Here is a 135385-nt window from a genome sequence, read left to right as displayed (position 1 = left end):
TCCAGTATTTAACCTGATTAGTGTACAGGTGTCACGCCACACAAAATGTTGCTAATCATTAATGTGAAAACGAAATATACTAATGAAAAGCTGGAGCAAACTTTTACTACTATTGCTCATTATCATTATTATCAAATGTTTTATTGTTTAATAATATTTTACTTTGTTATTTATTTTTCATTATTAAAATATATCTTAAAGTATCATAAAGATATTATCTTATATAAGTGAATATTTCCTCTTTTTTTAAAACGTGATCGTTTAGGATTGTAAGTTTCGGATCTTAAAACTGTTACTATTATCATGATTTTTAAAAATCATTTTTGACTGATTATTAAAAACTGTGTATAGGCTTATTTATAGATATATCAGCAATAAAATATTATCATGAAAACCCTGCATAGCCTCTTGTCAAAAAGTATAACTGAAAGACAACCATTTTACAGCTATATCCCAATAAAAGTTATTAGCAATTGAAGGCCATAAGGCCTTTAACATTTATCTTTTCAAAATAAAAGAGGCACTTACTACATGGAATAATCTTTTGGGAAAGCTTTCCAAAAACATTTTCTACATTATATAATCATATCTCTAATGCCAAAATGATGGCATATAAAATATGACAAATCAAAGCATATAAAATAGATATGTCATTGTTAACCTTCCTAAGACCTGTGACATTAAAATGAAGCACAGATTTGTAGAACAATACTTCAGGTGTTGATATAACATGTTATACAACACTCATGCATTTTTTATTTATTTTTACATGAAATTAGAGCGTCAGTACATACATTTTGCTCTTTGTCGCCATCTCTGTTTTAAACCTGCAATTGCACTTCTTTGCTGAATTCTCTTCTTTACGTGGGTTATGCACAGCTCCTCCACCTGGATGAATCTAATGTTTTGAGGTGGACTGTCAGTCAATGTACCAGTGTAGATGCTCACTGTAATTAAAGATATTAAAGAAAAATATCATGTCTGCTAATTTTGTTCTGACCAACTGAAAAAAAAAGTTATGCAATAAATCGCCCTAACAATGTTGATCAAATCTAACTATTGCAAAGTTAGCTCAAATCATGTCAAACTGTGCAAATTATTATTATTGTGATACTATGTTCTCAAATTGTTATACATTGTTCTGAAGTATAAATTGCTATACTTTGTCAAGTCAAGTTGAGCATTATTGTCATTCCACATGTGTGGACATACAGTGGATTGAAATGTCATCCTTCACAGAAATACAACAATGAAGTAAACCAGTATATACACATACTAACCTACTGACAGATTTTGACTATAAATATACTGTATATAAATGTTTACCTATATATAAACTAAAAAATACCAACTATACAAATGCTTCACATAAATACACAACTAACCTACTGACATATATAAAATATATATAAAGGTTTGCCAATACATAAACTACAAAACTCCATGCTTGGAGTTTCAGAGGAGGGCGTGGTGATTTGAGTTCAGGGCTCTCACAGCATGGGGGGAAAGCTGTTGTTCTGATGCTCTGGTACCATCTTCCTGATGGTAGGAGCTGGAAGAGACTGTGGGAGGGATGGGTGGGGTCCTTCATGATACTGTTGGCTTTGCTGGAGCATCGTGTAAGGAAAATGTTCAGGATGAAGGGGAGAGGGGTTCCGATTATTTTTGTAGCCGTGTTCACTGTTTGCTAGAGGGTCTTACAGTCTGCTGCACTAAAGTTCCAATACCAGACAGTGATGCAGCTGGTCAGCACACTCTCTATGGTTCCCCTGTAGAATGTGGTGAGGTTGGGTGGAGGGAAACTTGCTCTTTTCAGCCGGGGGAGAAAGTGTGGCACTGTTGTGCCTTCTTGGAGAGTGACATGGTGTTTGTGGTCCAGGTGAGATCCTCTGTGATGTGCATCAATTCTACATCCTTTTCTCAGAGACCCAATAAATCAGTGCAATGCCCTGAAAGATTTCTAAAAACACTACACCCCTTTCATTCTTTCTCTTTCTCTCTTTTTTGTTCCTACTGTTCGCTTTATTGTGTTTTCTTTTAATTAATTAATTAAATTAAATATACAGTACAGACCAAAAGTTTGGACACACCTTCTCATTCAAAGAGTTGTCTTTATTTTCATGACTATAAAAATTGTAGAGTCACACTGAAGGCATCAAAACTATGAATTAACACATGTGGAATTATATATGGAATTATATACATAACAAAAAAGTGTGAAACAACTGAAAATATGTCATATTCTAGGTTCTTCAAAGTAGCCACCTTTTGCTTTGATTACTGCTTTGAACACTCTTGGCATTCTCTTGATGAGCTTCAAGAGGTAGTCACCTGAAATGGTCTTCCAACAGTCTTGAAGGAGTTCCCCGAGAGATGCTTAGCACTTGTTGGCCCTTTTGCCTTCTGTCTGCGGTCCAGCTCACCCCTAAACCATCTCGATTGGGTTCAGGTCCGGTGACTGTGGAGGCCAGGTCATCTGGCGCAGCACCCCATCACTCTCCTTCTTGGTCAAATAGCCCTTGATGCCTTCAGTGTGACTCTACAATTTTCATAGTCATGAAAATAAAGAAAACTCTTTGAATGAGAAGGTGCGTCCAAACTTTTGGTCTGTACTGTACAGTAGGACTATATCTTTTGTGATTTAAGTTAGAAGAATTTTCTTTTTTATATTAAAGTTCAATTGTAATAATATTAATGGAATTTGAATGGGAAATAAACACAAAGAAAATACATTTCAACGGAACATTATGCCTAAATATTATGATACTATTTATATATGTAGGCTATCTCTCTCTGAAAGGACAAGTGTGCAGCGTCCTGGCCTTCTAATGACAGAAGCCAGATAAAAGTAGGCTATTAGATAATGATAGAACTGTACAGTCATTGTTCTGGTCCTTTTCTAAGTCATAAAGCGAAAAACGCAAATGTTCTCAGTGCAGTGTTTTTGGAAACGAAGGCTACATCGATTCAATCGTCACTCGATTGGTTGAACTTTCTGTGCATACTAATGTCTGTTTAAAGCCTTATTTTACTCTCTATGGTTTAAAGATGGCGGCTTACATGAACTGAAGGGGCATATGCGTTCTGCTAGAGTATATAGGCTACAACTTAAAGGCGATTCCTATATATAATCACAATGGTTTTAAAAAACATTTTCCGATCTACAGTGTTGGGCTTACGGACATGGAGTGTATTTTTAAGCTCAAGGAAGTGCAATCCTGTCTTACCTACCTTCAAGCCGTCTCAATGCAGATTTTATGCGAACTGGACTTTAAACGGTATTTGTAAACGTAAGTATTACATTTTTGACATTTTAACTCTGACTCAATGATGGGTCTTTTCAACACTTATCCGGTTTTTGAGGTTGAGTTTTCATCAAGTTAGACCAGATGGGTTTCTTATTATGGCTGTGTGTTTATATTTTGTACAGTATTTACCCGTAGGGGGCTCCAAAAGCCCAGTCACATCATCAGTGTTTGTCTAATGACCTTTGTTTTGTCATGTCCACATATTTTAAACGCTAGAACTTATCCTATATGATCCTATAATACCTGTCTATTTTCCAATTGTGTCATTCATCATTTGTTTGGCTCTGTCTTCTTCTGTTTTGTATTTCACAATAATTTTCCGTGGTCGTAATTTTTGATCAGGTAGAACATTAGTGACCAGTTAAGACCATTTAGCCTTTTTGAATCATGTCAATTTTGTGTGTGTGTGTGTGTGTGTGTGTGTGTGTGTGTGTGTGTGTGTGTGTGTGTTTGTGAGTGTTAACATAGCTAGAGCCAAAACCATCACCAAGTGTCGTACCATTCCTCTAAAGTAAAAAAAAAGCAAAATTTCTCAATATTCTAGGCTAGGACCAGTTGAAGGGAAAAAAGCAAAAGACGGTTGTCATGTAGTGAGTAGCTTTATGACTAAGTGTGAATTGTCATCTCAGCAATGTGAGAAAATTAATGATTGTGGGTCTACTTTGATGTTGCAGTCTTGTTGAGGTGGGGGGGCAGTACATTTGATATTTGAGTCATGGTTTGAATCTCCCTTGCAGTAATATTATAATCATATTTTAATTATCTGCTACTAATGCATCAATAATTAATTGTTTTATGCTTCATAAAAGCACTGCAGTTATTTGTACTGCACATCTTGCTTTACCTGCAATACTTGACTCATCCATATTATTCTTATTAATAAACTAGTCTTTATAGCATTGCTTTTTAGTCTTAGTTGCTCTCTCAATAAAATTACAAGCACTTTACGGTATGTCCTTTGCTAAGGCTGCATGTATTGTGTAGGATGATAGATGGGGTTATGAATTAGCCATTCTCTTAATAGATCTTAATCTATGTTTCCCTTGTGGGTTTTTACTATTAACTGTCCTTTACTGATGATTTCTTATTCAAAGTGACATAAGGTACACTTAATACATGGAAAGTCCTTTTTTTGTGTGTTTGGAAACATAAGGGTTATTGACCTTGATCTTTAACACCACCCCTAAAGAAAAATTCAATCTGGCAGCACACTTCAGGTCCTGAGCTTTGAAAGAGATGTTGCCACTATATTTCACACGGGTTACACCTCTGTTTCCCACACATGTTTTCTTGTATTTGGGGAAAATGTAATGTGTGGGGGAAAATACTTTGAATTACCAGTTCCAGCGAGACTTATGAGCTATGAAAGAGTGGGTGTATAGGGTATTTAACACCCTTAAAAGTTTATTGGTTTGATTTTTGAAACCAAACTTAAGAGATTTTCCCATGTATTGAATTTATAACTCACACATTTGCATAGAAATGCATCAGCAAAACACTTACCCATTTTTTTGTGCCTGTAAGTCTTTTTCTTAGTAATCTGAGTTAACTAGGTCAATGTTTCAGCCTTCTTTGACACTTTGATAATTTAGTAGTACAAGTATGCTTAGCTCACTCGTTTAACCCAAAATGTAAGTGCTGTTATCATTTACTCACTCTCATGTTGTTGTTCCAAAGCTCTATGACTTTCTTTCCTCTAATATAGATATATTTTTTTTATTTGGATAAATGGTGTTTTTTCGTCTATCCAAGGAAGTCCATGGTAAACTAAACTGTTGGCTAATGCAGAAGAAAGTAATTCAGGTCAGGTTTTGAATGACACGAGGATGAGTAAATGATGACAGAATTTTATTTTTAGGTGAATGATCAGTTAAAAGTCCAAAGTTATTATTCATTTATTTAATTTATTTTGGGGGACATATTTATTCACTATTAAAGGGATAGTTCACCCATAAAGGAAAATTATGTTATTAATAACTCGCCCTCATATCGTTCCAAACCAGTAAGACCTCCGTTCATCTTCGGAACACAGTTAAAGATATTTTAGATTTAGTCCGAGAGCTCTCAGTCCCTCCATGTCCAGAAAGGTAAGAAAAACATCATCAAAGTAGTGTGACATGTGACATCAGAGGGTCAGTTAGAATTTTTTGAAGCATGAAAAACTACGACTTTATTCAGCATTGTCTTCTCTTCCGTGTCTGTTGTGAGAGAGTTCAAAACAATGTCCGATTCGAGAACCGAGGAGCTGATGATACTGCGCATTACAATTACATGTGTTAATGTAAGTGATTGTATGAAGTCACTAGAGCCTGACCGACATACCTTTTTGCTGAGATTATCGGCCGATATGAACCCTTTTTTTTTTTAAAAGTGAAAGTGACAAAGTGACGTGACATACAGCCAAGTATGGTGACCCATACTCAGAATTTGTGCTCTGCTTTTAACCCATCCAAAGTGCACACACACAGAGCAGTGAACACACACACAAACTGTGAACACACACCCGGAGCAGTATTATTTATAAATATAAAATATATAATGCAGCTAAAATGCTTGAAATTGTGTAATTACTTAGTTTGTCCAGCAGAGCCAATGTTTAATGCTTATAGAAAACCATTGAAAATTTGAACGGCCATATCTCCATAATGGCACAGAGAATCCTAGCCTACACATTACATTCAAAAGGCACTGTTTAACGTGAATTATATTGTATTTATTTACAGCGGTATTTCATTTCACACTTTTGTAGTAAGTTTCGTCTGTGTGTGAAGACAAACGAGCACAAATCCGTGAATGAATGTTCCGAAGTGAAATAAACTTCAACTGAATAAAGTTTAAAAGGAATTGAATTGAATTAAAGATGAATAAACTTCAACTTTGCTGTTCATTACATGGATGTTTAAACATTTTGGATATTAAAGTTTATTGTTAAATTCCTTGCCTCCATTACATATCTCTGTCACGTAATTATAAGCAGTGTTGGGGAGTAACTAGTTACATGTAACGGCGTTACGTAATTTAATTACAAAATTATTGTAACTGTAATTAGTTACAGTTACTAAGAAAAAATGAGTAATTAAATTACAGTTACTTATGAAATTTTTAACGATTACAAAGGGGATTACATTAGAATATTTACACACATCCACATACAGATTTAACTGATTTCTTTCCCAAATTGCACTGACTATTCTGAGACATACCGCCCTAATAATTTCCGGGATGCGGAAATACAGTCTGGTTCGTAGAATCCAGTCATAAAAACGAAATGCCTAACGTGGACGGAATATGCCACATTTTGGATGACTAAATCTAAAGTAGGTCAGTACACTTGAATCAAAACATGACATCGACTAGTGTCTGTTAATATAAAGCCCCAAAAATGCAGTATATGACTTGCACATTCTGCGTGTCTGTGGAAATCAGGCGCGGACTGGACACCGGGAGAACCGGGACAATTCCCGGTGACCTGGCAGCCGATTTTGCCCCACTATTTAATATCATTATTGTACAATTGCCTGCCGAATGTACCAAAGCGATCATTTGTGAATCCGCCATTTGATAATTAAATTTCTAATAAGTCATGAAGTGTTAGTCATGACTCGTGCGCTCTCCACGCCTCCGCCAAACGGTTTGGATCAGACTCCGAGTAATCAATGCAAGAAAGAGAGAGAAAGAGAGAGAGAGAGAGAGAGAGAGAGAGAGAGAGAGAGAAAGAGAGAGAATAGAGTGGACTGCTGGAGCAGAAAAGCAGAACTACTGTTCAGGGTTTCAGGTCAGTTTCATCTGTAAAGATGCTTTTTTGTCTTTTTTTATTTTATTTATTTAATCAAGCAGCAGCACGTTGCTCATCAGTCATCACTCAAAATACTATATAAAGGTCATCATTATTATCTGTTGTAATGTTACAGTAGTAATTTAGCCCCCCAAAAAATTTCGATTTTTTTATTTTTTTTATAGGTGTAGGGGGAGCTACGACAGACAACAACACAACCCTTACGAAAATTAACATTTTACTATTTAACTATAAATCCAGAGAAAATAGTTACTATTGTTTAACTGTGATAACCAAAAATGAAATTATTTTACAAATGTATTTATTTAAAAATAAATACAAATCCATTTGAAAAAAAAAAAACAAAAAAAAAAACAAGGTTATTTTACTTTTATAGAGGCTAATAAAAGCATGGTAATTTTTTGTAAGGGAAAAACATGACTCGTGTACAGTATTAGGATTTTTTCTATAAAGATATTGTAGTATTGTAGAGTATTGTATTGTAAAGTATAGTTTTGTTCAATCTTGAGTATTAAAGTCATGAGAGAGATTGATAACAGGGCAAAATAAAGAGACTGAAGAGAAAAATGGAAGTGAAGGTGCAGTTCAGGAGAGAACTTTTAATTATTTTGCATGTCCCCAAATTAAAGATTTAAACCTTTTTTATGTCAGGTCCATACAAAAAATAGTTTTGTCCATGAATTTCTTTGTATGAGTTTGAATTTTCCAGTCTGAATTTTTTCCCAGTCCGCCCCTGCTGTAAATTAATGGCAAAGACATGGTTTCATTTACTACACATAGGCCTACTGAAGCTCGCAGTGTTTTCAACCTCTGCTGCCTCAATATAGGAGTAGACGAGCACATAAACATAATTTCTAGAACTGCTCTGTGTCACTTCATGTGCATTTTACTTATTTTGAGAAAACTATCATCATATACAGAGACAGCAGTTTAAAAAAAACACCAATGTTTCAGGAGTTTAGTACACAGAATACGTCACATGCTTATTAGATAACTGTATAAGTTGATGTATATGCTTTTATTTATTATTCTTTAATTTTCACAAATTTAGAAAAGTAATCAAAAAGTACTCAAAAGTAATTAGTTACATTACTTTAATAAAGTAATTGAAAAAGTTACAGTACTATTACATTTTAAACAGGGTAACTTGTAATCTGTAACCTATTACATTTCCAAAGTAACCTTCCCAACACTGATTATAAGTGTTTGATTACCATATTTGAGTGATCGTTGCAAAAATGTGATCATTATATAAAATCAGCCCATCAGGTCTTAAAGGGACAGCTGCCTATACTGATGCTGTCATTAATTAATTATCCGATTAATTATCCGAAAAATGATCCGATCAGTGGGTCAAAAACTGTAATGTGATTCAAACCGTGAGATATGTGATCCGTTGAATAAGTATTGGCCCCCAAAAAACCATCGGGCTCTAGAAGTCACATGTAAGGTTTTATGAGTAGAATCCAAAGAAAAGGTTTCCATGACATATTCATATTTACTAACAAATTTTGCTTTTTTTATGATGTTACTGTACTTGACATCATTTGCTGTGCTAAATGCATTCCTAGCTGCAATATTACCTTTTAACCATAAGGGGGTAAAGAGGATGAGATCAGCTACAGATACACAGTTTAAACTATCCCCAAGTTTGCTTGCAAACCACTAAAGCTAATAAACTCTAAATAGAGCCCTTTTGCTTCATGGTTTGGTCAATAATTGTCTAAAACATATTTATTTTAGGCATTTAAAATTTGAGGAACTGCTTAAAATATATAGTAAATGTAAAACTGTGTTCAGTTTCGTTTGAATCCAGTGCTTTTCATTTTATAGTTACCTGATATGACAATGCAATAGGAATAAATAGTGTAAGAACATTTCACAAGTTTGTCTTATTTTACCTTTTTTTGACAAGTGGCATCATGGCAGTCTCACAGACGCGTCTTTTCCTTGAGTGGGTGTGCGGGAAGGATGTGGCCAACCAAATCACCCCCACCCTTAGTGACACTTTGTCACTATTGACGTGTATTAAATAGTGTTTAGCTGGAGAGGAGAGTGACTAAAGCTTTAAAAAACTCTGGCTAGTGATCAAATACTTTTAAACACCTCCTTTTTAAAGGGTTCAACATAATTTATAATTATTAAAGCAGACGTGCAATAATACAAACAGCCATCAGTTAAAAACAATGTTCTACTACTTGTTTGATGAAGTCTTTTTCTTGGTGCTCAGGAAATGTTGTGTCTGCACTTATGGATTATTCTTTTTTTTAAGCATTTTTAAATTGACTCAGGAAATATATATTAACTTTACTGTTCATTATAGGTGATGAAACCCTCCTAAACCAACCAGTGAGGCAGTATGCTCGGCCGTCTAGAATGAAACAAGGTATAAGAGAAAATAATTCAACCTCTACATATACAGTCAGTTTGTTAGCATGTCTGTTTGATATCAATTTCTGATAGGACTCATTAACTGTTTGCTTTATTTTCTTCCTAGAGTTCCCAAGTCAACTTCAGGACCTTCATCCATCCTTGCTGAAGCATGAATATGCATCTGTCCCACTTGCACAATCGTATGGTCTTGTTTTTGTACTTTCCATTATTGCATTGAGCCACTCATACTTGTATAACACTGATTGCATGCTTGGGATTAGGAAGTACATGATTTCTTCAGACTTCCTTTATGTGCGTGAATGCTGAATGGTAGCAGTATTATGTCATATCTCTGCAGGGTGGATGATGTGGTGAAGAAACTGCTTACACTGGAGCTTTCAGATCATGTATGGGTTTTCATTTAGTTTTTGTTCTTTATTTAATATTTACATAATTCAAAATGGGGTGGAATAACCTCAGCTGCAGTATATTTATGGTAACTTTAAATTTTCTAAATCACAATAAAAGGATGTTTTCACAGTCAGGGCTTTAGACTAAGCAAGGTTTAGGCCATAGTTCAATTGGGATATTTAAGTATCTTTTTAAACATTCCTTAAAAAAATATTACTGGAGTGCATCTTGAGACAAAACAATGGCACTGATACATTTTAGGAGTTTCTTTCAGTAAAACATATTTTAACTTGACTATCTGTCATAATGTCTTCCTTTTAGAGTGAAAAACTTTGTTTGAAAGAGGAACAGCTTATTGCCAAGGTGCAGAGGGATGAGAACGACCGCAGCTCAACAGAAGTCAAGGGCAAGTTCTCTTTTTTTAAAGTTAACAAAGTCAGTGCTTTAACCTTACTGGAATCTCAGAAAATAACTCAATCATGTGGAATGTCCTTGTTTGCATTACAGTGGCAATTTTGACAGCACGTATTCGCAACTTCCAGGAGCACTTGCACAAGCACCTGAGGTAAACACAGCTTTTCAGAAGCGTGACTTTTTTCGGCCTTTTGTAAAGGTGTCAGAACATTTGTCACCACTCAACTTGATTAACACCCACAGACACAAACAGGATATCCTGTGCATATGATTGAAGCATAAGCACCCGTTCAGAAGTTTGGGATCAGTCCTTTTTTTTTTTAAGTAATGAAGAGTTTTATTCAGCAAGGACTCATTAAATCGATCAAAAGCAGTGCCGTTCTTTTGAACTTCCTACTCATCAAAGAATCCTGAAAAAGTGCATCACAGTTTCCAATACTGATAATAATAATAAATGTTTCTTAAGCACAAAATCATCATCATAAAATGTTTTCTGTCGGATAATGTTACACTGAAGACACTGAAGTAATTGCTGCTGAAAATTCAGGTATAATAAAAAACAGTTTACATGAGAAAAATTCAAATGGAACAATTATTTTGAATTCTAATGATATTTTACAATATTACTGTTTTTACTGTATAAATAAATGCAGCCTCATTGAGCATGGGGGGTGGGGAGGTTAAAAATGAAGACAAACAATTTATATTCTAGTCGTCTCTTTCTGGTCATATTTCTTTAATGAAAATGTTCATAATTATTTTGATAAACTCTGCTTGAAAAACTGAACTTTACAGGAACCTGATGGCAAAATGTAATTGCAAAAATAGCTGAAATAAGGAAGTTAGCCGTGGGAAAAGCTTTAGAATCTGTTTGCTGAAGTCACTTTATTTCATATTATGTTTAAGGATATAAATCATTGCATGTGCTAGTTTATATGAATAATTGTAAACATGTTCATGTCATAAGGCATATTTTTCTGCTATAGTTTTATATATATATATATATATATATATATATTAGGGGTGTAACGATACGCGTATTCGTATTGAACCGTTCGGTACGAGGCTTTCGGTTCGGTACGCGGTACGCATTATGGACTGAACGGTTCGTTGGACTAATTAATTATATTTGGAAAATAAAAAAAATTGTGAAATATAATGATATGCGTTCAACAAGGTAGCCCAATAACCCAAACGACGTAACAGGCAACGCCCCTGACACCCCCGAAGAAGAAAAACCCACCAACTTATATGTTTATATTAGGCTACTCAGTCAGGCGCTCGCTCACTCAGTACACGCTGAAGGCTCGTTGCAAAATGGCTAATGCGTTTAACAGACCAGAAATAGAAGATCCTCCAATAACCAACAGGTCTGGTGTTTGGGTGCACTTTGGATTCCCTGTAAGCTATAATGGTGATGGCTAGAGAGTGGTGGATAAAAAAAACAACGATATGTCGCGTCTAGGGTACACCAGCTGGAATACAAAAAAAAAAAAATATTGAATACTTGAAACATGTCAACTCATTTACGCCGACATCACCTTAGCGTGCCAGTATCTGGGAAAAGCCGGAAAAAAGGAGAAAACATACACACAACAAACTATCCCCGCAGCATTTAGACAGACATTTCCAACGGATTCAAACAGGGCAAAAGACATCACCACGGCGATTGGTAGGCTACATTTACGTTATAGCTGCGGATATGAGACCTTACTATTTACCATTCATTCTATCATCCCCATTATAGCTTACAGGGAATCCAAAGTGCACCCAAACACCAGACCTGTTGGTTATTGGAGGATCTTCTATTTCTGGTCTGTTAAACGCATTAACCATTTTGCAACGAGCCTTCAGCGCGTACTGAGTGAGCGAGCGCCTTACTCTGTAGTGGAAAACGTAGGTTTTAAGAACATGCTTAATGTAATTGAGCCCCGTTACAATATTCCTTCACGAGCCCATTTCAGACAGACCGTAATTCCTGCTTTGTTCCAAAAAACATAAGCCCTATAGAGAACCAATTGAGTAAAAACACACTCAATATAAAGAGTTATAGAGTTCCATATAAAAAGTTACATCTTTGTATTTGTTCATAACTAATATAACATTTTCATTTTTTTTTTATAAGGAGCTGTTTTTGTTTTATACAGTATGCTGCTAAGAAAACACCATAGAAGATGGGTAAAGAAAAGCTCCATCATTGTTCAATGTAAAAAAAAAAAAAAACATACTTTGTTAGTTTTAATAAATAAAACATTTTTTAAAAATCAAGGAAATTTATCTGCCAATTTTTTCTTTTTGCTGCATCTAAAACGTACCGAACCGTGAATTTAGTGAACCGTTACACCCCTAATATATATATATATATATATATATATGGTTGGGTGGACTTTCAATGGATGGACAAAAAGGATGAGAGAATAGTCAAAATATTTTCAGTTGTGTTCCTGAAGATGAACAAAAAAACTGTAAATGACGACAGAATTTTCATTTCAGAGAGACAAAGCATAACAGCATAACTCTTTTGTTATATTATATCAGGATAAAGCTAACAAAAGATGGATGCTCATGGCCATCGACAGCAGGAAGAAAAAGCTTACGTTTTTGAGAAGGACCCGATATGATTCCTTCGTGAAGGTGTGTCGAGAGCTTGGAATCACTTACACGTTCCCTCCTGAATATTATCGTCGGGTCACCCGACGTTGGCTGGCAAAAAAGGCCTTCTGCAATAAGGTAACGTTCTCAGCTCAGCCAAAATGTCCCAGTGATTTTTTTCTTCCAGATATCAGAGTTTGCATTTCAACTGTTGTTTACATAGTATTTTCTTCCACTCAGGTCTTTCAAGAAGTCCAGAAACAAAGGGCAAAGCAGAGAGAAAAACAGAGAGCAGCTGAGCCTATGGGAAAGGAGCCAACATCCTCTACAGGACCACAAGGAACTGCGGCGTAGAGTTCAGACAGCTGACAAGACACGTGCTGAAAAGTCCAGAAGAACAATCTGATGCATCCTCTTTTGATTCATACGTGACTTTCAAAGAAAAACTGAACAGAACCATCATGCTCCACATCAAATGAACAACATTTTGTCATTTATTTTCCATTTTTAATGGTTCCCTTTTTACCTGCATCTAATAAAAGATCTTAAAATTCATTGTTTGGTCATCATTCCTCAACATACAGTACTGCTAAAAAAAAAATACTTATAATTATATCAGAATTACTTCACAGAAATCCTTTGATGATATTAGTTTCACATACTCATTAGTTTTGAATTGGCAACTGATGAAGACCTGTGTCATATGCAAGAGACTGAAGCATTGTGGTTGTGTGGCTAGTGCAAATGGTTTGGCTGCTCTCAGTTCCCTGAACTCTGTCATTTTACAAGAAATGCATGACAATCAGGTGAATGATCTGAGGTCAAACTATCAGTCCTTTACTCATGTGAGATTATAAATTGATTGTTAAGAATTTTGGTAGGTCACATTTCCTATTACATCTCAGACCTCCCCCTTTGTGATGTACTTTGTGTGAAGCTTATATGCGTGAATCGGAAACGCTGCATACGAGAGTAGCAAACGCGGTGTGTTGGTGTTTCTCAACTTCCTTTTCAGCTGCAAGCCCCAGATCAAGAGGCTCAGGAGAACACAAGGTACTTTTTAGTAGTCTACTATTTTATGTTATAGAAATTTTTACAGTTTTTTTTTTTTTAAGATAAAAGTTTTCAAAGCTATTAGTTTCTTATATCATGTTGTTATCAGCCGTATTTATTTATTATTTAATTGTTACATGTTGGTGGGATACAGACTAGTAAAATCTGTTAAAATAACCAGAGTAATAAGATCTGATCCAGTTTTATTTTTATTGTATTTTTTACATATCAAAATTTGTATGGGAATATAAAATATTCTGTCCTGCAAGATTTTCTTTTTATGGTGGAACACAAAAGAAGATATTTTTAATAAAAGCATTTCAACTGTTTTACACTAAACGTCAGATAGGTCAAAAATAATATTGGACACCATTGACTTTCATTTTATAGGGGGACAGAATGATTTGTTTATACACATGAAATAACAGTACAAATTTGGAATGAAATGTGGGAGAGTAAATTATGATTTTCATTTTGGGGTTAATTATTCCTTTATTAGCACAAAACACCCAAAAAAGCAGAATGGAATGGATTTTCTTTCTAAAATAGTGATTAAATGGTAGTTTGGAAGTGTCGTTTTTGTGTAACGATTGACAGATATGCATTTGTCACTCTTCTTACGAATCATCTAGGAAGGAAATCTCTCGAGCCATATTCTCATTTTGCTGGACTGCTCATTTTGACTGACATGTCAAACCCAGTCATCACTCAGCCTGGTGCTGGATCATATGGTACAAATGTGCAGACTGGAGAGTGGAGCACCGGTCTTTGTTCTTGCTGCAGTGACCTACTTGTCTGTAAGTTCTGAGAGCTGTCAACAAATCATCTGAATATGCAACCAACTTCAAAGATACCATTTTATTGGCACATTTTAGCTGTGGTTTTATATTTAGCCGAGGAGGATTCATAATGTTAGTCAGCTTACTGCTTTTATCAGTGGCAGAGTCACGTTGTCTACATAAAATGCATGATCTTTGAGCATTTCCCTGCATTTATCCATTGTCTAGGTGGTCTTGGCTTCATCTGTCCGATAGCTCTCAGCTGTTACACAGCAAACAAGTACGGTGAGAACGTATGTCTAGCATGTGTACCTGGAGGAATGGCTGCAATGAGGACACACATGCGACTGACCTATGGCATACAGGTAATGTATACCACAAATTAAGGACTGGATTTCCCATGTTGCATATTTAAGAATTATCATCCATTGCTGTCGCCACTCATTTTGTACATATTATACAACATCTTTCTTTTTTCCTCTGCAGGGCACAATATGCAATGATGCTTTGATGACCTGTTGCTGTGGAATATTTGAAACATGTCGAATGGCCAGAGAAATCCGTATCAGGAATGGAGAGACCTAGTGGATCCCTTTTACTAATTTCAGTCTTAAGATTCTTTTATAATTTTAAAAAGCATTCAAATTGATTGAAATCAACACGTCATTTATTAATATTCTCTTGATTATTAATTATTAAGTCAGGAGAATTCAAACCAGTACAGCATTCATAAACATACATTCTTTGGAAATACAAAAGCCTGACCAATACTGTTTACTTAGTCGACAAAGTAAAGAGTGTTTCATAAATGCAGCTTAAAAGTCTTGAATTTGTGTTAATTCTTGCAATATTCATTTATACATTGTATATGCTAAACATTTTCCTCTAATGCTCGATTTGTGTCAATCTGCAGCATTAATATGTTACTGTACAGGAACTGTGTGTCATATTTAACAACCACCCAAACACAGTAGGCTATAAATGGGATTATGAATTCATACAACAAATCATAAAATAAAAAACAATAACAAAGCACATCTTTTCACGTTGGTTACTGTTTTAACTCGCTTGCTGTTGATTCTAATATTTGTTTTGTTTCACAAACGACCATACAAATCATATAACTATTTTTACGTCAACACATAACATACAATCGTACAAAAATGTTGGTTGCGTTTACGTTACCTGAATTTTCGTATTACATCATCGTCGAGCAGTACGAGCGCCTCTGATTGGCTGTTGTTGGCGGTGACCTGGCAACAGAGAGAGGGTTTACAGACGCTTATATGTTCCGCAGGATCTTCAGTGAGCGCAGATAGCGTCTTTTTGTTGACAACCTGTGTTTGCTTACCGATACTAGCTGCTCTTCATCCATCTCCAGAGAGGATGTCGACGCGAACGCTACCTCTGCTCTTCATTAATCTGGGTGGAGAAATGCTTTACATCCTGGATCAGCGCCTGCGGGCTCAGAATATCCCAGCAGATAAAGCCAAGAAAGGTAAATGGCAGCTAATATACCAGGGAGTTGATAAAGCAAGTCATGTAACTTAATACTTGTATTTAAGATCATGGTTTATGATCTTTCTAAAGAAGCAGCTAGTTCGTCTGCTGTTGCTGTGCATAATTGGCCGGTTAGCCTGTGTGTGAATGCAGTGTGATGGCCCAGCTCAGTTACAGCTTAATGCATGAAACATGACTTTTATGAGATGCCATTATTTGTAAACAACATTTTTGTTGATGCCCTTGTAAATTTTGAGATTTTGGGCTATTTGGCTTTTCGTAATGGGTCGTTTCAGAATAATCATAACTAGTCTAACATCCAAAAACACTTTGAAATGTTTATTGTAGTACACTTTATCTATTTCTGTCTGTAGATTTCAATTAAAATACATATTTTTAAAGGAGTTTTTTTTCTTATGAACTTATGCACAGAAATCTCTGTAGTTACTCACTTGCACATCTATATTCTGAAGGCTTTTACAGCAGGGTTTGTTCACAAACAATTTGCCAGGTTTTATAAAAAAAAAAAAAATTCAGAAAAACATGGTAAGAATGTCTTTCTTTCTGGCTGTTAACAGTATTTTCTGATTTATGGAGTTCCAAAAACCTTTGACTCTAATAGGTTAAAAAAATGAAGTAACAGTAATGTCATCAATCACCTCAGGAAGTATGGTGGTGTTTATTAGTTAATTGTTTTGCTTTAAATAATTTTCCTTTTTTTTTTATTATGCAATAGATTCTATGTAGAGTGGCCCTCCTAAAAATATTGTCACAGAAATCAAACATTTAACTGTCATTTTGCATTATTGACACACTGTTTTCCTAATGAATGTTGTTCAGCTGCTATGACGCAATTTATTTTGTTTTTAAGCGCTATATGAATAAAGGTGACTTGATTTTACTATAAAAACTGTCATGTCAAATGGACTGTGTGTGTTCATGTTACTTCTATTGATGGCAACACTGTGGCTCAATTACAAACTCAACAGCTTGTCAGTATCATGGTTTCCTCTCTAATATATGTTCCTGTATCAGGGTTTCCTGTGTTTTTTTTGTTTGTTTTTTTTTTTGTTTTTTTTTGCATTCTGAAATATTTTTAATGAACTTAAACTTAACTTTGCAGTTATGCCAACATTACACTTTGTTATCAGATGCCACAGGTCAAAAACAGAATCTGTTGCTTTTTGCTTGCAGATGTGATATACATGTATACATGTAGCTTATGCTGCTCCTGCTTTTTAGTTAACTTCCTCCTAGGAACATTTTAAATATATCCTTCTTAGTTTGCAATCTTTGTTGCAACTGTAGCAGATTGGCTAGAAGAGGACAGAAAAGAGGTATTGTTAACATGCTGCTTGCTTTGCTGCTGTCCGTAGAGTAAAGTAGCGTGCGTGTGAACATACTTGTTCTCATAGACACTCGCTGTGTAGAGGGAGTTGGGGTTTCTGTGCGGTTTTAATTGTAATTTTCTATTTTTATTGTTTTTGCATGAAAGAAAAAAGAATTTGTAGAATAAGAACCCCAAAGATTCAAAAAGCCTGTACAGTTATTTTTTTAAGTACTGAGGTATAAATGAAATCCTCCATATGACAGTATACATGTTTCTAGCACTTGCCGTTTCTTTGTGAAAACAAAAAGATTGTTTTTTTTAAACTACATTTTGATTTGTTATTTTTGTTTATCAATCTTTCTTGGCAAACCAGCTTTCTACAGCACAGACTGAATTCTGCTTGCTTGGTTTTCAGCTTCATATTTGCACAGAATAGCTTTTGACTCCCTGCCACTCTCTCTGTGTGTTTGTGTTGTGATAGTTATGAATGATATCATTACCACCATGTTCAATAAGAAGTTCCTGGAGGAGCTGTTCAAACCACAGGAGCTGTACTCCAAGAAGGCCCTGAGGACAGTGTTCGACCGACTGGCTCATGCCTCCATCATGAGACTCAACCAAGCTAGTATGGACAAGGTGAAAACTAATGCCAAGGATGCATCAACATTTTCCTGAATGAATTGTTTGCGAATATTTGAGTGCGATCCTTGCACATTTTTCAAGAGAGATCTTTTTACAAATATCTCTTTCTACACCTTCTAATGAATCAGTTTTTTTCTGTACTTTTGAATTATTCCAAAGTTATATAGTAACTTCTGTTCACTGAAATTATTGTAGTTTGAGCTTTGCTTTAAAATTCTATTTAAATAATAGTGTTCTAACAAGCCAAATAGTGTTGAATGGCTCCCTCTGGTGTTTAAAATGATGAAATGTTGTGCTCTTTTTATGCCAAGCTCTATGATTTGATGACCATGGCATTCAAGTATCAAGTCCTGCTGTGTCCTCGACCTAAAGACATCCTCCTCGTGTCCTTCAACCACATGGATGCCATCAGGGACTTTGTGAAAGACACTCCCGGCATCCTCAGCCAAGTGGATGAAACAAACAAGCAACTCATAGAGGTAGCTAGGGTCATATAGATTTTCAGTTTATTTTCATTGTCGATAACTTCTAATTGTATTGTGTATATTTATATTATATGATTAATATTATTATTATATGTTTCCATTGATAGGAGTACATGAATAATATATTATAATATTATTATTAAGCAATTATTTTTGCTATCATCAGCTCCACTCTGGCTTTGAATGTGTCTTCTTTTTTTATTGTAACTCCTAGATATATACCCCTTTATCTGGTGGAGAGTTTCAGCTACTTAGACAAACACTCCTCATCTTCTTTCAAGATATGCATATTAGAGTAAGTCTTTTCTTTATTCTAATATGTACGTTAATACAGAATTCTACTTAAAAATGAATGAATTAAAAGTCCATGAAGGTGAAGAAAATAATAATTTTGACAAAGCTACCACATATTTCAATATGATATGAAACTTGTTTTTTAGGTATCAATTTTCCTGAAAGACAAAGTCCAGAATTCTAATGGGCGATTTGTCCTCCCGACATCAGGCCCTGTTCCGTATGGGATGCACATCCCAGGACTCATAAGGTTAGCAGGATCGGAAAAAACATTTTTCAAGTATTGAGGTGACTAAAGCGTTTAAAAGGATGAGAATGGCAGGATTTGATTGAAATGTTAGAAATAAATAGCCTCTAAATTTATAGCTGAAATTGTGCATATGTTTGCTCTGAAATCATCTTCTTCATTTAGAACTGACAGAGTCTGACGGTAAGGGTTTATAGTTAATTGCATTGTCAAGACACTTGGACATTTTCTAAATATAGCAGGGTCTGTGTTTAGACTGTGACAGAAAGCAGTTAGCAGAGGTTAAGGTAGTTGAGATATAAGATTTTTCACATCACGATTTAGATTAAAAATGTATTTATGTATTCTGTAATTGGTCACCATTTATTTTCTTTAAAATACATTATAAAAGTACAATTATTGCATCTCACAAAGAATTAACATAAGGTCATATAACTTCATGAAAAAATATAAATATATATTTTTTTTTTCTCATAACTGTGTTTAATTCCCAGGATGTTCATCTGTAGTGGTGAGGAGCTGAGAAGGATTCAGTTCCGGGACGGTGGCAATTACAGCGCCACTCTCCGTGAGGGTTCTTTTGAAATGTATGGTGATCGAGTAATCAAACTTGGTACAAACATGTGAGCATCAACCGCTTCTCTCATAACACTTACTTTTACTGATATTCAATAGTGGAATCATATGACTCACACCTTCTGTGTATCTTTAAATACTGCGGTGTAATTCATCACGTGTTAAGTTTTATCTACTGCAAAGCACATCTTTAATTATTATGTGAATAATTTAGCTGCAAACCTGAGCAAGGTAGCCTTTCACTGGAGCAACAGCTGTACAATTGTCCTATTTGTTCTTTCAGGTACAGTGTGAGCCGGCCTGTTGAGACACACATGTCTGGAATCTCCAAAAACTCCTCACAGCACACCAAGGTAGGATTACGAAATTGTTCTTATTGTGAAAAGTTGTAATTTCTTCTTTAATCTAGTTGACATTGATAAGTTGTGTCCTTTTCTTATATGCAGGTCTCTTTCAAAATATTTTGGAACGTTGGTTCATTAAATAGATCATAATTACTTATGGCAAAAAAAATGCATGAAAATGTGTAATGCTGATGTAATTAGCATGCATATTTTACAAAACTCATGCACTTCTGAAGGTCAACACAACTCCGAATCCTTTGGCAAAAGAAGAGCTGAACCTTCTTGCTAGACTAATGGGAGGTCTGGAGGTGCAGAAATCAGCTAACACTGACTCTGGCTTCCGTGTGAGCCTTTTTGCCACAGATGAGGAGGAAGAGTGAGTCTTTATTTGAGTTTTGATACTTTTTTCTAAAGTCAAAATAGAATCTATCTAGACTCACTAATAGATTTAAGGCTGTGTCTCATTGGAACAAGGTGTGGTATTTCACCCCAAAATAAAAGCAAAAGTTATGCCATTTAATAATAGTAAGTAATAATACATAACTGTAATACAGTGATTTTTATTTTTATTAAATAGATTTAACATTGCATATAATACCGTTTGGGTAAGAGTTTTCTTTCTTTTTAATTAATACTTTTTTTCAGCAGGGATACATTAAATTTGTCAAAAGTGACATCAAAGACATTTATAATGATAAAAAAATAATAATATTCAAATAAATGATATACTTTTAAATTTCTATTCATCAAAGAATCCTATAAATGTATCACGGTTTCCACAAAAATATTTAGCAACACAGCTGTTTTCAATATTGATAATAATATTAAATGTTTTTTGAGCGGCAAATCAGCGTATTAGAATGATTTCCGAAGGATCACGTGACACTGAAAACTGGAGTAATGGTGCTGAAATTTCGGATTTATTTCTGTAAATTCAAAACTGCATTGTAAAATATATTTAAACTGAAAACACTTATTTAAAATTGTAATAATATTTAGGAATATTTATATTTTATTGTGTTTTTTATCAAATAAATGGATACGTGTTCAGAATAAGAGACATGCTTTAAAAAAAAAAAATCTATGACCTTAAAAATCTTAAATATTCAAAACTTTTGACAACAGTGTCTATATGCAGTTTAATATATGCATGTATGTATACATAAAAAAATTTGCTTATAAAACATTTTCTTTATGTAAAATAGAATGGATTACTTTTTTATTGTGGAGTAAAATGTGACTCTGCCATGTTGAGGTTTCATACAAATATTGAAATACAGCTTTCCCCACAGGGAAGCTTTAATATCAAGACCGGATGAGCTTTCCTATGAAGTTATTAATATACAGGCAACAAAGGTAAGGTTTAATGTTTGGATGCTTGGACAGTAATACACTGAAGCTGTTTGATCCTTGGCCTCAGAAAACATTGTAATGCCTGATTATCATTGATCCACCAACACTGAGACAGAGCTCTCAGCTTGTCTAATTGGTTTTTGACAGGCTAAAGATTCTCAGTCTTAACTTTAAACTACTGGTGGACCTTGAGAGTAAAGACACACTGGTTCATTTCAGGACAAACAGACCAATGCGGCGCTGGCTAAGATCATGGGAGAGTTTGGAGAGACGGGTGAACCCACCCCCAGTTCCAGCAGCAAGGGTGACGACCTCCTGGCAATGATGGATGGACTGTGACTTAAACTTGATGTTCCCTTTGAGTGAGCAGAGTGACTGAGCTGTTAAGCGGGATAAAGTGCTACAGTGTCTTACAGTTAATTTGGATCTACTGTGGCGGCAGTGGCATAGTTTATATCATCACATACTCCAGCAAATGGTTTGATATTGGTCTTCACAGAAACGTCTGCAAGGCTTTGTTGTCACAGACACTTCTGTAACATTTAGATCAGTGGACAGAATAAAATGCCTTTTCTGGACTGTCTTCGTTATCTAAGAGGACAATCTGTGCACATGGAATTCATTTAAATCAGTTTGATGTGCAACCAAGAGATGCAGGATATGCATTCAAACAACAAGCACTAATTAAGACAGGGTAATGAAGGAAACCGAAGTGCACTTGCAGTAAATATTTACTTTAGATCCCAAAACTGGTTTACAGGAATCCCCAGGACAATTGGTGTGTGTATGGTTTTGTCTTTATTTAAAGGGAGTGCCACAAAGTCAGGTATTTCAAGCTCAAGAAATTAAAATTAGACTGTGCAATTGCTGCATTATGTACAATGTAAGGGACAATGTAAACATGAAACCACCTTCCATGGAAAGAAAGAAAGCAATGCAATATGAATTGTGGATGAAATTGTTTATTTTTCATAACCATAATAGAGCGTATTTATTGAGGTTAATGTACTGAATGTTCATTAGTGTCTGTTTACTGTTTCATTATATTGAAACAGATCTGAATGTGAAATAAAATCTTTTTACAAATAATGACTTGCCAATATACCAAAGGTTCATATTTGTTTTTAAATTATACTTTCTTGTAGTAGTTCACACAAAAATGAAAATTTACTTTGACATTTAGCATTACATCACTTGCTCACCAATGGATGAATGGGGGCTGTCAGAAAGAGAGTCCAAACAGCTGATTTCAACATCACAATAATCCATAATCCACAAGTATTCCACATGACTTCAGGCCATCAAATAATGTCTTGTGAAGTGAAAAGCTGTGTGTTTTCTAAGAAACAAATCCATCAATAAGGCATTTTTACTTTAAACCCTCGTTTCTGACACAAATATGAGGCCACCGTCTATAATTATAGATGCTAATAAACAGTGTTTCAATGTGCATATTTCTCTTCTTGTTTCAAACAAGACGGCTTAGAAAGTAATATTCCTATTAGATATAGACGACTCGTATTTAGGTTGGAAGCAAAGTTAAAACGTGATGGATTTGTTTCTTACAAACATGCAGCTTTTCACTTAAGTATTTTAATAGATGGACTTGAGACTTGTGGATTATTGTGATGTTGAAATCAAATGATTTCACAGAAGAAAAACTCATCTTCATTTTGGATAGCCTGAGATGAGTATATTTGAAGAGACATTTTTTGCTGAACTATTCCTCTTAGGTGAACATAAAAATGAAAAGCCTTCAACTTCAAACGTTCATAAATTAAAAACTTCAGTCACACAAAATCTAATTTAGTGATTATTTGTGAACACTAGATGGCGTAATGTATTTTTGTTTTGTTTTTGTTTTTTTGCACAGGAATGATTATAGAAATAACTTATAAGTCATTAAGAAGTAGTCACTTCATTGTAATATTGTGAAGTTTGAACTTGAGTTTTAGTGTACACTGACATTTTGAACACATAGCACAGAATTTTGAAAGAAATCTGATTGTGGTTTTATGTGAATGGAATGTAAACTTTATGAAATAAATCTCCTGTTTTTGCATTTTCCCCCTAACCCTCCAAGTCTCTGGCACATGCTGTTTAAGCACTTGATCTGTTATGACTTTTCCAGACAAGCTATACTGAAAACCCCTGTGTTCATTTGAATAGTCGTGGGAGACGAATTTCTCACCCACACAGTTATGAATGAATCGCTGTCAGTTGTTCCTCCATGGGAAAAAACGTATAATATTCATTAACTGTGCTTTTTCGACTCCCACAGCACAAAATATTTAGACTTAATGTGACTGTGTACACAGCTGCATTTGTGGGACACTTGATCTTCCAGAACATCATGAATATTATTAAAAACAACAACAACAACAACAGATTTATTTTCATTCAAGTCTTGTCACATATGCACTACTATATATATATATATATATATATATATATATATATATATATAGATATATATAGATATAGATATAGATATAGATAGATAGATAGATCTATAAATAATATTAAAATAAAACAAATTATAGAATAATAGATATTAATTTGACACATTTTTTTTTATTATAACCTATTCCAGTTTAGCCCTTATTCCAAGAACATGAGATGGTTATTTGAAGGAAAGTAAAGAAATAGAGGTATTGAGACAGACTATAAATGCTATGTCCATATGTTGTTGTAAGGTGTGCACTCGTGAAATTGTCCTTGCAGCCTTTTTCAAATCCACTACTTCTTTATTAGACAAGTACACTAGTGAAATATGATTCACAGTTTCCTCCCCACACACTGTGGGTTGGCAAATGTTTAGCCACAGGCTTATAAAAGTGTGTTTTAAAGCAAAGGCCATGCTGAGTCAAGACAAGAAGACAGCACAGCCTTAAATCAGCTACTGCCCTTTAAAACATTCTCTGTTTGACATGCAGCTCTGGACCAGCCCACTGAATTGAAACCTGCTGTTGTGGGTGAAGCTGGTTAAGTGTTGGGGGATCTAAATTTGGATATGATTTCAAGGATCTTGTGCATGCAACAAACCCCAGAGGTTTGCTGCACTCTCATGAACAGAGGTCGATTATTTTTTTATCCATTTATTTACTCTTTAACCTGTAATCCATATGTCATGTTTATTTCACCTGACACTGATCCTTGAGACACATCCCACTGCAGTATCTTAAAGTACCAGCGTTTCAAAGAAGATTCCTTAACACAAATGCTACATATTTTTATTGATTTTCTTTATTTTAGCAAAATGAAGACATATGGCCTAATATGGCTCATAACCTTTAAACCCACCTGTCCTCAGTTAACTCGGAACTTTAATATTATATTAATACACATGCATATTTTAAAGAAACATTACTGTGACGGAGCTGAAAAAAAAACTTTGGCATCAAAAGATTATTCACTGAATAATATAAATGTGTCTATCAAGTTTCATTAGTACTGCTTAGAGTCAGTTTTTATTTATTATTTTCGTTTATGGCGACTGATTTCCATCCTAATTCTTCTTCTTCTTCTTTTTTTTTTTTTGTTTAAACAAAACTGCACATTTATCAAAACTTAAAAAAAAGTTATGCAGTACAAGCAGCCTACTCTACTGCTCATTTACACAGTGCGTACGTTTATCATTCCACACTAAGCGAAGAATGCCAATCTCAAGAACGCACGTAAAGGGGCGGGAACACCAAACATAATTTTCTATTGGACGCGCCGATCCGTCACTCACAGCATGTGCGTCATTTCCGTTGTCAGGTGGTGCTGCTATGGAAAGATGTGATCAGTTGTCCTAAGAAGGCTTTTCCCTCAAAACCCCTGTCGGTAATCGTGAAATTTCTCCAGTTCGCTTGAAACAAACCGCTTCGTGGTGGAGTGTAAATGTCGGTGCAGCCCTGCTGAACATTTAATCGGCCCGAAATGAGTGGAAATTAGTGTACGACAGAGGATTCCCTCGGCGGTTTGGTAAGTTGTTAAATGGCCCGACGTTCGACTGAGGAGATTTTCACTGTCCGTTAAAGGGACACGGTGAACTCATTGGCCTTCTGGGTTTGAATTTCGTCTTGAAATTCAAATCAACGATTAAATTGTCGTATTTTAAATATGTTGCGATATAGACTGTATATGCAGGAATACAAAGAAAAATAAGCAAGTTTTCGCTTGCAAATGCTAGACCATTCGATTAGGCTCGTTGTATTAATAAGAGCGCGAACTTTGTTTCTTACACACGCGTATTAAAGTCAAATATATTAGTGATCATTGTTATAATCTTACTTGTAACGTTAGCTGGTTGGCAATGTACGTTACGCCGTGTACTCTGTTATCATCACATTGCAGTGTTCCTGTCTCTATTCCCTCTGCTGTCATTTTAACTATAAATGGAATCATTAGTCACTTGTTTTTACACACCAAAAATCTTAGACATCCAAATATCAAACGATACGTGTGCAAAAACGCGCATCTGATAGGGGTTGCATCAAGCTGCCAGTCGGCGCTCGGAGGTTGCCAGGTTCTCAAGTTTGCGTGCAGTGACAGCTAGTATATTGTTAGATCTAATAAAATATTAAAATGTTCTGCTACTGAGGGGATCAGAGCGTTTAAATCATGCAGGGATGATATTTCGCTTCTCTGATGACTTTGATGTTTGTATAATGCCATAGGAGGACCACGGTCACAGTGCATCAATTCAGTCTGATGAATGCAAAGCAGTATGAGTAATCCTTCGTATAACACTATTTCATCATCATCATGTTGTTATTGTTAAAGTGATGGTTCACCAAAAAAAATGAAGGTTTGGTCATCAGTTAATTATGTTTTAAAAACCTATTTAATTTTCATTAGTTCAATTGAACACACAAGATTGTTAATATTAGAGACGTATTACGTATTAGCAACGTTTTTTTCTCGCTCTCGCTCTCTCTCTCAACTCTCAATTACAGAGGAAGTGAATGTTTACTTGTACCGTCTAGCATCTCCTTTTCTGTTCCACAGAAAAACCTCTTGTTTGATTCAAGATTGTATGCATATGTGCATGTAATTAAGAGAATTTAAACTGCATTCAGGTCTGGCATGACATAAATTATTACAGATGGTTTAAAACCGACCATGGAGTTTTCTTTTGTTTTTTTTTTTGTTTTTTGAGGTTGCAGGTCACGTTCACATTCTTGATTGAGCCAATGCAGAGACATGGTCTTTGCAACAAGGCATGGTGCTTTAAAGATGTCAGATCTCCAATAATGCATGTCAAAAGGGTTGATGAGAAAGCAATCATGTCTCTCACCCCCGTCTGTCACATTGTCAACAGTCTTGGTCCAGAAAGACAAAAAAAAAAACTAAACGTGTGAAATGATCTGCGATAACTGCCAACTGTACCCCCTCCTACGTCCTCGAGTCAAGCTGTGATCTGTTGCAGAATTACATTTCAATGTCTGTTTCATTCAAAATTACTATGCGACCAAGCTTATAGCTTAAAAGTGAATCACAACTGTCTGTAATTCAAAATTCGGATGCCATTTGAGTCCTAATTTGCATGTATTTGCTATTAGAGCACATTGATTGTCATTGTATGAATGGGATTTCATGCCCAGTCTCTGTATTGTCCCTTAATTTAAACAGAGTTGAGATTGATTTTGAAGAGCCCAAGGGGTGCAGAACTGTCCGCGACACTAAATGCACTCTCTCACCCCCCGCTTGCGTTGTGATATGACGTCTGGAGGCTGCTTTTGTCACACTGCCATTGGTGTCAAACAGCAGCATTTCATATTTCTGACAAATTGTCACCAGTGCAAACTCCAGGGCTTGTGTGAATCATGCTGTATCCATCCGTAGCAGCAAATGTCTTTCTGTAGAACCACAGAAACGATAATCAGATTCTAGAAGAACCAAACACAACAAGCTGGCGTTCTCTGAAATAAGCCCTTTATCCTGAATGTTTGACCATAATTAATGCACTTCGTGTGATATCTGAATGTGTTTCCTCTCAAAGCAGTTCTTGTTGCAGGCCAGTCAGTATTGCAATCTTGTAATATGCAGATTACGCCATAGAGATTTGCAGATAAACCCATGCAGATTAAGGAACGGAAGGATTACAAATAGTAAAGGGGAAAACACGAATTGCAACAGCAGATTAAATTGCAGTTCAAGATTCATTGGTTATTTTAGTCAATTTGAGATCAATTGGTGCTGAACAGTTGCCTTTCTTGAGTGAGTTGTGGATGGTGGCGCTGTTTGTGAATGGGACGCGATCATGGAAGTCACATCATCAAATCACATCTGCTGCTGATCTTTTCTCATGCAAATGGCACCTGATGGGTTTTCATTCAAACAGGGGCAGAGGTGTTAATGGCGCCTGACTGTTGTGAGGTGTCTAAGAGAGGGCTTGACTCTTGCTAGATCACCTTCCACCACCTGTTATTTGCTCACTTTATAACGAACACTTTGGTGGTGGTGTAAACTGAAAGACCTCATTGGATTGGCTATTGTCCCTCAAGGCAACAATGGAATGCGTGTCATGGGTTTCTTTGTTTGGATGCGTTTTTAGTTTTTAGTCTAAAAGTCACATTTGTCTGGTTGCAAGTAAGGTTGTTTTATCAATCGAGTATTAACACTTCCTCAACCCTTTTCAGATCTGCAGAATGTCTAAACGACGTGCTTCGGACCGAGGGGCCGGAGAGTCTTCCGGCAGACCCAGCAAGCTCCTTTGTCCTGGGATATCTGGCAATGCTAAAAGAGTCGGTCCCTTTGTTTTAGGTAAGCTGCCTAGGGTAATGCAAGTGAACCTTCAACACTAGCCCTATGTTTTTGTGTTTTAATGCAGCTGAGAGGAGGAGGAGGTGGTATAAACTCCGTTCTGAGGCCTCTGTTTGAAAAGAATTGCAGAGATGTTTTAGATTGACAGCTTCACTTCTGAATCTGCAGGTCTTTCCCTGTATGCCTCTATCACACTGCCATCTTGCCTTTTGAAATGCATCCGTCGCAGTTGGAAATAGCAATGTGACGTGGTAGTGCAGGGTGCTGTGATAACAGTGTTTATGATTGGCCTCAAAGGGAATTGCTGTGCTCTGTACTGAGAACACCTTTTGCATTTGTTCACACATCTTTTCTTTATTCCTCCCCATCTCAACAGGCCCACGGCTGGGAAACTCTCCTGTGCAGAGTATAGTGCAGTGTCTAGCCAGAAAAGATGGGACAGATGATTTCTACCAGCTAAAAGTAAGTACTTTTTTTAGACCTTGTTTACATGGGTGTTAACATCTTGGGGGAGCACAAGTGGTCAGGCGAGTTAGATCACCATTTATATCTGCCACCAAATTCATGTCCTGTGACACAATGTGATCAGATTGCATGGGGGGGTTGTATGATAGATTATACTGTAATAAAACTTTGGAGCTGAATCAGTTATTAAAAGATAAAAAGTTTTTTTTCTTTCTTTTTTTTTCATCTTATTCTCACAGAGACTGCATTTATTTGATAAGATACAGTAAAAACTATTAATAGTTTAAAAATGATTAGTTTTTTTATTATTACAATATCTGTTTTCTGTTTCAGTATATTTTCAAATGTAGTTTATGCCGTTATTTTGCTTAATATTTTTGTGGAAATTTTCAGGATTCTTTCGATGAATAGAAAATTCCAAAGAACTGCATTTTTTTATGCATTTTATTATAAATGTTCTAAAATTTTTAATGACAAGTTGATGTGTTTGTTCAGTGAAACTTTTTAAAGATCTTCATTAATTGGAAAAAGTTTTTTTTGTCCCCTTTTAAAAATTTTGGGGGTATTTGATTAGCCAAAGTGGCATTTAAAACCAGATGTGAGGTGATACAGAAAAAAAACGGTTTTCAAAACCCCTCCCATGTGAATAATGTCCTGACCAGGGAAGTGAGACTGCTTCTGAACACAAAAGCCCCTGTGTCTCGCTCACTGTTTGCATGAACCTTTGACCTGCCTCAACAAATCTTCACAATACTGTCCAATTCATGACCAACTATGGTTCAGAGATGACCATCAGACATCTTTGTTTATGCACCAGCCTGTTAGTGGTGGGGCTTGAAAGAAAGGTGCTTGTCAACCTGGAGTCTAACCTTTTAACCCCACTCTTCCATGTCTAGTGTCCCTCGGATGGTTGTCCAGATGTGTTGAAGGATATGTGAGAGACTTATCTTTGTCCCCTCTGTAGATAAAGTCTTTAATGGACCCTCTGTATTGCCTCAAGATCATTGATAGCTTAGTATGTCATCACAATGAAGATAAGAGACTCCCAGAATCTAGTGGTGTGGTGTCTTCTTACCTTCGACCTTTGTTGTAGATTCTCACCCTGGAAGAACGTGGGGACACAGCAGGGGAGACACAGGAAGAAAGGCAAGGGAAAATGCTCCTGCATACAGAGTATTCTTTATTGTCACTGCTCTCAAACCAAGAAGGAGTGGTTCACCATCACGGCCTCTTCCAGGTAAGACCAATTATGAGTAGCTTATGTGTACAATGTGTCATTACAGTTTCTTAATGTCAGTCACAATGCTTTAATTGGAATTGTTTGGCATCTTAAACATCATTGATGCGTCATGATTCTTTCTCAAATGCTTCTGGTTTGAGCCACACAAATTCATAATATTTATTAATTATTAATAATTATGAAAAAAAAAACATTTTTTCATACATTTTGTTTAAAAAAAAAACAAAATTGTCCACAGGACAATTCCTATAGTCTGAAAGCATTTCATTTTTTTTTTTTTAAATCTTCTAGGTTATTATACCAGTTATTTTTCTTTTGATTAGCAGATCAGAGTACACATCTGTCCACAATCCACCTTAACTCGTCAAAGATTTGTCTGTCAAAATTGAAATGCACAATAGACTTGTTTTGGAGTCTGGCTATGCCTCATTAAATCAAAATTGAATCGATTTGTGAGATGCCTAAATATTCCCTCCCGTACTGTACATTCTCATTCCCACAACTTAATTTGTTCTATCATTGTTCCTTCAGTTGTTTTCCTTTTCATCACAAAGGGCTCACAGTGACTCACCACTTACTTTCTCTTTGAGCAAGACGCTTTCTTTTTTACTCTTAAAGTTTTTAATCTATATCTAGACCTCTCCTTTCTTTCCTGGTGGAAATCGGCTCCAGAACAAGCTGTACTGTGCTGTCAGGGCCATTCATTGAAGCTTGCAGTATTGATTGGCTTATTATAGCTTCTCTCTAGAGTGGGCCAGTTAATTATGGATCGCCTCTTGTGTTCAAAGGCACAGTCATTGCAAACACAAACCACACTGCCGATCGATTCATGGCCCTCTTTTGACCCCAGTCTCAGGTGACTGAAGGAGGGCTTTCATCATTCAAGCTGTTGCACATGGCGAGGCATACAGGAAGACCGCTGCTGTGCTTTCCTGTACTACCAGTCCATTACCGTCATCTTGTTCTTTAAACCCTGTATTTTCTTCTTTAGCTCCATTCAAAAGCTTAGGCTAATCGTTCTGTTTGCTTTGTTGCACATTGTTAAATGCACCCCTGGGCTGTCTGAGGTAAAGTCTTTTATGCTGTCCCATTATTCTCTGCAAAAATCTTTTCTAAGGCATTATCTCTTCCACATCTCCATCTCAGGACCGCTCCTGTGAGATTGTCGAGGACATGGAGGCCAACAAAGTGCGAAAGATGAAGAGACGAATCTGTCTGGCGCTTGACTGCCTCTGTGCCCACGACTTCAGCGACAAAACTGCCGACCTCATCAACCTGCAGCATTACGTCATCAAAGAGAAGCGACTGAGTGAACGCGAGGCCATTGTTATTTTCTATGATGTGGTGAGAGTGGTGGAGGCATTGCATAAGGTGAGCTGCGAACTGCTTTTAAAGTATGAGTTTTGTAGTAAAAAGTAAAATGAGTTTTGCTGCGAACTGCTTTTAAAGTATGAGTTTTGTAGTAAAAAGTAAAATGAGTTTTGCTCCTATGAAATCAAAATTGTCTATTTTTTCTTGACAACTTTCTTAATGACACTAGAAATAACAAGGTCAGGAGTTTGTATTTCAAGGAATGCAGGAATTGACAAAATATCAGTTAAAGGTACAGGTTGTAGGACCTGCCACTAAAGGGCGTTGTACCAAAATAATAACAATCGCGTGTTTTGATGACGCTAAGAAAGAGCGTGGAATGATGGGATTTGTTGTCTTCTACCCAACCGCTGACGGCCATCAATCAGACGATATGAAAATGATTACCACTTGTTAAACAAATATATACATTCATGTACATTCAGACACAATAATTGGGCGTACATAGCAAACGCGAGTTCAACGATTTGCGCGTGTAGATTACATACAAAGTCAATGCAAAGACGCAATCAGACTATGGATCAGATGCGTCCTCGCGCGGGTCTAGAGAGACGATGCCCCGCGTTTGGCGTTTATGCCCCATAATACTAATCTTGTTGATCGTTATAATAGCATACGTTTTCTGTAAAGATACGGATCAAAACAACTCACCTGTCGAGTAAAACACAAGCAAGATCGCCATCTCTTTCTAATTGAAGTTTGTCGTGAAGCTCTCTCCATCTAGAAATTCCAACACCGATATTGATCCTCGCTCTTGCTCTCCTCTTGTCCCAAACTCTTCTTGTGTCATTTGGTTGGCCTTTACGTTTACGGGAGCGGTCTTTGTTGACGGAACCAGCGGCAGACGGTAAACAGTAATTATGTTCCATAAGGCCACTCTTAAAAATAATCTTGTTTGCCGTTACCTGACCGACTAAATTTTTGTTTTTGCCTTTAGTCCGACCGACTTTTTTTTTTTACTCCTCAAACAACTAATACAAAAGCAATAAAATAACATGAATTATATTTTAGTAAGTATTGTAAATATATAAATTGCCTAGGCCTACATACAAAAGAAGGCTACGTTCTTTCTTTAAAAAAAAACCCATGACGTAACCTATGTTTACATGGATGTCACACTATGGCCTGTGCATTCGCTTCATCTCATAATCTCATTCACTGTCAGAGTCAATGGTTCGCGCTTGGTAATGATGGCTGCGGCTGCAGTAAACAAAATGTTTGCGGTCACTGTTCAAAATCATACGGGTTCGGGCACCATAATACATCAAAAAATTTAATTAAAACAGCTCGACACCGCTTTAACTTGGCACGAAGTTCTGGAAAAACTGTGCCCAGATCTTTTCCCATCCCATCTCCCGTCTAGTCTAAAACTTCGAAAATCGATTGGACCAACCAACGCAAGTTTAGAAACGAAAATAGGAAATTGATTTTAACGGCCTTATCGGAGTGCGTCCAGTTGTTGTTTTTTGGAACACACGTCACACAGCTACTGCAGCTTCAGACACACGCATAACAGCAAATAATACTTCTGCACAGTGTTTTTCTTTTTACAACAGAAATGTGAATTCTGCAGGGATTCAGACAGTCATGCATACAGATTCGGGCTAGAATCGCCTACGTATTCGATTTTTTTTCTTTTTTGTTGTTGTTGACATTTCTAATCGTAAACACAGCCATGTTGAAGCCTTGTTTTTTGAGGATGTTGCACTCCTGTTTGTCATTGTGCACGTAACTTCACGCCAATAAATCATCAGAAATATTGGTGTTTACCAATATATTGAATCTTTACATTCATCCTGCCTGTTGTCCGTGGATTTACCTATATTTGGTTTTATTTGCTGTATAAAATGCATCTAGACATGCTAAATTGATTTTACAATCGATTCAATGAACACTTGTCTCTCAAATCAAACAGAATTTTTTTTTAAAAGTGACAACCCAAGAAAGCAAAGTAAACAGTCTCTCATTTGTAGGTTGCATTGATACGTAGCGGTGGATGCAATTAAAACAATATAACAGTACCTCATTTTTTTTTCTTCTCACCTGAAATTCATGCAATAAACATATTTTTGACAAAGATTTCAATTTGTTTGTGGTCTATATAGCCTGCATGAAAATGAGGTTTGCAATGATACGCCCGAAGGCACGGGTTGAAGACCCAGTCAGTGACGTCACGATATGCTAATTTGTTTAAATAATACCTACGTAATCACCATCACCAAAATGTTACTTTTTCTTTTTACATTGAAACTTGAAAAAAATATATAGACCTACCTACCGACCTTTTTAAAAAAAAAATTACTTTTACTGCAAACCAAAATATTTTTAAGGATGGCCTAAATAAGTAACACAATCCACCATAAAACGTGCAAGAAGTAAATAAGGAACTGCTTGAAGCAAGCTAGTGGTTTGCTGGACGCTAGATACTACTTCCGCATTTGTCCACGGCACTGCCCCGTGTCACTGTTTAGAATGGGAATTTTCTCAAGATTTACAAGTAGTTGAAAACATTAGAAATATTGTTAGTAATCAGCTGGACAAAATATATAACACTAGCCTAGTGGCTTTTGGAGATTTTACTGCAAATATCTTACAAATTGTACCTTTTAATATATATAAATTGATGTTATTTTAGTAGTATTTATATACTATTATTATTTTCAATTATTTTAAGTTTTAGTAGTTTTATGTTTTTGTAATTTTTTTCATATAGATTTAAATTCACTTTTATTTCAGGTTTAGTTTTACTAATTTTAGTAGTACTACAACTTAAATGTTTATTTCAGTTAGTTGCCATGGCAACATTTTGATGTAATTTTCAGTCACCAAAAATATTTCTAGTAGTTTTAGCTAACAAAAGCACTTGAATAAATGTCATTTTTACAATATTTATTTATTTATTTTTCTCATTTTTGGCTCATTGCTACCAAACTCCTTCACTTGCAACTACCTGCTGTTTTCCCCTTGATAATATGAAGTCATGCAATTCTTTTTCTAATTTAATATTTAGCTTTATTTGGAACTTTGTCATATTCCAGAAGTAACATGGTTGCACATGATATTTTATGTTTACTGTGTGATTCATACTGTCGAAAGTGTAGCCCATATCTTTAGGTAAATATAGTAACTGTTCACTGTTTTTGCCTTTTTAGAAGAACATCGTGCATAGAGACTTGAAGCTTGGAAACATGGTGCTTAATAAAAGGTAAGACTTCTTCCTCCATTTTTCTTTTACCTGCTGTGCTGGTGGAGTTTTCTGTGTGCTCAGCCCTCTGTTGGGGTTTCATGAAGCACTGTCTGGCTCTATTGACCTCTCTCCTTTTGAGCACTTAGTGAGAGTGGGATTCATCCCCACAGGATGAAAAGGGAGGGGTAGGTAGCAGTGGGAAGCTATCCCGGTTAAAAAGAGTAGGCATGGAACGTGCCCCCGTTTCATTCCCTGGAAAAAAAGTATAGAATGATGGAGCCAGGGAATGGGGGCGGGTGGGTGATGAAACCGCACATGCTGGCTTGAAGGCATCTGAGGTCGGCAAGCATTGTGAATTGGATAGGCCTAGTGGAATTCCCAATCCCTCATCCATAAAGACCCTTCTCCAAACACCATATGCGCCACGTGTGTTTTCTGCTGCTTGTGGAACTGGTATGCTTTCCAAAGTTCTGTTGTCTTTGTCATTTCAAATGTCCCCAGGAATGAGAGACTCACTGACTAATTGAAAATCCTCAGTTCTGCCTGTCACATTTGCCAGCATGTGCTGCTCACTGCTGAGTTCTCACATATTGTAGTTCGGTCACATAAGTGCACAGCTTGTCTAATTATGAAACCTGTCACACCAGATAAGCTCAGTGGCGTGTGTAGTAAGAGGAGGAGTGGAGCCTGTTTTTTTCGTCTTCACTACCTTTTCTCATCTCTTTACGGGTAACTGTACTTCTTGCGTCCTGGCTTATTGAATTGAAGGTATGCATTATGTACCTTTTTTTTGCCATTAAGCCCTTTAAGTATTTTTGAGCAAATGAGCATAAGCAAATTGATTAAAAAAACATTAAAAAGAAAATCCTTTTTTGGATGGTTTTTACAAGTAGGCATTCAAGGAAGAGCATGTGTCATTGTGGTTATTTCTGTGTTTTTTGCTCAGAAATTCACCTGGCAACTTGGTGGGCAGAATTTAGAGTTTATTTATAGATGTATATCTCCATAAAATTACTAAAGCTGGGTTTTGCACTTAGAATGTTAAAAGGTAAATGTCAGAGCTGTGGCAGTGCAGTCTTGCTTGAGGAGAATTTCCCATCCCGCTTCCTTTCTCTTCTAGTCCTGTTAATTTAAAAAGTGACAGGAAAGCAAAAATAAAATGATACAAATTTAGCTAGGCTAAAAATAAAATAGCTTGGTAAACTACCAAGAAGCGACGTAACATCTCAGAAAGATGTTGGGAAATCTGAAAATTGAGTAACACATTGTTTCAGTGCATTTGTGCGTGGATTTTTGTGTCATTGAGTCGAGCATTTTATGCCTGTTCCACGGGAGTCAATTAACAGGATAGGCATGGACCGGTATATCATTGCTGAACGAAAAAAGAAAACATCCACACATACCCTCATTTGTCACTGGACCCTGTGGTGATGAAACCGAGCAGTCTGGTCTGTCTGCTTTAGTTCAGCAAGAAAGCAGAACACCATGTCCCAGCTGGAGATAATACAGCCCTCTGCCAAAGGACCCATAGCTCAGAGCTGAGTCACACTCGTGTAATGCTGGCAGAGCTCTTGCTCTTTAATTCTGCAAATACCCATCTGATTCTACTGTTTGTGTGACCCTGCCCAGCCGGCAGAGTGTTGGCTTTGTGTAGAATGGAAAGTACTTGGTATTAGTCATTATGTGTGTGTGTGTGTGTGTGTGTGTGTGTGTTTTGTTGACAAGACACTCAGGCTTTCAAAACTGACTGTCGAATCTGGTAGTTCTAATCGACCTGTGCAAGCATTGTTTATCCTCAACATTTTGTCAGTAACTACCTGTAGTGCAGAAGCTTCGCTCATATTTCACAAGCATGTGTTCCCATTACTTCATACTAGTTTTCCCTCCTTCACAGCTTACACACTCCGCTCTTCAGGGAGCACCATATGGCTGTCACCATCAAGACTCTATAAAAGTGAACAAATTGCCTGATCTGTACATTTGCTTTCACCATTAGCTTTGTTCCTCTTGCAACACTGCTTGCCCAAGCAAAGGAACTCCAATACCAAACAATTGCACCAAAATCCCTCATTTCAGCATCAAGACTTCCTCATGTGTTGAAACTATTTTTCCCATAAACAGGCTAATTTTAGCAGGAGTGAGAGACTGGGAGGCTTCTGGTCTCTTCACATGTGCGGGAAGAGGAGAGTGAGCAATGAGAATGTCCTGAGGAGAAATGCTTACTGACTCTTTTCGCTTGGGAACCAAGGCACATGGTCATGATGAAGCCAGACAAAAGCTTATATTAAGGCTAAAACTATTAGAATGATGAACACTAGCTTGAGATGGGCGCAAATGCTTAGACAATAGGAGCAGTAACATTTGAAGTGGTTGACGCCACATGAAACTACAGTGCAAAAAAGGTGCAGTTATGCCATACAAGAGAAAACCAATGAAATTGGATTAGTTTGCTTCATGTAACCATTATTAAACAAAACTTTTGAATTGATTACGTAAACTTTACCGAATCATCAACGATTTGTCCTCTAGTGTGATGTATCTGGAGCTTAGCAGATCCAGTTCATGCATGAAAATATTGTTGCATTTGATTTGTTGTGTTTGATAAATTGGCTATTAATGCAACATTAAAAGTAAACTGAAATTGAAAACTACAAACATTCGTAACTGGTAAAGATGCAATGTAAGATGGAAAGACTAAACGTTATTTCCACATAGTCCATTGTGACTAATAATTTTTTTTTCTTCTAATCTAATTTAATCATGACCCTCCTTTTTAAATGAAGATGGTAATCAGCAGTAAGAAACTCTGCTGGGAAAAATCAAGCTTCAGGAAAGGGCCTGTTTGTAACTATTAAGCATAAGTGTGACAGGGTGTGAAAGTGAGAGTGTAACTGGGGAAGCATGGGAAAAGAGGATGTAGCTGTAGTGGTGTTTTTTTTGTTTTTTTTTCAGCTGTGACTGTGTGAAATCTCACATTTAAAGGTCCCCAAGTTCAGCTCTATCAGCTGACGTGTTAGTTTTGCTCACTGTAAATGTGAATGCATTTTTTTATGTGAAAGTGTTTCTATGTGTGTTAGAGTGCTTGTTTTCATTGCCTGTCACTTAAAAAAAAAAGGGTCGTTCTTTCCTTTCTGAGGTGCAAAGATTAGTCATCTACAAGCTTGTGAGAAGCCACAGGTGACTCACTTGTTTGTCAAGTGGAGTCACGGTGTGTTCTGTCATGTTAGGTTCTGCTTTCTGAAAGGCAGAATGGCTCCCTGCCACAGATAAGATTTAATGACATAGACAAAAATATCAGAGGCATGTTTGTGCAGATACAAACACGACTTGCCTAACAACAGTTAGTTTCGTTTTGAAATGCATGTATAGTGTAAAGTTTTTTTTTTTTTATGTATACACACAGGTATATATCTCTTGTATTTCACTAATCCAACCAGTAGGAATGAATTGAATATCAAAGTCATAACAGATTTAAAGGAAAAATATTTTTGATGTCGTCTGATGTTACCTGACTCCTTCCCCTATAACCATCAGCTCTGTATTTTTATTTTAATTCCGAGAGAATTTATGCCTTTTCTTAAGGACAAGCTAGGTTATAATGTCCTTTACGTTGTTGTTTGACATCATTGGTGTTTTGTGTGCTGCAGGACCCATCGGATCACCATCACAAACTTTTGCCTTGGCAAGCATTTGGTGAGTGAGGAAGATCTGTTAAAGGACCAGCGAGGCAGTCCAGCCTACATCAGCCCAGATGTCCTGAGTGGTGAGGATTGTGTGTGTGATTCACATGACTCACCCTCCATGTCACCACTGTAATCAAAGCTCATAAACACAACCACCTACACAGACCTAATCAGGACAGCAGTCACAAACTTTCAGCATGGATGAGCAATAGACAGGTTTATTAAAGTCATTACTTGTGTTGTGTGCCGCAAGACTTGACCTGTTAGCTCATCAACGTGCGAAACTCTTCCCTTAAGCTCGTTGTCATGGCCTCGAGCAGATCTCAGCAGTGAGACGGATCAAATAAACAGCGGTTGTTTCACGAGGTGTATCTTTCCAAACAATCTCTCTCTTTCTGTGCGGAATTGAAGTTCAACTCAAGTGATGTAATTTCATTACAAGGGACTAGCTGCTTATCTTGTGTCAAACGTTTATGTAGCATGGTCCAGTTACTGAATAGTCAACACGCTAAAAGTATTTTGACCTTTTTTGGTTTCACAAACTTAAAAGTGGCTAGTCTGTATTTATTTTTTGGAGATTAAAAAAAATCAGCATGCTACAGTTGCTGTCCATAAAGATTAGCTTGAATTTTAACCTATAATATTCCTTAATATCATATGATAAAATTATATTAAATTAATATTTATTTTAACACATTTATAATCCTAAAAGATGTATTATTTAATATTAAATATTTCCATTGTCCTTCTCACATTGTAATTTAAGGGGTCATTTTTATTTTGTACTGTTCTCTGATGTCTACTTATGATATCAAGATTTTTTACATAAACCAATATCATGATTTAAAAGTAATGGATTATTTTCTGTTTCCCGGAACGCAATGGTTTTAAAACTTACAGCATGTTTTTATAATACAATGACTTCTTATCAGTCAAAAGATTAGGGGAATTTTGATTTCTCAGGTCATTACCTCGTTACAAGTATAATTAAAATATAATGTAACTTTATGCCTCTCCTTAGATTTTTTTGCATTGCAAAGGGATTAGGATGAGGTATAAAGTATGTAAATACATTTATATGGTTAAAAAAAACGGTGTCTGTCTGAAACGCTTAGTATTTTGCTTAATTCAAAGACACCATCAGCTCAGTGAAAAATGTAAACGAAACAATGTGACGTTGATTTGTGTATAATTCATTCAATAACATTGTGTGCAGAGTGCTGTTTGTATGATACAAAGTTGAAGATCCCTGCTTTTAAATCATGTTTGTTTAGTTGACTAGCTAAAATATCAAACACCACCACCTTTCCAGAACTGTCTTTCATGTGTTTTCGGGGGTTTTCCAAGACTTCTATGGATGGAGGCTCTGGTAAGATGGTGCATTCCGAGCATGAATGTTAAATAGAGGTGCAGACGAGCTCTTGTTTGCGGTCTCCATTCACAGTAAAATGACAGAAAGAAACCAGGAGTAAATCAGCCGAATATGACAGCAGAACAAAGGGAGAGCTGCTTCAGTGAGTCATCACAATGAGTCATGCAGAGAGGAACTACACTTCCTGCTCTCTCTCCCTCTCTCTCTCTCTCTCCCTTTCTCTCTCCCTCTCACTATTTTTCCATCACTCACACTATTTTTCACTTTTTCATGCGTAGGGTCAAAGTAGAAGCAGAGAAAATGTGTACCTTACAGAAAAATATACCATACAAATCACGCTGTTTACCAAGCAGAAACTACCTAATTAACCCCTCTTTTAAAAGCTCCCATGACTCATTTTTACTCTTCTGGCACATTGCGTTCTGCCCATTTAGGGTGGTAAACAAAGTAGTATGAACAGGTTTTGGGGGACTTTAAAAGATTTTGAAACTATTGGTAGCATATGTTTTATATGTACACTTACATTCATTAGATTGAGATTAGATATATTTGATTAAAAGTGACAGAAAAGACATTTACAAAGATGCTGAAGGCTGAAATAATGGCTGTTAAAATGTAGACAAGTTGCAGTAGTTTTGGCATGCTTTTTAATTGTGCGTAAGCCCATCTTTTGACATTTGTTGTTCTTTTGTGTGTGAAGCCCCTAAGGTTAATCCAAGATGTATTACATGCAAGTGCTTCTTGAAACATGCTTTGGTTTTCTCTAGGTCTTGCCAAAGCAACAGTTTAGTAAAGTCAATAGCAACTGTTTACTTGTTTATAGCTAACTACCAGAAGAACGCGTCCTGTTTTAATTGCACAGACACTTAAATGTAAATCAATCGGGATTCATATGTACATTCTTGTGTAGGTTTTGTTACTCACCCAAGAGAAATTTCCAGTCTGCTTGAATAAGCAAACTGTTATAGAGCTGCTTGTTAAAATTGCACTTTGTGTTTCCATGTAGGTCGTCCATACCGTGGTAAACCCAGTGATATGTGGGCGCTTGGTGTGGTGCTGTTCACCATGCTCTATGGCCAGTTCCCATTCTACGACAGTATACCTCAAGAGCTCTTCCGCAAGATCAAGGCAGCAGAGTACTCCATCCCTGAGTGAGTCTCTCTATTATCTCTCTGTGCTTCAATTTTATCTTTTTTATTTTGTTTGGGGAGCTGTTCCTTTAACTGAAGACTAAAAAAAAATATTTTTGCAGATGGAAATGCTTATGTGTCTTTGCGCCTGTTTTATTTGTGCAGGGATGGGCGGGTATCAGAAAGTACAGTGTGTTTGATCAGGAAGCTTCTGATGCTTGACCCCCAGCAGAGACTTACTGCCACTGAGGTGCTCGAGTCTCTGAGCGCCATCATCGCATCCTGGTGCGTCTCATCTCTCATCTGAACTGAGATCAGCTTTATAGTTCCATTTTTAGCCGAGACTTCTTGTCAGAGTTTACAGAACATCTTAGGAATTCATGTGGTAGGGTGATGTCATTTTCGGTCAGTGATGTTGTCTCGCCACATTTTTGCAATTTTGCAAAAGGTGTCTGTAGATCTGAAAATTCCCATTTGTCATTGACTGATTTATTTATTTATTATTTTTTTTAATACATTACATTTTTTTGAAACAGGCAATCTGTGTCCTCGCTGAGTGGCCCTCTACAAGTGGTGCCGGACATAGATGATCAGCTTAACCACCCCGAACATCTTCAGGAGGTCAGGACCATTTCTAGGTGTTACAATAATATGAAAGGCCTTTTTTTTATGATTTTTCATTCTTTAAACTAGTCGTTTCAGTTTTACTTGGTATGTGTTTATATATACATTCAAACCTTTTTATTTTTTATGTTTTAAAGCCACTGCTTAATTACTGTTGTGTAAAATGTTGCATTAAAATCATTGTGGCCAATTATGTATGAACTGGCTTATTAACTTGTTCATGTTACTTGTATCTTATAAATATGGGCCAAAATATGTCGTCATGGACTACAATAGAAACTTCCTCTTCAAACTGCATTAACATGAGGTACTTTCTGGCAATGGAACGGTCTCTATCTGTCCCCCCAGGCGAAAGTGACAGAGGAGTCGTCTCAATACGAATTTGAGAACTACATGAGGCAACAGCTCTTGTTGGCGGAAGAGAAGAACACTATCCACGAGACCAAGAACTTCCTCAGCAAGAGGCATTTCGGTAACGTGCCTCCAGTAAGGCGCCTCGGCCATGATGCTCAGCCAATCAGCCCTCTTGATGCCGCAATACTGGCCCAGCGCTTCCTCCGGAAGTAGCACCGCCATTCTGCCCACAGACGGGGGTCCATTGGAGTGGAGTGAGCCATTGGAACTGGGCGCACACTTTTATGTACATTTGCGTGTGAAAGTGTGTGTGTGTGAGCATCCAGCCTGAGTCTTGCAGTCACAAACACAGGCCAAGGAACAGATCAGCACTCTGTTGCTCCATTCACTGGCCTAGGACACAAACTCTACCTAAGGCCGGCACACAATGAGACGCCAACATCATCTCCACCATGCCAATCCTTGCCCAAATCTGACACACACACACACTCTGTCTCTCCCTCTTTCTCTTTTTTCTCTCTCTCTCTCTCTCTCTCTCTCACACACGCACAGACACACACATTTTCAGCAATACCCCAACAGAATCATGTAGCAGATCACAGACAACCACCCTTTTCCCATCCACATCTCCCCCAGCACTTTTTACAGTAACGCCTCGGATCACATGATCAACCCTTTTGTTCTGGTCCCCTCAACCAGTTCGTCTGTTCCGCTCCCATCTGTATCTATGACTGCAAATCTACCTCTTACCATTTTTTCAGTCTCTCTGTTTCCTCCTTTCTTAGTCAGTTTCTAACAATGCTGTCCATTCTTATGAAAGCAGGACTAATTATATTGAGGGGAGACAAGCACAGGCTCAAGAGCATTAGCATTGTGGTTCTGTTTCAAAACCAGTGATTTTTATTTTTTTCTCACAATCTAAATAAGCTTCCCCCTCCTCTCCTACTAAAATGGTAGCATTTTAAGTAAGATTATTGTCTTTTTCCATTGAAGATGTTAAGTATCACAAGTTAGAAAGCTAAAAACCTCATATTACTGAAAACATAGCGCATGTTTCTCCTTCCTCTATTTGAATGGGTTTCTGTTGGCAGCTAGCATCTATGTCTGGATGCATACAACCAAAAGCATAACTTGGCATCCAAACCAGTGGATATGGTACATTTTTTTTTCCCTCTCTTGCTATCGGCCAATCAGTAGGCAGCAGAAAGTGCAAGATCACCATTTCCTGTGTATTCGACCAAATGGAAATGCACATTTAACCATGTGATATGCCACTACAGTGGACTCCTGAGAGCTGAGCTAGGTGGTACTTTTGTTGATTTTGGTGTGTGTCATGCAGGAACTCATCACAGGGCTCTGCTTAGAAAAAGATGAGATACGGGACAACTGGTGATGGGATGAAACTGTCAGGAAGTGGGGCAGCTGATCCGGCAGTCATGCGGAAGTCTAAGCCAAGATAAGCCCTGTAAGCACAGCCCTTAAGCCCTCCTTTCCTTTTGTGTCCCTCCGTCAAGAGCACTCACCCTCTGATAGCATGCCAAGTCATCAAAGTGCATCTTCTGCCATGTTCCGTATCTCCGGTGCTTTTGTTCCCCACACAGATTTCAGCTGCAGCTCAGGGATCGAAGATTGGCCGCTAGGGAACGTTTTTGGCCACAGTGATACAAAGAAACCAGTTGCATAGGGGATTGTTTCTTTTAGTTTTTCTTTTTATTCTCTTACCTACCACTCATTTCCATCTATGATTATTGAATGCTTCATGATCATCAAAAAGGAAATGCCATGAAACTCACTCCTCTCAATCTGTTTATTGTGTGAGAATATTGCAAGGAGATGTATTCTTAATGTCATTTGGCTTTTTTCAGACCTGTTTTAAGCTACCCCATGTCTATAAAGCATAACTGTGGGATATTTTGCCTTAGATTATCAACAGATTTTCAACTCAACCGTGAGCAGTGAATATGTACTTTTGATGCTAGAATATATCTTAGTATAATAGGCAGTTGGCTTACATGGACCTGTGGCTTAGTTTGCAATGCCTTTATGTTTGGCTCCACTCGTGTCATTAGGTGAAAATGTCATTCAGTACTGTAGATCTCTGAGCTTATGACTAGCTGCTTGGCTTGTCCTTTTAATCTCCACTTTAATTTCATCTTTTGAAGACGTACAGCCTGGTAGTATATCTGTACCTTTCGGTTTTCATTTTAATTTATTTGCTGTTTTTAATTCATCTGCCATGGTAAATGTAGAGATCATGTATCACTCAAAAGCATTGCTGTGATCTCTCACGTTTTTTCTTCTATCTTCAGTGAAGGTTTTGTTTTATTGTCTATCTTTTCCTTTTTTTTTATTCTTGAATAATTATTGCAACAATCCTGTCGGTATATTAAGCTACACTAATTAGGTGACTGACTTTGCATAGCTCTATTTTAAGTCAACTAAATTATCGTGCGCATTAGCATGACATGTAGAATCGATGTAGAGTTTATCTTGCTAGATAAGGATGAGACCGCACTCTGGCCAGTGTGAAAGACATTGTAATGGCGAATAGGCGTCAATAGTGCAAACCCCAGTGCAGGGTATTATTACTTTGAAAAATTGCACCAATGTTTCTACACAAGCCACGATTGAAAGCATTAGTTTTTCCCAACTCAATGTGAATATATTTGGTTGTAAAGCAGTATCGTAGTGGATAATAGGCGTGACTTGATGGAGAGGGACTTTTTGTGAGCAAATCAAAGTCCTTATATTAAAAAAGGAGTGCCTCAAGGCTATATGCTAGGTCCACGTAGAGTTCTTACGAAAGCCATTATATCATAGCAAATTTGTAGTTGCAATATGGCTGCGGTTGATGTGGTTGTGTAGTCTGTACCTAAAACCTAGATAAAAGAAATTAGTAAATTTTTGTTTAATATGCCCCCTACGTTAGTTACTGCAACCCCCTCGCATAGACCATTTCGTGATATCCAAATTCTGTCTGCAGCATGAAAAGTGTACGTTTTTTTGAACTCTGTATACAATTTCAAAGCAATTAAATTAGTGCATGATTCTAATTAGCAAGACATGTCACAAGATGCAGCAGAAATTGGAGTGGATGTGGGTATTGTGCAAATTATGAATACACCCAAAAAAACACAGACACTGCAAGGGAAGATACTGAAAGTTAAGTTTGGCTTAGATTTTATTTTCTTTTTAGGCCACTTTGTGCAGATGTTTCATAAATTGGGAGATTTCTCTTTAGAATTGTTACTTTTTTGCATCTTTTGCTAAAACTGGAAAATCTAAATCTGGTGTTAAACAAAACATGATTAAACCGGTCAAAAGCCTGAACATTTGATGTTGTAAGCTGCTCGGTTAGAATGGTGTCAAAGAAAAAAAAACTGGGTAATTGTACAGAGATGAAAAACAAATTTGTATAAAAGACATATTTTTGTACTTCATCAAATCTCTACATGCATGTCAGCAATAAACTTTGATATGGAAAATCTTTGCGTTTCTTGTGTGTTTGAAGTATGTTAGATTTTAATGTAAGTCAGTATGTAAGTCAGAGCAATTTTAGGTATACATTTTAGGTGCAGTCCTGCCCTCTTGTGGTAAACCTATGGAATGACATGCAAAACTTGCCCAGACAAATTTGATCTCTCATCTCAATATAAATTCAGTAGATTTGTTTGGATGATGTGATGAGTACAATTCTAAACTGTTTTGTTGCAATATCATCCTGACTAACCCTTAAGCTATAAACTTTTTTTCGTAAGCTTAAAAAGACAAATTTATTGATTTGTGTGCTCGCTTCATCAGTTGCTCATGTATTGCTCGAGTATCAACAATTCCCCTTTTACAGAAGTCTTTTACTCCAGCACGTTGTGTATTTGTCCTCATTAATCATCTGAATCCCTGTGTAGAGGTTTGAACTCAGAGCGGTTGCTTGTCATTATTCACCTTTCTCTCCTGAATTTAAGATGTCTTCCAGTTTGCCAGAATAAGCTTCAGTGTGAACCAAACTTTATTAATCAAGGCCTTGACATGTAGTACTAGTTTGACGCAAACATTGTAAGTCCAACACTTTCAAATACATCTCCCAAGAGTTGTAAAACCAACTTTAGCCTAGTTTACAAGCCGCTTATCTGTTGAAAGCATATTTTGACAGAAATCACTCCTTTAACATATTCAACTCATTAATCCTCTATTGTTGAGCGATTTTTGACCAGCAAAAACATTCACATGATGCACACAAGGCATCAATATGAGCTGTTGAATAAAACTGCTCACAAAGCAAATTCCTCAGCTGTTTGTTTTCATTTCGCTGTGCCGGTCCGTAGTGTGCTCAAAACAACATATGGGATTTACATGCAAGATGCAGAGCACTTTTTGGACCTCCTTTATCGATGATATGATTTGCTGTTAAAACATCATCAGAATGCCAAATGTGTTGGTCCTGTTCTTTTATAAGACTGTTGTAACTGTCCACCTGGGGTTAATGTAGCAAATTTGAAGTGTTTGATAAATTGCTACCCTGGGGTTCAGCACTAGTTTTTTGACTCCGAATCATCATTAAATGTGTGAACCACTATGCCTCAATGGCCATATTGAAAACAGAAAACAGTGCAGGCTAACTCAAGACACGGGGTTAAATTGGAGACATTTGTAGTGAATGCTTTGGTGTGGGTTGTGAAGCTGTTGCGTACTGCATTCATTAAAGTTTCCAATCTTATGATAACCATTCTAGTCTTATGAAGCTCAGTTGGTAGTGGTTCACATTTAATTTTATTTGGTTACATTTTGGTTACATGTTTTAATTGATTTATATCACATTATATATTTAAATTTATATTTATAAATGTATATTAAATGTATATTTTATTTAAAATTTTATATGTGTGTGTGTGTGTAAGGGCAGATTTTTTTAAAGCATATTTCATTAATTAGTTGCATTCTGAAGCACAATATAAAAAAAACTTAAATGAGATAATTAAAAAAGAACTGATCAAAATTAGACAACACTTCCAGATACCTAAATGTTGGTGTTATTCTGACACCTGGTGCTAATTTCTCTAATTATATGACAAACCCTGTTTAACTGGCAGCATTTTTCTAATCTCCACTGAGATTGCAAGATGGTGAACTAAGGGGACTGAAACCCTGCAACAGTTGTCCAAACGAAGCCCAAACGGATGATCCATTCAACCATTGCGAGGGAAGTCGTGGCCTAATGGTTAGAGAGTCGGACTCCCAATCGAAAGGTTGTGAGTTCGAGTCCCGGGCCGACAGGAATTGCCAGTGGGGGGAGTGCATGTACAGTACTCTCTCCACCTTCAATACCACGACTTAGGTGCCCTTGAGCAAGGCATCGATACCCCAACTGCTCCCTGGGCGCCGCAGCATAAATGGCTGCCCACTGCTCCGGGTGTGTGTTCACAGTGTGTGTGTGTGTGTTCACTAATCTGTGTGTGTGCATTTCGGATGGGTTAAATGCAGAGCACAAATTCTGAGTATGGGTCACTATACTTGGCTGAATGTCACTTCACTTTCACTTTTTATTCCAAATCTGTGATTTCTTGAATATTGCAGCTTTACAATGACAATCATTCAAATTCTCAAAAAGGCTGGTCGTCCATGTAAGACTAATGCATGAAAAGAAAAGATAATGCAAAGACTCTCAATAGGGAATCGGTTCAACACTGCAGCTGGAATTACTTGCAAGTTCCGTGCTGAACAGAGTAGGGATATGTCTTGGTATGTTTAAGTGAAGTTGGACAGAAAGTGCACTCTGCAGTGACCAAACCTGTCATCAACAGAAAGAATCAAAAGACTAGGCTCACCTTTGCTGAGGAGTATGTTGTGTGGACAGAGGAGAACTGGTCCAAAGTTCGCTTGTGATTAGAGCAAGTTTAATTTATTTGGGTCCGATGGGAAACATTTTGTTCGGTGTCAGACTGGGGACAGCCTCTTAGATTCATGGCAACATGAGGTTCCTTTCCTACAAGCATCTCTCAATCAGCCTCTAATTTTCATACAAGACAATGTCCCCATCACGCTGCAAATGGGGTAAAGCAGTTCCTTGACGCTAAGAACACTGAAATAATGAAATGGCTGGCCCAGAGTCCTGATCAAAACCAGATTTAAAAAAAATAGTGGAAGAAGAGTGGACCAAAATCACACCAGCGCAGTGTGAGAAACTAGTGATATCCTGCAGCCGCCAGGGCCTCTACACTTCCTACTCATTTTTGACAGCTGTAACCCTCCAGAAGCTGTAATCTTCTTTCGTGCAACAGTGGTTACTGTTCTCTAATTTTGATCACTGTGTTTTCCACAAAATAATGTTTCGTTGTTGTTGAAATTCTCTGGTTATTTTTTAAAACAAGTAGGTAGAACAGTGGTAATCCTTTAAATTTTGATTGTTGAATTTTAACAATATTTCAGAATTTTTTTTTAGTATTTATGGATTCTCTAATTTTGATCTCCACTGTATACACACACTCTCACACACAATGTATAATTATCATTTCTTATTTTAATTCGATTACCTTTTTTTAAATACATAATTAAAAATTTAAATACACATGTATATACACATACATACACTGCATAAAAGTATTGGAAATTAATAAAAATAAATGTAACCTAATATACATATATATATATATATGGTTACATTTATTTTGATTACATTTATATATACACCAGTGCATTCTTCTCTTACATAATTTTTTTAATTGTTTTATCTCTCTGTCTGGTATGAACATTGCTCCATGTAAGATATCCGACCTAGTCAGACAGGTCAAGGTTCTTTAGTATTGCCATAAAACACACCTGATTGATAAGTTACCAGGAATTACTGAAGAGAGAAGGAATTTGGAGGAGTTCTTAAGGAGTGGCTGAATCCCATTTCCCCCTCTAACTTGTCTAAACTACATTATGCAAAGACAGCAACTGCACTGCTTTTCTGGATTTCAGTGTGCTGAGGAGTCCTCTGTCACAAAAATTTCTGATAAGTGGGGGATAAAAATCCATACTGTTCATGCCTGACTGTCGGCTTTCAATGTAAGCATGATAAATCTTCAAAATGTCTTACAGGTTTGGAATGTGAGGGTGAGTACATGATGTCATTTATTTTTGGGTGAACTCTCTATTTATCTTTCATTCCTCTTGAACACAGCTTTGGCTTTGACAGGATGCAGGGGATTCATGACAGGATACACTTGTTTCCGCCTCTCAGCAGCAGTGGAGTTTTGTGTTGTGTAACTCCCTAAATATTGCAAGTCCGTCTCAGCGACAGCTGAACGTGTGTCGTCTCTCGGGTGAAGTCTGACATCTGAAGGCCTTTCTGATTTCTCTCAGACCATTTCTGTACCCCTGTTAATTGCATATGATGACATCACTCACAGTCCATGATCCCCAATTTTTTAGTGTAAATGAGAACATTCTCCTAAAGTAATTGTTTTCTTGTTCTGTTGAGTCAGGAAGGTCGCCAAGCTGTAACTGAAGTTGTGATTCTCCAGAGAGGATCATCTTTGTTCATTTAATTCTTGGCTTTTTTCCCCTTTCAGTACCCCATTCTGGGAGCAGTATCCTCCATCGGACCCGAGAGCCCCATTGATTCCATTATCCGCTGGATGAGATCCAGACTCTGTCAGTTAAAGCCTTCTACTGTAGTGGAGGACGTGCTGAGTGACCCGCTGTCTCAGAGGCCTTTGTATCCTTGACCTTGAGTGTATGAGATATGACCGCTCTCACTGCTTTCCCAAAAGACTTGACACTGATTTATCTGCCACCCTGCAAGGACTAAGCCTGTATCTGCCAGAGCCCAGGGCCCACAATTTTCTTACAGGTTTGTTTCTGTATTAAAATAAAAAATTACAGCATCTGTATGTAATTTTGTGTATTTTTTGCAACTCAGTAGAGCCCCCCACTGTTAAGTGAGTGGAATTCACGGCTGTAAATATATCGCAGTCATTATTACGGTCGATATTTGTACACTTGTGAATGTGTGGTTGCCGTAAAGCTATCCGCCTTTTTACGTGGAATTTTTTACCTATTTTTATTTTTTGATGTGTAACTTTTAATGTTTAATCACACTAATCAGAGCTATGTTGTATTTAGATGCCTCAATTTATAGTAACAAGCTTAAAAAAAATTACAAGCATCATGTAAATTTAAACTGACATGATTTAGACAACCAACAATTTTGAATGTTTTTTTTTTTACACTCTATTTGTGTAAAGTGCCATATTTCTGTACAAAATATATCTTTCTGAACTCTTCACAGGCCAAGTACACTCTTTCTCTCATTCCCTTCATTTTTTCTTGTCACGTCTGCTTATTTCATGTGTTTCTGTGTATTTGAGAAATTGAAAACAGGTTGAGAGTGAGGCTGTCTTTCAGCACTTGCCTGCTTTCTGTGAACATCTGGTTTTGGAGAGAGGGGTGACCTCTTCAGTGGGAGCCCTTGTCTCCTCTGTCGGCACTGAGGGGTGCCAGAGCTGAGAGATGGACCTGGATGCCTATATGACTGCATATTTATGTGTGTCAGAGTGGATGGCCAGTGTGTTCAGTACCATGAGCATTCCCTTTGTTTTTTTTAAGGACTCACTGGGAATTTTCAAAAAATTCTGGGCAATCTCAGAAACATATAACCAGTCAAAAGATTCTGTGCTTGAGTTGTTTTAATGCATGAAACAGGATTAGGTTGATATATCATAATTGTGTAGCTATATATAATTATAATTTTATATATTTTTATATATATATATATATATATATATATATATATACATATATATATATATATATATATACATATATATACATATATATATACATATATATATATATATACATATATATATATATATATATACATATATATATACATATATATACATATATATATACATATATATATATATATATATACATATATATATATATATATATACATATATATATATATATATATACATATATATATATATATATATATATACATATTAGGTATTTTCATGTCCACAGCATAAACTGTAAGGGATGAGTATTGCCGAAGATCCAAATGTCCAGATTGAAGATTAATACTGTACAGTAGTAACCTGGTAATTTTTGCTGGAAAACAGCAACTCACTCTCTGCACATCAAAAACTAATTGAAATTCCTCAGCGTTTACAAAGCGACTAACGTGTGTGTATGCGTATATATTATGTACATTGAGAGAGAGTGATTACGACTGTTACAGCTGTCCTTCCTTATACAGGAACATCTCTGTGGAGAGAGACACATGTTCAGCTTCCAAGACGAGTGGAGAAAAAAAATCACAGCTGGGAGTCAAAACAAACTTTGGCAAAACACAGCATCGGCATTCCTTTCGAACTGAAGGCAGGCAAGCGCTGGTGTGCAATAATGTTTTTGCCATGAGATGTGTTGAAAACAATGTTCCGCCACACCCCAGTCATTTCATATACTGGCAACCGATGTCCTGTTGTTGTCATTGGCATTGGCTCCTGCGCAAAGGCAACTGCTGATTTAAACTGATGGAAGACTGAATTTTCTAATTTAAAGGGAGAAAACACATTCGGTAAAACCATTACATCAAGGAAGCTGTGTTGAAAGAAACATGAATTTTCTTTCTTTTTATATCATTCATCTGTTCCACAGGTTACCAAGGATGTCTTTTTGTTTTGGGACAAATGCGCAGCAAGTTATGCTAGACAAATGCTGTTCTGGTGTTCTAGATGTTGTTAAGGCATTCTGAAAGTTTCTCACGGTATTGTAAAGTCACATAGCAACACCCTGGCAACCACCTGGGACACCTTAATGGCATTCTAAGAACCTTCGTAAACATCTTAGCAACATTCTAAGAACTTTTCCCAAACACATTTGTAACCACATAAAAACATTCTGTAACCATCCTGAACACTTAAGCATTGAAAAGTTTGTAATGTGTTGTTCTAGTGTCCTGGGTGGTTTGGGTGTTGCTATGTGGTTCCCTTACGAAAGGAAAATATATTGTGATATATTGTAATATATTATTTTCCCTTTTTATTTTCTAATATATTATATATTTGAATACATTTAATAATATATTGATGATACATATATTAAATAATATATTGCAAAATATACAAATGATTGCCGCTTTCAATATATTGCAATATATTGGAAAAAAATAAATATTAAATCCCATATATAAGAATATATGCCTAATATATTACATGATATTTTCCAATATACTGCAATATGTTTTTGTTTCATAAGGGTTGACAATGTGTTTTGAGAGGTTCTTAGTGTATTGATAAAGTGTTCTAAGTGAATTCAAGGGGAACACACTAAGAATCCTACCAATAACCCTGACAACTCCCCAGAACACATTAACAGTGAGAACACAACTTACTACAGTAAAAAAAAAAAAGCTAAAATATAAACTCAAGTCTTGCTGTGTGGCCATTAACGTCATGGTAAGCTTAAGAATTTCCAGTCCTCTGCTTTTCCACGTACTTGCTTCCTGCTCTCCCCGGTCTCTCCTAAGAGATGAGGGGGGCATTATTTGAGTTTCCTCTGTATCTAAAGCAAGCTTTGGTGTGGGTGGCTGGAAAAGTCTCCCTTGACATGCTATAATCAGAAAGCTAATCTTCAGAGAACCTTATAATCTTAGAAAAGCCCATCTTCATACAACAGGATACATGTTCAGATGTTGGCACATCAGACGTTGACGAAAGCAGTGTGTGTGTGTGTGTGTGTGTGTTCCAGTATTGGCACTGCTCTGACTTCTCAAACAACCCTTCCAGTCTTTATGAGTAAAACTTCCTGTTCTGAAGCACAGTGTGGTGAATATTGTTCTCATTTGAACTAAGTTGGTTCTGTTTGAATGTTTGTTGCCTCTCATGTACTTTATAAAGTATGACTCTCACTTTCCTGGAATCCTTTTCACTCAGGATAGTGAAAGAGAGAGTGTTTGGTATTATACACACACCAGCCTAGAGAAGAATGGCAACTTATGAAGCTTTGTGGTAAATGGCTATTTTTACTAAGCTTTTCCTCTCCGGCCTCTCAGTGAAGGATACTGCTACATGCTCATCATGGTCTTATGGGGGAAATGCTAAAGTCGTGGAAGACATGGCCTCGTGGTAAGAGAGTTTGACTCCTAACCCTAGGGTTGTGGGTTCGAGTCTCGGGCTGGCAATATCATGACTTAGGTTCCCTTGAGCAAGGCACCGAACCCCCAACTGCTCCCCGGGCACCGCAGCATAAATGGCTGCCCACTGCTCCGAGTGTGTGTTCACGGTGTGTGTGTGTGTTCACTGCTGTGTGTGTGCAATTTGGATGGGTTAAATACAGAGCACAAATTCTGAGTATGGGTCACCAATACCTCTGCAGAATAATAAAAAATACATTACATATAGATAGTTGACAAGGAGTTATGTGGTGGCTTGATTTGGGTGTATACAAAGGAGAAATGTGGTGGCTATGGTGTTTTAGTTAGTTGCCAATGTGTTTCTATGTGGTTAAGAAAGGGATGTTCTTAGAATGTTGCTTAACATTGCTTTTTAGTGTGGTTGCCAGGGTATTGTGGGGTTTTTATTTTTATTTTATTTATTTATTGGGTGTTTTATTGTTCACCTAACAAAAATGGTTGATTATGAAAATAATAGCAATGTGATTTATGGTGTTATTCATATTTCTAGCTCGACTATGAGAAATAGTAGTGATGCTTGTTAAAGAATGTAAAAAGAAATCTGTAAATTATGTACATAAAAGCATATATGGGAGAGCACTCATCTCTGCTTCTGTTGATGATTGCAGGCCAAGTTTTATTCTCTAAAGGTTGTATATATATATATATATATATATATATACTCAATAGCAGCATATTTGTGTAAGGTGAGAGTGTTTGGGAGAAGCCAGAACTCTTTTCTGGGTGAGATATATGAAACACCATAAACGGCCATCTGCTGAAAGGGCTTGGACAGGATTTTATATGGTGTAATATTATATGCTGTAAAATAATAACTGTTAAGAATTTAACAGTATGTTACAGAAGTGGCGGGTGGATATTGATACCAAATTCTACTCTCTAATTCACTCACTTCTTTGAAGCCTCTATTACATTAAACTAATCCTTGTCCCATCTCAGAGACACACAATGTTCACTGAAATCATTGTCTTTGGGGAAATAGGCAATCGTTTTAAAATCCTGTGAAATCAGCAGAAATGAAATCCAGTTCTTATGATGAAATAGCAGTAAACATAACATGTGCGCGCACATCTTTAATTTTGAAAAAATAAGGAGAGTAAGATAAGCTCCTAGGTAAGGACAAATGAGAGATATAAGATATTTGTATTATTATATTTCAGTATGTGTGCAATCAACTGTAATTACAGCCATAATATATATACATATATATATATATATATATATACACACACACACACACATACACACATATATATATATATATATATATATATATATATATATATATATATATATATATATATATATATATATATATAAAGTGAGTTCATTTCACATAAATTATAACTTCTCATAAATGACATTTCTAATACTGTGCAGAACAAATTAACCATTTTCAATATGTTGTAATATTAATTGAATTTGTAATATTGCTAGCTGAAGCTTTGACAAGGTTTTCCCCAGACCATGTAGAATTTGGGGGAAATGCATAATTTATAAATTAGTGGCTGTTTTTCAGCCAAATAATTAGATTTTAAAAAATATTATTACTGACACGTCTTACCACAGTCTGCCATTATTATACTTGTTCTTGTGGAATAAATGTATATTGCCATTTTTGCTGTAGAAATGTACCTATAGTACGATTTTTATAAGTTTATTTTGGACTTCTGTTTTTGTTTAGCCAGAATCCTGACTGTGGCATGTGATTTTGCACAGAAAATGAAGATTTTAGAGGTACCTACTTAGAAGAAAAAGGTATGTTTGTTTTGCACGCTTGGTGTTTTTATTATATGCAAACATAATATTCCAGTTGAAACATTATGGTTATTAAAATACTGAATGAAAGTGTGTTGTAATAACCTCTGTGAATGGTATTTGATTTTCAAAAGCCAGAAGCTGCGTTCATTTGTAAAAGATCCCCTCCATTTCCTGTCATAATGCATGCATTTGAAATATGTGACAGCAGCTGTATATCTGTAGGGTTTTATGGAAGCTTTGCAGACGGTTCAGATGAAGAAGTCTGAAATAACAAAGACAGAGAAACTGTTTCAGAAGTCCATAAAATGAATGTTAATTCCATTCAGCTACCAAAACAGGGTGGATTTGTTTTGGATTGCATGGAACCGCATAGCACTTTTGAAATATTTTATTTGGATTAAAAAGCCAGAGAATGCAATACAGTGGAAAGTTCAACTATCACAAGTATGCATATGTGATTTATATGAAGCTGGACTGAAAATGCAAACAATTTTCATTGCATGATGAAGAAATTTGCAGAAGAGCAACCCAATGAGACTTTTGGGAGAAAGAATGGAAACACATGACCTCTCTAAAAGGAAGGCAGTGAACTCTTTGCATTAGCCAAAGTAACAATTATTTGACCTTCTCTTTTCAAATGTTTTTGTCACTTGGCACCGGCCCTGGACTTGAATTGCTCAGCCTAGGCTTTGGTGCTGAAAACCTTTGCCGTAAAAATGAACTGTAAAGGATGAAAGTGGTGCTTCTGTTATATATTAGCTGCCCCACATGCCTCCATCTACATCTCTGCATGGCCACCAGTTCAATATACTGCAACACATGGGCATTTTAGCAACAGGAGGAGCATTTCAAAATCCTGAAACCAGTGAATTCAGAGCATATTAGACCAGTAGGTCCCATAAATAGTTCCCAATAAGACCAGGAACATCCACTAAGAAAGTAAACTTTCAATTTGTGGCAAACAAAAGAATCTGTTCTACAACATTGGTTACTTTCACTTTCATTTTAGCGTTATTTTGGGTGGAGGGTGTCAATTAACGAAGGGAGTTGTATTAAGAGGGAGCGTGTCGTACCTGAATCAGAAGCGTCATCCGTTTGTTTGCACATGAGGGTCGCCCGTATGAGTGATGGTTTACGGTGGAAAGACGGCTGCGTGTCAATCAGCTGTTTCATGGGTATGATGTCTGGTGCGTGACTGAAGCATTGCACTTCCAGACCAACGCGGTCGGTTTCCAGGCGGCAAGGAAGTCGACCGGAAGTTGAAGTCGGCCGCGAGCTGCCATCTTGTAGCAGAACTTCACTTGCGTTAGCATCCCATTGACTTTGCATTCATTTTGGCGTCACTTTGACAGCGAATACACTTTGACAGTACATCTGAGGCGTTTAAAGACTCCATTTGTCCATTATTTATTTCTAAAGATACACAACAATGTATAAAGGGATCCATTACCTTCTATGTTACATTATGGCCCCGTAGAAACAGTTTTTGTAAAAAAAGGCTAACGTCATAACCACTCGACTCTCTGTCGCACAGTAGAGAAATTACCGTACAGACAGGAGGAGAAGCTCGCAGGCAATTAACTTAGTATGGCGTACTGGCGTTACATTTTAAAATACTATACAAAATAATTAATCAGAATATTAACTCCTGCTCACTCACGCCAAAGAACTCCCCGGTCAAGCTCGCCGTCTCTGCAAGATTAACGATGGCAGTTTGCACGCACAGCCACTTAGAAGATTTACATCTGTCAGACAGATTGCTGGCGTCATCAAGCTTAGTTTGAGTCTGCGCGTCAGGAACGGAAGTGCTAAAAAACGCTAAAAGTGGGCTTCACTTGTCTCAATTGAGTTCCAATGGGGTCGCTGTGTCCATTTCTTTTACTGTCTATGTCGGTTTCTGGCACGGGCACGGATTTCGAAGACCAGAGACCGTTAGTGTGAACGTGTGGTCATTTCTTATTTTGTTTTATTCATTTTTTTGTCCATTTCGGTTTTCTGTGTTATTATGATTGTGAACATATGCAAGAATAAATATCCTGATGACCTTTAGTCTGGGATTATTATTATAATTTGATGTGTAACCGGTGGTTATTTTTCTGCTATCCTGGGTTAAATTAATTTTTGACAGGTTTAATCCTGTCTGGCGCCCGAAGGTTTTTTTCTTTAAAATAGTTATTTAAGTTAGGGCGGCTACCACCGTTATAAATTCATCAAGTGGAGGAATGGAGGAAGTTTGGTTGTTTGTTTCATTTGAACCATTGCATCGTTTGAATTGATTCCAAGCATATAGCTCAGTTTGTTTATGTTGATGTCTGCTGCATGTATAGTTTCCCCTCAGACGTAGTTGTTTACAGCTTGTTCTAAGTCAGTGGAGCCCAGACAGGTGGAAGGAAGTTATTTTTTTCCTCTTTAGCATCAGCTGTGTTTACACTTGAACTCATAAATAGGCCCCAGACCCCTCTGGAGGTCTGGATGAAGATAAACCCTGTAATATCTCCCAGAATCAGTATTACATGTTTCTTTTTAAGGGTGCATATCGTGCTTTTTTGTTTTTACCTTAGTTAATCTCTCCAACAGAAAACACTGCCTGAAACACTTTGTTTGTAATTCCATTCCCAGCCTGACCGATCTTTTTTAAATTAGTATGGGCACATAGTAGGCTACAGAATTGTAATGGCCATAATTGAACAAATTCCCCACATCTTCTCGCCCATGTGTGTTTGTGTTAAATATTTTGGCTAATAGGATTATGCTTTCAGATTCTAAATTTAACTGTAGTATTCTTTTCAACACATATGTACTATTTCTGCAGAATTCCACAGATTTTGTCCACAAAATGCGAGAATGCTATTTGGGCCTACTGATGGGTTTTAAATGTGTAATAAAGCTAGCTTCATGCAAACTTTGTCATGGTGATTGAATGAGGCTGCTCAGTGTAGCCTGTGAGCTGAACCATCTGCTTCATTCCACAGTGTATAGAGAGATAAATCTGCTATCCATCACGGAGCTGCATGATCCATCTAACCTCTGAACCACAGCTGTGTGACTGGAATGAGCTGTGAATGAAGATGTGTCTGTCATGACATTTTGGAGAATTTCAGGTTTGGAATCATTGGAATCAGTAGTATAGAGTTGAAATGTCTCATTTGCATCTCTTGTTCATGACCATAGAAAGCAAACAGCATATGACTGAAAAACATAGGAGGGGTTCATGGTTGATAAATGGTAACAGCCTGATACAGTAAATGCAGATTACAAGCTAAGAAGATAAGTTAACGCGCCAGCGTTACTTTACTTAAAATATTAATGCTCCATTATATGTACAACATGTCTTTTAAACACCACTGTAATATGAAATGACTAATCATTATTCCCCCTTCCATCTGAAACAGCTACTCAGCAAGAACAAACATGCACAGCTTGCACTTTTCCATAGCTTCTGTTTTAGGCTGAAATGCTAGAAAAACACATCTGACGAATTTAAAGAGTTTGAAGCAATGAAAAGTGAGATTTTCAAGGGTTAGTTCATTACAAATTAAGATACTCTCATCATTTTCTCACCCTAACATCATTCCAAACTTATACCGTTTGTCTTTCTCTCTTTTGTAGAATGCATAAGATGTTTTGAAGAACTGTTTTTGTTCATATAATCAAAGTCAAAAGAACTTTCAAAAAGGTCATAATGGTACTGTGAAATGAATCCATACAAAAGACTGGTGTACCGTGTCTTCTGAAGCAACATAATAACTTTGCATAGACAAACAAATTGAAATTTCAGCCTTCAGATATCAACATCAAACTGATTTTTTAAATTTTATAATTTAAATATTATTTCAAAATTTACTGTATTTTGGTCAAATAAATTCAACCTTGATGTAAGCATAAAACAATTCTTTCAAAAATATTTCGAAAATCTTACAGACTACAAAATTTGGAAGAGTGTATACATATTCTGAAGGGTCCTTTTGTCGCAAACAACGTAGATATTCGCACAAGCCTGCCAAACATGCTTAAGGTGTCCTAACCTGTATGAAAGGAGATAGGAAAGCATTTGACTGATGTTTATGTCATAGACAGATGTGCAGACAAATGGCACCATTTCAAAAGAAACCGAGACATCTAGGTGTGTGCAGGTAATCACAGACTACATTTGCGTTTTAACCACCATGATATGCATGTATCATTCAGGAACCTCGCAAAAAGATTAATCATTATAAAAGCAACCTGACACCTGTTTATCAGCCATAGTTTTATGATAATGTGACATTTCAGAGTGAGACATAGGATTAAAAAAAGAATATGGTGGGATTCGATTGTAAAAAGGGTCTCTGTATGACAGGAGGATGAAGAGGAAGGGTTGAAAAGGATGATAAGATAAGTTAACAGCTAAAGCAGATAATTGCACAAAATTATCAATTTAAACATGTTACTTCTTTGGAATGTTGTGCACCAAGAAATCATCCACAGTGACATCTGAAACTAGTAGGGGAAAAATACAGGTTTACATTTTGGCTAATTTCTATGGTTTTCTTTTGATCCAGATTAGATAAAGAAAATGAAACCGGCCTTACTTACCGGAATACTTAACCATGAGATACACTAATTAACTGGCAGTGGCTAATGGTCGTAGGTTTGCTGTGTGGTTACTGCAATCCCAGAGTCCTGTGGTCTAGCTCAGATTGTTTATTTTAATGTTGGTGAGTCACTTGTAAAAAAAGTGGAGGGCATGGCAGTGGTTTGACTGCATCATGACACATGTTCCTGTTGTGTGTAGCAGGAACTTAATGTGTGGATATGTTTGAATTTGCATTTGTTTTGTATAAACCATAACCAGTTCATCTTGAAATGATGATGAGTATGAAATATAAAAAGTTGGATCTAAAAGTTTGAGGTCAATATAAAGTCCATTTTTCTTGCAGTTGCACATTTATATCTCAAATCTGACTTGAATTTTCTGAATTCTCAGTTTATATGTCACAATTCTGAGACAGAACTTTGAGGGGAAAAAAAGTGAGAATTGTGATATCCCATCAGTGTGTTTTGTGTCAGATGTTGGGCTTTACTGGCCCTTGGGCAGTGTGAGCAGCACTAACCTAATGCTAACCTGCAGTAAAGCTGCCAGCCTGGCTCCTCTTGACTTGCCCCATCAGCACACCCCTGTAATATCGCAAAAGAACATCATTCACACACTGACTGCCCTCTGCCTGCCCTTGATTACCCATAAATCTGCAGTGCTGCTTGTATTTTATAGTGCTGCTCAAGACTAAACATGCCACATGCACAGGATTTTGCTTAAAACGCCTTCTGTTCTTACTTTCTGAAGCTGTAATATTTCCTTTTTTAAGAAAACAAGTAATAAGAAAATAAGTGACATTCTGGTTGCACAGGTTGTATAGTTTATTCCTTGCTGCAGAGGTCAATGTTGATTATAACAAAAAATTAATTTCAACTAGTTTTTTTGTTCTTTCTTTCTCCACAAGTCTACAGTAAAGCACTTTCAATGTAAGTGAAAGGAAACAATTTCAGGAGGTTTTTCAAAGAAGAAATGTGAAACATCTAATTTTACAAAAGCAATTTTCACATGAATTCTTCTGTTAAAACTTGAGTAATCATTGAGCTGTTAAAGTTGCCAGTTGAAATCCTGAGTATTTTCATGTTTATGAATTGGCCCCATTCACTTCCATTGTATTTTTTTTTTCCCTTGGACAAATGCAAACTATTTTTATTTTTTTTGTGGTAATTGACACTATACACAATTTCCGTCAGTTGAGTTTAACTTGTACTGAAGCAGGATTACTTCTTTAATTTTATGTGGGGAGTATTATGTTTTTTGTGCTCCAAGAATATGTCTTCTCACATCATGAGAAATGAGAATTAATAAAAGAGAATTGAACCTGCCAGGTATACAATTACATTCTGCATCTGCAAGAACGCTCTTTGGGTGACAGGAGTCAGACAGTAAGTCTATCTTCTTGTATACAGTGCACTATAGCACAAAGAAAAGGATTGTGTGTTTTTACAATGAGGATGTCTGTGAGGCCATGCATCCTTTGGGAGGAAGGAGGAACCAGGAAGCAGAGCAGCAGAGCAGCAGAGCATGGAGTTCGAGGGTGATCGGTGACGAAAATTTGACATCTGCTAGCCAGGCTATGTCCCATGAGGGTAACCGTCAAGATTTGGGGGTTTTATTCAGAATGAAGCCCTTTCAAAGGCATGAGTCACCAAAAAATAATAATTCTGTTCTTTTTGACCTATTTTCAGGAAAAGGCCTCCTTTGATTCCGCATTAACTACTATGATATAATCATCAGGAAAAATACTGAAAGTCATTCACAGTGTTTGATAGATTCTTTTTGCTTCTAATATACAAGAACTTATTTTTAAATAATTCTGCCAATTATCTCCAGTCATCAAACATTTGAATATATAATATATTACATTTTAAAATAAGAAATTGAAATTTTACTCAAAGCAAACATTAAATTGTACTTATTGAAATAAAAATGTAATGATATCGTGACTTTTATGGAAAGTGTATAATTAGATTTAGTCCCGTTCATACCTGTTATGTTACACCAGTTACAAATTTTGATGTAAAAATATTGTTTTAATTTTACTGACATCATATTTGAGGAAGCGACATTGTCTTTTTGGTTAACAGGAGGTTTTTCTCCATTATTTTTTTTTCTTTGATAAAATGCTTTGATTTGCAAGTGAAGGCCATTACACAGACCTTTTTTTTTATACATATATGACAGTTTTTCCCCTTGACTTTTCCTGAGACTGTGCCTCACAACCTATTTAGCAGCTATAAAATATGAGAAGCTAATAAACAGGCGCATTAGCCTAGAACCTAGAGCTCAGTGCAGCGATTGTTCCTGTGGGGCGCTTATGTTAACACAACTGAATCACTTCCTTTAGGTAGTGTTGGGGGGGGTTCTGCAAGAACTAGACATAACCAGTGATTTCAAACTGACTTGGACTGGTTTCTTGTTGACAGATTAACTTGTTTACTCTTTAACCAAATTACAGCCCAGAATGCCACAAGGCGTCCGCAAATAGTGTTTCCCTCGAAGTAGAGACTTAGTGACTCCCAGCTGTGGCATTTTTTTTGGGGAAGGTTCATTTTAGGTTCTGTACCTCTCTAAGAGTGCAGTATCACACAGGTCAACTCTCAGAGAATGGAGATTTTTCTCCGGTCCTGCTCAGCAATGAAATCTGCCCCAAGGCCTGCTAGTGAGCACTACAGAAACATCTTGTTTGTTGTTAGTGGTATTTAATTAATCTTGTTGCAAATATGACCTTCTGGTGAAGATATTTAGATACATTATGTTCATTTGTCTTTTTTACCCATTTTACCCATTTATTGTATTTTGTTTGCATGGCTGGAACTATTCATTGTGCCTTAAGGCATATCTTTTTAATGCAAGCTGGACCAGGTCACTAATGCAAACGCTGTGGGAGATTCAAGCATTTCTAAAAAATTAATTTATTAATGGCTGATGAAACTAATGATATGGTGAAACTAATGACAATTGCTTAATTTAAAAAATAAATAAAAATAAAAATAATAATATTTATTAATAATTAATAATATATATATATATATATATATATATATATATATATATATATATATATATTACATACATACAGTACAGACCAAAAGTTTGGAAACATTACCATTTTTAATGTTTTTGAAAGAAGTTTCTTCTGCTCATCAAGCCTGCATTTATTTGATCAAAAATACAGAAAAAAATGTAATATTGTGATATATTATTACAATTTAAAATAATTGTTTTTAAATTTATTATACTTTAAATTATCATTTATTTCTGTGATGCAAAGCTGAATTTCTAGGATCATTATCACATGATCCTTTAGAAATTATTCTAATATGATTCATTATCAAAGTTGGAAACAGTTCTGCTGCTTAATATTTTTTCAGAACATGTGATACTTTTTTAGGATACTTTGATGAATAAAAAGTAAAAAAAAAAAAGAGGCTATGTTTTTAAAATATAAATATTTTGTAATAACAATATACACTACTGGTCAGTAATTTGTTTTTCTTTATTTTTTTTTAAATAAAATCAATACTTTTATTCAGCAAGGATGTGTTAAATTGATAAACAGTGATAGTAAAGAAAATATATTATTAGAATATATATTATTGGAATTTTTATTTTTATTTTGAATAAAGGCAGTTCTTTTTAACCTTTTATTCATCAAATATATTATACAGCAGAACTGTTTCCAACACTCATAATAAATCAGAATATTAGAATGATTTCTAAATGATCATGTGATAGACTGGATGTTACATGTGACACTGAAGGCTGGAGTAATGATGCTGAAAATTCAGCTTTGCATCACAGGAATAAATTATTTTTTTAAAGTATATTCAAATAAAAAACTATTATTTTAAGGTGTAATAATATTTCACAATATTACTGTTTTTTCTGTATTTTTGATCAAATAAATGCAGGCTTGATGAGCAGAAGAAACTTCTTTAAAAAACATTAAAAATAGTAATGTTTCCAAACTTTTGGTCTGTACTGTGTGTGTGTATATATATATATATATATATATATAAGTAAAAATTCTACCCTATAATTTCAAGCCTATGTTGCCTGTTTTTTTTATTAAATAAAGTTTATATTATTGCGACTGGTATTATCAAGAAAAATGAAAGTGGTGTGGGTGGTTTCTCACGATGCAAGATAAAGCACACATTTTTATATTTTTAAGCTGGCAGTTCTTTTACCAGAGATCTTTTGAAATAAAGCATGGATGTGTCTATATCACAAGAAGTTGTTAAACAGAAAGACACCTCTGTTAGCAGTCTCATATGTCTCCAGCCTCCGGCTCCTCACAAGATCTTCAGAGAAAGTTGCTCTAGATGAGGATGGAGTCACATGGCTGGCTGACAGAAGCTAGTGTTGGTATTAACCCTCTGTCTCTTGAGACTAGCAGAGTTAATATATAGTCTCAATATTTATTAACGGCAGAAGTAACACAGCACAGAAGCATAGTTGAGGTCTCCCCTGTACCCTTTTGCATCCAGAAACAATAAAGAAATGTTTAAGCAAGCTTATTCATGAAAAAAAAAACTGGTATTTCTGAAACTTACCCTCTTGAAAAATGTGAACATTAATGAGTCATTTCTAAAGACTGCAGTCTTTCAGTATATACTCAGCTGCCTTTCATTCACTGCTGGCATAATTACAGGTTTAGCCTTGTGATTTTGTGACACCAGAGCTCCATTAAGTGCTGATGATGGCAGCCCCAACATTCCTACAGCTGGAGCCTCAAGGCTGACTGGAGAACTGGAGAACTACACAAGTCAAGTCAAATTAAGTCACCTTTACACTTTATACAGTACTAATTGTGTCAAAGCAGCTTTATAGACAGAAGACAATACAGAATGCAAGAAGACAATAACAAAGAGTCATTTTTCCAGATAAAGCCTGTTCATTGACAAATCAATGTTCAGTGTTGTGATCATCCAGTTCAGCTCTCTTCCAGTAGTGTCTGTGCAATCAGTCAAGCGTCCCCAACTACGCAAGCCAAAGGCGACAGTGGCAAGGAACCAAAACTCCATTGGTGACAGAAAGGGAGAAATCGGGCTCATTCAGGAGAACTGGCCAGACGACACACAACTATTACCATTACATTTGTAGTGTTTTTGTGTGTTTTGTGGAATGTACTGTATCTCTTAGGTCGCTTTTTTTTCTAAACTGCCAACATTTCACCTTAATAAAACATCTTGGGGCAGTTTAAATTGTATTTAAGCACTCTTAAGGGAACATTTGCCTTATCTAGATTACAAATTAAGGATATTGTTTTTTATGAGGCTTGTGGTTGGATCGCTTGTGAGTCTGTGTTACTTATTATTTTATCAGTTATGTCTTTTCCAAACAGCTTGAAAAAATAAGTTGGTTAGGTTAATATCACTATTAATATATGCTCATTCTAACAAATGCTTAACTTTAACATTTGTGCTGCTTAATATTTTTGTGGAGGCTGCAATATTTATTTATTTTTTTGTCAGGATTCCTAGAAAACCAGAGAGATAGATTTATAGATTTTTTTTTTTGTAACATTAGAAGTGCATTTTCTGTCGCTTTTGATCAATTTAATGCATCCTTGCTAAACAAGAGTATTAATTAAAAAAAACAGAGCAATTGCATAGTAACACCCTGGCAGCATGTTAGTTAGTTTTAGTTTTAGTTTACACTAAAGAACAACTCGCATTTTAAAACAAAGTTAATAAATCAATTTCCTAATTCTAGCATGCTAGCATCTATATATATATATCTTACACCCATAAAAGACTCCTCTTTGTGTTTCTTTTAAAACCAAACTCTCTATGGCCATGTGTTTGAATGGGGCGAAGGAGAACTCTGGGGTGTTGAACTGTTTATATAATGCAGCCAGCCATCACCCCCCAGCCCCCTGTTTTAAACCTCACATAATCTTTCTCTCCTTTCTTTAGCACAAGGAAGAACACTGAGGCCTTACTGAGGCTATAGTGGTCCAGGCTCGGGGTTCCAGGCCTGGTGCAGAACGTGGAGGGACCACGTCAGTCTCCTCCGAGCCATTTTCTGCCGTAACCCTCCCATCTAATACCCCTAATATTCCCTGACAGGACTGAGCGAATGGGTGTGCCAGAACACTCCATGCTCTTTGCACTTCAGAAAACAGAGATGGTCAGCATGGAGTGTTAAACAATAGTTTCAATATTTTCAGTCTCGCTGTAGCAGCATGGAATCTTTTCTCTTATTTGTTGAGGGCAATGAGCTTGATGACTTTTGCTATAAACAACATCTGCTTATGATGTATGTGGCAGTTTCTTACAGGGGATAATGTGGGAAAAACTTATTATGTAGGCCTATTTATGTTTCATCCTTATAAAAGAGGGTGGAGGGAAATGTCATCAGTCCATAGGCATTAATGAGGTTAATTAGTAGGTAAGAAGTTACTAGAATTCTCTGCATCAAAACATTTCTCCATCCCAATTCTTGTTTTTAAAGATTTTAGTGGCAAGATAACATTGTCTAAGTCAGATGTCAAAGTCAGTCATGATTTTGTTTAGCAGAAAATGAAGGAAATGAAAGATTTACTCTAAAAATGTTGTGATGCATTCACCAAGCAAAAAGTATATTTTTAAACACACTGAATACATTTGAATTGTACACATCTTAATCATTTAATTGGTTCAAATATATTGCAAAATACATTTGTAAAGTAATTATTATTTCTGTTCTGTCTGTAGATTTAATCATTTTTCTTGATTCAACAGAGCCGTGTTGAACTCCCTCCAGGAATCCTTGGCATTAATCTCAGCGCATGGTATTTTTCTATCATACACACTTGCTCCTGTTGCAGCATCTGAAATAGAATACATATTCTTCACAGCTGCAATTATATCAGTCAATTATCAGATTAGCGGTTGGCTGGAAAAGTAGTAACTACTCTACGGGAAACTGCTCTCAGTTAAAGAGCTAATTGTAAAAGGAGACAGTATAGTGGCAGAGTTCACTGGTGTGGACAGCATTATATTATATTTGTTATATTATTACATTATATTGGGTGAAATTGGTTAAATTTGCCTGTCTTGAGTTTTTACTTTTTTTTTCTGCATAGAAGTCATATAGTTGTTCAGATATAATTTTTTATTATTATTATTATCATTTTTTTTTTTATTAAGCTGATCAATGGCAGTTAACACATTAAATTTATAATGTTATAAAAAAATTAAATAAATAAAAATCTAATAAATGCTGTTCTTTTGAACTTTGTATTCATCAAAGAATAAAAAAATGTTTTCTACAAATCTATAAAGCAGAACACAGGTGTTTTTAACATTGATAATAATAAGAAATGATTTTGAGCACAACATCATTAGAAGGATTTCTTAAGGATCTTAGAAATACATTCTTAAATACTGTATGTTAAAATTAGCACATTTAGCATTAGTACTGTTTTTACTGTAGTTTTGATCAAATGCCTTGGTGAGCTTAAGAAACTTTTTTCAAAAATTCAAAATCTGACCTCAAACTTTTGAACAGTAGTGTATATTATGCTGTGTTGATACATAATGATACACAGCAGATGTACATAGAATTAGATAAATAGATACATCAAAAATCTCATTTTGCAAAAAAATAAATAAATAAAAAAAAAGAATCTAAAAGGGCAAATAAGTAAAAGTTGTGTAGATCTCCATTCCATATCTCAAGCAGTGTTAACTGAAGTACTGGTGTAGTGTTAGCTAACACACCTCGTGTGCTTTATCACCTCATTTCACCTCAGTTATGGTCTCAGCAGACAGGCACGATCTTGCCTGTGATATCCTCCTGTCTGCACCACCCATTATAGCAGCTTTCTCCCATAAACACATCTGTGCATCTTCAGACCTCATGACCTGCTTTTGGCAAATATGCCAATGATAAGTGCAAATCGCCCCACTCATTCATTAAGCTTTGGATATTCTTGTAATTTACTCCTTAGTGTTAAATGGGAGCGCTGTGTTTATGTAGGACAGGTCCAACATAGACAGCCTTTGCCTCCCACTGGCCTGTCTCCAATTTTGCTCCCCCATGCTCCCTACTGGCTTCGAAGAGCCACTGCACTGGAGTGTAAATCAGCCCATGGGACAGGTGGATATCTCCCAGCTGTGTGGAGATCCAGGTCAGAATGTCATAGAAGACAGGGAGCTCACCACTGGATCTTCTCTAAAAGTGGGGGGAGAAGTAAAAGTAATTGAATTGGACAAACATCATTTATGTTCTCTGTTACGTCAACAGATATGATGCATATGTGTCTGGCAGGTAACAGTAACAATTAGATTTATTTTAAGTTTTCTGAAGAAAATGGGAGTGGTGCTTATAGATGTGTGATAGTGTTGTAGTAAATGAGTCTTATGTCTGAATTCAAGACCATATTTTTTATGACCAGTTCTTTTGAGTCTGAGTCCAGGCTGAGTCCAAATGCTCCTGAATATATATGGTCATTGATGTTTTTGTTTTTGATAAATGTTTCTTATAGTCACCAAAGCTGCATGTGAACAGCAAACACTGAGATAATGTGAAATATTTTTACTAATTAAAATAACTGCTTACTCTTTTAATATATATTGCAACATTTATTTTATTTATTTTATTTTTGCAAAATATTTATTTATTCCTGTGATGGAAAAGCTGATTTTTGGCCGCCATTTATGTAGTCAGTGTCACATGATCCTTCAGAACTCATTCTAATATATATATAAATATATACTTTTATACTTTTGTAACATTGTAAATGTCTTTACTGTCACGTTTGATCAATTTAACATTTCCTTGCTGAATAAAATAATTAATTTCTTGAAAAATACTGTTTACCCCAGAATTTAGCATCATGGTATATTTATTATAAATATGCCATATTTGATAAATTTTTCTTATCTTATTAGTAGTCATCTGGATGTGGTCATTGCTCCTAGACCCACTAATGACTTTTATTCACCATTATTGACTAGTTTTGTGTACTGCATAAAACTAGCAATTTAGTAAAACAAATGAACACACTAAAGCACCTTTCACACTTGCCGGAACATTGCCGGGTCGCCTTCTGTGTGAAAGCAACCACGTCCAGGGATTAATTCCGGCATTGAACCCGGGTAGGGGACCTAGTAACATTGCCGGGTTCAACCCGGGACGAGGGCTGTGTGAACAAAAGCCAGATCTAATGCCATGTCTTTTAACGGCTGTTTTGAAGGAAGATCAACGTTCGCGACGAAAAAATAAGTGCAAACTGTAATGAAGCAGTTAGTTCCTCACTTTCCGCGCTGACGCCAAGATCGTTCGCTTGCTTCAGTGAAAGTAGCCTATAACGTGCCTAGCGTTTTCGACTCGTACATTACACGTCACGCCCTGATGTCACGTGTTGTTACGGGATCTTTACGGATTGTGTGTGAAAGCACGCACATATCCAGGGTAATCACTGGCAGTGTGAAAGTGCAAAATCTAGCGACCCGGGAACAATTGCCGGAACACTTTACCCTTGTATTTGCCGGAATGGCAGTGTGAAAGGGGCTTAAGTTTAGATTTTGTTGTGTTATGTGTTTTATTATGTGACAGGCTTAACACCATTGAGTGTTGGGAAGTATCTTAACTAAAAAAAAAAAGTGATACTAGGCTACTTCAGTGTAGTTGTCTACTTTTGATTGCTGCTTGAAGTTTAGCTCACTACTTTTTCAAAACAGTAAATTCAGTGTAGTTCTGTACAGTGAACTGCTTTCAGTTATGATTAGCATGTAGCTTGGCAAGCTACAGTTTCAAAGTAGCTTCTCCAAACTGAAGCAAACTCTCCCTGTTCAGTCAGTGATTCTCTCAATGGCTCTTTCATTCTTCTGTTCTGCCATGTTTTATTCCGTGTGGAAAATCTTAATTAATTGGTCTAGAGTTGGCTTTTCATGGCTGTTTCCTTAACAACAGGGGAAAGACCCCTTCTCCCTCCCTTTTTTATTTCCCAAACCCTGCCCATTTAAGGCTGTACCACTTTTTTCCCTTTTCCACCCTCTCCCTCTCTCACTCTCTTTCCATGTCTTTCTGCCCTTCTGTGTGTGAGGACTCTGTGCCAGCTTTTCCTGCTGCTTGTAGTGTTTAGAATGGTCAGTTCTGGACTAAACTTCCCAAGAAGTCTGATGAAGTGTCTGATGCTGCAGAATAACAGCTTTGAGATTTATATGTGGTAAGTTTCTGTCCTTTTAGCATGCCCTATTTAGTGATATTACATTGATATAACTTTAGTAATCCTGTTGCACTGTATGAAAATTGATAAGAAATATGAAATGGTTCTGTGATGTTTTGCACCGCATTCGTGTTTTGCGTTTCAGTAAAGATATCTAAACATCCTTAAAACAAGACATGTTTTCTTGACAGGCAAAATAGTCCAGACTTTTTTCTTTGAAGAAACATGTCTTGAATTAAGTTTAGTGTTGTATTGTTGTTGTTAATGTTTTAAGCATAAACCTCACTTTGGTAGACTGATTAAAATCAGAAAAAATATTTTAAGCATAAAATGTTTATTCTCTATTATATCTAATATCTTAAGCAGGAAATTATCCTAATATAATAACTTAATATCCTAATATCTTAAGCACACACACACATTATATATATATATATATATATATATAGCATACATTTTTTAATTTATTTTTTCACATTAATGTGATGATGCTGAGTGTTGTAAATATAGAGCTCTTCCACATGTCATGTCTCTATGAATTTGTTGACTCATATGATCATAAGGTCATCATCCTGTTATGATTATTGAATCCACCGACCAGAGATATCATCTGCACGGATGGAAGTTATTTTAGTTAATTTTGCTCTGCATGAAGCGTGTTTATGTGTGTATGGATGTTTTCCAGCATGAGAGTTTGATCCAAGTTCTGGAGAGAAGCATCCCTAATATAAGTTGTGTTAGGGCCAGAGCTGTAGCTGTAAATTGGTTAATGTTTTATCATTATAAAAATAAACACCCGGGCTCATTGTGTGCTTATCTGCAGGAAGGTCAATAATAATGTAATGTGACCAGGTTGCTGAGGTGAGGGCTTCATGCATGGCTGATGTGTTTCGTCAACTAAAAGGGGTTTTCTTGTGCAAGAGCCAAGTGAGTAGTTAAAAGGCCCTTGTGTTTGCATGCCACACTTTTTCAGTTATTAAAAATGCACCATTTAAATTTACCTTTGACATGAAAAACTATTCAGAGTCTCACACCTTTAAGGCAGCTGATTGTTAAAGTCTTTGTTTGTTTTGGTATGCAATGTTAGTTTTGATTTATAACCCGATGGAGAAACGTGCAAAACTCGCAGCTGCTCTTTGTTTAGAGATGGCTGACTTGTGTTCATATCTGTTCAACCCTGCTCTGAGCATCTGCTTTCTTCTGCAGACACTCTACTGTTGATCAGTCAGCCTCCTTGTCTTCTGCAGTCCCGGAAGTTAACATAGTCTGTCGATTTAGGGAAGGTCAGAGGTCAATCTTTAATCTAAATGCATTTGTAAATACTGCAGTATTTTTGGGATGAAACGACTACTGACATATTCACAAAATATAGTGCTGACTAATCATATAAAGTATTATGAAAGTATCATAAAAATGGTTCATATGACTTTTGATATTAAATCTATAGAATAATATTATATACATATTATATTGCATTGCAAATCTTCGAAAGTTTTGTGTGAGGAGCAGCTCGTAAGTAATAAAATTGTGTGAGGAACAGACGAAAATGTATCACGTATCACATTTATTATTAATACATTCACATGTAATATTCCTTTCCACTCTTAAATGAGATATGGCACCAAAAGATTTGATGTCGGTGTCATTTGGTCATAAGCATCAATGGCATCAAATGACACTGACATGCACTTTTATAGTCAGAATTTGTCTCGGAGAGACAACATTTTCATACATAAGTTCAATTCTACACACTTTCATTGGCACTCAAATGTATCAAGGCTTTTACTCTGCTATGTCTTATCCAAGTTTGTTTGATTCAGAGGAATGTTAACACTGACACTCCTTTTGCTCTGAAGGTTTGAAAAGTTTAATGACCATGTCAGTCTGTGCTTTTAAACACCTCCCAAACATTCTTTCTCTCCCCATCTCTGTTTTTATGAGCTTGTGGATTTTGATTGAGAGAATAAATCCCTAAATCTAACAATACAGAAAACCCCGGATAATAGAGCACAAAATCTCATCTCAGTGGTATGCGTTTGCTCAATTAATGCCACTGGCTTGATTTACAAATGCATTGAGAGTCTCACATTATCTCACATTATGGAGCAATAATACAGTTAAAGGGAAGTACGTCCCTTGAAATGAGACTGAACATGGCTGTGTACAAAGTTAAACATCATTAGTTCTCTGTATGCTGTTCTCTTTGACAGCTATTAAGAAATATATATAAAATAAATAAATGTGTGTGTGTGTGTGTGTGTGTGTGTGTGTATGTGTGTGTGTGTGTATATATATATATATATATATATATATACAGTACAGACCAAAAGTTTGGACACACCTTCTCATTCAAAGAGTTTTCTTTATTTTCATGACTATGAAAATTGTAGATTCACACTGAAGGCATCAAAACTATGAATTAACACATGTGGAATTATATATGGAATTATATACATAACAAAAAAGTGTGAAACAACTGAAAATATGTCATATTCTAGGTTCTTCAAAGTAGCCACCTTTTGCTTTGATTTCTGCTTTGCACACTCTTGGCATTCTCTTGATGAGCTTCAAGAGGTAGTCACCTGAAATGGTCTTCCAACAGTCTTGAAGGAGTTCCCCGAGAGATGCTTAGCACTTGTTGGCCCTTTTGCCTTCTGTCTGCGGTCCAGCTCACCCCTAAACCATCTCGATTGGGTTCAGGTCCGGTGACTGTGGAGGCCAGGTCATCTGGCGCAGCACGCCATCACTCTCCTTCTTGGTCAAATAGCCCTTGATGCCTTCAGTGTGACTCTACAATTTTCATAGTCATGAAAATAAAGAAAACTCTTTGAATGAGAAGGTGTGTCCAAACTTTTGGTCTGTACTGTGTGTGTGTGTATATATATAAGATGCATTCAGTTTATTAAAACTATCAAAAATATAGCACAGTTTACACAGAAATATTAAGCAGAGCAATTGTTTTCAACATTGATAATTATAATAAATGGTTTTCAGCACAAATAAAGTAATGGCTGCTGAAAATGCAGCTTTTCAATAAATTACAATTAAATATTTATTTTCAATAAATTACACATTTTATACAAGTTTACAAAGTGCTTTACAAACATAAAAATCATTAATTTCTGCAAAAAAGAGGAAAGTATGTAATAAAACATATACTACTCCTAAATTCCTTATCCAATCACAGCTTTCTTTGATCTGTTTGCTCTCATAAACCTGAGTACTTGTGTTATGTTAATGCTTTAAAGCTCTATGGTCAGTATGGGGTTAACAATGTCCACCCACCCATGGGAAAGACGAACAGCATGCTTTGTGTCGTACAGTAATCAGAGGGTCTGAGTAATGGATCCAGCATGTTTCTTCTGCAAAGGCCCCCAGGCTCAGATCGATCTGCAGATGAGATCATTGTGCTATTTGTGGAGCTTTAGAGCTGGGATCACCTGAGGGTTAGTTGTGCCATCATCCACATACTCTCTGTGCTTTTCACACTGAACCCAAACTAGCAGGAACGAGACTGCAGATGCACGTGATTAATTAAATCCAAATAACTCACGCTCTCATTTTCATGATAGGTCTCCTTAGGGTTTTAAAACTGAAGCAAGTCTTAATTGCTTTTAATTTAGAGTTTTAGCAGTGGGTAGAGACTCTTGCATTCTCATCCATTCCCATATATATGTTTTGTCCCTATTGACCCTAGAGGTGGACTAGAGCCAACGATCAGGGTACATGAAACACGCATTATTAAAAGAAGTGTTTTTCTACTCTGCATTTGCATAAAAAACTATTGAGGCTCTTTGGCTCCTTTGAGAAACACATCTGGTCCACATTAACACCCAAGAGCACAGCCTTCAGCCACACAACCCCCACTGACAACCCAGGCTGGCACCCTCTGTTATTTAAGAACATTGAATGGTACACACAACATGAGAATAATCTGAAAAAGGCTTTTAACTTCTAGCAGAATTATTGAAGTTTTGAACTGCATTCCAATTCATACTGAGTCCATGCACTGAATGTATGTACAGGATACTCTTGATGATGGGGAAGTTTGTTGCGTGTTTACAGTTTGTCACTGTTGTAATGCCACTGCCATGACACAAAATTGCATCTTGTGTAAATATTAGCATTAAGCTGACTTCATTAGCTTACTTAACCTTCATTATTACCTCACTTTTCAGTCCATATGTTTAACAACAATCATATATCATAAAAAGTTTTTGTTTTTTCAACTGAAAAAGAGAACTTAAACTTTTATATGGCTGGTCATGCAATCTTAGAACATGTCTGCCCACATGTACTTTGTAAAATAATACAATTTGTCTAACTGATTATTTAATTAATTTATTTAATTTTTAATTTAATTTAATTTAATTTAATTTAATTTAATTTAATTTAATTTAATTTAATTTAATTTAATTTAATTTAAATAGTAGTACGTATATGACTGGTCATGTGATCTCAGCTTGTAAGATCCCATTAGTTGACCTGCTTCATATAAAAAATAAATAGTATATAGTATAAAGAAGATGATTTGGGGTCAGTAAGATTTTAGAAGGTTTTATTTTTATTTTTTTTATTTTTTTTGTGCATTTTGTGCATTTTGGTATTTTAAAATATTTTATAATGTAATTTATTCCTGTGATGCCAAGCTGAATTTTCAGCAGCCATAACCCCAGTTTTCAGTGTCACATGATCTTTCAGAAATCATACAGTGTGCTGATTTGGTTTTTAAAGAATCATTTCTTATTATTATCAACACTGAAAACATTGAAAACAGTTTTGCTGCTTTATATTTTTGTGGAAATCCTTTTTTTCAGGATTCTTTTATAGAAAGTTCAAAAGAAATGAATTCATTTGATCTATAAATCTCTTGTAACATTATAAATGTCAGTACTTTTGATCAAGGCATCCTTGTTAAATAAAGTAATCATTTTTTAAATAAAAAATAAGTAATCTTACTGACCACTTTTAAACATAAGTGTTAGTAGTATTAGGCTGTTGATATTAATATTGAGTCTTATATTCATAATTTTTAACATATCAGAAAAATAAAATTCCTTCATGGGGGATAGAAGTCATTTAAAGAGTAAAGTTTGAGCAGGGATTTGTGCATTTGAGGAAACTGAAGAAAAGGAGTTTGTGTGGTGTTTGTTTAGTATCGTCTTTCTCGGCTGGCATGTGTCTTTAGGGTCAACTTCACATTTGGTGCAGGGGTCAAGAATCTGATGCCAACTACATGTCTGACTTGGCTCCAAATTAAATATCCAACTCAGTAAGAGCTACTGGCAGGAAACACAGTCCAAATGAGTTACTCAACCTAATCTGCTAGAATCTCTGTCAAGAGAAACAAGAAAGAAAGACACTCTACACTGTTTTTGAAATGTCATGGTGAGGTCCAGGCCTGAAAAGAGCTCAAGCTAATTCACATAGCGAATGCTTTTACCATGCAACCCTCCTGAGCAGTTTTACAGGCAACACAGCTGGTAGAAATGTGTCCAAGTTCACTAGTTGGACAGTTACCCTCACCTCTGAGGTTTTGGAAGCTACACTGAGCTTCTAACTTTGATTTGTTGAGACAATTCTGGACATGGATTTGTGTTCTGGTGAATCTGCCTGATGGGAGAAAATGAGACCCGAGGGGCTTCATACTGACTGAGAGATTGCACAGTCAGTACTTCTACAATGCTTTTGGACGGTTGTTTATGGAAAAGCTCAAGATTATGAGGATGTTAGTGTTGTAGCATTCTGCCAAACACAAAAATGATGATAAAAGCAATGTTTCAAAGTTTCAAATGTGCGTTCAGGGACACATTTGACCCCCCCTCTCCATTTTCCAACATAACTGTTTATGGGATAAGACAAAAACATTAGTTTTCTTCATTTCTGAAGTGAACTTTTTATCTTAAAAGGACATTTTTGGAGCGCAAACACTCCTCGAAGCAACTCCAGTCATGATGAAGTTGTTTTCTACTGAGGCTGACAGAATAAAATAGTCATTAAGAGTATTTTGTATATTGAGATTAGCCTACCTCCTCCAGCCTGTCCACAGTTTGGGAATAGTGAAAGAAACCCAATTATATTTAGATTTGAAGTTGAGTATCAGTCCCCAAGCCCTTTGCCAAGAAGACCACAAGTGGTTTATCCACTTTGCCAGGAAATTCCAGTGGCTGAAAGAACATTTCTTAGTATCAGAAATATCCATCTGCTTGTTTTGGCTGGTGGTGTGTCATATGAACGAGAAGTCTGCACTGGCTGCTCGGGTTATGTTTTTCTTTTGATATTGGTGAATTCAATTACAGCCTTTGAAGTTGTGAAGTAAATTCTGTTCATGCTTTGTGATGATATTTTTGAGTGCTTCAGTCGTTTGGTCCGATTGTTTTTGACCGATGTGTCCCTTGGTGGTCAAGACTGAAGCTTCTGTTCAATGATTAGCAGAAAGAGGAATCGCTCCAGAGGTCTTTGGCCTGTCACTTTGTCCCCAACAAACCATCTACCTAAACTCTTTGTTTGGACAGACAACTTAATGAGAAAAACAGAGAAGGGGGGGAGGGGTAGATTAGGTATTGGCACTAGGTCTCAATTTTTCCTGTCGGATAGAGAAAGATTCAGGGGAAGGAAATGCTATTGTGGTCTTCTTATTGTGGAAAAGACAAGAACTATTTTTAATGGATAATTTCTGGACTTCCTCTGTCTCTCCTGTGCCTTTAAGCAAAAAACATTTATTTTAGAAAGAGTATTTCAGACCTTTTCCCAGGCTTTGTGATATAGGCAGCATTTGCTTTGGTGTTCATTTGTGTTTTTTCTTATTAAATCAACTGTTAAGTGGTGTGCAAACATTGGTTTCTAAGTCATATTAAGGCATAGCTTTATCTGGAATTCCAGAGCAATTTTTTCTTAAAATTATACATGTAAAAAAAAAAAAAAAAAAAAAAAAACAATTTATGGCTAGACTAAAGATGAGTAAGAAAATTATTATTATTATTATTATTTTTGCCAGCAATTTATTCTCTGCTAACTGATTTGAAACCCTAATACCTTATAGCTTTTTTCTTTCTGCTTCTTGGTTTGGTGATGTGGCTTCCTTGAACTGGGTTTTATTTCTTGCTTAAGTATTTAATTAAAAGTCAAAGTGTTTATTTGGGATCTGATTAATGATGGCTATAGAAAAAATTGTTTTCAAGGGCCTGTTTAATATTTTACTCATGAAATATAAACAATGAAGTCTTTCATTTTTTTATGTCTTATGGATGCTACAGTTTTTTTCAAACTGCACAGCAAGTTGACAGTAAAAACATTTTTAATGTTTCAAATTAATGGCTGCTGAAATTTAAGCTTTGCCATCACAGGAATAAATTACACTTTAAAATATCTAAAAATAGAAAACAGATATTTTGAATTGTAGTAATATATATACATTTACATTTACATTTATGCATTTAGCAGACGCTTTTATCCAAAGTGACTTACAGTGCATTCAGGCTACACATTATATATATTAGTAAATTAATGCAGGTGTGCCTGTAGTTAATAAAACCAATAAATATCCTCTGAGTCGTATTAATGTCCCCAGATGTCAGAACATAACATACGTTGGTATTTTCCCCTTTGCTTTTCCATGTTTAAATGCAACATCTGCTTTGGAGCAGAACATGAGGTCAGAGAAAGTAAACCGCTGATGTTGGATTGACAGGATCGCATGAGGGCTCCTCAGGGGGAAATCAAAACACAAACAAAACAACATGGCAGGTTAACAGATGTTTAAACCTTTCTCCAGCTGCCATTAGACTCCACTTAGACATGACTGCTGTGAGTGAAGAGTTAAACAGCTAGTATAATGAACTTTTTCTGGAGATTATAGTGTTACATAAGTTAATTTTCTACATTTTCTGGTATTTTGTGTATTTATCATTTTTATTAGTGCATCGGTGTTATGGACTTTTTGGATCAACCACTGCAATAAATCAGACAGGAACCCAACAGGAACATGCAGTTTCTTCATACTGTCTCTCTTCTGGGTCATTCCTGGGTTTTCCATGTGGGTCAAAATTTGTAATGATCACTGGCTGTGGTTTCTATCCACGTTACAAGCTTCCAAGAGTCGGCGAGATCCAAATCAGCACTGCAAAGCTTAGGGGCTTTACTAAACCAACTCAAAAGAAACCTCCTGTTTCAGCAAATTTTTCACAACATCTGCCTATGAAATATTTCTAAGCTTGGGCCAAATGTCTAGAAGCATTATAACTGGCAAACACTGAATAATTTAGGCTAGTGCCTTGTAACATATGAAGAAGCTGACAAAAATGAACACAAAGGTTAATTTTGAAACATTTTCATGTTCAGCCAGTTCACACTGTGATTTATTTTTCTAATTCAGTTCACTCCTGCTAAGTTTGAGAACGACTCATTCATCATGTAGCGGATTCCTGTCTGGGATATGATTTATTGCATTTTCCTAGATGAAATGTGAATCGGTTGTACGCTGTTAGATGTCAAGCTGACTTCCTGTGTACGTACAGCACAATCAGTCATTTGTTTGCACTGCAGATGCCTCAGTGATTCTAGATGTGATGTGGTCTGACAAGGTTGTGTGTCTCTTTCTCTCTCTCTCTCTCTCTCTCTCTCTGTGTGTGTGTGTGTTTGCGTTTGTCACTGTATAGACGAAGACCCAAGATATTCTGAGGACACAAGGCCTCAAGAGTGAGAACAAGAGTGAGAAGCTTGACCCATCTAAGAAAAATACAAATAAAAAAAACCCCGGTGCACCATGAGGAGAAACTGACTGCTTTACATGGTAAATTTCAATACATTTATTTCTAGGCTAACTCTATTTGTTTTATAGTTGCTATGCATTTTGTTTTGTTCTGCTATGTTGTGCGTTGTTTTGTTTCGGGACTATTTCCACAACTGGGAATGGTATGCTTATTCAATTCTAGAAAATATCTGTGTATTAATTCCACATTTGTATTATGTTTTATAACTGACACTTAAGAATTCTTAATGGAATAGTTCACTCAGTTATATTTATGCAATCATTGATATTTCCTATATGAATTTCTTTCTTTTATGGAATACAAAAGGAAGTATTTCAAAGATATTTTCTGTGAAAAACAAAGTTAAACACAAAGCTATCATATGACAACAGAAAACTTAGAATATAAGATTCTAAGAATAAAAGAATATAAGGTTAGAGAGTCTCGGTACTTGCAGGGATTGTAGGTCAATATGAGACCCTTGAGCAAGGCACTGAACCACTAGCTGCTCCAGAGTGCTGCTGCAAAAATGCAGCAATGATGTCAGACAGAGAACAAAAGCTAGCAAGAAAAGCCAAAGTCAGCAGGAGGTGTAGTGGATGGGATATAAAAGAGGAGCGTGGGGACACAGGAAGTGTGGTAAGATCCAGCAAGCACACATGACCCCAGTGACCCCATGCATTGCGGATTGAGATAAGAACCAGTCGCAGAACTGACATATTGTCATAGGGAGGATATGTTTGTTTGGGGTTATAAATTTAAACCCCTGAAACTCTTGCCCTCATACTGTATGTGAGGGTGTGGCTGTATTTGTTGGCCCTTGGACACATGAATCTTCCTTGGGAGTTAACAGTTAGAGGGAAAAAAGCCAGAGAGGAAATAAACAACGGACATAACCAAAACAGGAAAGGAAAATGCTGTAGATGTATTCAGATGGACGTCATTAGGGAAGAGTATTGTATCATGTCCTTTATTCAGATACAAAAGCATCTGACTACTGGCTACACTCCATTAGGAGGAGATTTGTAAAGGAAATGGGCCCCAATAGCTGACCTTTTGACCTCACAATAGGAGAAGGGATGGGCTATAGACTTGAGGATGTTTTTACTGAATAGTTATATATAGTGTGTCTATACTGTGCCTCACAGTGGCAGAATAAAATGCTCAGTTTGACTGGCCTGTTACTTTTGCTTTTGGAACACAGAGGCTTGACCTTTGGCCTATTTTTTGTTTTTGGCTGAAATTCCTGCAAATATTTTATTAAATTAATCTTACAGTTTTATATTTAAGATTTATTTCTTAAATTCTAAATGTATTCCTTATTTGAAAACTTACTTAATTCCATAATATACATTTTTATAGCTGTTTTCACCTCTAAAAATGTATAACAAAATGCCTTTTTATTTATTCTTTATTTTTGTAAACTTACTTTAATCTTCTAATATACCTATTTAATGCTAATTTTACCTCTAAAAATTTCACCTTTAAAAACAAAACTGTTAAAAAAAAAGAAAAAAAAAAAAGGATCAGTAAAATGCACCACATAATTTTTTAAATCTTGTCTTATTTTTTCCTGGCTTCATACAGCTTAATCAATCAATCAGTTAAAACAATAAAAAATATAAAAATACTGATTTCAAAAATATGATTTCTGAAGTGTTTTTATGACGGTAAGAAAACACCCAATTCTAAAAAAGAAAACACCTAATTCTAATTCCAATGTTTTTATCCTTTAGGTTTGGAAAAACAGGACAAAGCCAGGATGAATGTGAAAAGGAAGGAGATGGATTTCTTGAGCAACACTATTGCTGCTTATGCTCATGTTAAAGGTCTGTGCTTTTCCCATGTTTAACATACAGCTCAGGGTTAATAGAACAGCAAACTCATATGAATATGTTCCAGTGAATAAACCAGACTCATTTTCCCATCTGTTCAGCCAATCCAGAGAGTTTCGGCCTTTACTTTGTCATCGGTGTCTGTTTTGGCCTGGTGCTCACTCTTTGCCTCTTGGTCATTCGGATTTCCTGCAAGCCTCGGACCACTACGGCGCCCCCCACGCCAGAGAAAAAACATCTGAAAGACTATAGTGAGGAGGAGGAGGAGGAAGATGAAGAGAGCGATGAAGAGGAGGAGGAAGATGCAGTAGGCCTGGAGTCCTCTATCCAGCACAGCACCACAGAGATCCCCATGAGCAACCACCTCATCACGCCGGACGGGACTCTGAGCAGGAACGTGTTCACCTCAGCTGAGGAGCTGGAGCGGGCACAGCGATTGGAGGAAAGGGAGAGGATCATCAGGGAAATCTGGAGAAACGGACAGCCAGATATTCTGGGAACAGGGACAGGCACTATTGGAAGAGTGCACTACTACTAACACTCCTGAACACAAACTCAAGCCATTTCACCTGTTGAGTGCAGTATTGTTAATGGACAGTGTTTCCAAATACTGATGTTATTGTAATCCTACAGACCACGGGTACAGCTGTTCTGTATGCAATATTTGGTTACTGTCAGTCCTCCCCATGTCATGGTGCTTATTAAAAAGTCATTTTAAAGCATGAATTTAGGCTTTGATGTCAGAGTTGATGTTTAAAAATTATTTGTGAATTGTACATGATTATTAGAAGCTCACTGAAAGCAAATGCACTTTTGCACCATGCCATTAATTGTGTATAGATTTTATCCTTGCTTTTTTTTTTTTACTTAACCCCCCCCCCCCCCCCAATGTCAAATCATGCAGTAACTCTGAACAGAAATTACAATTTGATGCAGATGAGATCATTATTTTCATGATTTATACTAATTTGTCTAAATAAATAATAATAAAAAAAGCTAAAGTTAATTGTTTTTAATGCAACAATGTGAAATAGCAAATAGGCATCACGACATTGTAATGTATATGAAAACTACATATTACTTTGAGATTTACAATGTATTTTAAGATTAATTGTGAGAGATAGATCGTAAAATGAAATTATAAAAGGGGGGTTTTGAAATAAGCCTGCACAAAAAAGAAATCCAATATCAATAAACTTTCAAAATGTCTAAAAACTCATAACTGATATGGTACCAATATATATTGTGCATTCCTAAATTATATATATATATATACAGTACAGACCAAAAGTTTGGAAACATTACTATTTTTAATGTTTTTGAAAGAGGTTTCTTCTGCTCATCAAGCCTGCATTTATTTGATCAAAAATACAGAAAAAAATGTAATATTGTGATATATTATTACAACTTAAAATAATATTTTTTTATTTGAATATACTTTCAAAAATAATTTATTCCTGTGATGCAAAGCTGAATTTTCAGCATCATTACTCCAGCCTTCAGTGTCACATGTAACATCCAGTCTATCACATGATCATTTAGAAATCATTCTAATATTCTGATTTATTATGAGTGTTGGAAACAGTTCTGCTGTCTAATATATTTGATGAATAAAAGGTTAAAAAGAACTGCCTTTATTCAAAATAAAAATAAAAATTCTAATAATATATATTCTAATAATATATTTTCTTTACTATCACTTTTTATCAATTTAATGCATCCTTGCTGAATAAAAGTATTGATTTTATTTTAAAAAAAAGAAAGAAAAAAATGACTGACCCCAAATTACTGACCAGTAGTGTATATTGTTATTATCACATAATATTTATATTTTAAAAACATAGCTTCTTTTTTTTTTACTTTTTATTCATCAAAGTATCCTAAAAAAGTATCACATGTTCTGAAAAAATATTAAGCAGCAGAACTGTTTCCAACTTTGATAATGAATCATCATATTAGAATGATTTCTAAAGGATCATGTGATAATGATCCTAAAAATTCAGCTTTGCATCACAGAAATAAATGATAATTTAAAGTATAATAAATTTAAAAACAATTATTTTAAATTGTAATATATCACAATATAAAGGTTAAAGGTTACACCAATCAGCAGATGCAGGTTAATACAATCAAGGGTTGATTTGCCAAACAATCATCTGTTAAAACTCTCAGAGCCAGCAGAGTATATCAGTAACAAATATTAAATGACGTATTTGCACACCTGATTAGTCAGATCTTTATGTGTGTTTTACAATAAATTTCATGTTTGTTTTTGGCCATCTTGTCTTTCATGATCAAGTTATATTTGCTCACCCAATTGATGTTATTTTATCGTTTATTTCTAGATAAAAAAAATTCCCTCTTTAAATGGAATGTGAATACGTAGAGCTCATGGTAAGATGTGTTTGATTTAATTATCATTGAGCTTTACATTCAGCGAAAATACTGAAACTCAAACATTTAGACCAAAGCATACCAATAAAGTGTTTACAGAGGACAGAATGCTAGTTTTCTTGTACAACAACTTTTTGTCATTGTACTTTTCTCATTGAACTTGAGAACTGCTCATAGGACACCTAATTTGTTAGGAACCCACATAACATCATAGATGAGCCCGGAAAAGTCAAGAATCTGAGTCTGTTTTGATTTATGGTACTGTCATCACAGTAATTCAACCTACAAACCTTACAGACATATTTCTATTTGGAATTAGTCTGTATGTCATTAAATATAGTCCATTCCCAATGATTAGTCAGACTGTGAAGATGTATTGCACATGGTTTCCAGATGCTGTTTTCAGTCTAAAGGGAAATTAAATCCACACCAGTCTCGCTTCACATCTTCACCAAGGGAAACTGGACTTTCACATTCTGGTTAGTGTCAAAGCAAAGCCTATTCACGTCATTCAGAGCTTTTAAACAACATTTGCGATGTAATAATTGGTCACAAATGACCTGGAACCAGTCAAATTGTGTTTTGTGTCATTTGATAAGATTCTTTTCAATCAGGTCATGGGGTTAGGAAAAGTTCATAGAGGCTGCGCGCATTTGATACCAGTTCTGTATTTGTACAATTGTATATTTCACTCACAAAAATAAAGTTATCTTGTTTTATATTGTAAAACAGACAAAAAATGTATGCCATGTCATGCTCATCATGAACATCTCTGGTTAAATCAGGCTTGGAGCTAAAACATTTGTACAACATCAGTGGAACAATCTATTGATTTATTTGTCACAGAACACAAACACCAAGCAGAAATATATTAATAAAAGAAAGTGTGTTAATATCTTAAAATATGACCTACATTATCCCTGAATTTCTATGAAAATAAGATATTGGATGTCTGATATTTACACATTTCAAAATGCACATATGTCTTAAGAACTGAGCGGTGAAGACTCCCACAGCCAAAAGAGCTCATAAGCGGAGTACGAGAAATCAAGAACTCTTTTGTAGTTCTGCTGTCGGAATGGAGCTCTAGCTTCTAGTCCACTCCACCAAGAATTAATCAATCAGTCAGTCACATGTGCTGGATTTCCATCCTCTTTCTGTAGCCTTTACGTCCATATCCCAGAGAACAATCACTGGGGGTAGTGAAAAACTCCCGATGTTCAATGTTCAGTATTTTTTCCTCAAAGCCTCCACTTCATCCTATAAGCATTAAAACACTATTTAATAAGTTGTACTCCGTAACAATGGAAGACCAGCATTAAGGTGAGACTATATTTAAATTCTACAGTGTAAAACAAACTGGATGGGCATTATTATGAAGTAAAAAAAAAAAAAAAAGACTCCATCAGTTAAGAAATATTGTTAAGTTATTTTATACAATTTTTATACTGGCAGATGTATATGTGGCTATTTTTCAGGTGGTTTATGGATGGAACGGGTATCCTTTATGCGATGCAGATGTTTGGAAGTTCTATCAGTTTAAACGGTGCATTTTTATCTCACTGCTGCTCTCTTGAGGATGAAGATGGTACCTTTTTTAGTGCCATTTCCAACTAGATTTAATATGGAATACAGGATTTAAATAGATTTATATTTTCTTATTTGTTTGTTGCTTAAACAACAGATAAAGTTTGATCTAATTCTGTTACACTTCTTCCGAGTCTTTGAAGAACGTAAAGCCACAAATGTGTCAGAATTTTTTATATGGTATTTCTGTGAACTCTACATCGGTTTTAGATGCATATATAACAAAATGAGACAGGATGAGACAAAATTAAACTCACAGAATAGACTCAAATCTCACCACTCACCTGTATTCGGATTCTTTTTTCCATCTCATCCTTCAGTTCATCTTTAAGCTCCTTTATGTCACTCCTGGTCATTAAAGAGAGATATTGCAATAAGAGAAATGTGTGATATGATCATTCAGGTGTGGTAGTTAGGGGTTTATACTCACTCATGCTGTGCTTTGAGGAGATCCAGTGACATGCGGAGATCTTTGAGTTCTGTCAGCACAGAGGCCAGGGAAGCGCTCTCCTCCTGAACCACAGCTTTGCTTTCAGTCTGTGTCTTGGTTGATGAAGTGGTCTTAGCTTCCTGGTCTGTCTTGGTGGAAGGTGATGACTGAGGTTCTGTAGCCTGTGGAAAAAAAAATACCAGCAGCTGAGCAACTGAGGGATATAACTTCCAGGACAAGATTACAAAATGTTAATAAATGCATTACCAAAGTAATTTAAGAAACTGATCATTTCACAAGGGAACGTACAACTGATAAGTGACAGTAAATACTTTTATACTGTTACGAATAAGAAAAAGAGGAGGGGGAGGAGAAGAAGAAAAAAAAATTGAGTACCAAAATAGCAAATTAGACTGATTTCTGAAGGATCATGTGACACTGAACACTGGAGTAAAAATTCAGCTTTTCAAATCACCGGAATAAACTACATTTCCAAAGATATTCAAATAGAATATTTGTAAATTTTAATCATATTTTTCAATATTACGGTATTTAATTGTATTTTTCATCAAAAACATTAAAAATCTTACCGCCCTCAAACCCTTTAACAGTCACATATACCAGACATGTTTTAGAAATATAATTCCATAATCTAATGCCATTACTTTTCCAACCTTTGGTAACACTTTAGAACAACTTTCATTAATAGCCCTTTAAAACATGACATAATGTTTAACAGATCAATAGTTAATGTGCATGAATCTTTATGATAATACGGTGCATCAATCCCATTTTAAATATTTGAAGGCACATGAGCTGATCTGATCTGTGAAGCATTATATAATGTAATAATATTATGAATGAAAGCTATTATAAAGAGTTATCCAAACCTCTGGAATATTTTGCGCCAATCCATCTTTCTCTTCTGAAGTTTCATTGTTGTCAATTTCAGCTGGAACCTTTATGAAAAACAGATGTCATTTGCATTATTTTTCCAAGACATTAGAATGTATTAACATTTACTAAAGTTATTTAAAAACTACTACATCGACTACATTTGTATAATTCTTATATAGAATCATAATTCATTGTTTTAAATGATCGACAGTCCTAATTTTTCGATCATTCTTCAAGCACCTCCCCTGATTTGGCTTGAGTGGCACAAACTCAAGCATTGAAAATCACAAGTCTGATTAAAGTATTAATACTAGATTCATTTTGTTGGAATTCAGCTCTTAAAAAGAAATCAACTTCAAATCAACCAATCAACTCAAATTAAGCTCACTTGTCCCGCAGAGGTGAGGGCTGTTGGTGGTCTTCTCTGTGGAGGTTTGGCTCTGTTGGCTGTGGGATGGCTCAGTTTCTCGGAGGACACATCTACACCATCAAACTGGTCAGGGGTTTTTTCTTTGACCTCCTTATTGTCTTTAACCTCTTTCTGTACTGGTGAAACTGGGGGCTGTTTAGGCGAGACAAGTTGTGGCTCTTCATTTCTAAGGGGGAAATATGTATTACAATGCATTAAACACATTTAAGAAACTTCTAAGTACTTCAAATACAAAGCAAGCAGGAACCACTGATTTTCAGTGCAGTTTCAATGTAATAGCACTGTTCTCTGCACTGAAATCAAAATAAACATCAGCATCTGTAACATGGTGACTATGCTATCAATTTGTGTCTAATGTGTTTTAAAGTACCGACAGCTTATTTTCAAACAATGCACTACTTTGATTTGTTGTGGAAAGGATTCAATCTAACTGTTAATTGACAGTAATGTCTTCTGTTTGTGCATGCATTATAGTCAGAATGACAGTTCTTTCTGTAAGCTCTGCTTGAAGACTCAGTCTCACAGGAAAAAACAGGAAACATGCAGTTTGAGTTTGTTTAGTCCCTCAGCAACTCATAAAATTTCTACCGTTCTTTGCAAGGCTGAGCATTCACAGACCCTTCAGAGTAACATGGCATGCTAAATGATTGTCTAATGAGGGGAATTCAGTCCCTCAGCATGATTATAAATCTGACCGATGGAAGGAGATTCATGATTTTATTTCTCTGGTGAAATAGTGAAAAACTTTTGTGTTTCAGATTACTTCAATATTTTTGCCATTACTTAATTAAGCATTACTCATGAGCATCACAGAAGGTTGTATGGTCGAAGATGATGAGGCATCACTTACTTTGGTACTAGTTTTATGGGCTTCTCCTTCACTGGTGGTGGTGGAACGGCTGGTTTGTGTAAACCAGGCAACTTAATTTTACCAGGAGGGTCACTTCGAAAATCTTTAGCGTCTGGTTTCTCACCTGTGCAAAGGGCAGAAAGGCCAAAGGTGAGATGAATATTATCATAATGGGTACATTTCCTCAGAAAAGCAGTGCTTTTAAATGCACTCAAATATTTAGAATACAGTCATCAATACAGGATGTTACACTTCAGCAAGGTTATTTATAGGTGTGTTCATAATGATTACTTTTAGTCTCCGTTTTTGGGTTTGTGTCAGAGCTGTTCTGGTCCATCACTGGTATCTGGTTCACTGTGATATAAGATACAAGATTTGGCAGTTAGTATCAAGATGTTTCATTAAAATCTGACAGCAGGGGCTCTTATGCATTTGTGCTTTTGTTGTTTTTGTTCCCCCTCTTCCCTTGCCTGTTTTTGCTACAACTGTAACAAAGAAAAAAAAAAAGTCCAGCCATTTTTACAGAGTATCTTTTATCCCCAGAATACCAGAGGAGGCCAGTCAGCACCCTCATTCTTTTTCATAATTTGCCCTTTACAAACTTTTAAAATGACAGCACAAAAAAAACATCACATTCTCACAACTACACGGGTTACATGCTGGACATCTCAGTGGCATGGGAACTTTCTCTGAAAAATGAGCAAAAGAGCCAGTCTGCAGCTTCCTGTGGCTACACAAAAAAATTCTCATGGTTTCCCTTAATAAACCCGAATGAGTTCAAGTATCACCAGCCTTTACTTTATCCTACAAAACAAAAACATCAAATCTCCGTGCTCATTCAGAAATCAAACAAGACATTAAAGTCACAATACAAGACAAAAATCAAACGCAATCCTAGATCTAACCAAAGCCATAAATATCACATGTAATTACTCTGAGTAAACATCCGCTCATACAGAACATTAGTTCACCTCCCATCATAATAATGATAAGAGCTTTTCTTTTGAAACCAAATCTTCCAAAAAACCTATTAAAAACCCCATTCTGTGACTTCCTAAATGCCTGTAGACATAAGACAAGCGATTTCAACTGCAAACACATCTAGCATCTAGAGAACACTAAAATCCAAGAACTGAAAATATGTCTATACATACCTTCTGAGTTTTGTCAGTATTCCAACATTACAACCCTATGTCCATATGAAGACGTTTATATGTAGAGATCACTGTGGTACTCCGCTTTACTCTTGCCTTTCTCTAGAGTCTGCTCACATGAAATCTCTTCATGGCCTATGACTTCCTGTCACAGCCCCACACAGCTGCATCAGTGTTTCTTAAAGCGGTTTTGTGGTAATGAGTTTTGTGTGTGTGTAGTCAGATTTAAAACTTCAGTATTGAACAGAGATTCTTGCGCTACATTTCCTGGCTCTTAAGATCAATTTAATACGGTCACAGATAATTCTGCAGTAAACCAAATCTGATCAGCCTGAGGGGAAATGGAGTCTCACGCTGGAGTGAGAACAAAACATAACATGAGATGAGCAAAAAGCCTACGTCCTGTCCTAGAAATAACAGGTGCAGAAACTGTATTTTACAGTATCCATGTAGTTTCCATCAGAGAATGTTTATGAACTACCAAACATAAGCTAATATTCAACTTGTTAATTCATCAGAAAAGTCAAGCTGATTAAATTTTTTTATAGTGTACCAATAAAGATTGCTTAGCACTGTATAAAGTCAATGGAATGTACATTAAATGTTTAAATTCTTTGTAAAAGCAAAAGAACTAAGCTGTTCAACTGCAAAGAGGAAATTTAAATTCCGTTTTGAACTGAATATAAATTGTACCAAGTAAAAATATTCTTATCAGCGTCTAATAATGGTTGTCTGATTTTAAAAAAGTGAAGTATGCAACTACTGGGGGTTTCTTTGATTAAAACCATAACTCAAGAGTCATTATTTACCATGAATTCCACCTTAACTGGGATCAAAGTACTTATTTGTGTCTTTTGATGAACTATATCCTTTATTTAATGAAGACATCCAAGTTGTTATAAAGACACAGAACAGTATGCAAAAATTCTAATTTCATATTACAAGATCCTGTTTTTCAAGCTGAGCATTTACTATTTTGTAGTGTATAATGGTGTTAGCATATAACTTATAGTATAGCGTATATCTATAGTACTTATAGTTAGCGTATAACATATAGCACTTTCACAAAACAAAAAGTAGTAATTTAGCACGAAAACAGTTATCTCAGCAGTAATGGCTTAGTGGTCAAATCGTTGCAGGATTCAAACCTACAAACTTGCGATTCAACCTGACAGTAACAAGTGCTTTAAAGATGGCCTGATCTTAAAGATGGCTCTTATCAAATCAGCTTACACGACCCCAAAACATCTTTTAATGCTTTTTCTATCAACATTTCCTGCTACTTGTCAAACCAGCCCTTCTGCTATGACAGGTTCTGATGTCTTACCAGTGTTTTTCTGAGAGCCATGTCTCACCGGTGGCTGTCCTGCGTTACCAGTCTGTCAGAAACAAGAAATTGTCAACAAAATGCAGATTAGTCCTTCTGAGCAGAATGTAGCTCACACTCTTTCCATGTAGAAGGAAACAAATTGCCGTTTTTAGTGTTCCTCTCTTCTAATGGAAACCTCTGACTCAACCGCTTTTAATAATCCCAAAGTAACAGGAAGCAGATACAGTCATGTATAGACCACGGTTAGCCTTCTTGTGTAATCACAGACAGGATCAATGTATTATAAACAGATTTATAACCTCTGGTCTGTTTAAACAAATTTAACTATTTGTAAACTAAAACAAATGTCCTTTGGCCTTGGTTTTCTGAGCCAGCACATTACTAAAAGTCCAGAGTAGTGTTGACAAAAGGGAGACTCCCATTCTCTAAGAGTGCACAACCGGGCCAATCATAAGAACATTTCTCTGTCCCACACTCACATGAAGAGCATCCGCTGGAATCACCATGACGAAGTTATCGGGAAAAAAGCCCCTGTGTCCGTTCAGTTCCCCCTCCCACCAGCCCTCGTCCTCAGTGGTCTTCAGGGAAAAAGAGAAAGAAAATAAAAGCACAAAACTGAATCACTGCCCAGGAAAACACACAAACTTGTATATGGGGTATAAACAACCAAACAAGGATGTAGTCAGTTATAAATACACATAATAGACCACTCCACACCCTTTTTCATTACATACCACTTTCTAAAAATTTGAGGTCAGTAGGATTTTTAAGAAACGAATACTTTTATTCAGCAAGGAGGATTAAATTCATGCGCATCTATTTACTTATTTGATAAGTACAGTAGTTCTTTAAGTAGACACGTTATAAGCAAGATAATGCTGTAATTATCCCAAAATACACCACTTAAGAATGCCAACACAAAATAATTGTGTATCATTCTAATCACCAGATCATCATTTATTATTTTGCCGCAATGAACAGCTGACTGATATTATCCTTTACATACAAATCTGTTGAGTTAACATCGTTTTTCTTTAGAAAATGTACTGCGTGCCATATAAATAGAAAGCAGTCATTTGGTCACCAATGACACACCTTGTTGACGATTGCTATGACGTCTCCCTTCTTCAGGTTCAACTCGTCTTCGGCAACAGCTGTGTAGTCGAACATGGCCTGACAACATTCTTTCACTGTGGTGAAATTAAATATGTAATTAGTGACATCAAATGTACTGACATTGTGATTAACTTATTAGCAAGTTGGGCGTTTCCTTAACAGATTTGCCCTGAAGGTTTGGTGAGTGTATCTGAAAGCACATGTTGCCACTCTTCTGGTATGAAACCCTTAGGGAAGTCCTTTAAGAATAGATCTGTTCATTCACTGATAACTGAGTAACCTTTGTCTTAAGACTCTGTGTTCTCTGTCACTGTCTATTATGAGAATAGTTTTATTCAGACCTCTTCACGTTGAAGAATACAACCTCAAGAACCAGCTAAACAGCATTTACATTACTGCACCAACATCATCTGTATGGTATGGCATGTTTTTAGACTTCTCACCACTTGATGCTTTTCTCCGTAAACTTGGTCTCTGTTGTACTTTTCCCTGTATGAAAAAAAGTAAAGAGTAAAATTATAAAATAACAAAATAATATAATATAATATAATATAATATAATATAATATAATATAATATAATAATAAAATAACAAAATAATATAATATAATATAATATAATATAATATAATATAATATAATATAATATAATATAATATAATATAATATAATATAATATAATATAATATAATATAATATAATATAATATAATATAATATAATATAATATTCACCTCTTTACTGAAGACTTCAGAGAGTTTAGGCCTGGCTGTGGCTTCAGTTGTCTTACCATCTGCAGAACACAGATGTTTGAACAGATGATTCCTCAATTATTTAAATATTTGGTATTTAGCCTAAGTTCTAAGCTTCTGGTGAACTTTGGATTATTTTATTGCTATTTGTTAACATAAGGACCAGAGTTTTGCCAGCAAAAGTGAAGAAGCCATTGTAAGGCTGTGAAACAAGAATAAAACAGCAAGCAACATCCAACCAAATCCAAAACAGTCTGACATGTCTGACAAACAGTACAGTGTTTAGGCACCACGCAGTTGCATGGGGCCCCGTGGTCCAGAGGGGGCCATTTCTAATGAGGGGGCCCCGCAGGGCCAGCATGCTTAGGGACCCCAGAACTATAAACACGCACCTTCTGACAAAAACACTCTTCAGAAAGCATTTGTGGATTTGTCCACAAAAGACTGCATGAGGTTATGCTGCAAGATTCAACTACTGGTACACCACAAAAACAGGACGCCCAAGTTCCAACAATCTTTATCACAACAATTACGGTGAGCACTGTATCCATTGTAAAGATTCTCAGATTAGATTACACTAGATATGCAAAAGAAATGCAAGCTCCAGTTTCAATGCAAAATCTCACCATTTGAAGGGACAAAAATTTCCTTCACAAAATTTGATGGAAAGGCTCCAACTTGGTTATTTTTTTTCCCCATCCACCATCCATCTTCAATCTGCCAGACAAAATAGTAAATATGTCAGAACATTTGTTTAAAACAACAGACATTTCTAGGTTTAAAATCTGATTTGGAAACATAAACATTTTCCACATATACAGTAAATATGATTGACCCAAAATACTGTATAAAACGGTTATTTTTTTCATATATCTGTTGAAAGAAAAATATAGATTTGAAAATACTTGAGGGTGTGTGTTTTTCGTTCACAAGGACGATGAGATTATGAAAGACAACCAATTTTGCTCACAGAAAGCAAAAGCAAAAGTTACTAGTAAGACATGAGACCATCCACATAAGACTCATTCAATGAAGTTTACAGAAATGTGAAAACGTATTACCTCTCTGAGAACCTCGATGGTCTCTCCGACTACTAGCGCCAGCTCGTCTTCGTTCAGTGGGGTGTAGGGAAAAGCCACCTCACATTTCCTCGCCTGTACCTTTGGTTTCTTCGCTGGAGCGGTAAAGTAGGAAGGAAACATTTGTAACATGTCAAGACGTTAATGTGTGATGACAAACTGAACTGAGCTAGACTGCAAAAGCACTTCCAGCTTTCACTTTTACAAGTACTTCACTTTTATGACAAACACTATTTTATGGTGGATATAGTAAAAGCCTATGGATTTTAGTGGGTATAATTTGAGAACAGATGTTGGACGCACAAACCTTTCATTAGCCTAATGTTAATTATTTTAGTTTACCAAGTCGGATGCTTTGGACAGCTTCAGATGCTAACGCCTCGCATGTAGTTTCAGAACGTCTTTTTTTTTTTTTTTTTTTTAAGAAAACATCTACAACAAAATCTGAATATTTGAAAGGGAACATGTCCGTTATTGTGACTTAGATTCATCCAAGTAAACCGATTCATTAATAAGATTCGTTCAGAATGATTTGTTCACTGCACTTTCTGTAGGTTTAAAGGAACACTCCACAGTTTTTCGAAATAGGGCTTATTCACATTATTTCCTACATTTAGATAGGTGGGCAAATGCATTTTTGCGTCAGTGCATGCATTGTTTTAGTTTGACTGGGTCGGCGTTAGCTTAGCTTAGCACAATGAATGGAATCCTTTGTTGCCAGCTAGCATGGCCTGAGTAAAAGTGATCAAAAAAAATTAAAAAACCCACCTAATTACTTCTTGTGGCCTGCGTATTCACAACGAGTACAAATAGCGATCCAGATTAACACTAGGCAATTTCCTAGGCAGATATTGACTTGGGACTATATTATGGGGAAGCACAGGCGAAGCACTGCTGCTTAGGCGAAGCACTGCTACTTCGGTGCAGAGATATCATGCAACACATGAAATCCCACGAATTCCGTCAACATAGCGGCGTGCAACGCGTCAAAAAAAACAGAAGAAGAAGAACATACCGGCGTGACCTGCACCGAGTGTCTTCGCTTTTGGATGATTTATTTTGAGAAGTTACAGCAAACATGGTTATTACCTCCATAGCAAAAGGTTGTGAGAACAAGCAAAGGACATACACGAATGTAATGTTTCACAGAATTCCACCTAATGTGGAACTGAGAAATAAATGGCTAGCAGCTCTGGAGATCTGTAGTTCAACGCCTCTCAACAAAATAAAGCAGTATCGTGTTTGCGAAGAACATTTTGCACCAGAGGACTACTTTGAAAACACAGGAAGAACAAAGTGCACATGTAAGTTGTCTTTTATTTCTCTTCCTATATAACCTATATTGCCTGTGAAAACGTCAACTCTATGTGAATACAGCTATAATATGGGTCGATCTATACATGCGTCATGATTAAAATAATCACTTACTCTGTGGACAGCTGTCCATTTGGTCCATTCGGCGTGGGGCGTTTTTTCCAGTTCACTTTGTCACACCGGAAAAAAAATCGAGTACTGCAGAATGGATCAGCGCCGTGAAATCCTCTGTAGATGTGACACAACTTCGGGCACGCTCATCTTGATCTGACGTGTTGAGCCTGGTCATCAATGGCAAAAACATGTCCCACTCTCTACAGCATAGACACTATTTCTGTCGGCATAGATTGGCATATTCCCCCACATTCACACCACCAGTTCATGTTGGCTCTCATCACGAGCGATCGCAACCTCCTCCTCCTGTCGTTCTATTTCCAAAGCACGCAGCTCGTCTTCTGTAAACTCTGGTTCAAATAGGTATGGTTCTGGTTCTTGACTGTCTGAGAAGTCACCCTCTTCGTCTCTCTCAAAATCAGCCATGTTCATCACCATTCGTGTACTGTAAGGAAAATAGCCAGGCAGCTACTATTCACGCCGGTATGTTGACGGAAGTCGTGGGATTTCATGTGTTGCGTGATATCTCTGCGCCGAAGTAGCAATGCTTCGCCTAAGCAGCAGTGCTTCGCCTGTGCTTCCCCATAATATAGTCCCAAGTCAATATCTGCCTAGGAAATCGCCTAGTGTTAATCTGGATCGCTATTTGTACTCGTTGTGAATACGCATGCCACAAGAAGTAATTAGGTGGGTTTTTTAAATTTTTTTGATCACTTTTACTCAGGCCATGCTAGCTGGCAACAAAGGATTCCATTCATTGTGCTAAGCTAAGCTAACGCCGACCCAGTCAAACTAAAACAATGCATGCACTGACGCAAAAATGCATTTGCCCACCTATCTAAATGTAGGAAATAATGTGAATAAGCCCTATTTCAAAAAACGGTGGAGTGTTCCTTTAAGCCAAGAAGTAGTGACGAGTTTGTTTTGCGTGTATAAGCGAGTCATTGACGATGAATGAATCATCGACTCATTAATTAATTTAAAAAAAAAACATTTTTGCACGACTTTTAACAAACTACATCAACAATTTAAATATATCCCCATATATTTGATATCATTAGCAAATTTTAAATCTTCCACCCTTCTTGTTTGGAGCCACTCCAAGAGACTCTCAACAACGACTCGTTTTATGAAGGGTATATTCGTTCATTCTGTCCAGCCAAACATACTGCATCTGCACAGCCAGCACTCAAGATTTCATCGGTTCGTACTATAGTCAGTCTTTAAGGCAGGTTATAGTCACACACTTCAAATTAGATTTATATAAACTTATACAGAAAATAATTCAGTGAATTGAAGAAAACGAGATTTGTTCACCTAAAAGATACATTTACGATTTTATGTTTATCATGTTTGTTATTTAACTTATAATAGAAACTTACATTTCCTTATGCTTCTTGGCTCTCTGTTGCTTTCCCCTATTAAGTAAACAGGAACTTCCTGTAAGAAGAAAATAGCCATTTTGAAAGTGACCATTATGGCTACTAGGAAAGCTATGGAAAGAGTGCTCTACAGGTCCAGACCTTGGCGAAGTTGCAAGGGAACATGCCTCTCTTTCCTCTCAGCTCTCCCTCCAGCCATCCTTCCTCTTTGCCCTTTGAGACGTTCTTCACCACATCCCCTACACATATCGTCAACTCATCTGGCATGGTGGCCTCAAAGTCCAGAAGCACAAGCACCTCTAAAAAGAACAGGAGTAAGAGGTGAACGGATAAACATCTAAAATGCATTTTAACATATTTATATACATTCCACAAATTGTTTTCCTAAAGTCTGCAGATTTCATATGGGCCACCTATGATGTTACTCCTTTGTACTTTCTCATTCATGAGAAAGCCTTATCTTTTCTGAAATACTTACCCTATGGACAAATAAGTCTAATTATGTGAAAGGCATAAAAAAACATGCCAGAGAGGTGGTAGGATTTATGTGACTCTCAAGTGCAGACTACTGGAGCTGGACAGCCATGGGCCATGTGTTTCAACAGGCATACAGGCATGTGCGCTGAACCTGAGCGACTTGCACTCAAGAATGCATAGCAGTACAAAGATCACTTTGCATGATTCTCAGTGGCATTTCATCTGATTTCCAGTAAGAAACCCTTGTGTGTTTTATCAGTCTGAATGCCAAGCGTAGTTTGTGATCAGGTCAAACAGCATCAACAACAGTGATGCTGGTGTCATAAACTGTCGTCATGTCCAGGTTTTTTTTTTTTTTTTTACCAAATGTCACACTAAGTAAATCAGTAAATACATAAATACATACAGCTATGCATAAATGTAAGTAATAATATTAAAAGCTCCGCTCAGTCATCTGTCACTTGTTTGTCATTTATGGTTTACTTCTAGTATATTGCTTAAATTATATTGCACTTAGTAGCCTATACTACAGTTCACATGAACACTAGATACTGTATATACCCACTGTTTGTTTCTTTATAATACATTGATCTAGCCATGAAAATAGCCATAGATGTTGGGATGTCAATAATATTATATATATATATATATATATATATATATAATTTGGATGGGGGGGATGCTTTTGGAAATGTTTATGAAAATGTTTTTAATTCGACAGAAACTGTACTTAACTTGATCACAGTTTAATAAAAACATTGCAGGCCTACGTTAGGCCTATTAATTGTAATGATTTAATTTCCACGGTCATTCAAAGAACGAATAAATCATATAGAGAAACAGAGCAAAGAACACAACTGAGCTTTTTGAAAATCCGAAACCGTAAACCATTGCGTCGCAAAATGATAAACTGTTTCGAAGCGATACAAACGGATCGCGAATCATTTGATTCAGATCGGGACGTCAGAACGGTTTCGCGGGATGTTTTTATCCCCACCGGAGATTAAAGTAATTGAGCAGAAGCAGGGATGCATAGACCAGAGGGGTATCAACCCCACCCACCCCGGCAAATCGCACCCTGTATATAGATATAACATAAGGCCTACCACAAACAGCACAGCTTGCCAAATCCTTTTGAAACAAAGTTTAAAAACTCACCCATGACCCCGTGAAAGCTGTGTTTGGAGCACCAAGTCAGAAAATGAAGATTCTGTTCAGTTCTCAAGTGTCATGGAATCCCTGTGAATCGCACGGCTTGATTTTGTGGTGTTACACAATCCAGAGAAACTGAAAGCTTTCTCGGACCTCCTTCTTTCTAGTCATCCGTGAGCATTGTAGGGGGAAAATAAATTCTCAGCTAGTCAAGACACGTTAAACCCTGAGAAGAAGCGCTGAAGAGTGTGTAACAGGTGAGACAGGTTTGTGAGGATATGAACCTTCTAGTGTCACGTGTCCCACCAAAAATGATGACAATATGTGTACTCACTTGAAAGGAATTCGAGGAAAAACATCATGTTTAAATACAACCTTGATTTTACAGGAGCGTAATCTTTGTTAAACAAGAGTGTGTTGACATTAGTTCTTTCAGTCTATGCCACACTTAACTGAACAGATAGCAGAAATTTGTCCTGAGACTAATGTTTTTATTTAAAGTGCCCCTATTATCTGCAATGAAAGGTTTATATTTTGGTTTTGGGAGTCCCCAACCACAGGTTGACATGCATGCAAGGTAAAAAAAAACAAAAAAAAAACACGTTCATTGGCTTCTTTGTGACAGCGCCACCTACCGAGTCAGAGAAACGCTGTCCCAGGAACCTATTTCAAGGACCCTACAGGTCCTTTTCAAAAAATTAGCATATTGTGATAAAGTTCATTATTTTCCATAATGTAATGATAAAAATTAAACTTTCATTTATTTTAGATTCATTGCACACCAACTGAAATATTTCAGGTCTTTTATTGTTTTAATACTGGTGATTTTGGCATACAGCTCATGAAAACCCAAAATGCCTGTCTCAAAAAATTAGCATATTTCATCCGACCAATAAAAGAAAAGTGTTTTTAATACAAAAAAAAGTCAACCTTCAAATAATTATGTTCAGTTATGTACTCAATACTTGGTCGGGAATCCTTTTGGAGAAATGACTGCTTCAATGCGGCGTGGCATGGAGGCAATCAGCCTGTGGCACTGCTGAGGTGTTATGGAGGCCCAGGATGCTTCGATAGCGGCCTTAAGCTCATCCAGAGTGTTGGGTCTTGCGTCTCTCAACTTTCTCTTCACAATATCCCACAGATTCTCTATGGGGATCAGGTCAGGAGAGTTGGCAGGCCAATTGAGCACAGTTATACCATGGTCAGTAAACCATTTACCAGTGGTTTTGGCACTGTGAGCAGGTGCCAGATCGTGCTGAAAAACGAAATCTTCATCTCAATAAAGCTTTTCAGCAGATGGAAGCATGAAGTGCTCCAAAATCTCCTGATAGCTAGCTGCATTGACCCTGCCCTTGATAAAACACAGTGGACCAACACCAGCAGCTGACATGGCACCCCAGACCATCACTGACTGTGGGTACTTGACACTGGACTTCAGGCATTTTGGGCATTTCCTTCTCCCCAGTCTTCCTCCAGACTCTGGCACCTTGATTTCCGAATGACATGCAAAATTTGTCCAAAAGTCCAGTGCTGCTTCTCTGTAGCCCAGGTCAGGCGCTTCTGCCGCTGTTTCTGGTTCAAAAGTGGCTTGACCTGGGGAATGCGGCACCTGTAGCCCATTTCCTGCACACGCCTGTGCACAGTGGCTCTGGATGTTTCTACTCCAGACTCAGTCCACTGCTTCCGCAGGTCCCCCAAGGTCTGGAATCGGTCCTTCTCCACAATCTTCCTCAGGGTCCGGTCACCTCTTCTCGTTGTGCAGCATTTTTTGCCACACTTTTTCCTTCCCACAGACTTCCCACTGAGGTGCCTCGATACAGCACTCTGGGAACAGCCTATTCGTTCAGAAATGTCTTTCTGTGTCTTACCCTCTAGCTTGAGGGTGTCAATGATGGCCTTCTGGTCAGCAGTCTTACCCATGATTGCGGTTTTGAGTAATGAACCAGGCTGGGAGTTTTTAAAAGCCTCAGGAATCTTTTGCAGGTGTTTAGAGTTAATTAGTTGATTCAGATGATTAGGTTAATAGCTTGTTTAGAGAACCTTTTCATGATATGCTAATTTTTTGAGATAGGAATTTTGGGTTTTCATGAGCTGTATGCCAAAATCATCAGTATTAAAACAATAAAAGACCTGAAATATTTCAGTTGGTGTGCAATGAATCTAAAATATATGAAAGTTTAATTTTTATCATTACATTATGGAAAATAATGAACTTTATCACAATATGCTAATTTTTTGAGAAGGACCTGTAGTTTTGGAGAGCTAAAAAAGTGCCACCAATGCACTAGTTTCACCCAGTTTAAACTACTTAAGAGTTTAAGAGGTTTTTAAAGGTTTATTTCACCCAAATACTACTTTATTTATTGCAATTAAACCTGGTTCATAGGAATGTTGAGTAATTATTGGGTCTAAAATTAAATTAAATTTATGCATTTAGCAGATGCTTTTATCCAAAGCGACTTACAGTGCATTCAGGCTATCAATTTTTACCTATCATGTGTTCCCGGGGAATCGAACCCCCAACCTTGCACTTGATAGCACAATGCTCTATCAATTGAGCTACAGGAACACTAAGTATCGAAGTGTAAGTATCATAATATAATAACTCATCAAGTGAAATAAATAAGGAATCATGTTACAGTCTTTTCAGTTACTAGATTGTGTATATTTTATAAAATAACATAGTTGAACTTGAACACAAAAAAAAAAATAATAATAATAGTTTTTTACGTGAACCACATAAAAAGAACTTCATGGACAACATCTTCACCGACTCCTAAGAGAGAGAAAGAGAGAGAATGAAATGAAATAAGGAACATTTAGTTGAACATGTTCTACTGTCTAATTTTACATTTCATATTTAAAAGATCTTAGTGACCACAGAGCGCACACACATATACAATACAAAAATAATTATATAAATCTTCATACAAATTAATGTTCATAATATTGTTATTGCATACTGTTCAAAGATTTGGAAAAAAATATTTTGTTGTTGTGGGAACAAAGGTTCTTCATGTCAATGAAGCCCATCTGAACATCAGCAGCTATGCTAATGATGTCTCTATTTGTTTCTATGTTTTGCCACGGGATTTACATCCCTCAGAGGTCCCCAGATGATGCTAACCCTGAATCAACAAACAGAACTAACAAATATTGCTATAAGTGTGACTGCATCATATAATAATTGCTGTTATTAATGTTCATCCTCTGGCTGACTACGTCTTGTATTAATTTTTCTGAAAAATCCTGTCATATGCACACAAACTGACAGTCACCACTTATAAGCTACTACTAAATATTGTAGAAACGTAATTTTCTGTAAAATTGCTTTGTAATGATTTGTATTGTAAAAAGCGCTATACAAATAAATTGAATTGAATTGAATTGAGAAAAAAAGAGATGCAAGAAATCTGAATAGAAATAATATATTATTGACATAACTTTTCCTAAACCTTTAAATATTTAAAGCGTACATTGTGATGTATGCAGCAGCACTACCTGCCACCTATGCTCTCCCCTGTTTTCTTAACTGTTTCTCTATCACCCTATTAAATTCTTCCACTTCACTGAAATAGTAAATGAAGAACATAATCACTGCTGGGTTAACAGAAATAGTGTTAACGCTTAAAAAAGATACATAAGCATAAAAATCCCACAGTTATTTCCACAGATCTGGTGTTGCAAGACCTATAATCAACAAAAGATATGATAAGTGATACATGGGCGGCAGTGGCTCAGTGGTTCATGTAGGTTGTCTACAAACCGGAAGGTTGGTGGTTCGATCCCCGGCTCCACCTGACCAAGTGTCGAGGTGTCCTTGAGCAAGACACCTAACCCCACCTGCTCCCGACGAGCTGGATGGCGCCTTGAATGGCTGACACCACAGTCGGTGTGTGAATGAGTGTGTGAATGGGTGAATGTGAGGCAAATTGTAAAGCGCTTTGGATGGCCATGTGGTCTGTTGAAAGCGCTATATAAATGCAGTCCATTTACCATGACACATAAGCTGCTGCCCTCTTTATCACATGTCTTGTATATGAAATGCAGATAATGGGCAATCATATTTCAATGAAATATCTAATTATGCATGATATTATTCATCTCTATATAGATGTATATACTTGTTTTTTCATGAATGTATTTTATAACAATACAAAGAACAATGTGTAACATTTAACCAGATTTTTAACTTATTCACTTTTATTTGTAAATAAGATATTTCACTAGATTTTATAGATCTAGAGTATCTTTTGGTGCTGAATTATCCACTAACCTAGTTTATAATAGTATTTTTGTCATAGATTATGATTATATATATATATTTAATAATATTTGTTATTTTTCATTAAAATGAAGTTGTTTATATGTAGTAGATAGTGTTCACCACAAAAAAGAGTGGTGATCAGGTCAACACAGATAAGTACAGAAATTGTACACTGAATAAAAAAAAACAGCTGGTATCAGATTGGATTGTTATCGGCAGATACTTTTCGGTATTGGATCGGTTCTGAAAATCCTTTATCGTAGTTTCTACATGACACAAAAATCAGTCAGATGTGAAATTGTCGCATTTTTTATTATTATTATTTCTGATTGTGAGTATATAAATGCAAGTCAAAATGTATTTATCAGATACAGTGCAAATTAGAACCCAGACAGCTAAAATAAATTTTTTAGTATGAATGTAAATTATTCACTTTTCCCGTTTTTTTTTTTAAGTGACAAAATGATTACTCTATCTAAAGAAGGTGCTTAGCCAATAGAAATAGGCTTACAATTTGAAGACACACATAAAAAAAAACGTATGCACACACTTATTGTCAAAAACTTGCACTTCAATAAATTTAATTTTCTAAGTCTTCAAAACATTAGTAAATGCATGTTTTTTTTATAGTTTTTTTTTTTTTACTTTCTCTATAAGCTGTTTGTCCAGTTTCAAAGTTGACATCTCTGTTTCTATAAGTAAACACACATTGGTCTCAAAGAATTTCAATCAAGTCCACAAAACATTAATATGTACATCTATTTTTTTTTTCAAAAGCAACAAATAGTACATAACCAGTTCTATACTGCTATTCTGCCCTTCAGGCACTATGGTGCATCGAAGGCACCTAACCTTTGAACTAGTGGTCAACCGAAATGGATTTTTAATGCTTGATATCAACATCTAGAAAGCAGAGTGGCCAATAAACAATATATGTATTGATTATATTGAGTTGTACTTCATTTTACACATTCAAAATTCGCACAAAATTTTAACAAAACGAACAAAAAATAAAACAAAATGAAAAAATTTGCCACCAGGCTGACAAAAGCATCCTCATGAAAATATAAAATGAAAACTACAATAAAAAAAGCCCTTTCATATCAAAAAGTTTTAGATGCATAAGGATGCTGATATTATATCCATTCTTGAGAATGTGAAGGCCAGCAAGTCTTATCCCAGGGTTTAAAGTATGATAAGGGATTATAAAATTTTTACTGCTCCGTTCTCACTGGTCCTGTTCTACATCTTCTCTTTGCTGTTCGCCTTCATCATCATCAGTGGCCTGGAATTTATCATGGGCCCATTTAGGGCTCGTATTATTGGTGGTGTTGGTATTTGTGGCCCTCCGGAGGATAAAACGTCCCTTTCCACGAACAGCATTACCGCGACCACGACCACGCACTCGCGTGTCAATCATCTTCTTCTCAGCTTCACAATCTCTTTCACTCTGCTGCAACAACAAAAGACAGAAAATATTACCCTAATTGATTAATATAACTTAAAGGTTTGGAAACCTTTTATATGAGTTTAAGAATAATCATCAGTGTTATATTTGACTGTACATTGTATTAATAGAACACATACAGACCCCCAATGTAAGAGATTATGATACAAGGACTGTATAAAGTGCCTTTCAAGGAAAGTCTGTTCACTTGTGAGCCGTAATTGCAATGCCTCCGGGCAGCTATTTCAGGCATCCAAGACCAAGTCCTATCTAAATGACTGGGGGAATCCTGAAATCTCAAAAACTTCCTGCTGAACTCACAATTAAATGACATATTTCAAATCAGCAACAGAATCTTAAATGAACTGTCCCCCATGAATGTTGTTCCTTATGCTCAAATACCATTAAAAAAACTTATTTTTAAGGCTAGATTCACATGTATAATCATAAGCATGAGTCTCAGGTTTATATGGAAACCGGAGCTTCTAATGGCAGCTGCAGCGACTGGCCCTTTCATTTAGAAGGCTAGACATATTCCGCCATATTGTGCATTACAGTTTCTCCCCTTCATAAATAATAGGAGTGAACCATCTTTGTATATCTATAGTCTTTAATATAACCTATCTTCTTTATATGGACATTATATTAATTTGTAAATGTGTATATTTATGCGTAAAAAATACATTTATTTATTTATTTTATCGTTATTTTACTAGAATTATGTTAATAGCTTGCTGATTTTTTTCCAGGAACTGTATAAAGGTGATGCAGAATGGGTTTTACAAAGTTCACAACATACTAAGAAGTATTTCTTGCTCTTGGGGGTGTATTCTTGATCCCAATCATCATCCTTTTCTGGCATGTTCATCTGTGAATCACCATTACTGCTTCCATGGAAATTTCCTCGGTTCCAGTTTCTACCACGTCTTCTAAGCTGCTGAGAAAACAGCAAATGGTAACCAAAAGTACAACAGCAACAAACAAACATCTTAGTTCTTCAATATCCCCCAAAACTTACAAAGCCTCCTCGTGTCCATCTTCTCTCTGCAGGTTCTCCATACTCTCTAAGCTCCTGTTGGACTTTGGAGAAGCCTTCTGCCTTGATCTCAGCCTCTTCTTCATGGTAAACAGAGGAAAACGATGAGGATGATGACTCAGAATGCTTCCGTTTTTTCTTGCTTTTCCTTAGGAATGAAATAACATTAGATTCAGACATTGTTCAGCATTCTTCAGCATGTTTTTTTGAATATGTGCAATATGACTTCATCATCATTTGCTTCTTCAGCAACTATAAATTAATCTTTACCTGAATCTGAAAAAAAAAAAATCAGGACATTTTCAAACAATGACAACCTTTATCCAAGATATTCAAAATATCCAGCTGACCAGAAAGACAAAAAGATGTGTTCACACTGACAGCGATTTAATAGCTGAAGATGACCAAGTTGCTGTCCTGCTGGGCACAAGCAGGTGTTCCTACTTGATGGTATCAGGAGGTTAAAATCATGTGAGCTCCGCTCCCATTGGAAGTAGCTGCATCGTATTGCAGGTGTTTTTTGTGAAATTTTAAATCTGCTCAATATTCGCACTGCCAACGATTTCTGTCACTCATGACGCTTCACATCACCAACTATCTTTAAAAGCATCCGACTTCTTGTTTCTGCAGACTGCTGGGAGTGTGAACGCATCTTTAGGCCTTTTTTAGAAATGTTTTTTAAGGTCTCCTGAGAGGCTCAAGATGGATTTCTTGTTGGTTTCATCTTGTTTAATCTTTACTTGCCTCAACCAGATTCTTTGAAATTGCAGATTGCTTACTGGTTGATCAAAATTGCCGTTTCAACCACATTTAGAGAAGTTATCAACATGGCAAAATAAAATACAAAACAAAAATACAACTGTCAGCTTATTAGCTTTGTCACCAATGGTTTAGGTCTGTCTTAAATCTGTTTTCTACAATTGAACAATTGCATACTGAAGATCACTCTGACATGTCTATGCAGCAGCTTACTTTGATTTTTTGTGGTTCTTCGAGATTTTCTCAGTGGATATTTCCTTGTTTGAATCTGGAGATTTCCTCGATACTCTTCCTCCATACTCTTCCTCTCTCTCTCCACTCAAGTATTTCTTTCTGCACTCAATATCCAGCCGAAGGTCCATTGAATCACCTTTAGATTTTTTACCATCGACCTGCGGTGAGGAGAAAGAGATATTTTGGCCAGATGAGGGTTAGCAGCGATCTAGTAGCGTTGTGTAGCATTGTATGGGGCGGGTCCACAACGCAAAACATGGCAACAGCAGAATTAAAACAACCATGCAAATGAATGAGAGGAAGAGACCTATTCTAATATAATTTTAAGTGGCATTTTGGCTTCTTACAGTCTTTCAACAGGCTAATTAAGCAGTATTTCACAGACTTGGAAACAGGCCGCAAAGGTAACATTTTGATTTCCTCTTACTTGCTCACAAAAAAAAAAGAAAAAAAAGATAATAAACTAAATGAAACAGTACAAAAGGCAACATTACAGGACCACAGCAGAAATACTTTCATTGGTGCTCATGAAAGTTTGTTGTTTTTACTTGGCCTAAACACCTCACTTGTTCTTTGCAGGCTTTGAAGAGGAATACTTACTATGAGTTTTGTTTAGTGTCCTTTAAATGGATATGACATGGGAACAACTGGTCACTTCCATTTCTGACCTCTGATTTCTTGCCTCTTAGGAAGGCTTGTACCCATAGTAAAAGGTTACCATCAAACGTTGAGGGGGCATTTACAACACATAAACCTGAATGCACCTCTTTTTGCATCTCACATTTGGACTTTTATGTCTCTCTCATCAGAAACAAGAGTTTAGCGAGAGAAGGAAGCCTAAGAATGCTCTGGGTGGATCACTCGCGCAGCATTCTTTTCCAAAATATGTCATATTTCAAAATGCTCGGTCACCTTGAAGCTGTTTTCCATGGAGCTTTTCATCTCATCAAACAGAAGAGAGTGCCTCTTAAAAGCACTGGGAGAAACATCAATTCTCCTGTGAGAGTTGGAGAGAGATAAATGATAAATATGATAAATGTTAATCCTCTTTTCTTAGAGCATTCTAAATTGTCAACACACAAAAAAAATATTACTAATACGTGCATGAGAAATCAGCCTGGGAAGCTGTTCCTGAATTTTATTGTACCTGTGTATCTCTGGACTCTTTCTCTGCTTCATGAATTCTTTCTCAGCAGCTCTCCTCTGGTACATGGCAAATCGGTCATTTAGGGTCAATCCAGAGGAAGGAAAATATTGAGCTGCGGGTGGACAAAAAAATAATTATTTTTTTATTAAATTATGAATTAATATTTATACTTTTTGAATATAAAAAAATACGTATTTCATCAAGTGGGAAAAATAATAAACCCTGGATAATACAAAAACAAATATAAAACAAAAAATATTTTATACATGAATAAATGTACTTAAAAAATGGAATAATACAAATACTAAGGCCAGTGTAGTCCCTCAGAACCTTGACTGCAAAAGACTTCAGCATTCAGTTTCAGTCACCTTTAATGTGATGGACAATTGAAACTATGTGTTGGGCAAACAGCTCAGATGGACTTTTGGGTGAAAGCTGAGCCTGAAGATGCTGAAGGACAGACTGAAACTCCCAATCCTTCTTATTAAGATGCAGAAAATCCAGAAGATTCCTTCTTTCATTGGTCAAAACAGGTGTCCTGTCAAATGCAACAATGGTTAGGAAAGATACAATGAAATATAATTCAAATCTGATAGTCAGAAGCAGTCATACACACAACAATTCAATGTTTTGCGAAGATGCAAGCAGGAGCAAAAAGTCATTTCTGAGATGTGTGTGTGGGGGGGGGGTTGGGGACAAAAATCACCTCAGAGAATCCATCCTCACACTGAATTCACTTCTTTTCATTGAAGCTCTTGGCGGGGATTCCTCATTCATAACCACAAACATCTCTTGCTCACGGTTCTCAGAGCTCCTCCTGGGCAGCAGAGTGGGTTTAGAAGAGGATTTCTCCTTTCGGTTAACATTAGAGAGCTTTTCAGGTGAGGGATCCTTAAACATGCCACTGAACTGGTCTCTCTTAGAGAGAGCAGCTAGAATATTGGCTGCTCTTTCCTGTTTATGGCAGAGCAGGAGAGCTTCCAGCTCATCATCCCATGCCATGTCCCGCATTCTCCTGATATGCTTCTCAAACATCTCACGAGCAGACAGCGTCACTTTGCTTTTGCAGGGATCGTTTTCCATATCCCTCACCCTATTAGAGATCTCAATTTCTTCATCATCGTCCTCAACATCCTCGCACTGAAATGTCAGTCTGTTTCGTGAACCCCTTTTAGTGGAGCTTATGGATAACTTGTTACCATCAAAACTCTTGGCAGATTTGGATTTCTCCTCTCCTGCCATGTCGTAATCTACAGTGCGAGACAGCTCAATGCCCTTTTCAATAATTTCTCCATTTTCTTGATCACATACTATATCTCCATTACTTTTCCCTTTATGTGTGTTGTTGTCCCATGCAGAAGCCTGTTTTTTAAGCTTTTGCTCCTCCAGGAATCTGGTCAATGAGAGAAAGAGATTTTTAGTTTATTATTATTTACAACAATGTGCTCAAATACATCAGTTGTCATTTTAACGTGACCAAGGACTTCTGCAGCAAGTCAGATTGACAGAACTATGGATAAGCTGTAATGGATTCTGTTCATTTTACCGTGCACAAATGAATGGCTTCCACTCTGAAACAGGTAAACAAGTGTGTACAGCCGGGAAAATTTCACTTCATCCATTTGCAAAGAGCAAATAAAGACTTTTTTTTAACATCTAAATTACAGACTGTGAGCTGACATTTGTAAACAAGGCATATCTAGCTCTTCATGCGTGTTGGTTCTTTCTCAGTACAGCTCTGTTGATGCATTTGAAGGGCAGATTGCAAACCAACTGTGCAATCTTACTTTTTGTCTGGCACACACGCAGGATTTATTGTGTTATTTCCTCTCTTACACTGACTAAAATGAAGGTAAAAAAGAAAATAGAAAGCAAATTTCAAATGCATGTAATCCATCAAAATGATGAATATCTGTCATTTATTTAGCTTGAAATGCCTAAAAAAGTATGTACAAGACAAACTAAATATAGGGCTGGGCAGAAATTATGATCTTCAATTGAACAATTTACTCTACACTAACAAATGACTCTTAGGAATCAGTCCTATTTACTGAATCAAAAATATACAACGTGTCTAGTGTAGCCCTGATTCCAGCAATTAATATCTCATGGGATGCTTCATTTTATGAATGGTTCAAAAAGATGAGTTACTGATTTGTATCAGTCTAAAACCCTGCACTTTATAATATACAGCATTAGCAGAGAGAGAGAGAGAGAGAGAGAGAGAGAGAGAATAATTGGAATCGAACCAGGAAGCCTATAACAATACCCAGCCCTAAGATAAACAAGTGAAATAATAATACATTATTGGTAAAAAGCCTGGGATAAAAGGGATAAGTTTTTAAAATAAGTCGCTTTTCAAGGCTGCATTTATTTGATCAAAAATACAGTAACAACAATATTTTTAATAATTATTAAAATTTAAAACTACATTCTATTTTAATATATTTTAAAATATAATGTATGCCCCTGATGGCAAAGCTGAATTTTTGGCAGCCATTACTCCAGTCTTCAGTGTCACATTATCCTTTAGATATCATTGTAATCTTCTGATTTGGTTCTAATTTCTTTTAATTATTATTAGCTTTTAATATTATCAGTGCTGAAAATGGCTTAATATTTTATGATTTTATTTTATTTTATTTACTTTTTTGGATTCTTTGATGAATAGAAAGTTCAAAAGAACAGCATGTATTTGATATAGAAATCTTTTGTAACATTATGTCTTTATTGTCAGTTTTCATCAACTTGTGTGTAAATAATAAGAAATGTTTTGAGTGCCAAATCAGTGTATAAGAATGATTTCTGAAGGTCATGTGACACTGAAGACTGGAATAGGCTGCTGAACATTTAACTGCCATCACAGGAATAAAATACATTTTGAAATATAATAAAATAGAAAACAGTTATATGAAATTGTAATAATTTTTCATAATTTTTCATAATATTATTAATTAAATTTTTAATTTATTTTTGACCAAATAAGTCATAGCCTTGGTGAGTCTAAGAGACTTCTTTTATCCCAAACTTTAAGGTAGTGAAAAAATGTATAAATGAAACACACAGATATTTCCATTAAAAGAAAGCAGACTTACTTCAATAATGCAAATGCAGTGGACATAGCAGTCGTTTCATTTGTCTGTTGGTCAATATTTGAAAAGAGCTCAAAACCATTGAAAGCTGGTGTAAAGCTTTTCTTTATGGGGCTGGTGTTTGAAGGTGCAGTTTCAACATTCTGCCAGGTGGTGGCACCTTTATTAGGAGCAATCTGAGCAGGACTTGTCTCGTTGGTTGCAGGGACAATCACTTGGTCATTAGTGACAGTGGAGAAAACCTGCGGACTTGCCCTTTTAGGACTAGTATCACGGTTTGTTAAAACCTGACAATCCTCCACAGTCCTGTCTCCATCAGAGTTCCCTTCAGCCGCAGGAGAGCCTCCCACCTGCTCTGCCAGAGTCCCATCTCCTCCTCCTCGGGTTTCTTCAGGCACAGAGATGTCCTCTCTTAGATCTTTGCAACTGTGTTTGGCAGACCCAGAGTTGGAGGAGGAAGAATGGTGCGACTGAGGTGATCTCCCTGAGGACGACCTGTCAGAGCGGCGGGAATGGCTGCGGGACTGCGGGCTTTTTGACTGCTTCTTGGGAGAGCGTGAACGCGAGTGGCCCCTCTTGGGGCTGTTGGAGTGGTATTGCTGCTGCTGCTGCTGCTGCTGCTGCTGCTGCTGCTGATGGTGCTGTCGGAAGTTCTGCCAATTTTTGGGGTGGTAGTTATTATATCCACCCCTTCCACCACGCTGAAAGCGACCACGGAAAAAGCCCTGACCTCTGCCCCGGAAGTAATATGGCCTTCGGAAGCCTCTATGGTTGCCTCGAAACTCCCGTTGGTTCTGGTACTCCCGCGTGTGGTTCCGCTCCCGGTTGTGGGACGGAGAATGGGATCTTGACCGAGAGCGAGACCTAGAGCATAAAAGACAATAAAAGAAAGGATTGAGCAAAAAAATTGAAAAATTAAAGCTCATTGGGATATAGAAAATGACACAAAGAGATATTACATATGCTACTGTATTTTCTAAGGAAAAATAGTATTCATCCATTTTCAAAATTAGGGATGCACCGAATGTTAGGCAAACTGAAATTATTTAGCCGAAAATAGCAAAAAATATATATATTCCGGTGTTCGGCCTAATAAGCAAAAAGGGCGAATAATATGTACCAAACAATGACTAACACGATCAAATAGAGACACGCACTAATGCAGCAAACATGTCGGCGATGTGAAAGTATCTCAAACTATCAGATAAACATGCAGAAATCATTAAAAGCATGAAGCACTGAAAGCGAGAGACTGTTTAGTGCTGTATCACATGTCTCCGATTAGAAGAAGAGGTGACTGATGCTGGTGGTTAGGCAACTATATGATGACTGAAATCAAGAAATGTCCTCAAACTATTAGTACATAAACTGCAGAATGTTATATTTTGTAATGCACGCATGAATTGCATGTATTCTGACAGCGCTGCATGAGCTCGCGGCACCAGGGTTTAAAGTGCGACAAATATTTTCTGAAAATTGTTCTGAGAATAATTTTATAAATCTGCATGCTGCAAAAAGAAGCACTGAGATCTTCCTGCGGGTTTCTGCCGAAATAAAAGTTAGAAAAACTCCATCGACATTCATAAATGACGGTAATGTCATTTTACTGTTGTTCTGTAAAAAATTAAATATTAAAAAAAAATTAAAAAAATAAGACAATAATAATGATAATAGTACCATACAACAGCTCTATTAATACATTTATTTGCCTATAACATTCACACAGTGTTCAAATTGGGATCTGTAATATATTCTTCTTCTTTTTTTTAAGAAGTCTCTTCTGCTCAGCAAGGCTTCCTTTATTTGTACAGTAAAAAAGACATGCCTAATTCAAGTCTCAAAAATGGCCAAAAATATTATTTTACTAACTTATTAATTTTAAGTTTAATTGTGCTTTGTTGGTATAATGTCTGCTAGAATGTTAAAAGAATGTTCAGTGTTAAGTAAACATGTTTAAATTACTGTTTTGTAATGTATTTATTTTTTATTTGAAAATAAGGACAAAACAGTGAAAAGCACATTTTGGTTATTTAATTTATGCAATGGTGAAAAAAAAGGGCAAAATAGGCCTACATGGGGACATTTTTTTTTTTTTTAAAAACCATGTTCTGTTTTCAGCCTTCGGCCCAGTGTTTCATTTTGTTCAGCTTCGGCCAAGAATTTACATTTCAGTGCATCCCTATTCAAAACATCTTCTTCTAGACCCATATGATACCTCTACGTGAGGATCAACAGACTAACGATTTTCACTAATCTCTACCTCCAGTGCAGATCTCAAATCAAAGTTTATTCAAATGTAAGTTTGTTATAATGTCAAGACATTTGGTTATGAGACACTTTATAATGAATGAAATTTGATTTATTGATGTCCAACGTGAGGCCTTAGGTCATAACAAGAAAGATGACCCATTTCCTCAACAAATAAAAAATAAAAAAACCATGACCATTTTTCTATGCTTTTATATTGCCTTTTGTCCTTTTTGGATCTTGAATGCCCAGTAGTTGTATGAAAAAGATTCTCTTAAAAGAATGTATAATAATAATAATAAATTATTGTGTAATTAAATAAATAATAATAAAATATGAACTATCCCTTTAAATCAGAATGATAATTAAATTGATAACGTTAATTTAAACGTTCTAAAACTTTTACAAATATACAAGAAATATGTATTCTGTGTATTCCATTACTGATTAAACTAATTCAAAGATTTAAGATCAATAATTAGTTTAACAATATTTCACATAATTCTTTCAAGTAGTACACACTGCTGCTACCACCAATTACGTTTAAAAGCTTTAGGTGCAAGGTCAACTTCAGCCAGATGGTGGCTCTGTTGTTCTATTTATGAACACATCTACAGTCAGTAGTTATTGATTCTCGTCTCTTTCAGCGTGTCTTAACATCACAAACACTGATATTAACTGACTAAACAACTTGCGCATACATACAGTGCATTACACTCAGATCTATAGAATATTCAATATGTATATATCGAATATAATCTCCTTGGAAAAAGAACAAACAATTGAGACATTTCAACACTATGCACATGTCAACTATGTCAGACAATAAAATGATAAAAGACATGCAATTATATCTAGCATTGAATTAAAACCTGCCTTTCTAATATAGTGGAATTTTTCATCATTTGGAAAGTGAAACCGTGTTGAAAATGATTATCCAACTAAAGCACCCTGCAACCAGTTTACAATCAAACAAACAACTACATCCATAATGACATTAACAATAATCTACAGTTTCGGTTGGTTTTGTACTCACCTGATGCGTTTTTTCATTGGAATACAAAGTAAGAAGGTAGTGCACAGAGCAACATGATACTCTCACAGCGAGCAAGAGGGACTTTGCATCTCTTCTAGTGAGCGTGGATGGAAAGAGTCAGTCACATGGGTCATATGGGAAAGATTTGTACTCTCTTTCTACGAAGCAAAGAGGAGGTTCTCAGCCTGCCAGTTACAACACATTAGCTTTGCACAGTAGACTTAAACTGAAGGTAACAATTACAACAATTATTCTAAAGCTATTTATCCACTAGTTAACTTCAGTTAGAATTAAAATTCTGTCCTTATTTAGCAAGTCCCATATAATTTCAAAAAGACAATTTTATTTCTTCTCTGAAGCACAAAAGCAGACATTTGAATTGCACTGGTTGCACTTCTTCCTGTATACAATGAATGGAAACTGAGGCATTTAATCTTCAAAAAGGTCTTTTTAATCTACAAACTGAACAACTTTAAGTCATTATTGACTGAAAACGTTGATATTTTAGCTCACATCTCACAAGATGATCAATGAATAATGACATAATTTTTGGTCTGTTTTTTTAAAAGGCTATTATATGACTTCAGACATAATAAGACTTAAATAGTGCACTTGTCCTCTTTAACTGTAATTGCGCTTGAAAAAAGCAACTAGTAGAATTCTACAGTACAATTCTTTTATGTTCCACAGAAGCAAAAGGAAAAACAGGTTTGGAATGACATAAGGGTGAGTAAATGGATACATTTTAAACAAACTTTTCTACAAAAAGGGTATTTATAATTTGGAAGTAACTGCATTTTCATCCACTTATGCCTATGAGTTTTCATTAGACATTTTGACTTCATTCAAAGCCATGCAGCTATGCTTCATTCTTCTGACATGTATGCATCAAGCTTTTTCTAGCAACAGTACCTCTCTGAAACTGGTCAGCAATAAGAGACCAGGATCACAAGATTTCCCTTGCAAATAAGCGACATCAGATTTTTCCCTCTACAAATTCCATTTGCATGAAAAATCAACATAGTACATATCTCTGAATGCGCTCAAAGTATACTGTCAACCACACAAGAAAAAGGAGCCATGCTCAAAAAAATAAACAATGAAACAAAATAACCCGAGTACCACAAGCATGTATCTGTTTTTGTCTAATAAAGAGCAGAGGTTTTTTTTGCAGGTACAATTTACATTTGCTACCTAACAGGCTCCACTGTGTTGTAAGCACAAAACCAGCAGTCCTATGAGAATGAGCAAAGTACAATTTTAGCATGGGAAATAAGAAAGTGTGGTGAGCCTTTCCAAAGCCACAGCCCTTCCCAAATATCAGTCTTTATGCAATGCTGATGAACACATGGAGAGTAAAATCACGGTGACTGAGCAACCCCTTTTCAACAAGTGAGGAAGCCAGGGTAAAGGCATTATAAAACCACAGGGTGCTTTAATGTATGTTTACCTTACATAACTTTGGCCTGGCAGCTGTGGCTAGATGGCTGAGACTGGCACTAGAATATTGATTTTTAATTAAAAAAAAGAGTAATGGATGGGAAGCCGAGCATGAGTCACATGGTGGGTGTTTATAAATGAAGTTCCACTGTGTGTTTACGAACATAGTGAGAAGTTAACAATTTTCCAACCCACTCAATCATTAAGCACATCTGTCAAGACACAGTAAGCATTATTGTGTTTAGATTTGTACTTTATAGTATGGTCAGAATGAGTAGCTAAAGATCATTGTTTATCAAGCGCAAGATTATACATTACCAGATGTAATCTTTCTTCTTGCATTTTCTGGGTTTATTTATTGCAAAATTGTGAGCTAATTCCACGTGGGCCTGATTGTAAGACAGCAAAAGAGGCTAAATGAATCTGCATGAATGACTCAATAGTCAGGAAAATGAAAAGGAATACTGCCGATTACTTTTTAAGAGATAATTTAATTCGTTTTTCCTCTTTTTGGAGAGGAATAAAAGTGATGACTAAAACTTGAAAGTACAAAATCTGACTCAAAACTGAAATGAATAATCGAAACCAACTCCTTCATCCCACATCTGCACACGCCTGTTTTGTGCACTGCAGTAATGGTAACCATCTCATTTTTAATTTACTAAATATTTTGTATGACATGATGATTGCAAAGTCAGTAACTTCTGTTTATTAGCATACTGGACACTTACCCGTATCTGCGCTTCCTTGATCTAGGTCTAGGGCTGCTTCGTGATCTGGAGCGAGAGCGGGAATCAGAATGGCATCTTGATCTGGAGGCCGATTGAGAGCGAGACCTGGACTCTGATTTCTTTGTCTTAGACATTGTGGCCTTTCACATACGTGCCTGTAACAGAATGCAAACCATTCAGACCAGCAACTTACAAAAAGGAAGTTAGTATTCATCAAGTAATTTAAAAATGTATTATTGTAATCCAAGTCCAATTATTCTTTCAGTAAAAAAAGCAAGGGAAATAGAGTTTATAGTGTTACAGGGGCTTGCTTGAATTAAAAAAAATTCTATGTAAATCACCACTCATCAATTTACATTGAGGTGTTTTTTTCTCTGGGACATTAAGAAGACTTGGCTGTGGAGTATTACATTTTCCATGTCTTCAAATTACAGTTTGTCAGGCTACATCCTTGAAAAAAGAGCACAAAAGCTTTGTTTAAAGGCACAGCAGGAAGTAATTATGGAATACGGAGCAAATGTCGATCTACAAGGCTGTTTATGTGAGGGATAATCAACAGATAGTCTGCCATTTCTCAATGATAATTTACAGTCTGTTTATTTTGAGATAATGACTGGCTAACTGTACATTATACCACTCACTACACAGCTAAATATTGATTTGAGTTTAAATGATTTTATCTTCTTACCTATACGTTATCTTAAAAGTTTTCACAAAGAAAAAAAATCATTACAACAATCAGCCAACAATGCAACAATATTAATCAGTAATATTAATACTGTAGTAATTTTCACTACAATTGATAACTCGGATATAAGACAGCATCATTTGTATGTCTCTCACAGTGTGATGCGAGAGGCATGAAAATAAGCACCAGTTTCAGTTACTGATGAGAAGCAACAGTGCAGCAGTCTGGTTCTGGAAGTAAAACCACATTATTTTCTCCATAGGGGAATTCAGTGGAATAGCGGAAAAACAGTTCTGAAACCTGAAACCAAAGTCGCTGTAAAATGATGGCCACTATTACACTATATTAGTAAGTATAAGAGTGCTGAATGTCATGATGTACTGTAGAGTAATGGCAAAAAACAATGACAGGGGAAATCCACTTAAAAAAGTCATAAGTCATAAAAATAGTCATAAAAATAGGCTAACGGCTTAAAGTGTTCTCTATACATTAAAAGGGGATAGGAGAAAGTATTTTAACACTGAAAAACGCACACTTCAGCCTTAATTAATCTGACTTTCTTTAAGCCAAAAATATTTAAATATACACTTTATGTGTTAAGTCTACTCACAAGAACAACTGTGAGGAAATGCTGCAGGTTTGGCAGAACAGATGTAAAGTGACGCCACATTAGCATGGAGGTGAGAGTGATTTACTAGCTCTTTAATGTTATCCCCAATGTATTTAAAGAGGTGTTGAAAGGTGATTCTGCCTATTGTCTGTCATCTTAACCTCCACAAATGCCCCCAACTGTTAAGCTGGACTCACACTTGGGTTTTTACCACAGGGAACACTGGTGATCAAAGAGAGACAGCACTGTGGCTCAAATAGACTTGCACTAGAGATAAAGAGATAGCTTTTGCGTTCACTGTGATGGCTGCAAATATTCATATTATAAGGTGCATCTTAACTGCTTGTCACCATACCTGTCATGACTCTAATCATGGATGTGCAAATGCACATTATGAAAGATCTCTATTAATGTTATGAGATAGTACAATTAATTAAAGCTCCTAAACATTGATTCAAATCCTGGCTAAATTTATTAGCTATCTTTGCACTCATTACTAAGTGTGACACCATCAAGCTATTAGTTTACTTTATTTAGACAGAAATAGCCTGATGACGCACCACAAATTAGCTGTCAGTTATCTTGTCCATTAGGACTGCTAACATAAGGATCTCAGATAGATCCTTAAGGCCCGTTCACACAAAGAACGCTAACTATTACGATAACTATATTAGCATCCACACAAAGAATGATAACCTTCTGATTATTCTAAGTGCATGACACACTTCTCTTTCAATGCTCTTTCAAGCTGACTGGATTCTGATACTGGTCAATATTTTTTTTCCATTCATTAACTGGAAATAAACTCTTTAAAAGAGATTTCACATATATTGTTTTTTTTTCGTGTCATTATTGTAATAATTGTGGTGTGGACTGCACTTTTTTTTTTTACTTCTAACTTTAACTGTTATCTTTAACTTTTCTTTTTTTATTTATGGTTATAGTTATCATTATAGTTGTCATTCTTGGTCTGAATAAACCCTTTTTGTGTTCAATGAAATGCTAATGAAATTGCAGACAGAACACTTAAGCTACAATTCAGTATGGTGTCTTTGTGTACAGCATGCGAGTCTGAGCAGATCTGCGCTGCTGTTTCAGCAAACATTGGCCGAAATTAACTTAAAGCCTTTTTTTTATTCCTTTTGACTGCTTGTTGGTTTTGGCCAGCAGTCCATAATTTCCTGCAGCCTCCAGACATCCAGATATTTGGCTTGTGCAAAGTTTCTAAGCTACTTTACTTCTACCGTATACTGAAGTACTATGGGAATAACAAGTTTACATAAAGTACGTCAGCTAAGACATCTGCAGACCTGCCAACATTTACGCATTTTGATTAGCAGTTATGCATTTTGACCTCAAGGTACGCTGGTACGATTTGTCACTCTAAACCAAATTCTTTAAGACAAGTCATGTCACTCGGCAGCCATCTTAGAAACGCCTCTCGGGCATCCAAGTGCAACTCCTATCTCTTTGAATGGGGAGACATCGAGTTCTCCAAAAGGTTCACTAAGCGTGCAATTAAATTTCATATTTGAAATCACCAAAGAAATCTGACAACTGTGTTAGAAATGTTGTTTCTTTTGCTCAAATAGCGTTATAAAAAGCGTATTTTTCAGTCTAGATCAGCCAGTGCACACGTGCAGTCCTAAGAGCACGTCTTGGAAAGCTGACTGTTTCTATAGCAACCGGGATTTCTAACGGCAGCTTCATTGACGCGTGCCTTTACCAATTAGCGTAAGTTGGTCTTTCATTCAGTAGGCAGAGCTTCCCGTGATTGAGCGGCCATATTGAGCGTTGCATTTTTCCCCATTCAAAACTATACAAGTGACATAACTTGGGTTTTGGTTTTGCATTTAAATAATTTCTGCATTTTATTTCTCCCGTAGTAGCCTATAGTTTGTAGTTTCAGTTCAAAGCTGTTTGCGCTCGCCACGTCAGATGGTCTGACAGAAAGGCGTGTGAGGCTGACAGAAACTCGCTGTTTAATGTGTTTGAGATGTGCCGTTTTCCTTAATGCATATCTTGCATTTCACAGGAATTTTGTCCATCTGTAAATGTAAAAAAAAGCCATGGAAATATTTCCATTTTGCTGTCAGAAGCAGTGGCAGCTCGTAGGGGGAGGCACAGCTTCCCCAAAATGTTGAGGTGAAAATGAGGATGATTTAATGTTAATAAAATTCATAATTAATTTCAGTTCATGTCTCAGAATGTATATATTTTTGTTTGTAATTTCACATTTACCAATTCCATAACGTGAAAGCACTGCTTTTCTATTGCGAATGTGCCGAATCTGCTATTGTAATTACAACCACTAAGTGATAGGGAATGGGAGGGGGAGGCTGGGGGAGAGATGAGCTCTCGTGCCTCCGTTGTTAAAAAAAATTTGCCAAACAGCATCGATTGTTCACTTTCAACGCTGAGGAGTTTTGAGAAAAGGAACATCATAGAGGAGGCTACACTCCCTTCTGGTATATCAACCAATCATCATAGAAACGTAAATCACGTGCTATTAGTTTGAACGTCTCCCAGCTGGGCTGTACCATTTACTTATGATGAGTAGCGATATTTGATCGCCAACAGATTTCCCAAGCTGTCATTCAAACAGTATATATATACAAATTTAAAATAAAGGGAGCTAGAACTATAGGCTACAGCAGTAGGCCTAATTAAATAGCACAACAGGCAGCTCTCTTTTAACACAGACTTTTAAGAAGGGATGGATGTTTGTTTTTAAGTGATAGGACAGGTAAGTGAATTTATATTATCTTGCTGTATGTGTGTCGTTTTCTTTACGTTTTCTGACTAAAAGCCACCAAAAAGCCATTTTAAAGTGTTTAAGCAAATAATAATAACAATCAGCAGGGATCCCCAGACCAATACAATTAGTGTGCATCCTCTATTTTAAAACCCATGAGCTGCCACTGGTCAAAAGTGCATGAGCTTTTGCTTTGCGATTCTCCGCTAAACTCCACAGACTTTATTTAGAAAGAGCACCACCGCACATATACGCCAAACAGACTGAGCTCAATGAAATAGGAGCGCAATAACTCTGATTAAAATATACATTTTGCTGAAATTTGTAGTTGAATTTTAAACCTACAAGTATGTGTATTTGTATGATAGCAATAACTGTAAAGTTTAATGGGGTAATTAAAATAGCCTTTTATTTTGTATTATCTGTTTTTAGATTGTATTGTTACATTGTTAGAATTACTTGTTTCTTTTTTAAATAGCATTAAAAAACTAAATAGCAAAAATGTACTAAACTGTTACGGTAAACAGTTACAGTAAACAGTAATGTACAAACAGTACAACCACCCCCCCACCACCACGCTGAAAAAATTCAAAGTTTGGCAGGTCTGCATCTGGTGTTCAACAACCCAGCAGAAACAGTTTCTCATTCACAGTTAGTTTCAGATGCTTAAAATAGAGAAAGCAAAAAAACAAGTCTACAGATACTTTCATCTGTAAACAGTATTGCTTCCCATCTGCAAATGAGGTCTATCTAATTGACTCAAAAGGGTTGAGGAGTCTGATCATGACACTTTTATGATAATGAAGGCATATTTGCATGGGTTAAGAAATTATGTAGGATTCATTTTAAAGCATGGTATCATTTAATAAGGTTAATAAAGAGCGGCTGTCTTGTGATCCTTCTGTAGATAATCCTTAATTTTCCTCAATAAAGTATCTAAGTGTCTATTTGCCTATATGGGAGTGGAGTGTGGTCCGTGGCCTGATTAACAGGATTTGATAGCTAAATCTGTGTCAGACATCTCCTGTGGTCATAAACTTTTGTGCTGTCATTACATCACACATGCACACACATCTACTATATGCCTCCCAACAGTGACAGCTGCATTTGGACCTTCTCACCTGTTCGATTAAAGGGGGAGAGTTGATGTAAACAATGGAGCAACCCGACACGACCACAATTTGTTCCCAACACTCAATCAGCCGCTCTATTACTGAGACCACAGATGTGAGACCAGCAGCACTAAAATCCCATTTGTTATCTGCATTAGTCTATGCAGCAAAAGAGACACTTATCAACAGCCACAGCAACTGCTACATTCTTCCAAAGACTCCACAGATATGTGAAAACCTCTTTGAAGTGTACAAAGCATATGAGCTTTGGAGCCCACAGGTTTTGAGATAAACATTTGATTGATTGTGGAATTTAAAATCAATTTCTTCAACAACTCTAATATTAACTGAAGTATGGATGCGTTGCATGACATTACATGAAGCTCTATAATTTTCGCTTGCAATGAGCTGCAGCTTCTCAAGGCTCAAAGAGTTTCACATCCTGTCAACATTTACTCACCACCATAATATCTGCATGTTTTTCTATTTTATTTAGGTCACAGAAGTAGATATTCACAATAAGTAAATTGTGACTAATGGCTGTTGAAGTGTTCTAAAGTCAAATCATAGATAGCGTCAGGAGTTGCTTCTGGTTGATAAAAGTCATCTCACTATTGACTTTCATTGAACAGAAAAGGGCAGCGAGAACATAATAGACATAAGACCTAAAACCCTGCTTATAGAGGAAACTTTTTTTAGTTATTCATTTGAAATGACTTGTGTCTCATCTTGCCGTTGATTTCACATGGGAACTCATCAGTTGAAGGTCTTCTCTATTTTAGTCTTATACGAGGATGGAGAACTGATGTAGTAATAACTCACAAGCTCCCTGTAGTCTGTTTGACAAAACTGATTATTAAAAAAAGAAAAGAAAAAAATTGGGCTGCTGACCAAACTTTCCAAATTAAGTGAGTTACTGAAAAGGCAAGAATTATTTTTCCAAGAGCATGTTTTACAAAGCCAAAAGTTACTGGATAGTCTTACACAATGTACAAACCTAAACGCAAATTGTAGTTGAATATATTTAAGATTATTTAAAGAAATGTGTAACACATTTTATGGCACTACGATGCCATTTCTGACATACAAAATGATTTGTCAGAGTCACACATCGGTCGCAGTGATTTTGCCATCAACATCTTTTGTTGATCCTGGATCAACATTATTGTCCAGAAATATCTAACCCAATCCCTGCCCCTAAACATAACGCTACCCATAATTTATTCCTAAAATCAGAGGAAAAGTATAGGTGAATAACAAGGATGTAGAAGCATCTTACCCTGATTGTAAACCTAAAACTGACATTTCTTGAAAACCTATCCCTCAGTTCTGATTAGCTGATTGTAATGTTGTTCCAGGATCAACAAGGATGTTGATCAGGAACATGTACTGGTCTCATCCATCATTAATTAAGACTTTAAAACAAATCTCGTTTTTGTAGGCCTACATTATCAGACATTCCCTCTTAATTTTCATAAAATGATGCTGGGTTGTTTTGACCCAACTTTGGGTCAAATATGGACTAACCTAACTTTTGGGTTAAAAATTTAATGTAAAAATTTAACCCAACCGATGGGTTAGTCCAAATTTGGCCCAAAGTTGGGTTGAAACAACCCAGCATTTTTTTAGAGTGATTCTAGAAGTATATAGTAAAAAACACAAAAGGTAGCATGATAGGCGCAAAAAGTATGTTTAAATAATGAATTTCATGCTCAGGACAAAAGATTGAAAATGGATCAAAATTATTAACTTTGTGAATTAAAAACTGACAATGTAGTCATGTAATGCAGCAGTCTGTAAACTGATGGTTTCAATTTGTATTTTGTTAATATTTGGAACCTGGTGTAGAACCATTGTTTTATATATATATATATATATATATATATATATATATATATATATATATATATATATAAATATTCTTATATTATGGATGATTTGTCTATTTATTATTATTATTATTATAAATAAATAAAAGCTTTACATCTTTGAAAATAATTGTAGATGTTACTGTGATGGCAAAAATTATCAAAGTTTTTTTTTTTCTACAGTTTTCCTTTATAAAACCTTACTATGATAATTTTTCGAATTTTTGCTAATTATTGTTACAACATTATAGCTTGGCATCAGCAACCAGTCACCAAAAACATGAATTAAAGAAAGCACCATCTCAAAGCAGCTTACATTTCGAAGTTCCCAGGGTATATAAAAAAATATATATATATAAAAAAAAACATAATAATAATAAAATTGTATCCTCTTTTATTCCACTCTATTCTAAGTATATATATATATATATATATATATATATATATATATATATATATATATATATATATATATATATATATATATATATATATATAAACACTTACCATATAATTCGATTTAGTCCAGGGTGAGAAGATGCATCTACTGTCAAATGTTACAGTTCACTAAAATGCTTTCCCCTAGTTTAAAAAGAATACAGCTTTCGTTTTATATTATTATAGTACTATTTAAATCATTCTGAAGGAGAAGGTGGCAATATCCAGTCCGTTTCATCTGAAGTATCCGCATTCAAAACGTATTTTAATTCCAAATGACAAACGTGTCGTATTAAGTTGTAACCCAACTGTGAACACGGTGCACTATTCAAGTCAAATGGTGTAAAGCAGCTTTAAGTGCTCACAGTAACAGACTGGGGCTGTGACACAGCAGAGATACAGCGTGGATACTACAGGCTGCGCGGATCAAGTTTCTCTCAAGCATTCTACTGTCAATCAAATGCATGCTGACAGCTAGCCACGCCCCTAAATGAGTTAAAGGAACAGGCGCTCCTTTTCAGATTCTTTGTACATGCTAGGATCTTACTGTTATTGTTATACAGTGTAAAAACGCATATAAAATAAACAGTAAAAATGCAGTAAATATGTTTTAAAGTGAATAATATACTAAATGTATAGTTACTGACTATAGATTTATTTATGCAATCTACATGTATTAAAGATTATGAGGTTGCCAATTAAGGAAAGCTGCCGGAAATGTGTATAATCTTCTTTCCATCATAGACCAGTATAAGTTGTTGTGTTGCATACATTTTAGCCTGCTTGCAATGCTAAAAAAAAAATCTATGACATAAGATAAAAATCTAAATATAACTCTGTTTTGGTCTTGTGAGAGAGTGCAGTGACAGTGGTTGCACTGACTATAGATAAGCTGTCCTCCTTGAGGATGGTAATAGCCTAGCTAATAAAAAAGTAAGACCAGTCATTTATTAACATTAGACTGGGAATGGGAAATGCATCCGCATCTGATCAAAAGCAGGCATAAAAGGTGTGATGAAAAAATAATGAGACATTATTTTATTTATAGACCCAAGAAATGGCTTAATTAAAAGCTATTTAATGGAAGAGTTCACTCATATGGAAAATTTTCTGTTTGAACTCTCATTTTGATGCCACCCATTCACTGCAGAGGATCCATTGATGAACAAGGGATATAATGCAAAATTTCTCCAAATCTGTTCAGATGAAGAAACAAAGCAAAGGGTGCAAATTTTTGGGTGAACAGTATCCTTTAAGAAATCATGACAAATTAGTCTTTCAGGAAGGCCTAAAAATGTATGTCAGGACTGAACAGACCAAAAAGCAAGACTGTAAAAAAATGAATCATGGGCTTTTAATTCTCATAAAAAAAATTAAGGTGATAATTAAAAATAATGTGTAGATTCCGTTAAAAAAATGTGATTCGGTGTAGTATAGAAAATATTGACGACCTTTTACTAATAGAACCAAGAGATGTGTTTTCCTCATTTTAAGCAAAACTTATGCAGTTTTGGTCCTTGAATTGAGGAACTAAATAAACTAAAAAATAAATAAAAAAAAATTAAGGAAAGAAGGCTGCCTATTCAGTTTAAGAGAATTAACTCAATTTTGCAGTTTTATTTTAGAAGTGATTGTTAGTTCCCTGCATGCTTTGCATATGGCTTGATACGGAGAGTAAATTTTGAAATTAAATGCTATTTTATGTTTTTGAGTGAATGGAAGCATCTATGTTTAATGTTCAGTTATGTTTGACATTTGAAAGAGTTTCTGTTACACTGAAGTTTCCATTGCAAAGTGCAATCGTTACCATTGTGCAGAACTTATGGTTATGGATACTCCTCTAAGGCATTAAGCCTTGTTTAATGAGCAGTACCTTTGCTAGTGCTAGTGCACTATACTTTCCATTATTTCTCAAGAATCTTCCTACTTGAGCTCTTTGGCAGTCTTTTAAATGTATAAAATAACTCAAAGTCAAATACAAACAGACCTCACTTAAAATCACAGACTTTTGAGAAGCAACTTAAAATAAATGAGCACATTTCACTAATTATATTAAATGAATTGTGTCAGAGATTAATTAATTTAGGAAATTTCACGTGATTTATTCAAGAAGATTCCATTTAAAAAATCAAGCCTGAGAAACTATTTAAAAATATTGTGTGTAATATTGTTACCTTATTTTTTTAAGTAAATAGCTTGTTCCATTTTTTTTTACAGTGAATAAATGACAGTGTCAGCAATAAAGTGTATTATTCATTGATATTATTCACTTTACTTTTCTTCTTGTTTGAATTAATAATTTTCTTGACACTAGACCTACATCAAATAAACATGCTGTTATGCCCAGGGTTTGTGCTAGGCCCTCCTACTCATAAGTTTACCTTTGCAAGGCAAATATTTAGCCATGTGTGTTTGGGGGTGTACCTCAAATCAAGCCATGATGTGTGGTCCTTGGGTTTTGACAGATGCTGACATTCAGTCAAAGAAGAAAGCAACCAAAAACTGGTGTCAACTGGTGACTATTTGACTATATTGATCATACTCTGCATGGATGCACAAATTGTGAGATATTTGTTAATAGCATTATGATTATGTGTGCAGTGGTTATCTGTGGTTTGAATGTCTTTTTAAGGGTAATATTAATAGGACTTGCACTTAGTTCAGTTTTCTTTTCAATTTTAACCTCCCACATTTTAAGGGTGTGTGCTGGGAGTGAATTGGACATATGAAGTGCATCAGCACTGCTTATTTAAGACGGGATAAAAGAAGACTTCCTCACTGACACCTACTTTGTAAATATAAACTGGTGACCAAACAGAAATGATCATATTAGGCAAATGTTTTAGGCAAACAGATAGTGTTTGATTATGTTCATGGATGTCCATGTGGTTTTGACAGACAGCCCCAAAATTGATTGACTCTGAATCTGATCTAGTATTAAATATATTTAAGGATACAGACAAAATTTACCAATGCAGACTTCATTTGAGCAGTCAATATCACAGTTTTGACAGAATCTTTGAGCCAAAAGAATCAGTATTGGTTGAAGTAATATATCACAAAACCTAAATGGGTTATTTAAACAGCCCGTGACTAAGAGGTCAAAACGAATTCATTTCACTTCCTTTTCATTACTCAGAATGTAGTTCAGCTGTCTGACACATATGATAACTATTAAATATACGATCAGCAGAGAGCAGTTATGACCATTTTTACAACACCTCAATGGACAAAGCATGGGAGGAAGAGAGCTTTAGTGCCAGCTTTGTTTTCCAAGCATATTCTGATTTGTTACAGTCTTCTTTTCGCCAGTGTTTTCATGATTGTGGCTTTTATAGCATTTCTGGCCATCTGTTAACTGTTACATCAGGTTGGTGTGATAGCCAAAACAGAAATACACAAGGTCCTATTGTTTTGTGTTGTGTGTCTTCCACTCGCAACACAGACACACAAAACGGGTGTTTCAGCATGTGCAACTATTAGCTTCAGTGTTTGCTCGTCTACATTTACATCAAGAACTTGCTTAAGATAAGCAGTAAAGTCATGATATCAACGCAGAATATAGATGCATGCCAGAGACAATCTGGAACAGTTTGTCATCATACATCTGACATGAGTTTTTTCAAAGAGATTTTTGGAAAGAGGAAACTGGTATGATCCAAAATTGTAAATTCAGACACAGTTACTATTATGCAATACCACAAGAAGTGAACTGTGCTTAACGTAATGGGGGGAAATGTATTTTAGAGAGTATAGAGATGTAGAAAAAAATATTATCACATTAAAATTGTGGATTTTGAGCAGTTATGTAACAAAGAGTATTATGGCAATCTATATAATGCCAACAGGGCATTTTGGAATGGGATAGGCCTGTTCTGTTCCTTTGGTTTTAGTCCAACCAGATGAAATTCTAAAAAGAGATTTTGGACATTTTGCTCTACCCACATGGAAAATATGGGACTTTATTGCTTGCCTAATGAAAACCATATCATTTGAATGCTGCATGTTTTGTAGTTCAAAACTTCATCAGCCAAACTGTAACCTCCAACAGTTTTGCATTCTGATTTCCATTCAATTACAGTGAACAAGGACTGAGGCTGTCAAGCTTAAAAAAGAAGCAAAAACACCATAAAAGTATCATACAAAATTGTCCACATGAATATATGCACCATAGGAACCATGTATTATAAAACCATATGTGGAAGATGACCATGAGGAAAGATGCCAGATAATAATAAACACTACTTTCTGATTAACTTCTGGTAAATCATGTATCTCAGAAGTCAGAGTCAGAATTAAGAAAGAGATTTATGATGGAATAGGATGTAGAGATGGACTAAGATGGGTGGTATCAAATACATATAAGGGTTATTGCACATATTTATATTGCACAATGGGGCAAGCATTTAATTGTCCATGAGGTAGTTTGCCTTGGGGAAGAAACTTTTTTTGTGTCTGGCTGTCCTGATGTTAGTTGCTCTATAGTGCCGGCCAGATGGCAAAATTTCACAAAGGAGATGGCTTGGATTTGAGGGATCCAGTGTGATTTTCTGAGCCCTTTTCCTCACTCTGGATATATACATTCTTGAAGACTCAATGAAAGCTGAGCAGAACTGTGTTTTCTGATCTCATCCAGCTTTAGCACATATTGCCTGGGGACATGTTCAATTTACAGGTGTGTCCTCAGTGACACACCATCAAAACACAAATCAAACAATATAGTCAATATTTAATGAGTGTATAAACTTGTCAAACTGCAGTATTGCATTATATAAACTGATTTCATTCTTTGATTAAACAACTGAAGGTGCTTTCATAATCAAGCTTCTCCATTAAACAGTTTTATTATTTTACAATCGTCTCTCTTTTTATGTAAACCATGTTTTCCATGCATACACATACTTAATTACATGCATTATATATACTGTAGTTTTAATGCCAGTATTAAAGCTCTAAGATTGCTCAATCTCATTGCAGTACTCTTTTGTTTCCTATCCATGGCAATGCACACACCTTTGATTGTCAAGCCCAAAAAGGATTGTGAAGCAACCAATTGCACAAGACATCAGAGGAGGTGACACAGCTATTTTCAATCTACACCGAACAAAATTATGCATATACAAAATTAATCACACCTGTGTAATGATCATGCTGTCTAATCAGCCTCTTGATTTGCCACAATTGTAAAGTGGATGGACTATCTCTGCAAAGGAGAACACAGATTTAGACAGATTTGTGAACAATATTTGAGAGAAATAGGCCTTCTGTGTACATAGAAAAAGTCTTTGATCTTTGAGTTCAACTCATGAAAAATTGTGGCAAAAAACAAAAGTATTGCGTTTATAATTTTTTTCAGTGTATTACTATGTTCTAGTCGCTTCCACTGGGTGCAAACCATCAGTCCACACTGGACGTCTGCCAGTGCTGATGGAAGAAATCTGAGAGTGTGGCACAATCTCAAGGTTTTTATCATAGTGTAATTAGAGTCATCAGGGGAAAGTGATGATGGGACAGATCAAACTAATGCACATTATATAATGCTTTGTAATCAGAAAAGAAAAGTTTGAGTGTTAGCTATATTTCTCATCATTAGTCTGTGCTAGAAACCATGCATTTTAATCAAGATTTGTAAAAGTTAGCAGCTCTGCTAGAAAAGTGGGTTGCTGGAATTCAAGAGAGAATGATTGCCAAGCTGCATGCATTCGAACATTGTTTGTCCAGGAACTGGAAAATATTCATGAATCTTCTAGACAGTTGACATTCCTCACCCATTTACAGTACTTCCTGTCATTTAGAAGTGTCAGCTTTATTAAATGCACTGTTTAATATGTTGGATAGAAAAGCTCTTAATGTCAAAATATGGAAGGGAACATGAATGACTGTGCAACAGTAAGTCAAGGTGAGAAGGTAGTGAATATCAACCCAAAACAGAGTATTCAACTGTTTCAGATACCAGTTACTAAACGGTCATAAATTTGCAGTAAGTTTTCAGTACTGTTGGCATTAATGATATATTCACATTGTTAGTGGGGCAACTGTTTATACAGTGAAAAACATCTGTGCATGAATGTTTGAAAGGAAACTTGATTATGACAAATAAACTGAAAATCGAGTCTGTCCAGGCACCAGTGATATAAAGTCCTTGAGTAATTGTATGTTATTACTGTACTGAAAAACTATAAGTCATGTTCTGCAGATTCAACAGTACTAGGTAAACTGGTTTCAGTTTAATAAGATTTGGTCTGCTGTCCATTTGTGTTTATACAGCTTGCTTTACACAGTTTGTATATCAAAGTTATTTAAATGACAAGATTACATCCATTTCATCCATTGCTAAACTTAAGAAACAAATTTTAACTTTATAGATTTAAATAGTAAAATAATTTACAGTTAAGTACTTATGTACAATTATTATTATTATTATTATATATTTTTTACTTTCAAACAAGTATGTTTTTTAAGTATGTTTTGACTTTAATGTAACACTTGTTTTTAACTGAACATTTTTGACAAAAATTTAACTTGAACTTAATATAAATAGTTTTATATTCTTTAAATTATGTAAAAAAAAAAAAGAATAATTTCAGTACTTTTTACACCCCTAGCACATATGGGAAAGAACCAAAAAGTTGCTTTCCACAGCCCAGAGCCCAAAGCCACAGACATTACGGATGGAAATTAATCATTTTAGTACTGTTGTGTAAATGTCCTAAAACCCCAAAAGAAAATGACAGAATTCCTGTTAACACCAAAGCACAGCAGCATTTTTTAAAAGAAAGGGAGCTTTGTGTCAGCCAGCACCTTTTCATTTAAGCAAACAGCCTTGTTTGTCAACCAGAAAGAAGGTGAATGAAAGCGAGTGAGCCCTCCCTAGACTGGCTTCTGTCCTTGGCTAAGTATGGGTTTTAAGCCTCTAGTTGCAGCTCACTGCCAAACATGCAGACCTAAATAGACTCCTAATATAATGCAGTGCAGCCCACTCATAAAAGAAGAGCCCTCACGGAGACACACATAACAGGTGGGTCAGTTGGAGTTACTGGTAAAGAGCAAAATTTGTGTCAAGAATAGACTGTACAGGGGGGGGGCTTTTTGCAAGTGGATTTTTGATTAATCAGTATCTAAGCAATTTCAAGGGAAGCTTTGAGCTAAAATGGGGTCTGCGAATATTTGACCCCACTGACCGTGAGTCATTAAGAGTCAGTCCAGAGGGACGGCTGCAGTCAGATGAAATTCCTTCCCTATCATGATTGCATTTATGCCTCTCTCTAATTCAATGAAATAGGATAAAACAGGCTCCTGGAAAAAAGAGACAACTCTTGCATGGCCAACCATGCAAATTATGCATAAATGTAGTAAGTTTGCCCGACAAATGAAAAAGTCAGGTACTTCTGATTGATTGAAGATGCGGCGTATGACTTTAATTGATAAAATTCTTAGCACTGTGTGTTATGAAGATCTCAGCATGTGCTATTTCCCCCAAAACACCACATCTAAGGATGATGATGCGCTTTTCAAAATAAACCAAATAAAATGACACAGCAAAAGCCTCAATGTTATCTGGGAAGAGCACCAAGAATGCTCTTTTATTTTGTGATTATGAAGCCCATTCACTACCAAATCGGCAGTTGTTATTCCTTTGGATGTAGAGATGGAGGTGTATTTGACTAATAAATGTGTGCCCACAGGCACATAATGTTGAAAAACATGGCAAAGCCAGCTGCCACCCTCTCTGAAGAGAGCTCCCTGAGCAACATGGTGAGTGCATTTGAGAGAAAACAGCAGCTGAGGAAGAAAACTGCGTGTAATTCCCCAGACGCAGGTTAATCCACCTGGCTGCCGACATATTTGTGATCTGTTATTTCAATAAAGAAAGTTACAAGCAAGGCCTCTCCAGCTACTGAAGTACACAGGGTGCTTCACAAAAGTGAGGCACAACAGCTCTTTGAAAGCAGTTTCAGATTTTCACAAACGTCCTTCTCAATCCCAGCCCCCAAGACACCAAGGTTAAATTTAGCGCCTATGCTAATCCACCCCTCCCATATGCCATTTTCCCTAGCACTGTCAGTTAATATTTACAGCTTGTTAAAAGTCTCACTTACAGTTAACTTTCCAACATAGCAGCAATGATTCCAGAGGGTGGCTGGTGCTGATTGGGTTAACAAAATCGGTCAATCGCGGCATTTAAATATTTTGTTTAATGACCACTAAAATGATGTCCTACACAGCTGTGCTGGTTTCAAGCAAGTCATGTTGCATTTCTCATATCATACAACAATTTAATCTCTATTTTTCATGGCCATTTATTATTTATTTAACAAGCAGCCTTGTAATTAGCGGGATAATGTTCAATTTAGCCGGTCATAATTGCAAAATAAACCCCTTCAGGGTGATACAAGACCTACACGTGGCGCCTCTAAGAAAGGTTTTAAATTTGATTGCTAGCTGATTAAAAGAAAAACTCATACCCCTACAAATAAATGATTCTGCTTTGAAAAGTAAAAGCTTTAACTAATATAAAATGTCTATATTTATTGGTATTTTTCTTTGGATTTAAGACCCCCCTGTTCAAAAGGTCATCTCCTTTACCATAACATGATATCAGCAATCAAAGAATGCTATTTATATGTGTATCACGAACTCTAGACCTTGGCTTTGTAAACTGACATTCAGTCTCACTGCAGGGACCATTTACAGCTCATGTAACTGATATTAAAGAGGGGGTCAAACCCTGCACCGCAAATTAGCTGCGACTCTTTTGAACTCTCAATGGCTAGATGCTATTATAAAAAAAAAAAACAATTCTGCACAAACCATGGTATGCACCACCATATTATTCAACCATCCGCTTCACAGAAGTATCAGTAGTCTACTCCTAAAACACTTGACTTGACCCCACATAGACTATACAACATTAGGTTGTATTTACTGTATGAAGTGTTTAATTTTTATTTGACTGTTAAACTCCCTCAAATGTTGGACTAATAAACTCAAAGCATGAAAAAGCATGAGACCAGAACCATACTTTACACAAGTGCTTGGTCGAAGCATTGACACACTTGCGTATAGTGTTTTATGCCATGGACATTCTCGTATTCGTGCCAGATTTAAAAGGGTGGAGTATCACCATGCATAAAAGTGGTGGCATAAAAGTGCCACTTTATGGAGATTTTATGTGATTTTCACAATCACTATCCTCTCATCCCTTATACATGTCCTCATATGGACAAAAATACAGGTCTGTAATGACATGAGGGACCCTGAGTTTCAATGACTCAGGGTTTAAGCTTTAAAGGCATGTTTAAGAATGATTAACTTAATACTTTAGAATTCAGAATTGAGACAAATAGCTTTTGTTTAGTGAACATTAACAAGATTCAGCTGAAAACAACAGGATGATGTCCATATGTCAAGCTGTCCCTGCAGACACCATAAAAAAAAGAAAAAAAACAACAACCTTCAAACATTTAAACAACAACATCAAAAACAACAAGAGAGTACAGATGACTCACTCAAGCTTGGTTCTCTAACCCAACATGCTATTGGTGCAAAAAAAAATCTGGAGTTGGAAGGTTTGTGGGAACAACAGGAAAACAAAACATGAGTTCTGCTGTGTAGCAAAAAAAAAAGCATTTATCTGTTAAAAGGCTGAATGAGAGAAAGCGATCATTTTAATTACACTGCAAAGGTTGCGGTGGGTGGCCATCACCACTTTTGGGTTGTGACACTGTCCAACTTTGAATTTCAGCTGATGCTTCAGGCAACTGACATTTTGGTGGAGCATGTGTACTGTAGGTTAAAGGAACAGGCTGTTCTCAACACTCTTTCGCTGGGATGGTGGGTGGGAGGAGGAACTAGGCACACTCTACTTCCTGTGTAGACAGACTCTGCTTTAGACCTTTAGAGCCAGAGAGACCCAATCACAGAGTCTGCACCCATACAGCAAGTCTGGAAACTGTGAACCAGCACTAAATTTGAAAAAGTCGACATGGTTAGACTAAAAGCTCTAAGATGGGGCCAAGGCATTAAATGCCTGCTGCTGACACGTGCCAGTCCTGTGTTGCATCTTTAAATCAAAGGGCCAGAAAGGAGTGAACTTCGCATTTCAATCATTAAATCAATTTTGAAAAGTGTTAAGTATTTAGATACTAGAAAATTAAGCAGCTACAGAGTTTCTGGGAACTCAAAAGTTATGCCGATGTTTAAATAGAATACAGGAATATAGGAGGTATGTATTCTACTTAAACATCTTTATGTTTAAACATCAGAAACTCTATAGCTGTAAATGCTTCATTTTCTAGTATTTCATACTAATATACAGAATATATATATATATTTATTTGATCCCCTGCTTTTTATTTTTAAGTTTGCCCACTTACAAAAAAATGAAGGGTCTGTCATTTTTATGGTAGGTTTCTTTTAATGGACAGAGATAGAATATTGACCAAAAATAAATAAATAAAAATCCCATTATATAAAGGTTAGAGATTGATTTGTATTTCAGTGAGTTAAAGTATTTGATCCCCTACCAACCAGCAAGAATTCTGGCTCCCACAGATTGGTTATGAGCCCATGTGGAACACAGATTAGTCCTGTCACTTTAAGAAGTTTATTTCAAGTTATTACACACAAAATATAGAGCACTAAATATTCTTGCAGTAGTGCTAAGTAAACCAAAACTTTCATTTTCATAATCCGCATGCAAACATGAACAACAGTAATTATCCAACGTAAATAACATCCTGTTCAAAACGGCACTTCATGCAGAATATTACAGAATTCGGGACAAGTTTGTGTTCAGGGTTGGCCGAAACACATGGTTGTAAAACCACTGTTCCTTGACCAGCTTTCCTTGCGGATGTAAACATTCAAAGGATCACCTTTTCCAGTCAAATATTGATGTTCCATGGACACATTTTAATTAGCAGGCTATACCACTGGGATATGTACATTTACGCCCAGATGATTTGCATTAATAACAAGTGGCTGCTCGACTCACAACAATGACTCTCAGCAATTAAAAAAAAAAAAAACACAGTTCAAGAATATAAATAGTGATATAAAGCATATGCTAATTAATTATCATCAAATGATTACATTGACATTTATTAATTAGCTAGTCAGTGGTGTTTTGTGCATCATATGATTCACTGAACTTATATTAATAATATGCAAGCTACACTGCACAATTTATGTGTCAACAAGTGAATATATATTTAGATACATGTTTGAATGAACCACTTGGTCTCTAGAGTAATATGTTACCAGAATCTCATCAACCGTGACCTCGCACGTGCACAATAGTTGCTCTGAGGGTGTGCAGCTGTTCTGTGGACTAGATTTGTGCTTGCTGTGTGACTGACTGCTTGGCAGTACATTTAAAGTTCACACTTGATGATTGTTCACGAATATATGGGCACACACGCTGTGAGGCTGTACCATTCGGTATAGAATTTTATAGAATTCAGTGTAGAATTTTAATATTGTCCATTTATCAATTAGCATAACAGGAACATTTAATGTAATGTAAGCATCTACTTAGATTTCAACAATCTACTATACGCGCTGGGTTATTAGTGCACCAAACCACTCACTGAAAACATAAAAACACAATGAAACTCATTGTAGAACATATTTTCCTTTGGATCATGGACTAGCCTACATCTTGAGGGTAATACAACGTTCCAAGGGTTTACTTCCATTACTTTCAGAGAAAGAAATGTTAAAGTAAAATCAGTTTTGAAACAGATCACATCACTCTGTTTTCTTTGTGGATAATTGTGTGTTGTTTGGTCCACAGCCCTCTCACAGCCTGTTGTTAAACAGATGTGTTGCCTTAGTGGCGCGAAAATTTTCACGTAATCGTGCTGCTCGTATGAGGAGGTTTGCAAGGTACCAGCTGAAGTGCAGCAAGGACTTTGCAGCTGCACTTTTGGAGCGTCGCAAAACCGTGACACCACGCGTCCTGTTCCATGCTCCAGCACGGTTAGCGTTTACACTGCATGCGAACCGCGCCCGAGTCCAACTGAACCGTGCTCTGGCCCACCTCTTCCAAGCGGGCCAGGGCCGGCTAATCGGTTCGGAGCACTCACACTAGTCAAACGAACCGCGCTTTGGTGGTCAAACGCACTCGGGCACGGTTCAAACTGGCTAGTGTGAGTACACCTTAGCCTAATCAACACAGGTGGACCATAATCAAGTAATCAATCCCATAGTATAAATATCGCTGACTTCTGTAAAATGACCGTAAATAGGCAGTTTCTCTCTTTATGAACCTCACGTTTATTCACATCCAGCCATATACTAGTTCACATATACTGATTTCCCCCGCGTCATCCCCCGACACGCCCCTGATGATTCACGTCACTCAGATTTAAAGTAACAGTGTTGAAACCACCATACACTATATCACATCACATGACATCTCCCCCTTTTTCTGAAAACAAAGTCTGCTATTCTCTTCTCCTCCCCCTTTTTTTTTTTTTTTTTTTTTTTTTTTTAGAAAACCCTTGACAGTAACTTTATCATACATAACAAACAGCATGTAATCAGCTTAGGTAAACATCTCTCAATAACATGAATTTGAGCAGTGTAACTGTTAATGTACTATCGAACAGAACAAACACAACTACTGTAGCACAACTAGTTACGAAGCATATCGTTTCCTGATTTTTTTTTTTTTTTTTTTTTTTTTACAGGTCAAGTCTGACAACCGGTCTACTGACTCTTCCTGACCTGGTAAGCAACAGTCCACGCTTTGGAGTATGAAATGTTTCCCTGCATGGTTGGGTCGGTAAAGTCTCGGTTGTATCAGTATGTGTAGGCTCAATGTCCACAGTCCCTTTTGTTTGTGGTGCAAGTGTGTGTACAGCCTGTTTTGTTGCTAATGTTGGTGTTGGCACTGCTTGAAGATGACGTCGGTTACGCCTCAGTACCGCTCCTTGTTCCGTCTCGATGACATAGGAACGAGGTGTTACACTTTCGTGCCTGATCACTGCTGGTGAAGCCCAGACCTTCTCGTGGTCCAGCTTGGTAAGAACAGTGTCACCTGGTCTTAGTGTTGACAGATTCTTAGCTCCATTGCGACAATTATAGTAGAAAGCTTGTCTGTCTTTCTCTATTTTGTCTTTCAGCATGACCGACTTCCTATTTGGCCACCTGGGATGAAGATTCTTCTCTAGGGTTGGAAGTGTTGTTCTGATTTTCCTTCCCATAAGAAGCTCTGCCGGACTAACTCCAGTAGTGGCACAGGGAGTCGATCGGTAGCACATGAGGGCTAACAGAGGATCTGTCTGCTTCAGAATTCTTTTTGCAATCTGCACAGCCCTTTCGATGTGACCGTTTCCCTGAGGATGGTGAGGACTTGATGTAATGTGTTGGAAATCCAGCCGATTGGCTAGTTCTCGAAACTCTGCACTAGAGAACTGAGGACCGTTGTCACTCACCACCTTATTTGGAATTCCGAATCTGGCAAAGACAGCCGTCAACTTTTGTGTGACATGAGATGTCGTTGTAGAAGGTAAGTGCAGTATCTCCAGAAATCTGGAATAGTAATCGGACACAATTAGATAATTCTGTCCCCGGTGTTCACAAAGATCAGCTGCGATTCTTTTCCAGGGTCGTTCTGGGAGTGGTGTGGAGATCAGGGGCTCTTTCTGCTGTGTACTTCTCAACTCTTGGCATATCTTACATGACAGCACTGTGTTCTTTATGTCCGCTGAAATTCCCGGCCACCACACAGACTCCTGTGCTCTCTCTCTAGACTTTGTAAGGCCCTGGTGACCATCGTGAATCTTTTCCAGGATCTCCTTCCTCATCGCCCTTGGCACAACGATTCTTCTTCCCTTGATCACTAAGCCCTCATGCTCTGAGAGCTCTGCTTTTGCAACCGTATAGTCTCTGGCTGCTGCCGGAACTTGACTGCGGTGTTGTGGCCATCCAGCTCTGATCAGCTTAATTACGGCTTGTAGCTCACCATCTGTTATAGTGGTGTTTCTGATACAGTCCATTTTATGGGGCGTCGCAGGTACCCCTTGTATTACTGCATTCACGTAGCGCTCCACATTGGCATGCGTTTCTGA

General features: G+C 36.3%; 6 protein-coding genes across 12 annotated transcripts; 4 read left to right on the top strand and 2 right to left on the bottom strand.

Annotated features, from left to right (window-relative positions):
• The first annotated feature begins 3051 nt into the window (after positions 1-3051).
• On the top strand, positions 3052-13403 carry LOC132103519 (small ribosomal subunit protein uS15m-like). Its single transcript, XM_059508636.1, has 7 exons — positions 3052-3290; positions 9428-9490; positions 9602-9677; positions 9836-9884; positions 10210-10398; positions 12841-13032; positions 13135-13403. The coding sequence occupies exons 1-7, from the start codon at positions 3137-3139 to the stop codon at positions 13246-13248; spliced, it is 837 nt and encodes a 278-aa protein (XP_059364619.1). The 5' UTR covers positions 3052-3136; the 3' UTR covers positions 13249-13403.
• A 1908-nt stretch (positions 13404-15311) lies between these two features.
• LOC132103247 (protein OSCP1-like) lies at positions 15312-21905 on the top strand. Of its 3 annotated transcripts, none has more exons than XM_059508197.1 (10): positions 15312-16224; positions 18038-18192; positions 18510-18677; positions 18898-18978; positions 19124-19227; positions 19719-19847; positions 20084-20153; positions 20381-20520; positions 21437-21500; positions 21717-21905. In XM_059508197.1, exons 1-10 carry the CDS (start codon positions 16113-16115, stop codon positions 21834-21836), a joined length of 1143 nt encoding a protein of 380 aa, XP_059364180.1. In that variant the 5' UTR covers positions 15312-16112; the 3' UTR covers positions 21837-21905. The 3 variants fall into 3 exon arrangements, with proteins under 3 accessions (XP_059364180.1, XP_059364182.1, XP_059364181.1); XM_059508199.1 differs by having other exon boundaries at positions 15312-16263; XM_059508198.1 differs by having other exon boundaries at positions 21645-21860.
• A 3323-nt stretch (positions 21906-25228) lies between these two features.
• On the top strand, positions 25229-45161 carry LOC132103244 (serine/threonine-protein kinase 40-like). The gene is made up of 11 exons (XM_059508194.1): positions 25229-25466; positions 28127-28250; positions 28627-28712; positions 29809-29952; positions 31102-31326; positions 34479-34531; positions 38161-38276; positions 40575-40719; positions 40864-40983; positions 41235-41319; positions 41671-45161. The coding sequence occupies exons 2-11, from the start codon at positions 28136-28138 to the stop codon at positions 41887-41889; spliced, it is 1308 nt and encodes a 435-aa protein (XP_059364177.1). The 5' UTR covers positions 25229-25466; positions 28127-28135; the 3' UTR covers positions 41890-45161.
• Positions 45162-69260: 24099 nt separating this feature from the next.
• On the top strand, positions 69261-81127 carry LOC132103243 (protein eva-1 homolog B-like). 2 transcript variants are annotated; one of them, XM_059508191.1, is made up of 4 exons: positions 69261-69360; positions 78018-78151; positions 79847-79939; positions 80047-81127. In XM_059508191.1, exons 3-4 carry the CDS (start codon positions 79873-79875, stop codon positions 80481-80483), a joined length of 504 nt encoding a protein of 167 aa, XP_059364174.1. In that variant the 5' UTR covers positions 69261-69360; positions 78018-78151; positions 79847-79872; the 3' UTR covers positions 80484-81127. The 2 variants fall into 2 exon arrangements, with proteins under 2 accessions (XP_059364174.1, XP_059364175.1); XM_059508192.1 differs by lacking the exon at positions 78018-78151 and having other exon boundaries at positions 69270-69360.
• A 2028-nt stretch (positions 81128-83155) lies between these two features.
• LOC132103242 (CD2-associated protein-like) lies at positions 83156-96684 on the bottom strand. 2 transcript variants are annotated; one of them, XM_059508189.1, is made up of 17 exons: positions 96407-96684; positions 94913-95070; positions 94772-94829; positions 91944-92056; positions 91509-91599; positions 90865-90923; positions 90577-90622; positions 90113-90207; positions 89497-89595; positions 89015-89066; positions 86825-86887; positions 86534-86657; positions 85642-85849; positions 85247-85315; positions 84357-84538; positions 84211-84274; positions 83156-83599 (listed from the first exon to the last, which is right to left on the bottom strand). In XM_059508189.1, the coding sequence occupies exons 1-17, from the start codon at positions 96408-96410 to the stop codon at positions 83567-83569; spliced, it is 1518 nt and encodes a 505-aa protein (XP_059364172.1). In that variant the 5' UTR covers positions 96411-96684; the 3' UTR covers positions 83156-83566. The 2 variants fall into 2 exon arrangements, with proteins under 2 accessions (XP_059364172.1, XP_059364173.1); XM_059508190.1 differs by lacking the exon at positions 85247-85315.
• A 4986-nt stretch (positions 96685-101670) lies between these two features.
• LOC132103240 (thyroid hormone receptor-associated protein 3-like) lies at positions 101671-121691 on the bottom strand. Of its 3 annotated transcripts, XM_059508186.1 has the most exons (11): positions 121377-121687; positions 113837-113991; positions 108386-109246; positions 105997-106683; positions 105659-105828; positions 105291-105402; positions 105056-105140; positions 104123-104301; positions 103133-103298; positions 102914-103048; positions 101671-102120 (listed from the first exon to the last, which is right to left on the bottom strand). In XM_059508186.1, exons 2-11 carry the CDS (start codon positions 113968-113970, stop codon positions 101896-101898), a joined length of 2754 nt encoding a protein of 917 aa, XP_059364169.1. In that variant the 5' UTR covers positions 113971-113991; positions 121377-121687; the 3' UTR covers positions 101671-101895. The 3 variants fall into 3 exon arrangements, with proteins under 3 accessions (XP_059364169.1, XP_059364170.1, XP_059364171.1); XM_059508187.1 differs by lacking the exons at positions 113837-113991; positions 121377-121687 and adding an exon at positions 111666-111784; XM_059508188.1 differs by lacking the exons at positions 101671-102120; positions 102914-103048; positions 103133-103298 and adding an exon at positions 103320-103928 and having other exon boundaries at positions 121377-121691.
• Positions 121692-135385: the final 13694 nt, after the last annotated feature.

Source organism: Carassius carassius, chromosome 24 (assembly GCF_963082965.1).
Source record: "Carassius carassius chromosome 24, fCarCar2.1, whole genome shotgun sequence".
NCBI lineage: Eukaryota > Metazoa > Chordata > Actinopteri > Cypriniformes > Cyprinidae > Carassius > Carassius carassius.
The sequence above is the reverse complement of the archived record's forward strand: the minus strand, read 5'-3'. Positions and strand labels throughout refer to the sequence as shown.

What these genes read in the sequence shown, in the direction of transcription:
- LOC132103519 (XM_059508636.1), top strand. Translation starts at nt 3,137, where the DNA reads ATGGTTTTAAAAAACATTTTCCGATCTACAGTGTTGGGCTTACGGACA. An exon ending in CACTGGAGCTTTCAGATCAT is followed by an intron (nt 9,885 to 10,209) that starts GTATGGGTTTTC and finishes TCTTCCTTTTAG; the next exon opens with AGTGAAAAACTTTGTTTGAA. An exon ending in CCTTGTTTGCATTACAGTGG is followed by an intron (nt 10,399 to 12,840) that starts CAATTTTGACAG and finishes ATATTATATCAG; the next exon opens with GATAAAGCTAACAAAAGATG.
- LOC132103247 (XM_059508199.1), top strand. Translation starts at nt 16,113, where the DNA reads ATGTCGACGCGAACGCTACCTCTGCTCTTCATTAATCTGGGTGGAGAA. An exon ending in CACATCCCAGGACTCATAAG is followed by an intron (nt 19,228 to 19,718) that starts GTTAGCAGGATC and finishes TTTAATTCCCAG; the next exon opens with GATGTTCATCTGTAGTGGTG. An exon ending in ACTCCTCACAGCACACCAAG is followed by an intron (nt 20,154 to 20,380) that starts GTAGGATTACGA and finishes GCACTTCTGAAG; the next exon opens with GTCAACACAACTCCGAATCC.
- LOC132103244 (XM_059508194.1), top strand. Translation starts at nt 28,136, where the DNA reads ATGTCTAAACGACGTGCTTCGGACCGAGGGGCCGGAGAGTCTTCCGGC. An exon ending in AGTCGGTCCCTTTGTTTTAG is followed by an intron (nt 28,251 to 28,626) that starts GTAAGCTGCCTA and finishes CCATCTCAACAG; the next exon opens with GCCCACGGCTGGGAAACTCT. An exon ending in ACCATCACGGCCTCTTCCAG is followed by an intron (nt 29,953 to 31,101) that starts GTAAGACCAATT and finishes TCTCCATCTCAG; the next exon opens with GACCGCTCCTGTGAGATTGT.
- LOC132103243 (XM_059508191.1), top strand. Translation starts at nt 79,873, where the DNA reads ATGAATGTGAAAAGGAAGGAGATGGATTTCTTGAGCAACACTATTGCT. An exon ending in TGCTTATGCTCATGTTAAAG is followed by an intron (nt 79,940 to 80,046) that starts GTCTGTGCTTTT and finishes CCATCTGTTCAG; the next exon opens with CCAATCCAGAGAGTTTCGGC.
- LOC132103242 (XM_059508189.1), bottom strand. An exon ending in CTGAAGTCTTCAGTAAAGAG is followed by an intron (nt 90,623 to 90,864) that starts GTGAATATTATA and finishes TTTTTCATACAG; the next exon opens with GGAAAAGTACAACAGAGACC. An exon ending in CCCTCACCTCTGCGGGACAA is followed by an intron (nt 85,316 to 85,641) that starts GTGAGCTTAATT and finishes TTTTTCATAAAG; the next exon opens with GTTCCAGCTGAAATTGACAA.
- LOC132103240 (XM_059508186.1), bottom strand. Translation starts at nt 113,970, where the DNA reads ATGTCTAAGACAAAGAAATCAGAGTCCAGGTCTCGCTCTCAATCGGCC. An exon ending in GTGAGGATGGATTCTCTGAG is followed by an intron (nt 105,829 to 105,996) that starts GTGATTTTTGTC and finishes TGCATTTGACAG; the next exon opens with GACACCTGTTTTGACCAATG. An exon ending in AAGAACCACAAAAAATCAAA is followed by an intron (nt 103,299 to 104,122) that starts GTAAGCTGCTGC and finishes TTCATTCCTAAG; the next exon opens with GAAAAGCAAGAAAAAACGGA.